General features: G+C 35.3%; 2 protein-coding genes across 2 annotated transcripts; one reads left to right on the plus strand and one right to left on the minus strand.

Moving 5' to 3' along the window:
- The first annotated feature begins 8,272 nt into the window (after nt 1-8,272).
- Nucleotides 8,273-53,500, plus strand: shtd (anaphase promoting complex subunit 1). Its single transcript, XM_090167875.1, has 45 exons — nt 8,273-8,348; nt 9,261-9,538; nt 10,708-10,857; nt 11,591-11,648; nt 20,372-20,469; nt 22,991-23,067; nt 23,142-23,352; nt 23,861-24,150; nt 24,584-24,775; nt 24,862-24,954; nt 26,867-27,023; nt 27,082-27,240; nt 27,300-27,428; nt 27,513-27,573; nt 27,819-28,087; nt 29,939-30,130; nt 30,193-30,263; nt 31,056-31,153; nt 31,593-31,744; nt 32,029-32,107; nt 33,795-34,019; nt 34,372-34,508; nt 34,845-34,951; nt 35,161-35,238; nt 35,314-35,515; nt 35,680-35,829; nt 38,692-38,741; nt 39,119-39,395; nt 39,462-39,548; nt 39,965-40,095; nt 40,387-40,465; nt 40,576-40,650; nt 40,813-40,877; nt 41,584-41,674; nt 41,943-42,053; nt 42,441-42,586; nt 43,089-43,175; nt 44,921-45,116; nt 48,319-48,386; nt 49,367-49,505; nt 49,794-49,880; nt 51,318-51,413; nt 51,986-52,148; nt 53,118-53,237; nt 53,328-53,500. The coding sequence occupies exons 2-45, from the start codon at nt 9,317-9,319 to the stop codon at nt 53,414-53,416; spliced, it is 5,814 nt and encodes a 1,937-aa protein (XP_090024001.1). The 5' UTR covers nt 8,273-8,348; nt 9,261-9,316; the 3' UTR covers nt 53,417-53,500.
- A 2,082-nt stretch (nt 53,501-55,582) lies between these two features.
- LOC149949695 (uncharacterized) lies at nt 55,583-115,970 on the minus strand. Its single transcript, XM_090169274.1, has 23 exons — nt 115,850-115,970; nt 112,815-112,904; nt 111,523-111,634; nt 103,557-103,707; nt 103,086-103,195; nt 102,083-102,168; nt 101,290-101,377; nt 86,809-86,937; nt 86,439-86,593; nt 85,958-86,024; nt 84,515-84,709; nt 83,761-83,929; nt 81,994-82,117; nt 78,506-78,599; nt 77,674-77,780; nt 77,493-77,613; nt 66,672-66,713; nt 66,461-66,571; nt 65,895-66,082; nt 57,458-57,571; nt 56,647-56,708; nt 56,143-56,177; nt 55,583-55,760 (listed from the first exon to the last, which is right to left on the minus strand). Exons 1-23 carry the CDS (start codon nt 115,858-115,860, stop codon nt 55,644-55,646), a joined length of 2,478 nt encoding a protein of 825 aa, XP_090025400.1. The 5' UTR covers nt 115,861-115,970; the 3' UTR covers nt 55,583-55,643.
- Between the last annotated feature and the right edge of the window lie 5,926 nt (nt 115,971-121,896).

A 121,896-nucleotide genomic window follows, 5' to 3' on the forward strand; every position in this document is an offset into this window, starting at 1 on the left:
TCCCGGACGCCTGGGATTACAGGAGTGAGCCACTACTCCCGGCCAATTACACCTCTCATCTCAAGCGAGTTCGCCAATAAACTTCTAACATGCTGCTAGTCCGGAGATGGCGCTGCGAAAGTATTAACTGGCGCGTGCTTTTGAATTTTTTTAAACTATGAAGCGTTTGAAAAACGTTTGTGCTCGTATCAAAAGGCCTATTTATTAATACATTTTAAATTTTTTAATCTATTTAGAGTATAATTAATCAATATCAATAAAAATCAGGAATTTATATTTTGAAATAATATCGTAAATCGCAAACCCTTGTAACACATGAAGTCGGTTTAGAGCAAAGACTGTATATACTTCGCTTACTAGACAGGCGTCTCCATACAAAAAACCTGTTAACACTTTCGAAACACGGGAGAAGCCTTTGACCAGCCGTTAGAGGCGCCACTAGTAGCACTCTGAAGCGCAGGGAAAATTTTGACCAGCGTCTGCTATCGTATGCAAGTTGAGCCATTGAACACGCCAGTCTATTTATATATAGTCTTTGGTTTAGAGTCGGGGTACGGTCGAAAAGTCGGTTTAGAGCATTGAGTTGGGCATAAATAGAGGTACAACTAAATCTGGCTGGCGCGGGATCAATTTCGTTCCATAAAGAGACTTTATCAACTTTATCGTTCTACCGTGGGGGCATCTGTCTCTATTGGTGGCAACTATTGCAATTGAAATTTTTCGCGAATCTGATGCGAAATTGGAATGTATGATTTCTCGTAACAAACATACCTTTGAAGTTGTTTAAAAATAATTTTATTCTGTCAACACGTTTCTTTTTAACTAAAGTTACGGTGAGTTATTATAATTAATATAATATGATTATTTATTTTTAGCCATATAACTTTACAAAATATAGATGGCGCTACCGCCTAATTATAGAGATGAATTTCGTACAGTCTTATCAGACTAGGTCCCGCGTAACCATGGCAACTGAAATCTTAATTTTAATTCTAGCAGTATTATTCCCAATTCAATGGTTTATAGTCGACGACCAAATGCCGACCTAAAAACGTCGAAACGTTTTTCGACACTAAAACCGTAAATCCTTTTTTGGGACTATTTATGGTTGGTATGCCGACCATTATCCAACTTAAAATAGACCTTACATTTAATTATTGGATTCGACATTAACTTTATGAAACCGACCATATTTATTTAGGAAAAGGGGATATTTTAATTATTTTCTGACTATTTGATGATGATGAATTTTTTATTCACTTTTAATTTTTCTTCAAACTTTTTTGTATTCGAAAATCTAATAATGAGATCAGTTTTGGGTCGGAAATAAGCATTAACATAAAGTCGGCCCGACGTCGTTTCGGAGTCGGTTCTTAGATCTATTAATTGGCGGTAAAGAGTCGACGTTTTGTAGTCGGCCGACCATTTTACCCCTACGACATTTCGACCCTCAATCCAAAGGTCAGCCGACTTTAGTGTTTAGTACGATTAAAGTCGACTTGCCGACTTTATAAAGTCTCAAAATGGAAATTTGTAATTTTTAGGGTTGGAAAAAATTGAACAATTTGAGTCGGCATACGGTCGTCGACCTGAAAACGACTTTTAGACCCATACCCGACTCTTGACCGACACCCTAATGCAACAGGGGATACTTATGATAAAACATAACACACGCCGATCCTACAGGGGTAAAAAAAGGAGTTTAAAACTTTTGATAGCTTTTGCCACCATTTAAGTTAATCAAAGAACATAAAGCCCCAGGAATGGAAGGATTGATATTATTGGCCGCGTGTTTTGGCGGAGCTAGAAACTTCCAGCAAAGCAAATCAGGGTAACCGGAAACGGTTAATGCAACCCGGTCTCTCTTTAAAAACGAGAGGCGCAAAAGTTCCACTACACGGTTACACCTTCCATTCCCGGGGCTTTATATTCTTTGAGTTAACTATCACTAGGGCCCTAGGGGACCTCTTAATCAAGAAGTCCCTACTCAAAGACAATTCCTGGCGGCGCTACTAGTCATAAGTTATAGCTGCTCTTTTTAAACAGTACTAGAAACGAGTAAATATCAAAGCTAATAAACAGTTAAGAGGAGTGGCAAATTATTTATGTTTTATTATAGTATCATATTTAACATAATCACGCATTAATTTGCCTCTGTATAACATTTCCATAGGAAAATTTTCAGTGAGACCTGGTTTCACACTGAACATAAAAAAAGTGTACTCAAATATGAAAAATTCTTGTAATCCTTGCACTATTTCAAATGATACCATGGAAACATAATCTCGTGATCGCCGGGCACGAGCTGAGCTACTTGTCATTGTCAAAGCCAGAAACGCACGAGGAATTCTGCGAGTTTTCAATATCGGCTCCACTTACGTTACTTCTGCTTCCCATCAATGACGCGTTTTTCGTCATGAAGTTGGAAGTGGCATAATTTACGTCATATCCCACGAACAATGTTTCATAAAGAAATGTTTTATGGCATGCTTATGATTGAGTATGTTACTAATGATGTTGTTATTACTGTTCCTAGAAAACCACATTGAAAAAAACTTATTTCCAAGCCTGTCAGAGGTAACTCAAAAATATCTCAACCAGGGTGGGAAATAAGGTTTTTTTTTAAATTGGACAGGTGACCAGTGACCCCCCTGGCCTAGAATAACTAAACTGGACCATGACCAGGGCACGTCGTCTGCGTCATTAGAATAGCGTGCTTTTACTTTTAACCGTTTTTAATAGGGTGAATTCTAGGGCTGTGCGATTCATAGAATTAGAAATGAGACTAGAACCACTGCGCTATCCGGTAATCTCAAGGGAAACGGGCAAAGCTAGAAGTAGGGCTCGGATTTTTCTGATCGTTTCAACCGGTAAATTCAGTTAACCATGATTAATCGGAAAACTTCCAGATAATTTAACGGTAAAATCTCGAGTTTGTTTATCAACTAATTATATAGTTTGAAAAAAAAAACATTATCTTGATCGCAATAAATTCACCGCCGCCTTACTTTCCCCGAATGTATTTTTTTTTCATGAAGCCGATATGAACTTTTATTTAAATAAATTTGTACACACTTGTTTTTTTAAGAGAAATAAGATCAAATTATAACTCTTCGAAATATTTACGAATTAAATATTTACCGAAAAAAAGCAAATTGTTTTTTTTCTGGAAATATAGACCATATTTCTTCGTTAATCAATCATATTTGTTGTTCCAGTTGTGATGTACCCCGACTAAAATGTAATAAAACACTAATGGAAAACTCGTATTAGTCTACCCATGGATAATAGTGAACTACTTTAACTATTTTTTATAATAAAAACCATGGTTTAGCAAATAATATAACTATGTTTTCATCTGTTGCTGCTAGTATCTTACACTTAATTCCGAAAAGGATGGATAGATAAATCACGAAATAAACTGAAGTGTCAATGCTGACTAATGAAACGGTGAAATACATTTTATTTTAACAAAATGGATAAAGTTGGTCATAAAATTCCCTTTCTAATCTGGGCCGCGGAAGTCTACAGACATCTGGCCAGAGCGCAATATAACCTGTGTCATTTGCGAAGTTTACTAAAATACGGGGCGACGTTTCAGTGAGATGGGCATTTTTGGTCCTCAATGCCCCCACAACGCGATTGAGTGACCAGTCCTTACAAGCACCCGGGTACAAGTATCGCACTTTCAATAATCAGCCTTTTCAGTTTACATAGAGCCACGTAGTGGCAAATGCAAGAAGCTCATAAACTGCTGGATTTTCGTCTGCTAAGCAGACGCTTTATGGAAAAATCGTCTGCTTAGCAGACCAAAATCCAGCATTTCATGAGCTTCTCGCATTTGCCACTATGTGGCTCTATGTAAACTGAAAAGGCTAATTACGTTTCTTTCTCCACTTCTGAAATAATATCCTTTTAGTAAGCTATGGAAATTTTACTTCCTTAATAGACAACATAAGTAAGGACTAGTAAACGTGTAGGGTGAATAAATATAGGAGTTATAGTCTTACAAGTTTACTCATTTTCTCCCAAGTTAATTTTTTCTACGCTTAACTTCCATAGTGTGCGTATAGATAATGTCAACAGTAGCAGACGTTGTCGTAGACAAATAAGTTACACGTAGAAAGGAGTTCTTCATAGTCCTTCAAAGAAAACAGGTGTCGGTTGCACACAGCAAAGGTATACGATATACACTCAGTGGCGTAAATAGCGCCCCCGCAGACCTCGCGGTGCGGGGGGGGCCCCGAGAACTAGGGGGCCCCCAAACGTTTATGATTGAAATTGATGCTTTTTAAAAGGGCCCCGAGTCGTTTTTCAAGGGGGGCCCCGGAGTTCCTAGTTACGCTACTGTATACACTCCTAAAAGTTGCCGCTGGTAATTATTGTTATATTATTTATTGGCTTATATATGGGGCGCCAAACCGGAAAAACTAAATAACATTTCTAGGAATATTTTAACAATTCTAGGAATATTTTCAAACTTCTAGGAATATTTAACTCTAGAAATATTTTCAAACTCTAGGAATATTTTAAAATTACCTATCAATTTTAAAAATCTTTTATATTTTAAAGCGTTTCCTAGTTATTTTAAGAGAGACGTTTCCAACATATTTTACGGACATAATATATTTTTCGGCAAAACGCGGGAGAGAAAGCAGCGCTTGTAGTTTCCAATTGGAGAGTTGAGTGTGAACACTGTAAAGGCTAGCTATGATGGGATGGTACTTGTACCGTTGATGGAGTGGTACTTGTACCGTTGATGGAGTGGTACTTGTACCGTTGACCATAAATTTTCTTGAGGCGAGAACACGTAGAGCTCAAGCATCCGAGTTCAATTAGGAATTAGGAGACCAGGTTTTCCAGAGGATACCCGTAAATCAGATCGCTTATTGAAGGATGCAGATTCGGACACTAGATCTTTCAGTGGAGGCTTATCATCAACGGTACAAGTACCTCTCCATCAACGGTACAAGAACCATCCCTGCAATGTAACAAGTACCATCCCATCAATGGTACAAGTACCATCCCATTAACGGTACAAGAACCATCCCATCAATGGTACAAGTACCATCCCATTAACGGTACAAGAACCATCCCATCAATGGTACAAGTACCATCCCATCAACGGTACAAGAACCATCCCATCAACTGTACAAGAACCATCCCATCAACGGTACAAGTACCATCCCATCAACGGTACAAGAACCATCCCATCAACGGTACAAGAACCATCCCATCAACGGTACAAGTACCATCCCATCAACGGTACAAGAACCATCCCATCAACGGTACAAGAACCATCCCATCAATGGTACAAGTACCATCCCATCAACGGTACAAGAACCATCCCATCAATGGTACAAGTACCATCCCATGAACGGTACAAGAACCATCCCATCAACGGTACAAGAACCATCCCGTCAATGGTACAAGTACCATCCCATCAACGGTACAAGTACCATCCCATCAACGGTACAAGAACCATCCCATCAACGGTACAAGTACCATCATAGTTCGCCTTTACAGTGTTCACACTCAACTCTCCGATTGGAAACTACAAGCGCTGCTTTCTGTCCCGCGTTTTGCCGAAAAATATTCTATGTCCGTAAAATATGTAGGAAACGTCTCTCTTAAAATAACTAGGAAACGCTTTAAAATATCTATAGAAAGTCTATTAAAATATATAGGATTCTTAAAATTGATAAAGTTTGAAAATATTCCTAGAGTTTGAAAATATTCCTAGAGTTTGAAAATATTCCTAGAGTTTGAAAATATTCCTAGAGTTTGAAAATATTCCTAGAGTTTGAAAATATTCCTAGAGTTTGAAAATATTCCTAGAGTTTGAAAATATTCCTAGAGTTTGAAAATATTCCTAGAGTTTGAAAATATTCCTAGAAGTGTTAAAATATTTCTAGAAATGTTATTTAGTTTTTTCCGGTTTGGCGCCCCATACGTTTCAGCCATGGTTAATCGCAACAATAAAACGTGAAATATTTATTTCAACTACCTTGCGCATAAGTTTTAAAAATCGTTTTTTTTAGTACGATAAGAAACCAAAAGTCTAAAGATTTTTTTCCGGTAATTGATAAATATGAATTTTTTAAATATTACCAACTATAAATAAAGAAAAACTCACGGAAGATAATCAAATAAAGTTTTGGCCAAAAAGTGATAAATGCAATAAATCATAAGTATGCCATAAAGGTATTTTCTTCAATGAAACCATGTTCACAGGATATGATTTAAATTACGTCACTTCCAACTCTGACGAAAATTAGTCATCAACTTTGGGGAAACAAAAGTTACTGAAGTGGATTTTGAGAACTCTCAGTATTCCTCGTGTGTTTCTGTCTTTTTATAATCTATATTTTAGCTTGTGCCACCCAATCACTAGATTTTATTTCCATGATAGCCTTTTTAATTTCACAAGAAATAAGAATTTTCCATAAATTTATGGTCCACAAATTGTATTTACTGTGTGAAACAAGGTCTCATTGAAATTTTCTCTATAGAAATATTTCTATGGAGAAAATTTCAAGTATGACTCTGTATAACATGTGTTATGGTCCAGTTTAGTTATTCTAGGCCAGGGGGGTCACTGGTCACCTGTCCTATTTCAAAAAAATACTTATTTCCCACCCTGGTGCAGATATTTTTGAGTTACCTCTGACAGGCTTGGAAATAAGTTTTTTTTTCAAACAATATTTTTAAGTTTTAGTTTGGAGTGTCACTTCACGAATTCGGATGTCGGCCTGTGTTAGAACTTAGGAGTTTTAACTTCCTAAGCAATATACGAACAGACAGTACATTAATAATTAAAAAAATTATATTGAATTGCTATTTTACTATTAAAGGGGCTCCAAAGTTCGGTGGCAAAAAAAAGAAAATTGAGCATGCTTTTCCTTCCCCCCAACCCCTCACTCGGCCAGAGGCGGGCAGAGTTAACCGTAAATTTCGCACTTTACTGACTTTACACACATTTTGCCACCGAACTTTGGAGCCCCTTTAATTTCCATAATTAGGCTACAAGCCTAGAATACTAGTCTTTTTATATCCCACTAGAGGTGGGTAAATCATATAAATAAACTACCAAAATATCGATTAACGATTAACCATATAAATTGCTGTTAACTATTTATTTATAGATATTATCTACGGATCGAAAGGGATTTAACATGCAAAAAATAGTTTTATTTTTCGAATAATCGTCGGTTGTGGATAAAAAAAGATAAATGATTAATTCTCATCCGAACGCCGACCTCTATATCAAACTAGTCACTATAAGGTTACTAAAGTTCTGGAAATTGTGGCTCATTGAAGTTAAATTAATATTTTTCAGCATTGAAAGCTAGTTTATACTCATTTTAAATTTAATTTTATAATTACTCGAATAAGACCAGCTCATAATTAAATATACTCAATAAGCCTACTCGTTAAAAATATTACTCGAGGTTTTTTCTGAATTACTCGACTCGACTTGAATACTCGATGAAAAAAATGATGTACTCGATACCCGACTCGATTGCCTTCAAATTCGAGTGTACAAAGTTACAAACATGCCACAGCCGCTGTTACACAGACCTTCAAATCCAAAGACTATATAACATTTGGACCTACCAATTGCTAAATATTCAAGCAGAATCACTTAAAACAATTAAAACTTCTCGAATTAATTAAGTGGTCCAGTGGACCACTAACCCCCCTCCAATTTAATTAATAAACTGGTCCGGACAATTTTTAAACTGGTCATTTGCCCACTGCCACCGCGGCACCGCCTTATTTCCCACGCTGATCTGCACTAACTCCTGTAATCCCAAGCGTCTGGTAGGCAGAGTTTGTGGATGGCCGTGTGAGGACGACCACCAATCCCCCAACGGGTGGTCGGAATACATCCGCCACGGGTGTCCCCACCCCTGTCCCCACGTATCCCCCCGTTGGCGTGGCCGTTACACATATCTCGCGCTGATTAATCCGGTGGACGGGCGGACCGCATTTGTCCCCCCCGTCCCGCTCACGCCTCAAAATCTTCGCTGGGCTCCCGGTCTTCTCAGACCCACTCAGCCCTTGTATCTTCCCAAGGTTAGTAAATTTTAGGCTGGTTACGCTGGTATCTTCCTTCCTTGAATAAAAAAAAAAACAAAAAAACTTAGAGCTTCTTTGAATCTGTTCTGCTTCTCATTCCGCTGCTGTAGTGTTTTTGGCACTTTTTGACTTCCTTGCAGTTTTTGCAGGTATGTATCCTTCAATAAATATCTTTTGCCAAGTTTGAATCTCCATGTGATATTGCGAAATAAGTGTTGTCAAGTAGAAAACCAATTTTCCGACTGGATTTCATAAATCCATTTTAAGTTAGTTACTTTTCAATCTTATTATGATATTTAAATTAAATGCCCTATATTACATTTCCCGCCTGTAATTTAACTCTGGGTATATAAGCATCCATAGTAATTTTTCTAAGGTAATCATTCTACGAAATTAGCGTATTCATAGGTCATGAAAGGGGGCATTTGTCCCAGCTATTTCCTTTCCCCTTTGTTTGCCCATCCTCCACATTAATTAAAATATCGGCACCAAATGGCCTTATCACTAACTAGCTAAAGTTAACATTTTTCTATTGAAATGTTGGTTTCTGAAATTACCCAAGGTACCACCCTAGGCCCAAGTCATCTAGGTACTTTATGCCAAGCCAACCAACAGCTCCCTACTCTTACTTTTACTGTGTTTTATGGTATTTATACATATCCTCAATTACGTTCTGTTATTTAAATAGCCTTCTAAATGGGCCAGAAGGATCTCTTTGGGAGGCTACTCATGAGAAATAACATCAACTTGGTTTTCTTTACACTTTTGTTTTAAAACCAGTATTTATTATAATTTTCTGTACAACTAGTGAGTAAATGGGCCCACTGTTTCAACCCTAACTCCTTGGTAATAATTAAAAAAAAAGAATTAGGAAAAATAGGGGATCTCTTAATTATTTTAAATGTTTCATGAATGGTGTTTGAGCTGTAGCGTAGCCAAGATGTGGTTTCGGGGAGGGCACACATTGAAAAAAAGTAAAACAAAAATAAAAAAATTATACATACAACCATACGTTTCGGGGGGGGGGGGGGGGGCACATGCTACCCTAAAACATGTCATTATGTAGCCCCATCCTGAAAATTTAAACGACTCTGTGGTCCTTTAATGCTAAATACTTTCATTTTGTAGTTGTTAGAAAAAAGCATTAACTTTATTTTAGTTTGTTTTTAATTTAATAGCAAATGATATGATCGTTCTCTAAATCGTTTCAAATCTGGATGGCCAACTGGAGACAATGATAGCAGCAGGAGAACCCCGAGAGTTCTACCCTTTCGGGAGGGAACATATTAGGAGCTATCATCCCGGTAAAGGGTGCTCCTCTGCTGCAACAACTTGCGCAAAATCATTGCCAAAAGTTGAATTACCAGTCCTTGATCAAGACTATTTGCAAAGCTCAAGGGGTCGGTGTTGCTCTCCCAAAGAAACATGCATTTTAATGGAAGGATCATCATTTGAGGTAAGGATGGAGGCAGCAGTGTTGAAAATACTCCCATCACTTTTGAAAAATCTTAAACGAGTGGATTTAATTGATTTATGTTTGATTGTCTTTTTTTGTGGATGTTAACGTGATTAGCATTACATCAAGATTTAGAAACAGTTCACTTGCAGCTTTTGAACTATGTAAAAATCAGGGAACTATTCTGTTTAGAATTTGAAAGCACTCCCTATCTGTATTTTACTTCCCAGTAATTTGGTCTCAATTTTTGGGTAGGGTCTGTATTGCTTATCTAAATTGACGGTTCCTAAGACTGATAAGCTAGCTAAATTCATAAAGTTAACAACTAATCTCAGCTGCCAGCATTTATTTGACTTACACTTCTCCCCTGAGTGCTATTTTACATCCATTATATAATATGTAATGCAATAAATCATAAGTATGCCATAAAGGTATTTTCTTCAATGAAACCATGTTCACAGGATATGATTTAAATTACGTCACTTCCAACTCTGACGAAAATTAGTCATCAACTTTGGGGAAACAAAAGTTACTGAAGTGGATTTTGAGAACTCTCAGTATTCCTCGTGTGTTTCTGTCTTTTTATAATCTATATTTTAGCTTGTGCCACCCAATCACTAGATTTTATTTCCATGATAGCCTTTTTAATTTCACAAGAAATAAGAATTTTCCATAAATTTATGGTCCACAAATTGTATTTACTGTGTGAAACAAGGTCTCATTGAAATTTTCTCTATAGAAATATTTCTATGGAGAAAATTTCAAGTATGACTCTGTATAACATGTGTTATACAGAGTCATACTTATTAGTAATTATGTTACATATGATTACATGAATAGGTATATTTCTCCTAACTGCCTGAAAGCAAGAACATATATTATATTATGAAACCGCATTTTTTTATCACAAATATTTGTGATTATAGAACGTATCTTAACTATGCCCTAATTTTCCAATTATTTTAGCAATATTTTGAAAATGACCCCCAAAATGTTGCATGGATTATACTTTAGGCAATAAAGTGTACTATTTTTTGTTTTGCAAAAGAAATAGAAATACAATCTTGAGAGATAATGGAAGTTTCTGCATATCGGCTTAAAAACAGCTGATTTATAAAATTAATTCAATGAAATATTTATAAGATTGATTATACAATTTCTTCCCATAGGGAAATGAAAAGTGGGTTCTCAAAGAAGGAAATGATGGTTCTGAAGAAGAATTGTATATTTTTGGACATGTTGTGGTTTGGAGTAAAAATAATGGAAGTGGCATGTTTAAGATGGAGAAGTCTTTTACATTGGATAGCCCTGTTAAACAAGTAAAAATGTTTTGACTGATAACCTCAGTGTTTTATTATTACACATAGCATTAAAATGTGTCAAAGTTATTTCGTTTAACTTAATTTATCTTTATGCAACCCTCAAGATATAAGGCCACTTGGTTAAATCTATCTTAAAAAATGCATGTCCTAAAAATCTGACACCCGCATTTATCACCCTTACCAAAAAATAAGTTGTCTGGGAACTACTTAAAGTTGGTTTTAAGTTTGTATTTGAGACATACCAACTAAATATTAACTAAAAACCTACTTAAAAACAACTTTACACCAACTAGACTAGACTTAAAACCAACTTAAAACTTAATAACGATCACTTATAGCCAACTTAATAAAGACTACTTAAAGCCAACTTGAAACTTTAAATCAAAGTACCAACTTATAACGAACATAAAACCAACTTAAAAAATAATATGTAATTTTCTGACTACTGAAAACCAACTAATTACCAACTTAAAGAAAAAGGTATTTTCCCACCAACTTAATAACAACTTGAACTAGTTTATTCTAATATGCTGACTACTTGAGCTTACTTAAAACCAACTTAATATCACATTAAATGTGTATACCAACTAAATACTAACTAAAATCCAACTTATTTTTTGGTAAAGGCATTGTAGTGTTATAAGTCTTATTTGAAGTTTTATAATTTCAAAAGAAAATTATTGATTAGTGTACGTTTTTTTCCACCGTGACTTATTTTATTCTATTTCAGGCATTATGGTGTGATACGTTTAAAAATAGCAGTGCTGTCATTCAGGATAAATCATTGGGTGTGTAATTTTAAAATAGTTTTATGTTAGTTGTCTATAAGATAAACTGGTCTCTAGTGGCAAGAGACATAGAAGAAAAAGAGTGTCTTGATGCTGCCGCCGAGTGCTATGAAAATATCCGAATTCTCCGTCCCTTGTGCATGATTACATTTGATGGGCGTAGCACTTTGAAAATGCGTTATTCATGAGTTCGCCCGAATTCCTACTAGGGTCGCTAGTGCCGCGGTTACTATTTTTTTTTTAAACCATTTTGAATTTGAACAATGTGATTGGTTCGCTGGTATAGGGGGTAAGAGGGAGGTTGATGAAGTTCGAAGTTTACAGGAAACCGAAGGTCGAAGCTAGGGGAGGGCCCAAAAAGCAGACTCTTTTTCTTCTATGTCTCTTGCTAGCGGTTTCATAAACAGCGCTTTCAACCAAGCTTATGAACCAGAAGTAAAATTTGGTTTTTATAAATTATGGTATCACTGAAAAAATTTCAAAGAGTTTAAGGGATAGTGAAAAATTTACCTACTTTTATTCTATTTTGCTTCTAAAATTAAAGGGAGTATCAATTTCCATACTTATGGTGAATCCACGATTTTCACATTTCTGCCACCAGGTATAACTGGAATCTAGAGGTTATTGGTGCTAATTATGTTAAAAAGAGAAGTCATAGCTGATAATTTTTAAATCTAGTTCATACACTATTTGAGCATAATAACAATCCTCAATCTTTTGTTGAAATAGATTAATTTGAAATTAAATAAATAAAATAGTAACAAAATTTTACCTACCTTCCTGGGAATATTTACCTATCTCTAAAATTCCAGTGTAAGTACCACTATCCAATTGAAGTCACCTTTGGAAGCTTGAGATTTGAACAGTAAAAATCTTGGTTGTGCATTCTGGGAGCCTGATTTTGTTAAAGGAAAAGTTTGGTTCCGAGTTTTCTAGCGCTAAAACTATAATTTACACTCTTAAGAAGAAAATACAAGAGAAGAAATTTTTTAACGAACCTTAATAATTAGTTATAAATTAAATTAAATTCATTAACGCTGAAATTTGGGTGCCGCCATTACCAATTTAAAAAAAATTATCGATCAGCCACCGAAGACACCAAGCACGAAACTATAGAGCCTACTCTCTCTTGCTCTATCCGAATAGAGATAAAAGCAGGCTTACCGTTGTACATGCTGTATTTTCAATGTGATTCTCCTCACAGACTCCTCAATCATTGGCGGGAGATGGTTTTAGACTGGCCAATAAAAATACTAGATTATAAATCATCTGTTGTGTTTCTTAAGCCTAGGACTAACAGTCTTTCTCTAATTTTTTGCAATTATGTTTCATAAATCTGAAATGCTTCTTGTAAATCCCTATGAAGTGGAACAGGAATATACAGAAAAAAAATGAGATGCGTATACGTTTGATAAGCTGTATAACGATATGTTCCCCTTACCAAAAAATAAGTGGTCTAAGAACTATTTAAGTTGGTTTTAAGTTTGTATTTGAGACAAATACCAACGAAATACCAACTAAAAACCTACTTAAAAATAACTTAACACCAACTTAAAACCAACTAAAAACTTACTTAAAATGTTACTTAATAAAGACCACTTAAAGCCAACTTAAAAAATAATATGTAATTTTCTGACTACTAAAAACCAACTAAATACAAACTTAAAGAAAGAGGCATTTTCCCACCAACTTAAAACCAACTTATTACCAACTTAACTAGTTTACTGAAATATGCTGACCACTTAAAACCAACTTAATATCAACTTAAATGTGAATACCAACTAAAAACCAACTTATTTTTTGGTAAGGGTCTAAAATATAAAATGTAATTAGTTAAAGTTACATGTAAATTTGAATATAAAATTACCTACCAGGTAATTGTCTTTGACGAGCGTGCAAATAGCTCCTATAAGTAGCTCTCAAAGCACGCTTTCATTGGCACATAAACTTATGTTGATTTTCTGTTTCCCTTAGTTCTTCCGGTTCCACTTCATAGGGATTTACAAGAAGCATTTCAGATTTATGAAATATAATTGCAAAAAATTAGAGACTGTTAGTCCTAGGCTTAAGAAACACAGCCGACGATTTATAATCTAGTATTTTTATTGGCCAGTCTAAAACCATATCCCGCCAATGATTGAGGAGTCTGTGAGTCATGTGACCACAAAGAGAGAATCACGTTGAAAATACAGCATGTACAACGGTAAGCCTGCTTTTATCTCTATTCGGATAGAGCAAGAGAGAGTAGGTTCTATAGTTTTGTGCGTGGTGTCTTCTGTGACTGTCGTGAACAGCGAAATAAAAGACTAGAACTTCTCCGACATAAAATCCGTTAAACCTTTTTCCTCTTATTTCAAAACAGAACTGGCCGTTAATTTATTTTTACACGTGCAAAATAACACCTTTTTTAACAGCAACCAAAAACTCACTTTCACGCGCGCGTGCGCTATATAAACATTTGAAAACGAATATAGGTACATGTACTATACAAAATTACGATGTGTACAACCGAACATTCCGCCCGCCTTGAAATAACGAATTTCAAATGAGATAGTAAAAGTCCGAAAAGTTACATTTGCATACATAAATAACCCTTAGTAAACAGTTTGAATACAATTAAAATCAGTCTAGTGGTAACTGGCATAATTTAACTACGGGTCTTTTCAGTGATTTGTCAGAGGTTCTGACAGTTACGACGCGAACTTGATTTTCTTGTCCTGGATGAAGTTCAGTGATTCTTGCCATTCTCCACTTGGTTGGAGGTAAATCTTCATCTTTGAGCAAGACCAAGTCGCCGACTCGTAGATTCGGTTTTGGTATAGTCCACTTTGGACGTTGTTGAAGGCGAGAGAGGAATTCATTTCGCCAACGGTTCCAAAAGTGCTGCAGTACTTGTTGGCCCAATTGCCAACGTGACAGGCGGTTGACGTTTTCAGAAGTGAGATCGGGTTCGGGTATTGCGGTGAGCGCATCTCCGATTAGGAAATGTCCAGGTGTCAACGCATTGAAGTCGTTTGGATCCGAGCTTAACGCCGTTAAAGGACGTGAATTTAAGCAAGCTTCGATTTGGCAAAGAAGCGTTTGCATTTCTTCAAAGTTTAGAACCATGGTGCCAAGAACTCGTTTCAGATGATACTTGACGGACTTCACCCCGGCTTCCCAGAGGCCTCCAAAATGTGGCGCTGCAGGCGGGTTGAAGTGCCAATTAATTCCTTCGTCTGCGAGCCATCGTGATACTTGATCGTTGTTGTTTGTAGAGACTATGAATTTTATGAATGTTTTCATCTCTCGATCGGCTCCTGTAAAGTTGGTTCCACAGTCGCTGTAAATATCGGCGCATTTTCCTCGTTGAGCAACAAAGCGTTTCAATGCTGCCAGAAATGCTTCGGTGGTCATGTCACTGACAAGTTCAAGATGAATTGATCTTGTGATAAAGCAAGCGAAGACGGCAATGTATCCCTTAAACCTGAGGTGACTTCGTCCCTTCATTAGTTTAAGGGTAAATGGTCCTGCGTAGTCGACTCCACACTTCAAAAATGGCCGAGCAGGATTTACTCTCGCTGGTGGTAAATCGCCCATAAGTTGCTTTACAGTGACTGCCTGCTGTCGTACACATGAAACACATCTTCTGATATGGAAACGTATGGCATCACGAAGACCGACGATCCAATAACGTTTCTGTAAGACAGAAGTTAGTAGTTGAGCACCTCCGTGAAAATGTTTTTCGTGCTTGTGTTGTATTAGAAGTTCTGTTAATTTGCTCTGTCTCGGTAACAGTGCCGGATGCCTTTGTTCGTATGGTAAGTTGGAGTGGCAAAGTCTGCCACCAACTCTTAGAATCCCATCTTGATCGATGTACGGACGCATCGAAAGGATTTTACTTTTCCGTGGTAATTCTTTGTTTAAAACTGTTGCTTTGGACGACCCGAATCCAATGGGATAGCGCCTTTTCGTTCTCTTCCTTCGATAAAGGTCCAGTAATCCTCAATTCTGTCGCATTTCGCGAATTGAAGACAAAACGTAGAATGTAGGCGGTGATATGAATGAGTTTTTTAAGCGCTGAAAATTTGGAAAGGAGCGTGAATTCCATTTGATGATGTGTTACTAACGAAATAATTCGTCTTTCCTCGGATAAACATTCATTTGGCTCTGAGAGTTCATGTAGTTCTTGCGTTGTTGCGGCGAAAATAAGGCACTGCGGTCCATGCCACCAGAGACCATGATTTCCCAGTTCGCTAGCGGATATTCCTCGAGAAGCGCAATCTGCAGGGTTGTTGTCTCCTGCAATGTGATGCCATTGCGCTCTCGGTAGTTTCTCGTGGATTTCTGACACTCGATTGGCTACGAACGTTTTCCAACGTTGCGGTGGAGCTTTCAACCAAGCTAGGACGATTGTTGAGTCCGACCAGCAATGAACATCAGCTATATCCAATCTCAATGACTCCCTGATCAGTTGAATCAGAGAAGCCAAAAGTAATGCACCAGATAATTCCAGTCTCGGAAGTGTGATTTGTTTGAGCGGAGCGACTTTGTTTTCGCAGCGATCAGTTGTATTTTGATTTGTCCGTTGTTATTCACCGTCTTCAGGTATACGGCAGCTGCGTACGCTTTCTCCGATGCGTCACAAAATCCATGCAGGCTAATGTCTGTAGCATTAGCTTGCGAAATGTGCCGTTGAACCGTAATGTTTTCAATTTCTGGTAAATCGGTTCGAAACGACCTCCATTTAGCTTCAAGTGGTTGGGGAAGTTGCTCATCCCAATTCAATTTTAGCTGCCACATTTCCTGTAACATCAGTTTCGCTCGAACGGTTACTGGTGCCAACAGTCCCAGAGGATCGAATATCCTTGCTGTATCCGAAAGAATCGTACGTTTAGTGATTGAACTTCTTGACGCTGGAGAAGTAACCATAAACGAGAAATTATCAGCCGAAGGAGTCCAATATAGGCCGAGAGTCTTGACTGATTCGTCGTTCTCGATGCATAGTGGCTTTTGTAAATCCTTCATGTTGGCTGGTAGTGTATCCAATAATGCAGCTTCATTCGACGCCCATTTCCTTATTTCAAATCCTGCTTGAGATGTAGCTTGAATGATTTCTGACTGAAGTCTTAAAACGTTCTCAATCGTTTCGTCTCCTGTCATTAGATCGTCCATGTAGAAGTCATTTTGTAAAGCCGAAGATGCCAACGGAAGTGTCTCTTTCACGTCATGGCCGAGTTGCTTCAAGACTTTAGTTGCTAGGTATGGCGCTGATGCGGTTCCATATGTAACCGTTAGCAAACGGTATTCGAGCAAGGGTTCGTGTGAGTTGTTTCGTCAAACAATTCTTTGAAGATCGGAGTTGTCTGGATGTACTCTAATTTGACGAAACATTTTGGCAAGGTCTGCTTTCATTACAATGCAATGTTGACGAAAGCGAATAAGGAGGTTGACCAAATCATCTTGAAGTTTTGGCCCCACTAGCAGATGATCGTTTAGGGAAACTCCAGTTGTAGATTTGGCAGAGGCGTCGAACACCACACGAACTCTCGTGGTGGTACTGTCTTCTTTGAATACCGCATGATGAGGCACGTAGTAAGATGGATTGGTTTCGATTTTTATTTCATTCGAGGGAATGAGTTCCATATGTCCAAGGGCAATGTATTCCCCCATGAACTTGCGGTACTCCTCATAGAGATTCGGGTTAACACGTAGACGTCGTTCTAAGTGAGAGAATCGACGGATTGCCATTTGTTTAGAATCTCCAAGTTTTGGTGCATCGTTTATCTTTGGTAATCGTACAGTGAATCTTCCTGTAGAGTCACGTGTATGTGATTCTTCAAAGTTCTTTTCACATTGAATTTCTGTTGGAGATAGTATTCTTCGAGGCTGGATGTCTTCTAGCTCCCAAAGATGTTTCAAATCTGCTTCCAATGTACAATGGTGGACCTTTATTTTCGAACTTCTTCCGGCCATCAGCAATGGACCGGAAACTGCCCATCCGAAAAGAGTATTAAAGGCACCTGGAAGACCTTCTTTCCCCTTGCAAATGCCATCTTGTAAGAGCTCTAGATACACGTCAGCACCTAGTAAAATATCCACTTGTCCAGGGCTATGAAAAGTTGGATCAGCAAGTGTTAAGCCTTTCAAGTGTAGACAATTTCCAGGATCGAACGGATTGTTAGGTAAATAATCCGTGACCTTTTTCAGGACGATTGCCTCGACGATGACCTCCGACGTGTTAATGATATTTGACTGAATATTCACCATGACACTGCCTTGAGAGGTGTTCATTCCGGTTGCTCCAATTCCGTCAACTGAGACGTTGAAACGTGTTCGCTTCAATCTTAGTTTCCTCCTGAATTGTTCCGTGATGAAACTGGCTTGAGAACCCGAGTCCAGAAGCGCTCGGGCTGGATAAAGTTGCTCGTCAAGTCCCTTGACTTGGACCATTGCGGTTGCCAAGATAACTTGGGTTGATCCAATTATTTCACGAGATGGGCATGAAACTACACTGGAGGTTGCCTTCGTCTTCGTTAATTCCTTCTCTTGATGTAGAAGTGTGTTATGTCGTGCGTTGCATTTCCTACAATGACCAGATTTGCAGTCATTGCTTTGATGACCGGTTCGTAAGCAATTGAAACACATGGCACTCCTCTTGACCATGTTCCAACGCTCGTCCGAAGATGCATTCAGAAAATTGGTACATTTGTATAGTGTCTTTCGTTGCAAAAGTGACACGTCTCGCTCAGAGCACCATGATGAGCCTTTGTACTCGGTCTCTGATGTAGTGGAGGCTTCGACTTGATTGCAGTAGTTGTAGGCGGAGCTGCTGCTAAGGCTCTGGCCCGTTGTTCAAGAAATGTAACGAGATCCTCGAAAGTTGGTCTTTCGGTCCCCCTCAGGGAAAGTTCCCATTGTCGGCGAGATTCTGAATCCAGTTTTTCCTTTACAAGATGAAGTAGTATGGAGTCCCAATGTTGTACTGGTTCTTTGAGAACCTTGAGCGCCCTTATGCATTCGGCGGTGGTATCGATGAGCGTTCGTAAAGCGGATGAAGATTCTTGGATGACGTTAGTTTGACTGAAGAGACGTTTTACGTGTGCATCGATGATTTCCCGGGTATTGTTGAACCGATTGTTTAAGATATCCCAAGCTTCCAGATAATTAGCGTCAGTTACCGGAATAGATTGAACTAGGAGCGCTGCTTCGTTTCGTAACGATGACTTCAAGTACTGAAACTTCTGAGCTCCGGTGAGCGATTCGTTGTTGTGTACGGTGGCCGTGAAGAAATCATAAAATGGAAGCCAATCGACGTAACCACCGCTGAATGATGGAAGTTCCAGCTTAGGTAAACGTACATCACTAGCTGGTCTGACTTGTCTCACTGGAATGTTTGCTGCTCTTTCATTTGATTCAGTGACGAGTAGGATTGTCAGATCTTCGAGTCGAGCGACTAGAGGGTTGTATTCATCTTCGTGATCCGCGAAGTCGTCGTCGTCGGGATCGATATTTGCAACTACGGCATCGTGAACCTCATCCAAGTCTTTCGATAGTTTTTCCACCTTGTCTACATACAGCTTCAAGGCGACGTCAGATAGATTCGTTGCTGTTTGACCCACCGCATTTTCAATCCTGGTGATCTGTCCCTTGATAGCTGCTCTTCTTCTCACCAGAACATCCATGATGACTTATGTTGATTCGTTTACGATCGGGATATGATCGATGGTTTAAACGGTTTCCAACGGAGAATCCACGCTAATTTTCACTATCTCTCACGGAAAGATAGCCGATTCGATGATTAGTTGAGGAACATAATCAAGTTGACGAATGTATCCGGCTTGACGGACCAAAAAATGTCATGAACAGCGAAATAAAAGACGAGAACTTCTCCGACATAAAATCCGTTAAACCTTTTTCCTCTTATTTCAAAACAGAACTGGCCGTTAATTGATTTTTACACGTGCAAAATAACACCTTTTTTAACAGCAACCAAAAACTCACTTTCACGCGTGCGTGCGCTATATAAACATTTGAAAACGAATATAGGTACATGTACTATACAAAATTACGATGTGTACAACCGAACAGTGACTGATCAATAATTTTTGTTGAAATCGGTAATGGCGGCACCCAAATTTCAGCGTTAATGAATATAATTTAATTTATAACTAATTATTAAGGTTCGTTAAAAAAATTTCTTCACATATATTTTCTTCGAAATTATAGTTTTAGCGCTAGAAAACTTGGAACCAAACTTTTCCTTTAAAGAATTTGTCTTTAGATTTTAAATTAAAATATTTCAACAAGTGGAGTTCGTTACAAGGCAATGTTTTAGAACTGAAATAGATTAAAGTAATTTGTTGCTTTTCATTCGGTTGATAACCAAATAGGTTTCATTGTCGCTAGGGGCTGCAAAAATTAAGGCAAAAAATATTTAAAGGACCTTATAATAAAATTGAGCCTAAGGCCTCAATGGAGTATAATATTCCACTGTTTTCATTATCTCTATTAAGAAGCAGAAAGACACATTTAAAATCACTAGTGCATATCCCATTTTTGATTATACGCTTCCTCTTACTCCCTTTGTCAAAAAATTGCTCAGTATAATCAGTTACCAAATGGCAAATGTTGCAAATATGCTCAAACTAAACAAGTTGGAAGAAAACGCTGTTCCCACAAATTTTGCTTGTAGGAATTACCTTCCATTTTTTCAAGCAGTTTACATCTTTGTACATTTATAGAAAGTGCTTTGCCAAACAGCATTTGTGTGTTAGAAAATTCTTATATTCATGTGATCACTGTAAATGGTCATGTTTTCACAACACCACTACCTTTTCAGGTATTTATTTTTGTATTTTTGTAATGAAACTTTGTATAAACTAAATATTTGTGGAAAAGAAGGCATGGTTTACATTTTTGGGATTTAAATAAAAATGCATTTCTTAAAATAAAGAGCTAAACTATTTTGTGGATAGTGATGTAAAATACCCGGTTATTTATAACGCAGGGTAAATACCTTGGGTACTTACCCGGGTAAATACCCAAAATACATAAATACCCAGGTGTTTATAAACACCTTTAATTTCTTTGTTAAATATTTTTTAATTTATTCAATTAAGAATATGGTAATTGAAAAACCCACAAACACATCAAGTTATTCTCATATTAAATATTAATTATGGTTTTTTTACTTTTTTTTGCAAATTTTACATAGTAACATTACATATGAGATAACTATTAAATATTATTTATTCATTATCTGGATGATCACTTGAAAGTTCAGTCTCTGCTGCCCCTGGCTCTCCTCAGACTCCTCATCATGACTATTTTATTACCAGGCTTAACACTAACAGTAACATGAGCAATTAAGGATTTTATTCATTTCATATGGGCCATTAAAACATTTCCTGATATACTTTGTCATTTTGTTGACATTAGAATGTTTGTATTCCTTACAGCAATATATATGAAAGCAACACCTTTATTTTTATCTTTGAATAACTCCCAGGCTAGAAATAAAATTGACTAATATAAAACTGCTTTTAAAAATGTAGTTTGCCCAAATTTCCCTACCTAATAAGCCCAAACCAAGCAAAATATGTAGACAAGGAGGATAACAGATAGCTCCACTCGACCCGATACTAACTAACGCCCTAATCATAAAAACCCTAGTTTTGGGTATTTACCCGTGCATGGGGTAAGTACCTGGGTAAATACCTATTTAAAAATACCCTACCCACTGGGTATTTACCCGACTTACATCACTATTTGTGGAGTTCATCTCTATTTGGATATTTTGATTGTAGCAAGAACAGCTATAGGGCTATTCTGAGACAAATTGACCCACCTTGTCAATAAAATTGTTTCTCCGGTTCTTTTGACTCTAGAAACAGAATTGTCGGTTTTCGGAAAGATCCCTAAAACTATTCTGGAGATGCAGATCAAGAGATTTTCCAATATTGTACCTTGGCTGGTGCTAAAAAATTACGTAATTTAAATTTTCCAAACCAAGTACAAAGAATTTATAACTGTAGACCATTACCAAAAAATAAGTTGGCTAAAAACCACTTACGACAACTTGTATTTCAACTTGGTTTTCAATTTGTATTTGGGACAAATGCCTACTAAAAAATTACTTAAATCGTCTTTATTAATCAACTTATTTCCAATTAAACCAGAATCAACATTTACATTTAACTACTTAAAAGCAACTTAAAAATAATATGTAACTTCCTGACTACTTAAAACCAACTTAAAAATAATGTGTAACTTCCTGACTACTAAAAACCAACTAATTACAAACTTAGCAAAAGAAGTATTTTCCTACCAACTGAATAACAACTTATTACCCCTTCAACTAGTAACTTTAAATATGCTGACAACTTGAGCCTACTTAATACCAAGTTAATATCAACTAATAATGTGTATACAAACTGAAATCCAACTTATTTTTTTGAGATGGATATTTATGGTGTTAAATAATTTTTTTATTATGCACATCTTTAATTGGAAAATCCTATGACCAAACTATGTAATTTGTTAAAATACCGAAACACCCATCATATAAACCTATGCCTAATACCATAAGTTAATGATATCTCTAAGTAGACAAATAAGCCCGTTCAAGGTGCAATCTTTGTCCAGAAAATGTGATGTCAAATCTTGTCTCTCCGATTTCCGCGAAAATGAAAGATTTGGAAAATATCTCGGACCCAGCGCCGCTGTGCGGTCGAGAATGTAACTACATTGGGCTGAGTGAAATAAACTAATAGCAAAAAAAACGTTCTTTTACCTCTGCGGGGGGAACGAATTTTCTAAGGGAATACCCAAATTTATCTCTTTTGGGGAAGTTCAAGCTAGCCTTGCACCAAACGGGATTAAAGAAACGTCAGCTTCGGCAGTTCCAAGTGTATGTTAAGGCTACTTTGATACGCAGTATGGAGAGACATAGGTCGATTTGGACAAGCATATCCGCCATAGGCAGCATACCCTTACCAAAAATTAAGTGGTCTAGGAACTTGGTTTTAAGTTTGTATTTGGGACAAATACTAACTAAAACCATACATAAAAACAACTTATTACCAACTAAAACCATACTGCCAACTTAATATCCACTTATTACCCCTTTTAACTAGTTTATTGAAAAATGCTGACAGCTTAATACCAACTAAAATGTGTATACCAACTAAATACAAACTAAAAGCCAACTTATTTTTTGGTATGGGTAGCCATTTGTCTACTTAGAGGTATCATTAACTTATGCTAATACATAAAGACCTTTATTTCTATGTCCATTTTTTTAAATTATGATTTTGTAGTTGGTTACAATATATATTTACTTTTGCACTGGTCTTTTCCAGGTTTCAAAAATTTGGGATAGTGAGTTTGGGGTTATTTTGGTTCGCAATCAAGTCACATCTGATGATATTTATCAAAAGTAAAAAATTTCGAGTTAAAAATATTTAAAATGTTTTCTTTTTATGAATATTTATTTATTAATTTTTTATACAGAAATGATTGGGATAATTTCCCTTTAGTTTTTAATATTTTGTATCCTCATAATGATATTTCACCAGTGGTAACTAGTAAAGGAAAGCTATCATACTTTTTGGATGTCAATGAAGAAATAGTTTTTACGACAAAATCACCGTCTTTGCTTGTCACATACAATAAACTTTCAAAACTTCATAATGTTTGGAAAGTTAGGAAAACTACAAAAGAGGTAATATAATATAAAATGTATAAAACTTAACTATATAATCTTTATTACTAAAAAGAAAATTACAAAAACCAAAAGGTTTTTGTTTTTTCTTCTCCGCCTTGAAGGCATATGTGCCGTAGTACCGCGTTTTTTCAAATTAAAACTATTTAACTTAACCCTTGTCCATTTACTGTAATATTTTGACCGTTGGTAGCTTTCCATTGTTCGATTGCCAAATTTACTGGCTTTATATTGGGATACTACATGTGAAGGTAGTATTTTTTAAGTGGGATAAAGTTTCCACTTAAGTCAGAAACCCCTAGCTTATGATACAATAACAAGCTCATTGCTTAGCGCCTCACAAACCGTGAAACCGCTACTTAGAATTATTTATACCTTGTCGAAATGTTTAATCATATTTGGTTCAAACTGTACTGTTTAGAAAGTTTAAGAAATCTAAAGAAGCTGCTGTATTCTTAAACAGCACTCTTTTTAAATAACTGTTGGTCTGATTGTTATTATATATTAGGAACAGGATATAACTGGTGAAAGAGCTAATACATCAAGTGTGCCTAGCAGTTTTTGGCCTGGTTTTTCACCGATATCTTTTCCAACAACATCTGCCTCATCAAAGATTGTAACTGGAAGTAGCACTCAGTCAAAATACTCTCATTTAACATTCTCACCAAGTCAAAGCTTCTGTGGCTCACCGAAAACCAAAAAACTTATTAGTAAATCTTCATTCACTGATCACTCCTCACCAACATCTAAAGTTTCTAGTCCTCTTGCATCGAATCTCACTCAGATGGCAGCAATAAGGTATGTGTACTTTTATCCGCTTAACCACTTGTATATTAATCTTTTATATTAATTTAATGGGCATTGCGAAAAACTCACTTAGCGGCTGGATTTTTTATTGCTAAGCAGATGCTTTGTTTTAAAATCACAGCTGATCTTATCACAATGTTTCCCAAAAATATTTAGCTTATGGGATTGTCAAATATAGAATTTCATAAATAATTCCATAAAAAAATGACTGAATTATAACTCTATGAAGCATTTTTGTATACTTAATGAGCCTGTAAAATAATCTAGACTTTATCAACGTTTTTCTTGCCCAATTATGGGTACCTCCCTCGTATGATTTAGCTACACTAAAATGTTTACAAAGCTGTTATTGTAATTTTTTAATTACTGCATTATTTATTCTTAGAGTTGAAGTCTTTAACCTTGTTTATTAAAACCGTTTTAGTCGTTCACAAACTCCGTTAAGAAGTGCTCACCATCGTATGAATTTCCCATCACCTTTGTCTACATCATATCCTTCATTTAGTCCAAGAATGGATCATCTAACTGGACAATTTTCAGAAAGCTTTATGTGCGAAGTTGGTGTTCCAATTGTGCCAGATATATGTTTCGAGCACTCATGGACTGATAAATACTGGTGAGCTTGATTTTTCAAATCTCTTTCATTGTGGGCTGCTATGGATAAGGTGTTCCTTGTAATGTTATATTTTAAACTTCTTTTAGTGCAAGCAGTAAAAGTGAAAAGGCTTTTTTCACAAGTGATATTGCAGGCCAAAATTTCCTTTGCATATTTCTTAAAGAAGAAAAAAAATTAAGGTAAGTAATGGTAACCAATTACAATTTATGAACTATTAATATTTGTTCTAATATATAACATTCTGATTTTCTTCAAAAGTAGTAATAATAGTAATATTGAAATATCACAGCTAATAGGCAAAACTATAAAGTCGATGGAACTCATGTGACTAATGGACATCGTTAACTCGTCAATAGATCTTTTTAAAAAATACAGTGATTATGTTAGTCTCATCACTTGCACATTTTTCTTTCATGGAGCAAGTACGAAAATGCACAAGCTTATCTGTGCAGCTAATAGAGTATCAATCTCCCACGGTTTTTCTTTCCGATTTTAATAGGCTGGGCAAGACCAAAAGAATTTTATAGTTTCACCTATTGATATTGTAAATTTGTGTATTCTTGGTTATTTGATCAAAATCCCGGAAATGTACCCTCAAATTCTCGTCAAATAATTTGACACTCTTAAATAGTACAAGAGAGAGAGAGAGAGAGAGAGAGAGAGAGAGATATATATATATATATATATATATATATATATATATATATATAACCACAGTCTACTTTCCATCAAACTTAAAGCTAATAAAAAAACTTAAATCCATTTTGACTCTAGAAACAGAATTGTCGGTTTTCGGAAAGATCCCTAAAACTATTCTGGAGATGCAGATCAAGAGATTTTCCAATATTGTACCTTGGCTGGTGCTAAAAAATTACGTAATTTAAATTTTCCAAACCAAGTACAAAGAATTTATAACTGTAGACCATTACCAAAAAATAAGTTGGCTGAAAACCACTTACGACAACTTGTATTTCAACTTGGTTTTCAGTTTGTATTTGGGACAAATGCCTACTTAAAAATAACTTAAATCCTCTTTATTAATCAACTTATTTCCAACTAAACCAGAATCAACATTTACATTTAACTACTTAAAAGCAACTTAAATCCTACTAGGGAAACATCTAAAAACCAACTTAAAAATATTGAAATTTCCTGACTACTAAAAACCAACTAATTATAAACTTAGCAAAAGCAGTATTTTGCTACCAACTGAATAACAACTTATTACCCCTTTAATAGTAACTTGAAATATGCTGACAACTTGAGCCTACTTAATACCAACTCAATAACAACTAATAATGTGTTTACAAACTAAATACAAACTGAAATCCAACTTATTTTTTGGTAAGGGGGTGCAAGATTTGTTAATAAGGTAACCGGGTATTATAGCCAGGATGCACTTGAAAAATGGAACTGGATACCATTCGAGAAACTATATTCACTGGCATTACTACAATTTATTTACAAAGTTCACGTATCAAAATTTAACTTAAATTAAAACGAGACCCTTTCATAAAACAGTTCTGTACTGAAAAGGACATCTCCATAAAAAAAGCTATTATTATTATTGTTATTGATAGGCCCCTTCAGGGGGAAGTATGTAAACTAAGGAATTGTGAAACCATAGTTACACCAGAACAATATAACTATGGTGGAGGATAACATTTGGGCTCAAAGTCTGACTGACCAGCTGAAAATTTCTAATATTTTTTAAAGTTCTTTAAAACTTTATTTTTGTGACATTATTAAAATTCTGTACACTGTACCCTGTTTAAAAGATTTAATTTCTTATTTTCTATATTCATAATTTTTCTGTCTGTAATAAAAACATTCAGTTCTGGCCCAAGGTTTGAATAAAACATTCAGTTCTGACCCAAGGTTTGAATACTCCCCATTAGTTAAGTCTCATTCAATATTGTGTTAAATTTGTTGTTCATGGTGGATGTTGGATCTTTCCTACTTTTCCCGAAGGGGTTGTTATTCACTTTTGGGGAGGATCTTTAGTCTTAGTAATCTCGATAGAATCTTGATGATAAATATATTTAATTTGTGTTTTGATCTGGTCATAATTTTTTTAATATTTTATTTTAGCTTAGTGAAATTTGAAGAAAGCAATGATTTGAACAAACTCATCTTTGGAGCTGTCAGCTACATTTCAGCAAAAGATGTCGAGCCTTTAAAATCTTTACAAATGTTATTTGTACTTGATGAATTATCTACATTCACTTTGTATACAGGACCAGTAAAGGTAGTTGCATTTCGAATTGCTTTTTTTGTAGCTCTTATTTATTAAATTTAAATTGTAGGTTTGTAAAGTGCATATTCCTGGATCACTTGGTCTGGGTGATGTTCTTCCAAGTGTTAGTCGTTGGAGAGAGTCTCTTCTTTCTGGAACACCTAGGAGAAGTAGCCTAGCAGCAACTGCCAAAACACAAAATGCTCTCGAAGCCAAATTTCAAGTCAAAGTAAAATAGATGACTTTTAGTTGTTGCTCTTTCAGTTAATTTTGTTTTTAATTTTGTAGTACCAAATGTTGTCTCCTGTACAAGCTCAAATAGAAAATTCATTATCTGATTACTCTTTTTCGGAAGATAGTTCTATTAGTTCCTTCGTTACCAAAATCCGAGATGGAATAAATAACAATGTTACATTGGTAAATGGTTTTATGATTTTATATGCTGATCAAGATTTAAAAAGGCAGTTAATAAGTTAATGAAATATTGTTGTTATCAATCAGCAAACAAGTAATGGTGATTATTTCAAAATTGCTTTGCCCAAATTGTCCAGTTCTGAAATTGGTAAGTATATTAACTATTTTGTTTTACAAATTCCATAATATAAACAGTTTTTTAAAAGCCAAATGCGTTATAAAATCAATAAATTATGTATTCCACTCTTGGTTTGCCATAACTATAGAGTCATATTTTATATATATATTTTTTGGTCTTGAATTTTTGAACTATGAAACTATAAACACTTTAATTTCATGTTGAAACTCGAAAATGTTTCTGTACATCTAACGTTTTAATATTTTCTTTCTTAGTCACAAGGATATTAAAAGCCCTAAAATCGGTACTACCTAAAGACATTGCGTCACAGGTTCTCCTCAAGTGGTATACAACTAGAAATGCTCCTGGCCCTTGTGATATTTCCGCCCAAACCGAATTAGTTTGTTTCTTTCAATGTCTCTTGGGCATGCTAGGATATGATGTTGAGGTTTCTGGAATATCCGATAAAATTGCTGACTGTGATTGGTCAGCTTCTCCAGTTGAACGAAAAAAATTTAAGAACAGTGAACATGGGTCTGATGTGGTAGGTTATATTTCTGTAAACAGCCTTCTCTCTATGGAAATTTGCTAGACAAATACATGTGTAAATACAAAATCAAAAAACTAAAATAGATGTCGTGTGATTAGCCAATTTTTCAGAAACATTAAGCTTTCCTATATATTTCAAGAAAGGGGTTTGTAAACACCATATTACTAAATGCTTAAAGAGCTCCACAATTATTTACCAATCAGTTTTAATTTTAGTGCACATTAGCAAAATATTTGATTCTTGTTTTTGCTACCTACACTTATTGTTTGAATCCCTACAATTAGAATTTATTTTAAATTGTAAACTAAACTCTTTTAAGCTTACGTGTATAGGAAACCAATCCCCTTTTTTATTTATCACAGTACCAAACAACAAGGAAAATAGTACTAATTTCATTTTTATGTAACTAAAATCTGCAGAGTACAGGTATAACAATTAAATAAAAAACTTAAACTTATGTTCCTCAAAAAATAATGAAATAGAAAATGATTATATCATTTAAAATAATCATAACTTTCTTTAAATGCTTCATTATATAGTATTTTAGATAATATGTAGTATAATATCCCTTACCAAAAAATAAGTTGGATTTAAGTTGGTATTTAGTTGATATACACATTTTAGTTGACGTTAAGTTGGTTTTAAGTAGGCTCAAGTGGTCAGAATATTTCAATAAACTAGTTAAAGGGATAATAAGTTGTTATTAAGTTGTTATTAAGTTGATGGGAAAATTCTTTTGTCTTTAAGTTGGTAATTAGTTGGTTTTTAGTGGTCAGAAAATTAAATATTATTTGTAAGTTGGTTTTAAGTTGGTATTTAGTTGGTTTTAAGTTGGTATTTGTACCAAATACCAACCTAAAGTATTTCCTAGACCACTTATTTTTTGGTAAGGGATTTGTGATGGTTCCAAATTATATAATAGTTATAATCTCCGGTATATATCAATAATATCCCTTACCAAAAAATAAGTGGTCTTGTAACTTTTTAAGTTGGTTTTAAGTTGGTATTTGGAACAAATGCCAACTAAATACCAACTAAAAACCTACTTAAAAACCACTTTACACCAACTTAAAACCAACTAAAAGCTTTCTTAATAAAGACCACTTAAAACCAACTTAAAACTTACTTAAAAAGACCACTTAAAGCCAATTTATAACCTACTTAAAAATTTTTAAGTAATTATCTGACCACTAAAAACCAACTTAAAACCAACTTCAAAAAATGAGTATTTTCCAGCCAACTTAAAAACAACTTAAAAACAACTTATTACCTCTTTAAATAGTTTATTAAAATATGCTGGCAACTTGAACCTACTTAAAACCAACTTAAATGTGAAAACCTACTAAATACCAACTAAAAACCAACTTAAAACCAACTTAAATGTGAAAACCAACTAAAAACCAACTTATTTTTTGGTAAGGGATGTTGGAGCGTAATTCCCATGATTATATCACTAGAGGAAGTGTTAATAACTTTGCAGTGTCTATTAAGCATAACAAATTTAGTGATCAAAGCCTAAGAATAATAGGTATGGAATTATGGAACAATTTATCTAATGAGCTTAAAACAAATGTCTTACTCAACTTTTAAATCTAAATGTAAAGAAATTGTATCAATAATGAATGACTAGCCATAATGTATGGTGTATTTAGTATAGTTGTAAAATTTTAATGTTAATCCTTAATTTAAAATTTTTGATGTGGTGTGGACTTCCTTTTAAAACAGTAATTTCGAATGGGATTATCCAAATAAAGCTTAATTATTATTATTATTATTATTATTATAATATGCAACTATGGAAAAAAAAATTGAAACCTACTCAAACTTTCAATTTCTATTTTGTAGGACTTCATTTCATTAACTCGCTCGAAGTTTGGCAAATCCATGTCTGTAGAATTACAACAGTTAGGTTTGCAAGTTTTTGATTCACATTCCAAAAGTTTTCCTTTTCATGGACAGGTGACATCCATTAATACATCCTCACCCATTTACATATACCTGCCATCAATTCTTTTTACTTTGCATCTTGTGTACGAGGTTAGTTCTTCTTATTTTATAACTTATGTTCCATATCTCCATTTGATTTCACTTTTTCTTAGGATTTGAAGCTCAACACTCTGCATCAGAATTTTTTGCCACTAATGGCGAAAATGCTCTATCAATTGGCTGGGTATTTTTTTATTGACATTTTTAATAGTATTTGTTTAAAATTAGATACCCTTTTCATAATTCGTTTACTATATTTAAAAATTTTAAGCAAATTTCACAGTTATAGTGGTTTTTCTGTGACCATTTCTTAAAAAACATTAACAAGAGAAGTATAAAACCATTATAACAGTTGGTGCCTCCTGAATTAATATCAAAAGTCAATATTAGCCCTTAGGACATTAACTCTTATGTTCTATTTTGAGTAATCCACAGTTATCAAAACTTATGTGTACGTCGCCCCACAACCTTTGGTGACTAAACCTTATTCGAAAAAATTGCAAGGAAAGGATGGATTGTTAATAATAATATAATAAAGTCGTAGGAGCTTTAAAGAGTTTCATTAGAATGAAATAAAAGATCCCTTACCAAAAAATACATTTTTAAAAGTTTAATAATTATTAGAAATTTGTATAAGTATGTTTTAGTTTTGCCACCAAATACACACGGTGGAAGTTATATTCAACAACTCAAAAAAAGTATAAAAAATAAAGCATTTTTTTAATTTTGTTAAGCGCGATCTACAAAGGGGCCAAATACAATGAATAGTGGGAAATTTAAAGAGTCAGACTTTCTGTCCGTTGTACCCTCATATAAAGAGTATTTTAAGAAATCATATTCGTCTAGCACTACTGCATATTTTATTGCTCTCTAGTTGTCATTTATGATTTAGAAACAACTATATTTAAACTAAACAGCAGAAATTTGGCTGTATAATTGTTAACATCAAATTGTTTCTTTTTAATGGAAAATATAGAAGCATAGGATTGAATCATTATCAAGATCATTATTGGCGAGATGTTCCTTATGTTTGTAGCGATAAACCGTTTGTTAAAGCTGATGGAATGGATTTAGGTTAGCAAAGTATAAGTGTATACATGGTATTACAAAAATGGAGGTTGGAATGTAATTCTACGGTTTCTAAAGGTCATTCATGACATTTTTTCATACACTCAACTGTTTCAAAGCTACAAATTAATTGATGTATTAATTAAAGTTACTTAACCAACATCATCAATTTTGGTAAACTGATCCTGCATCTTTAATATCAAACAGTACATGGAAATAAACTAAGCTTTTAATAAAGAAAACAAGTTAATGCCCTCCCTTTTTCAATCCAATGCTATTGTCACATGTTGTTAACTATTAAAGAATAAAAAAAAAATTATCCCAAATGACCTCTAGAACCAGTAGGATTTTGCTCCCACTACCATTTTTGACACAGTTTTTATTTTTTTTAATAGTATATGTATTCTTATTTGTTAAGAGTACATTTTTAAAAAAAATTTTGTAGATGGTCCTCCAAGGTCTTTACAAATGCCAAACAACTTTCCGCAAACACCGCCCAATATTATTACTTGGCTAATAGACTGCATTGCTAACAAACCTGTTTCTCCATTTCCATATATTCCATGTGGTACCAAAGACATTAAAAACATCATTCTGGTAATTACCGTTGTGTTAGATTTTGAATTTTTTTATATGCCAGGAACATAATGAAAAATGCTACAAATGTACAAAAATATTGAAATATTTGGTGATTTAAAATAGTTTATTAATTAATCCTTTTTGACAGACTGTAATAGTAATAGCCATTTACTTTGTTCCTTACAATTGTCACATAACTTAGCAATTTGAACTTACAGAAGATGAGCTTCTGCTTGCAAAATTTTTGTGAAATTACTTGCCACATTTACACGTTTTATACTAATGATAATAAATCTTTGCAGTTGTATTTACATTTAAGAGGTGTTGATGTCAATGAAGAACAGTTTCCTGAGAAGTATTTATCTATGGTAATAGCACCTGGTTAGTATTACGAATATTTTTTTACTTAAATTGTTTTGATAGAAACTGTTGTATCTTGCTCGCTAAAAATATTTTAAGTATCCTTTAAGTATAAATTTAAAATGTATTATGGAATTCATAATCCGTCTCTATGTTGAAAAACGAGCATGTGTTTTGTATCGAATGATTAAAATGAAAATGGTGGATTATACCATTTTGAAAACTATTTTTAAACCACAAAAATTTGCTAAACACTGAAGTATAATAAGTTTTGGGTGAATACCAACGCACTTGTGGGTTTTTTTTTATTTTTGGATACTTTAGACGATGCTAAACATTTTTGTGTCAAAATTATTTTGCAAAATTGAAAATACTTCGAGATATAAATTTTTTTAAATTAACGTTTTCTAACCCCATTTTCCGTTTGTCGTATAGTAGGATACATGAAATATAGCGAATTGTTTTTTTTATTGGGTGGGGACAAAATATATTCTATTTTTCCTTGGAAATATGGCCTCTAGTTCGTGATGCTAGATGGCCCATCATGATTAGCAAGAATGGGTTACCCTCTCGTGCGGTGCCATTAGGCCCCAACACTTAATTAACACTACTGTTGAAAAAGTTATGCTGCTCTTGAATATGACCCCGATTTCATTCACTTTTCAGTGAACTATTCCCTTCGCTTCAGAGATCATGAAACTGGTGTCCACACGAATCGTACAGAAGGACTTGACTCTTCTTCCTTCTGGTCGAAGGAAACGTTTTATCCCTGAACTTTCCAAAAAATAAGTGGTCTAAGAACTATTTAAGTTGGTTTTAAGTTTGTATTTGAGACAAATACCAACTAAAAACCAACTTAACACCAACTTAAAACCAACTAAAAACTTACTTAAAATGTTACTTAATAAAGACCACTTAAAGCCAACTTAAAACTTACTTAAAATGTTACTTAATAAAGACCACTTAAAGCCAACTTAAAACCAACTTAAAAAATAATGTAATTTTCTGACCACTAAAAACCAACTAAATACCAACTTAAAGAAAAAGGAATTTTCCCACCAACTTATTACCAACTTACCTAGTTTACTGAAATATGCTGACCACTTAAAACCAACTTAATATCAACTTAAATGTGAATACCAACTAAAAACCAACTTATTTTTGGTAAGGGTGGGTATTTGGACGCAGTAATGTTCTGAAGTCGCGCGAAATGTCCAGGGGAAAATTCCTTTTTAGCATTTTTGAAGGCTGCAGCTACCTTGCACTCCCCTGATCCTTGACCATGTAAAACATTTTTAACATTTAACTTGCGCAAGTTGAATAATAATGAAATTTTTTAAAATGCTTTACTTTTATTGCATATTTATTTCTTTTATGCCTAGGAGAATTAAGCTAGCCGAATTTTGGTGAAAAGTAACGCTTAAAACTTTAATTTTTCAAAATTAATATCTCCATGTATTTTTATTTCCGCAAAATAATTTTGACACAGAAATGTAAAGAAAAGTCTAAAGTCTAAAAAATAATAATAAAATGTAAATCAGACGTGCGTTGGTGTGTTGGTATTTTGCCTAGGTTTAAAAAAGCATAATTAAAAAATATTTAATAAGGTCCTTTGTGGTAATAAGCTTCGTTCACTTAACTAACTGTAATTAGTTATTAGTTTCTAATTACAAACTTTTCTTAAAACCATGCAATTTATTTTCTCAAGGAATGCGAAAACCTGAGGATCTAGAATCCATTGTATCATTAATGAAAATGGGTATTGATATACCTATGGAAGAGAAAATAGTGCAATTGCTATCCAACCTGAAGATCACGATTGAAGATCTGAACAACATACCTTTTGGAATTTCTCTTCCTTTAGAGGGTGTTCTTTTTCACTGCCGAAGAAATCCCCCATCAAACTGGCCTAAAGAAGCTTATAATTTGATCAGTTAAGTACTTGAATTTATAGTCTGGGTTGTTGTTGCTTACCATAATTTATTTATCACGGCCTAAAATTTTTAAAAATTCAGGGAATTTAAATTTAGTTTGAAAATTTTATGAATGTGATCTAAAAAACCTAGGTTTCTAAATGTAATAAAAACGTTTAAGCTACAACATAATTATCTGAAGAGTAACCTGAAGTTAATTCATTGACTTCTGATAAAAGTAAAAACAAAAATTTGTTGAATTTTGGTCTTAAAATTTCAGACCAAAAACCAATATTTTAGAGTGAAATATAATATAATTTTGTATTGCTATGTATTACTTGGTTTTTAAACATTTCACCCCCCCCTATTCAGGAAGACAAGAATTAACAGTCTTAACACAAGAAATTCCGCCCAGATTTAAAAGATCGAATGCTAGCAGTCTACTAGCTAGTAGAAAGACAGCCACAACTAAAGATGAAGATGATGGATTTGACCACATTGATTATTCAGTAATGATTTATAATAATTTTTTTCAATTTTTAAATCATAAAAAAAACTTTATAATATGACCCTACCTGGAATTTAGGTTTCAATTAATTCCAAAGTGAGTCGTATTTTAAAGCATGATAGTTACTGAACACTGAGTTGCATTTCAGATGTTAACTTTGAAGAATGACATAATTGTACTTCATAAATGTAAATTTAACCCTTTTCTCTTAAAATTTTTAATTGTTCCGAAAACATAAGTAAACTTTTATAAAAATAATTCATGTATGGTATAAAGATGCAATGATCCAAAATTTTCTAAGTTTAATGTGTAATTTACATTTGAATTCTTGTTATAGGTTCTCAATTTAAGGTTTAGTAAAGACCAAAGAGTTCATGATGTTTGCCGAATGTTACAATCATCTTCATCTGTTAGAGTAGCATTAGTTCAGAGACCAGAAGTAAGGTAGGTTTTTTCTTGTAATCAAGGATGGGCACAGTTATGGAATCAGTGGTATTAAGGGACACTGGTTTTGCCTAAATTAGAATAATTATTTGAAGAAAAATGGTGTGAGAGAAGCAAAAACACCTGATTCAGACTCAAAACTATGCCTTTTTTAACCAAATGCCCATCATGGTTCATATGAAATTCTCATATAGTTTTCCCTTTAACAGCGACCATGAATTCTTAGAAGAACAAGAAAAATACCTCTACACTCTTTGTATTAGAACTATGGCACTACCAACAGGCAGGTTTGTGTTTTCAATTCGAATTGATTCTAAAATATATTGTATATTAATTTTGTAATTTTTTTAAAATTAATTCAGAGGAATGTTTACATTACGTACATGTATGCCAGTGGTTACAGAAACATTACCTATTCCTAAACTGTGCTTAACTGGTAGATCACCACCTAGAAATAACACAATTGAACTCACTCACATTGATGTGCCCTCTAATATGAACATGTGGCCTTTGTTTCATAATGGTGTTGCAGCTGGATTAAGAATAACTCCAAATGCCGAAGAGGTATTAATAATTTTTATATTAGGATAATAAACTAGTTTTGACATAAGGTAATTTATTTATTCGAAGATGAACAGTGTAAGATTATGAATATTAGTAGTATACTTTAAGAATCTGAATAATTTAAGGATTATACTTACATGATTACACATTTTATTTTCATATAGATCCACTCAACTTGGATTGTGTATAACAAGCCGAAAAGCACAAATAGTTTAGATTCACCAACTGAGCATGCTGGTTTTCTTATGGGCCTAGGCCTTAATGGTCATTTAAAGAATTTAACTACCATGAGCGTCCATGACTATCTGTGTAAAGTAAGTGGATTTTCTTTTTTTTTTGTGGTAACTCATATGAATTAATTTAGTGCGAGTCTGAATTAGTTTAATATAGTTAACCACAGTTAAACATATTTTTTGCATATAAGGAATGGCAAACTACCTCAGTTTATGCAGGTGCATAGATAATTAATTAATTGGGGGAGGGGTGAAATTATCCTTTAGTCTCTAAGTCTGTCATTCTTAAGGTTGCTAAGTGTTTCGGTATCAATGGCTGGTTGTCGGGTGGCGGAGTGGTTAGCGCTTTCGCCTCTCAGCTAGAGTAGCCGGTTCGATCCCAACTTGTGGCACTGGATGAAAACTTGGGAACTACTCCTGGGTTCCCTTACCAAAAAATAAGTTGGCTAAAAACCACTTAGGACAACTTGGTTTTCAGTTTGTATTTGGGACAAATGCCTACTTAAAAATAACTTAAATCCTCTTTATTAATCAACTTATTTCCAACTAAACCAGAATCAACATTTACACTTAACTACTTAAAAGCAACTTAAATCCTACTAGGGAAACATCTAAAAACCAACTTAAAAATATTATGTAATTTCCTGACTACTTAAAAGCAACTAATTATAAACTTAGCAAAAGCAGTATTTTCCTACCAACTTAATAACAACTTATTACCCCTTTAATAGTAATTTGAAATATGCTGACAACTTGAGCCTACTTAATACCAAAAGTGGATATAAAACAAAGTCTGGGAGGAAAAGGGTTCGTTAGCTTTCCCAGTGGTTTCCTTCAAAAATGAGGAGCTGTTTCCCCTATACAATGATTGAGCCAATCAGGAATGACTCTGTTACATTTGGCCTATGTCTCATGACGTCACGGTCAGAGGAAATAGTTCAGATGGGCGATGCTAGCTAACCTAGCGGTAAAACCAAGAAGCATATTCTCCTTGGTAAATCTCCCGAAGACGTTGTCTCGTTGGTTAATTTATTCCTTTTTCAAAAATTTTGCCTCTGTTAAGTTCAAGAGTCACTGTGGCTCAAGCTCGTAAGAAATATACACCAGAAGAGTTAGCTTTAAAGCCGAAAAGTAAATTTAGTCAGTGTAATTTATTTATAGAAGATTTGTATTCAATTGGTACTATACAAACCAGTGAAGATTTAAACCAAGGCTTAACTAAAATTCCAGTAGATAGGGATGTAGACAAATTTTAGTATAGTAACATGGATTAAATAACCTTATAAGGTTATTTAATCAATGATAGTAATAACCAAGGTAATAATGCAGAATCGCAAACTGAGATTGGAGAGTTCATTTGCATATATTGGGTCACAAATTATAACTGGGTCAATTCCTTCTTCATTAAGTACTAAATTGTATACCCAATTGTTCCATGCGTACAGAAAGCCACTATCCTCCTCTTTCTTCAGAGTAATGCGAATATAACAACTCGTGTTGAGAGCACATATCTTCTAGTAGTTCTTTTAAAGTTTGATTGTTTTTAAATTCTTTAAACACTTTAAGCCGCACACCCTATTCAAATAAAACAAAAACGTTTTTATCAATTATCTACCTAAGCCTTGCCAAACATGTGAATTTTCACAAAGAGCAGACGCACCAAATCCAGCCCAAAGACTATATAATCAGGTGGCTAAGGAACTGAAGAAGAACTATAATATATCAGCCGATTTACGCAGGTACATGCGAGTAAAGTGCCATTTGTAATGCTCCGCCAAAGGGGGTAGGCACAAACTAGGGGCATGCTTGGGGGATCCTCATTTTTGATGGAACAGGGCTACCGGGTCCTCCCAGACTTTCTGTTTTATATCCACTTTTGTTAATACCAACTCAATATCAACTAATAATGTGTATACAAACTGAAATCCAACTTATTTTTTGGTAAGGGTTGAGTTTGCAAGTTCTCTCCCCACTTGTTAAAGGGGTTTTCCTAGAGTTCTTCGGTTTCCCCTTTCCATAAAAACTTGTAGAGGTTAACGATTATAGTTAAATGTTGGGAGCTGTTGGCTTGCGTGGCATGAAGGGCATGCTACCACCCTTCTACTCATTGTAACCTGGCCACCTTTTTAAAGGCATTATAAGTCTCTAGATGACTTGGGCCTAAGGTGGTGCCTTGGGTATTAGCCTAGCTGATTATTATTGTGCCTATGGATCGATTCTATGTTGACTGATCAGGTTGCGATGGCCTCCTTGCTTGGTGAATCACTGAGGGTCATGCTGCCCTTAAATGGGTGTTCTTTCACCCCTGCTATGGTGCCTGGTTGTGGATGAACTCTTGGTGAGGGTTAACAGGGATGGCTGTCTCGGCTTTAGTTATGGCGGCAATGTCGCAATGATTTTTACTTTGAAATTCCCAGGAATCATTTTGGCTGTTTTGACAAAAGCTCTTATCTCTGGAATACTGGTGTAGGGGAGGATGGCCTCACTGTCAATCCTGATAAGATGAGCCTGGTCGAAGTGCTAGGTTGGACTTGACCCAACCACCCAACCCCTGCTAATAATAATAATTCTTTCAATTGTAAAAATGCATTTTGGTTTCTGTTTACCTTACATTTTAATTCAATATGTATTAATGCAATAATTTTTGCAGCTGAGGCTTACATAAGGTTTGGAGTTTATCAATCTGCTAGGGTTTGGAAAATGGTGAACAAAAACTTAAGCGAATACTAATAGGCACTAGGTGGCATAATTAATTTCCTAACATTTTATAAACAAACTGCCATTTTGGTTTCATTAGGTTGGTTTAAAAACTAATATTCATAAACCTCTTTTATACTTAATCATCTTAGTGTAATTTTAAACATCTTTTACAGTTTGATACGTAGAATATTGTATGAGATTATATAGCATCACTTTTGTACTAAGTTGTTTGTTCTTTTATAGAATCAAGAGTTGACAGGAGTTGGACTGCTACTTGGATTGGCTGCTTCGAAGTATGTTGTATTTATGTTTTTACTAAGAATATAGAATCCTACAAATATATAAATTTTGCGAAAGTTTTGTGTTACACAGTCTCAGGACTTTTATAGGTGTATAATATTTTAGAATTGACGTATTTATTTTACTATACCCTTAAAAGATAATTAAAAGCCAGTTTATATCCCCTCATTAAAATCAGTTCACTGCACCCCTTAAGAAATTATTTTAAAGAGCAACTACACCTGTAGTTATTACCACAGGTGAACTCCCTTTAAACTTGATCCATCCACAGTTTATATCCTTACCTCCCCGCCACTTTTGCTGCCCTATCTTTAAAAACTCATGTAAAGCACAAAATGGTGTGCGTTAATTTTTTTATGTTGTTTAATAGACTTGGCACTATGGATGTGTCCACGACTAAAATAATGAGCATTCATCTAGAAGCATTATTACCGCCAACATCAACTGAGCTTGATGTTCCACCAATGATTCAAGTAGCAGCTGTACTTGGAGTTGGGCTTCTTTATCAAGGCTCAGTTCATCGCCATATAGCCGAAGTTCTGTTAGGAGAAATAGGCCGCCCACCTGGTCCAGAAATGGAACACTGCATTGACAGGGAGAGTTATGCACTTGCTTCGGGATTAGCTCTTGGTCTTGTTACTTTAGGGGTTTGTGCAATATCTTATTAAGGTAATGGTTGGTATAAAAGTTAAATTGGACACATTTTTCAATAGAGAGGCAGTGAAGTGGCTGCTTTGTCAGACCTTCCAATTGCTGATCAGTTGTTTCACTTCATGGTTGGGGGACACAAAAGGCCTTTGGTAAGTTATTTTACACCACCATACCTTTTTGTACTTCTATAGGGAGTATAATATGTTTTAGAAATTGTGTGGGTGAACCAATAGGCTGAGTAGGCTTAAGCTTAGGTGTCTTCAAACTTGCCTTAATGTAGCAGGCCCAGCACAGGGCTAGAACAAGGTCAGGGTGGGCCTACCAAAGCTCAAGTCTAGGGGCCCAGTTGGTAGTTAATCTGCCACATAATCCATTATATTGCGATAAGAGTTCTAACCATGTTTACATTAGGTGGTAAAAATATAAACTTCTAAAAATAATCAACAGCACTCCTAGTTACTAGAACCAGAATTTAGTTTGATGCACCATCAAACATCCTACTCCCTTTAACTGATACATAGTCAGGGTACATTTGTAACGTTAATACCAATATTTTTTGCTTTAGACTGGTATTCACAAAGAAAAACAAAAATCTCCCAGTTACCAAATTAGGGAAGGAGACTCTGTTAATGTCGATGTAACCAGCCCTGGAGCAACGTTGGCACTTGGAATGATGTTCTTCAATACAGGAAATAGGTAATTTCTATGAATCTTTTACTGTTTCAACTAGTTGTCTGCCCTGAAACTGCAGAAACATAACTGAATTTCCCAATGAAATCTAGTTTTAGAAAGTCTATGATGTATTTCCTTTGCTTAATTTTTTCTTCAGAAATTGTATTAAAAAAGCAGTCAGTAAGGGGTTCAAGAAATTAGCGTTAGATTAGCACTAGATACTTCGCAATAAAATAAATTTTATATACTTCTGATTTTATTAAGAAATTGTGAAGAATCTAACTAGTTATTGTATTTTTGTTTTGTTCAATGAAGATCCATTGCTGAGTGGATGGAAGTTCCTGACACTCAGTATCTTCTCGATATGGTTCGACCAGATTTCCTTATGTTAAGGGTAAGATATAACCAAATAACAATTTTTTTTCAAATTGAATTGAATTCGAGTAGCCAACTATAAAATATGACGCATGTATGTTTCTTATATGTTGTATGTTTATTTTTTAGACAATCAGCTATTCTTTAATAATGTGGGATGAAGTGCTACCTTCCAAATCATGGGTTGAAAGTCATCTTCCTTTGGTAACTTCATTTTTATTTCAATTAATACTAAGCCTAATTTAGACAACATTTATTTTATTGGCTTTGTTGTATATTATCCGTCAAGTGTATAGGATTTGGAGAAATTTTGTGTAATACTCAGACTATTGCCTAATGAAAATAATTATTTGACTTTTTATGCAGATTGTGTCAACACATGCATTGAAGAAAGGCCAAGCTAATTCAGATATAGATCATGAGACAATGAGGTTATTTTTAAATTGAAATAATTATAGGTAATGTTTGATACCACAAATCAATCCTGCTGGTACAGTCTTGTTAAAAATAAGTTATGCCATCTTTCCCATGGAGTAGCGTAGCTTTATTTCTGTCTAGAGGGGTTGGACTATGTAAAATTTCAGAGGTAGTTAAGAAGTAGGTAACATATAGCTACGTCTAAGGAAGTTTTCACAGAACCACTTCTTGTTTGGCCAGTGTGGAACCATGTTTAACATTTGAGGGTCAGGAGGTAAAAGTAGAACCACGAGGTAACCCAAGGTTTGGTAATGTAATCATGGTATACCTTTGATGTCACTTTCAGTAAAATATAGTGCATGAATTTAAGGGAATTTATTTATCTATGTATGTGTGCCAGCTTGTTTAAAATTAAAGGAGATTAAGAAACAGTAAAAAAATGTTTTCACGAAAACCAAAAACAAAATAAACAATGGTTCTTTTGCTACATTATAAAATGGGTTAACTGCAATATAACAATACATATTTAGTTTATTCGTCTTTGTTGCCAATTGAAGAAAAACAATAAACTATTGATAATAATCTGTTGAAACATGTTCGTCACCATCATTTTACTTTCCTTTGAAGTTGCTTCCCCCAGTTTTTGTCGAACTATTTATGGTATCAACCGCTGTTATGATACATTTTTTTTTCATTCTAACCATGTGCATAATTTTTTAGCCAAGCATACTGCAATGTGGTTGCTGGGGCCTGTATGAGCCTAGGGTTAAAGTTTGCTGGATCAGCCAATGAAGAAGCATTTGAAACATTGGTAAGGGATCGATTTTGTTCAATAGCTACCCCCCCCCCTAATTTATAACAGTTATAAATAGGTCCCTGGAAACAACTTGCTGTCTATCTTAACCAGTCATTTACTCTAGCCTTTTTGAGTTCCATGATGAATTCAATTAAATAAGACAAAATTGTACCTCTACTTTAAATATTTAGCTGATTAAATAAGCTTTTAATCCTAAAATGATTAATAGCAGCTGTAAAATTTGGCTACTATCACTATTGCAATAAGTTTTGCACTTTTTTAGTTTCATTTTGCTCGAATGTTTTTGTCACTCTCTGGAAAACCGGTTGCAGAGCAAGCTGGGAAAAGTACGATAGAAACATGTCTGAATGTCATTGTGCTCTCTTTGGCCATGGTAAGCATTTCATGTATTTAATAGTTTTCGTACGGGGTCCAAATAAAGTGTGGGTCAGGGATGGGAAACTATTTTTATGTATTTAGATGACTGTGAACTGTCATTGAAAGTTGTAGGTTTTTATTCAAGATTCTAAGTATATATATATATATATATATATATATATATATATATATATATATATATATATATATATATATATATCATGATCTGGGTATTTAACTATGTTATGAATTTATAAAAAAATTTCACGAAATAATTTTTTTATCTATTACCATGAATATGTTAAGAAAAAGTACCAAAATATTGTAACATCTTTTGCATACTTAAATTGGAAAGCAATTGAGGAATATCATGTGAACTGAAGAACATTTTCTTTATTTGAAGGTTATGACTGGAACAGGTGACATAGAAGTTTTAAGATTGTGTCGTCACTTAAGGAGTCGAATAAGTCACGCTTCAAGCTATGTTCAATATGGTTCTCATATGGCAACTCATATGGCTCTTGGTTTATTATTTCTGGGAGGTGGAAGGTTTGTTGTTTCATATAGCACCTTTGTTTGTAGGTCTTCTTATCTTTAGTACACACCCAAGGTTAAAACTCCCATATCGATTGTAAAGTAATGTGGTAGCACACTATCTAGTTGAACTATGATGTTTAATTTGATTCTGGTCAGACTCATTCTACAATTACGGCTTCATTTAGTTGATATAAATTTTATTTACACTTAAATGCGGCCATTTTGTTATCGCAATTTTCTTCTGAAGTTGTTTCCACAGACTTACTTGACTACTCGGATTGGACACCAAAATTAGTTATTGGAAATAGACGTTTCAAATGTAACAATTGGAAATTTGTTGTAAAAAAATGGTGTTTCAAAATATGGTTGTTCTTAGTAAAAGCTACAGAAAAGTGTACTCTTTCCTTAAGGCTCGTCTGGTCAATTGAAAATAAAATTATTGATATTAGTTAGGGTAGCAGTATATTCTGCTGTTTTTTTGCTATGTTTATATTTCCTTATTTAAATATATTAGGTTTACTTTGAAGACTACCCCTGGTGCAATTGGAGCATTACTATGTGCTTTTTTCCCTAAATTTCCAACTCACAGCAATGACAACAGGTAATTAGTTTTATTCTATGGTATTAAGTATTTTGTGTTAAGTAACTTAATACACTGCCAATATAAAATATTTTAATGATACTAATTGAAAAAGTTATACATGAATAGTTAAATTTGATCACAGTTGAAGATAGGGCCATTTTGATTGTGTATGGCAAGATTAAGCAGGGTCACGCTGTTTTTCAAATGATTTTCAATTCACTTTTTTATGTTACTGGAATTTAACTTTCAGTGTTCCTTTACTTAACTTGTGGTGGGAGACAGTTCGAATATTGTTCAACTTAATCGTTCATAAATAACTAGCCCCATTATACAATCACTATGAAATGAGCACTACCAGATGGTAAATTTAATTTTAAAGACAGTATAGGGTTAAATGGTTTAGAATAAAATATCTATTGTAGGTTTCTTAAAGTATTTCTTCTATTTTGTTAAGTCAGACTGGAACATCAAACTTTAAATAGTCATACCATAAACTACATACATGAAATTAAAGTTGTCACAAATAATGGTAGAAGGCTCATTAAAAAGCCAAAACTATCTTCTATTGCCATAATGGGTGAAGTGAACTACAGCGGCCTCATTGAATTTTATATTAATTTTGGTTGCGCCTGATAGACCTTTTCACGTAGATGCTGATTGCATTTTTTATTTTGGCCGCAAATGATTTTTTAATTTAATTTTTTTCATTTTAAAAATTTCTCATTTTCATTGAATTTTATATTAATTTTGGTTGCACCTGATAGACCTTGTCACGTAGATGCTGAGGGTATCTTTTATTTTGGCAGCAAATGATTATTTAATTTTTTTAATTTTAAAAATTTCTCATTTTCATTGAATTTTATATGAATTTTTGTTGCGGCTGACAGACCTTGTCACGTAGATGCCGAGGGTATTTTTTATTTTGGCCGCAAATGATTTTTTAATGGAATTTTAAAAAATTCTCAATTTTGGGCATTTTCACGTGTTTCGTTGTACTTATTTCCGTCGTGTGTTCGCCGACCCCACAGTTTCGGTGTCCTAATAATTTCCACGTGATATTCCCTTAATTTATAAAATCAATTACAGTTTTTGTTCATTTTCTAGGTGTTTTGTATTTTTGGGCCACAAAGTGCTATTCCCGTACTTAATAAAATCAATTACAGTTTTTGTTCATTTTCTGGGTGCTTTGTATTTTTGGTCCACAAACGCTTTTTTCAGGTTGATATTAACAGTATATACTTGATTCGTAAGGCTTGGTACTGTCCTCTAGGTCGCGTTATAGATGGCCCATCGCTTTTTTTAGTATGGGGTTGGGGAGGCGCCGCGCGCCCCCAACGCTTGAGCGAAGTGATTGCGCGGCGCCGTCAGGCGCCAATACGGGGAATTTAGTAACGGTTTTTACGTGTTTTGGAAGTAATTATCTTCGTCAAAATAGTGGTGTCGACGGATGCACGACGGAACTATTTTTTCGAAAACGTTACTAATCCCCTAAAATGACTACTTTTTTAAAATTAAGTTAATTAAAAATAATATCATTTGCGGCCCAAAAAATAGTTTCGTAATCTACGCGTCAAGTGCTACATTCTCCGCCAAAAAAAATACAAAATTACATGAGGCCGCTGTAGTTCAATTTTGCCAAAATAATAATAGCAAAATTTCTTCCAGTTTTATCTTTTCTGCAATTTCTATACCATAATGATCTTTTAATTATTAGTCTTTATTGTTTAAATTTTTCAGTGTGCAATTTCTTTTCATATTTTAAGATACCACCTTCAAGCGTTTAGGCACCTTTATGCTCTAGCTGTTGAGCCTAGACTTGTGATTCCAAGAGACATTGACACTGGCAAGGTTGTCTATACTCACTTCAAAATATTCTTTAAAGACACAGATCGTTACAGTGGCTCTCACTATAGAGTTAAAGGCCCTTGCATTCTCCCTGAACTTACTTCACTTAAGGAGGTGAGACTCTGCTAACTACTACTTCACAATATTCTTGTGTAGTCATCAAACTATATTTACTAATTAAAAGAAAACAAGACTACGATTTGAAAAATATTTAAAATATGAATAATATTATTCTTGTGCACTTTTTTAAATCGTTGTCTTGTTTTCTTTTAATTAGTATATTAGCACAAGTTAGCTAACAATTACTACACAAATTTAAAATATATTTTATTAAAGGCCAAATTTGCATGTTGGCAGCCAGTTCACTTCTAAAATTATTTAACTGGATTTTGATTCTCATTATTAGTAAAATGTGCAAAATTATGACTAACAATTATTCTATAATAATTATGGTAAATGTAGGTGAGTTTGATCAGGGGGTAAGTGTTATCACTCCCTATTATTTCCCTTACCAAAAAATAAGTTGGCTTTTAGCTTGTATTTAGTTGGTATTAAGTTAGTTTTAAGTTGTCAGCATTTTTCAATAAAATAGTTAAAGGGGTAATAAGTGGATATTAAGTTGGCAGTGTGGCTTTAGTTGGTAATAAGTTGTTTTTATGTATGGTTTTAGTTAGTATTTAGTTGGTATTTGTCCCAAATACAAACTTAAAACAAAGTTCCTAGACCACTTAATTTTTGGTAAGGGATATTCCCCAAATATTATTATAATAAACTATTTGGGTGAAGTTAACTACAGCAACCTCATTGATTTTAATTGTTATTTTGTTTGCGCCTGATAGACCTTTCACGTAGATAGCGGGTATTTTTATTTCGGCTGCAAATGATTATTTAATTTTTTAATTTAATTTAAAAAATTGAACTTTTTTGGGTATTTTAAAATTTTTTGTGGTTATTATTTTCGTCGTGGTATTCCGGTAGTTTGTTAAATAAATTAGAGGTTTTCTTAATTTTGGGAATTTTGGGAAATTTATAGGTGTGTTGCCTTTTTTTGGCCGCAAACCCCTATTTAATTTTTTAATTTTATTTTTAAATTTTCACTTTTTTGGGACTTTTCACGATTTTTGTTATTATTTTCTTCGTGTGTTCGCCGACACTTGCAGTTTCGGTAGCCCACACCACGTGTTGTTCACTCCGAATAATTTCCACGTGATATTGCGCTACTTTCTAGTTGTTTTTATACGAACACAAAAATTATTACCGTGTAATCCAACAATTACTAGAATTTTTCCAGTCGCGTACCTCACTTTGCCTGTTGAGGATTCTCATTAACTTGACTATGTTAAATAAATAAAACTGTAGTAAAATGCAGAGTTAGTTTATTTACATATTAAGATATTAACAGCTTGCTGTTATCAAGACTGGGAGAGAAGTGTTACATAACGTCTGCCACCAGCAGACGAACCATACTAGTTCAGTTCAGTCAAGTGTGAACTGAACTGTTCCATAAATTAAACAATCAGCTTATAAATGCCTGTTATAGCAAAGACTATATATTCATATGGTTTTGCGATATACGATCAAATTTTTCCCACGCCCGACAATACTTGGTAGGGTATGCCCATAGATATAAGAAATGTATATAAAGGTCTAGATAAATTTCAGGGCGTCTAAGCCTAACATAAAATACGGAATTGACACCTAGCAGACACCGAGGAAGGCACTTGACCAAGAGCGCGAGCTCTCTTAGCATTTTCACCGTTCGTCACATCGGTTATTAGATTTTTAGTATAATTTTTAAGCAGGAGACAAGGGCTCTCGTGACGATAGCACGAGCTTTCTTACCGATAGATAGCGCCTTATAAGGATAGCCTGCAGAAATTACGCGTTTCTGCTAGCTGTCACCTCTGTATTCACTCCCTTAGAAATATTTTATCTACACCTTTATATACGTTTCCTATATCTATGGATATGCCTAGGTACTGTCCTCTAGGTTGCGTTATAGAAGGCCCATTTGCATTTTTTAGTATGGGGCTGGGGCGGCGCCATGGGGGGCATCACGAGAGCGTAGCGAACGTGCTGCGCCGTCAGGCGCCAATACTTATACTAACACCAAAAACTGTTCTTTAGCAATTTTTTAAAACTGTCTGGTGTTGGCGAACACACGACAAAAAGAATTTCAACCCAAAATCTAGGAACTTGCAAAAATTGTCAAAACTTTACAATTCAATTTAAACATTAAATCTTAATTTGCAGCCCAAAATAAAAATACCATCGTAATCTCCGCGTCAAACTCTATTGTATCCGCCGAAAAAAATTATAAAACAAGATGAGGTTGCTGTAGTTTGAAACATATTTAATTATACACATATTTGTATATTTTCAATATTAATTTAAATTAAATTTAGTTTTTAAAACTTTTAGATAAAAAACGTTGTACTTTTCTACTTGTGTTTAAAGATTTTATGCCCAAAAGAAAAGTTCTGTAACTTTTTCCTAACTGGCAAACAAGTTTCATATTTTGTTTTTTGTAGTCTGCTTATGCGTGCTGGGATTTTTTTTTTGCTAATTTCAAAATTTAATCTGGAAAAACTTTCTAAATTTGCAGTGTGGGGTTAGTGTGATCAGTTAATCAATGTTAAATTTTGGTTACATAATTTTCTTGATGTAAACTTACTAAAAAAGGAAAGGTGAAAGAAAATAAATTAATATTCTAAATATCAAAATTTTATAAAGACCCTCTAGCTGGCTACTGAAATATTGAATCAAAAATGACTACTTTGTTCAGCTGCCATGCTGGATTGCAAGTTTTAAAATCTCCAGACTTTATGGCTGGCGCTAGATGCTAGGCTATTTTTGACCCAGTTCAGTTTTTTTACACACTCAAACTTAAAATTAATTTTACTTGAAATGAAATATCCTAGTTTAAAATAATTCATGATATTATTAAGTGAATAGACTTAAAAATTTTAAACTCTTATTTTATTACAAAAATTTTAATTCTTAGTATGAGAGGGTTTCAAGTAAGTTTAGCTAAACCAAAATTAGCCAGCCAATCCCGTATGACCATTTTGTAACCAAGTTTCAAGTTGCAATCCATTACCTGTTTAATATTAATCTTAAGGGGCCATTATAGTAGAACTCATGAAGATGATCGAGGTCAGTTGTTTGGACTTTACTACAATATAATTATAAAAGTATAATTTAGAAGTATAGTATATGAAATATTTGGTGTATTGTTGGGACAAAACTACATATATTTATATCATAATTTGTAAAGTGATGACAGTGTACTAATTCCGTTTTTTTTGTTCTTTAGGTTATAGTGGAAGACTCTCGGTACTGGCCTATTAAATTTGATCATCAACGAAATTGGAAATTTCTTCGGTATACTAAGTTCAAATTTCAAACTTACACATTTCCTTTTTCTGGGTATTTAATGTACATTTCTATAATAGACCTATTGATAAATTTAATTTTCCTGTTAGTCACTTTTCATAACTCCTGTTATTAGTTAACAATTGCTCACTATCATATTTAAGAGTAGCAATCTATCATTTGACAGTTGGTCTCAATTGGATCACCAGGAGTCAATAATGCTACTTGTTACTAGGATCCCGCTTATTGTACTTTTTGTGGTTTCTTGGTAAATGATGTCAAACTCTATGAATACCGAGGTCATTACAATATATCTTGATCGGGAGAGTGGGACAGATATTCATAATTTTACTTAACTATTTATATACTCAATAAAAAGGTAAACCACAAATTTAACGATAAACTTAACTAGTTATTTGCAAGTTTATAAAATTCTTTAGGGTTTAGCTTTTTTTGTCCTATTTCATTATGGACTATTCTACCTGTTCGCATATTTTATCACATTTTAGATTGAATAATAAAACTCAACATAAGGGAAATAGTGTTATGAATTCCTGTGTTCTCCTATATTCAGGGTGTTTCTTTGCCCCACAACATGCGCGTGTATTGTAAGTTTGGGGTAGAACAATACAAAAAAATGGGAAAACCCATGTACTCTGGATCTGGATATAATTATCCCATCTCGGCATGATGTGAGGGACTAACGACTGTCAGATGGCTTGTACACAGATTACTCACAGTAACTAGCCCCTCGGCATATGTATTAATTCCCTCGTTTTGTTCATATGAGCATAGTGTATTCCCCCATACATTTAATACAGACAAGTCTTATGGGGAATCATAAGCTGGTTATAGGGGAAATGCAGAAACTGGTATAAATTCAATATTTTATTCCTCAATAAAGTTGTTAGACTTTCATACTTCTTCATATATTTTAAAATTTACTTTCAACACATTTTACCAACAATGTTTTTGAACTTTATTAACAGAACTTTGCTTGAAAGAGATGGATATGTTTATGTTAAGCAGAAAGCTGGTTGTTTGCCATATACAGAAGACCCAAAAGGTTTCCGAAGTGTTCTTTCTCAGTGTATAATGCAAGATAGTGTTCATGGATGGACAGTCAAAGTAAAAATAAACATATGTATGGCTGAGCAAGTGAGGCCTACTTTTTAACTAGCTTGAAAATCACTCAATGTTTGGTATATTTTCCCAATAGAGGGATGCTAATAAGCCTTTTTGCACATCCGTGTACAAAGGGGCTTTGTCAACCCCCCACCATAAATTCTATATCTCAAAACTATAGCTCTGAAAGTCCAAAGAACATTAAGTCAGACCCCCAAACAAAATCGCTAAGGCTCGCTCAGCCCAATAGTTATATAGCAGTTAAAACTAAATCCTACTATATTTTTTCAGCCAACAGCAATTACTTCATTTTCATCTGACCCACTAGTGTTGAACTTCTCTTCAGCCTTTCTACTGCCCAGTTCTAAGATTATTCAGGTAGCCAATATGATGCTCCATTTAAAAAAACTAGTGGTTACAAGATTTCAAATTAACATACAAGAACAAAAATATATTAAAATGCGAGACACACAAGTGATACAACATGCCCAATAAAACATCCATTTAAATTTACAAATGCATAAACAAGTGCCTATAAAAGAGGGAGAAACTAACTACTGGCTGGGACATGAAGAATATTGATAATTTAAATTTAGCTAGTGTTGATAAAAAATGACCATGCCAAATATAGTCAAGTATCAAGTGTTTTGGCTTATTTATAACTGATTTGCAAATAGTTATATTTTTGCCCCCTCATGTTTTTTTAAGAGGGTCACAGACTGGTGGGGGAGTGAAATGGGGGGACAAAAAATTGTCTAGTTTTTGGATCATAAATGAAATGAAAAGATATTTTCCAACATATTTGTTAATTTTCTTTAAATGTTTCCCATTTAAATTGAGGGTCCTGGTGGCCCCTCAACCTTTTTTGTATGAATGATTTATTTGCATTGGTCCGAGCATTAGTTTTCAAAATCAATAACTCCTAATTGAACTGCCACTATTTTTAAGTCTTTATCTCTTTAAGATGTACAGTATAGACATGGAATGCTGTTTTTCAGTACCAATATGACTCTAAAATGAAGCTAGAACATAATTTTGCTATGTAAATTAGATATAGAATATGGCAAACAGATTTTGACTTGTTGAAGAATATTTAATATACTGAGCAAATACTCTTTCTCTGAAAATGTTGGAGACAGACGTACTATATAGTGTGCTTAATACTTGTTTTCTTGCTAAAATTATACTTTTATAATTGAATTAAGAATGTATTTATTTATACTTAGTGAGAATGATGATCCCAGAATGAGATGGGGGAAGGAAAATATCACCAGCATGTGCTTCAGTCACCTCGAAAGACTAATTTTTAGGGATGATTTATTTTTTACGGGAAAAAGCTTACTTTTTAAGCATGAGGGGGATTGGGAGCAATGGTAAAAATTGTACATCTCAACATAGTTAATTTCCCTAAGAATAAAAAAAATACATTCTTGTTTCTAGTAATGAGTAATATCAAAAGTAGCATAAGACCCAAAAGTGTGTCAGCTGTACCTTCGCACCTATTAAAATTTCTAATGAGACCTAGTCACACTATAGACTACATAACCTACTAGTTGGAATAGTACTAGCAACATTATATTTAGTCTATGATTTGGCGCGATTTTCTCTATTCGATTTACTCGCCCTTAGACATATGTTCTAAAACGCCTCACTCGGCAGCGCTGGAGTAACTCTATTTTGATGACGTATTTTCCGACCCCCCTTTGTTTCCTTTTTTTACTTTGCGACAAACTCTCATTAACTACTATACCGTTCTGACACATTTTTGGGTCTTATGCTACTTTTGGTAATATCAATGTTTTATTTGAAACTTAGGAAGGAGTATTTCAAAAGCAGCAATGCGCTCTTTTATTTGAATGTGCAACTATGGAAAAGACCGAAGCATTTCCAATATATTTACAATTAGTTCAGGTACTATCTTTTAACTATGCATCTTAAATAAAATAAAACTTTAAAATTGAACAAAAGTGTTTAATTAAAATTATTAGATGGTATATGGCCGATGATGAAGGTTAAGAGCCACCTATGGACTGCATTGCAAAAAGTTATAAAACACCCGTAGTTTATCAATCTTTACAATGCAGTCCGTGGGTGGTTCTTAATGACTAACTTTCATATATATTATTATCACCACTATCCCCGTATTTACTTTCCGTTGCTACGTAACAAGTTTTGAAATTTTTATTGTTTAGGCTTAGTTTATCTTTTTGGTGTAATATTGACAAGTCAGATTTCGTGCACGGCACTGAGTCCCAAATTGGAATTTCTGGCTTTTTTATTTAGCAATAGGTTTTTTCAATTTCTTCAAATTAGGGTTTAGTTTGGTACTTTCACATGTTTGTCACTCTTTGATGATGAAGGGCTTGTTCCCTCCTACATGTAACAAATAATTGTTTTATAAAAAAAATTGCATTTTATTCTGGTTTTACTGGTATTAAACAATGTACTGAAAAGAACATTAATGATACTATTTAAATTTTCAGCTCCTATCAAATTCTCCTTCAGATTCCTGCCTATCATATAAACAGTTAAACCTAATAACTGAATATCAGAAGAGATTTCCTGAAAGATCCATGTTAGTGAATGCTGACTATGTTTTATCTCTCAGAAATGCGCTTGAAAAGGATATCCATTTGAGTGTCAAAAGTAAATCACTTTTTAACTATTAATTATCTTACAAAACTTTTTCATGTTCAATAAGTTAGATTTTACTTGGTATACCCATTTTAGTTGATATAAACTTGGTTTTAAGAACGCTCAAGTTGTTAACATATTTCAATAAACTACTTAAAGGGGTAATAAGTTGTTTTTAAGTTGGCAGGAAAATCCTTTTTCTTTTTTAAGTTTGTAATTAGTTGGTTTTTAGTAGTCAGAAAATTACATGTTTAAGTTAGGTAAGGGCTAGCCAAGACAAAATTTTAAATAAAAAATGTTTAAGTCGTAGGATCTAGTTTTATCCACTGTGACCCTCGTGTGCTATGATGAAATTAGGAGGAACAATGCCACAATTAAATTTGAAATACTACAACCAAATTTTTCAACATCACTTCTGTTACCCTTTTAAGGGCTACAGAATTATTTGGCCCCTTTTTCAGGTAGCTCCTCCTCTTCCAATAAGTAACTTACATATACATTCCCCTTTTCAAAACATGAGTCTATAAACCTACCCTCAAAATTCCAATGATACAGTTTGCCTTCAAATTCATATAACCCCTGCGTTAGAAAGAGTACAATGTTACAATGGTGACCATTAGAATGGGACTGTTGATATTATAGTAATAGTTAGCGCAATACCCACATGAGGGCGCTGCATGTTATAATATAGAGGATAGACAAGTTTTGGCGGGAGAACAAGCACTTCTCCTTAGATACCCAGATTGTATAGATCTCATAATAAAAGCATCTTCCTGGCAAGAACGTTCATTTAATTAAACAACAAACAACAGGGACCTTCTTGTTTATGTTAGGGAAAATCTCTTAAAATAACAGTATGATAACTTTAGTTAATTTATTTCTGGTACTGGTTAAAAATATTCAGCAGATAAACAGCAGTCAAGCATCATGAATCTTTCATTTGTTATATTTTAGAATTAATTAAATTACTCTTACTTTCAGACATTTTACCACATTTATCTAAATATCTGAGGGGACAAACTATTTCTTGCTGCGCTGAATTAGCACCTTTCCTTGTGTTTTATGGGATTCCAAAATTCAAGTTAGATGCAAATAATTCTGGTGAGATTTAATTTTGTTTATTTATTATTACCAGTGCCAAAGATTAAAATAGTCACATTTAAGTCAATATAATTTTTTTTTGTTTGGTAGGTTCTTTGCCAACACTGTATATGAAATTAAAGGATATGAAACTACCCCAAGCTGCTTTAACAACTCTATTATCTGCATTGAAAGTGTAATGTTATAATTCACATTGTGACTTTCAATTTATTGGAAATATATTTATATTTTTGGATGTAAACTTTTAAATTAACTAAATTCAAATAAATCCTGTTACTTTTTCTTGAATTATTGGTTTTTTTAACAAACATTTGTGCACTTTTACCTATTACTTCAAGTAGGTTCTGTAACTATGAACACAATATTTTCAACAGAAGAAAATATTTAAATTTAATCAACATGATATTTTAAAGTAAATTAAATTTTATTTAAAACTTAGGAGTTTAGAGACACGTTATCTAGCCGGCTGAGTCCACTAAATTTTCCAAAACCAAGGGTGGCTATATCTGAGTTACAATATTAAGTATTTATAATTATTACCTAGTTTGTATCAGTATAGGATAGCTATTATGAGAGAAGTAACCAAATATCTTATCAAGGCAAGAAACTGAGCATATACATAGTTACTACTTTCTGTTGGAAGCTTCTATTACAAAATGTTTTTTAAGTGTAACAGTCTCTAATATTTAATGTGATAGCCTGTGAAAGATTAATTATGCTTTTATGCCACTATGTTGTGATAATGCCCTCATTATAGAGGTGTTGGTTAAGTTGCGATATAAGACTTGCGTGCTTTATTTTCTCTATGCATGCATCCATTATAAAGTGGTAGATATTAAGAATAGGTGCATATGGATGTCTTCAAATAGGCCTTACCCAAATTTTGTGCAATGCATCATGGATGTGCTCAAGGCTATGGTTACTTTGGCAAAATAATGAATTATTGAATCGGAACATAATTCACTATTCGTAAATTTTTTAGAGTAATACTTTTAATTTGTGAAATGGATATAAAATTGGGAAGGCTCTTGAATGACCATTATTAAAAGGAATACAGAGAAAACAAGTAACATAATCAAATAAACCTTTAAACCATAACAGCCTGACAGCAGAGAAGGGGCCAAAGGTGACCCCAAATGGATGATAGTGGATCCTAGGTGACCAGAAGTGACTCCCAATTGACATGAAAATAACATACTCACAAGCACATCAAACATGATACCATATTGTTATTACTATTCAATGGAAAGCCATTGTAAAGCAATTGAGTCACTAGAGGACAACTGAATTTCTATAAGTTAAACCTGGTACTGAAACTAATTTTTTAATAGATTATCTACAGTTTGATTGGAAATTGAATAACAATAATAATCAGCTAGGCTAATACCCAAGGCACCACGTTAGGCCTAAGTCATCAAGCGACTTTTAAAGCCATTAATTCAGATGGCCGGGTTAAAATGCATAGGAGGGTGGTGGCAAGCCAACAGCTCCCTACATTAACTATTACTGTTAACCTCTACAAGTTTATATGGAAAAGGGAAAACAAACTCGGGGGAAAAACCCTTTAATCAGTGGGGAGAGAACTTGCAAGCTCAAGGCAGAAAGAGTATACTTCCAAGGTTTCACCCAGTGCCGCAAACTGGCATCAAACCCAGGTCCCCTTGTTGCAAGGTGGAAGCACTAACCACTCAGTCACCCCACTATTAAGTTGTATTGGTGTTCTCGATAAGGGTGAAAATTATTTTTGAAAATCCCAATTAGGTTTAAGATATTGTTACGATAAGACTTGTATTTATTAATATTGCATATGTATATGTTTTTTAATAAAATTTAGATAAGGTATTACAGTATAAAAGGGGAGTTTAATTGGGATAGGAGACAGAAGAACTATCATCATTCCTATCCTTTACATAAGCCTAGCTGTCTTTGGTAGAGTGAGCCCCTAGAATTAAAGTAATTATTGGAGCTAGGAAGCTCTTCTTACGTCTTTTCTTACCAGTATTAAGCTAGAAAAAGTTGCCATATTTTCTGAGGTTTCTTCTTGTCATTCTCTCTCGGCTTGCTCTAGTAGCAACCAATAAAAACCATAGGTAACTGAGAAATACATGGAAGCCTACCCTTCCATTTAAACTTTAATTTTCTATTTAATATTTATTTTTCAAATAAAATCGTCATTACCATTATTATCTATTTATATGTCTAATACACCAAGAAAATTTTAACACTAACTCTTTAATCAATTACGAACAAACTCTATAGAAATCAATAAACTGCCAAAAGATGAAGTACTCGTACGTGGATCTAAATACTTTGGGAGCCATTTTAAAAATACAATTTTATTCAATTTTCACAACACAAACAACAAATTATGTAATTAAAAACAATGTAAATATTTAAAATTAATATTTAAAAAGCCGTTGTAGAATTTGAACCAGAGGCTAGCTTTGAAATCATATCTTGTATACTTTTGGTTTTTTGTAGTTCGTCTGACAACTCTTTAATTTGTTCATCTTTCTTTTTACCCTAAGTAAAAATAAGTCATCAATTTTAATATAAGTAACAGTATTTGTAACTGATTGTCTGTTTCACCAATAACCATAAAATACATAACATAGAAAAGGGCTGACAGCTATAGTGACATTACTAGTTTTGGTAACTACCAAGAAATCTCTCCCTCCAGCTTATCATTGACATTTGCCAAAAATTTTGAGATAATGAAGTGAAAGTATTTTTTTTAATTTTCAGCATACTCTTATTTATTGCTATTAAGCTAACCTGGAAGTAATTTGTGAACCAATAGCAGTTTCGTATAAATGTCTGTTAACACAATTATATTATAAATTGCATAACAGCCTCAAAAATCTTATTAATGAACAAAACCATAGCTAGATAACTAAATACTTACTTCCATTTTCAGATTTGTAATTGTAGAAGTCATATCTAAAGAATATTGAAACCATTAAATATGAATGCACAGTTAACACATTCTAGGGTAACCAACTTAAAAAGTTAACACATGTTTCCAAACCTAACTTAAATTTTAACAAGCCATAAGAGTTCATTGTGTAAAAAACACGCCGATTTGGATTTCACAAAAGAATTTCATAAGCCTAATGTGTAAGGATTTAAACTTTTAAGACACACTACTCTACCATTTATATAAAATATAACATCATGATTAAAGAAAATAAAAGTTACATAAACAAGTAATTTTACTCATTTCATTTCTATTCATAAAGTTGTCCCAAAAAAAACCATAACCAATAGCTACCCCACTGATATAATATTAACATTTGTTGAGGAAACATTTCTTATTGTGGTCTTGAATTTCATGCAACTTTGATTGACAAACATAGTACTTAAAGTATGATACATTTATTACCACAGTCAATAAATAAAAAACACTCACTTTTCAATTCTCTTTCACTCTTCTCTTGCAATTTAGCGCATCTTGCATACTCATCTTGTAATCTGTTAAAAATTTACATCAATTAAAGAGACTTCATATATGCGACGAACTTCCACCGAATGAATTGTTTTGTAAAAATAGAAAACCTAATTAATTACTCTTAAAGTGTAAATTTATACCCCCATAGGATACGTTGTTTAAAATTGCCTTTTCTTAACATAATGTACAACAATTTACTGTAAATGGGTAGAACTATTAACTATACCTACCAAAACAGGCCTAAATTTTTTCAACATACCCCCATCAGATAGTAAAAAAAAAGTTTCAACAGGTGGCCACTTTCCCCATGAACAGCCTCACATTTAGGTTAGGTTAAACAAGTTTCTATAAGTCAGCTGAGTATTAAAAATTTCGATTAATGGTTTAAGCGCTCTTCAGTTGTCACCCTGGGTATTTAGGTTTGGTATAGGTTTGTGAATTATCTTTAAAGGAATATTGGTGTGCAAAAACTGTAAATCAATCGAAAATCTATAATTAGGTTACACAAATTTTTACGAGTGACCCCTGCCTGTAGTTTTCTAAATTAGGGGTTTTCTTTTGTATAGGAACAGATTTAGTCGCCATCCATCCACATGCACCGCTGCGAGTTTTTTATATTTCTTTTATGCCCTTAGTTTGATACTGTCCACCACTTATTTTGTACAGCTTTAGTACCAGCTATAAAATAATATTTATGCCCAAATTGTTGATCTTTATCACTTATTTAATGTATTTTGACTTTTATAAACATCTTAAAATATTTAAAACTCACTCATTGATGGTCTTTTCATGTTCAGTCAATTTTTTCTGCTTTTTGTTGTTTAGCTCCTCAATTTTGGCTAAATCATGTTTGTACTTTATAGTTTCTTCCTCCATGGCTGCCACTCTGAAAATACAAAGCACATTTTTCTTCAATAAATAATCACTAAAAATTGCGCAAGAGTTGTTGTAGTTATGCTTGGTACTAAATCGAAATTAAAAACATGATATCGTACCAAAAAGAAAAATTATCGGCTAAGACTTTCTTTAAAGTAACTACCATTAATTACCCCCCGCTTCTGCTAAACCTGGGAGCAAAAATGTTAAGTTAATATGTAAATTCATACTCCCTAAAGCCGGGTTTTCATGGACGCTTTTAGCTTGAAAAAATTTGGCTTGAGCTAGAAATAGTTTAAAGTTCGCGCTCACGCTGCAATCACTTCTGTTTTCAAGTACGCTTGTATTTTGCGCTTTTGAAAATAGATTGGAACACTGTTGTATAATCAACTATCTTAATAAGGAAATAAAAACATTGTAACAGACGGATTTTTGCGCTTCCTTAGTTTACAACAGTATTAGGCCTAAGGTAAGTGTGGTAATAGCGTTACCCACTTGACAACCTGCCACATCCTATTTCCTACTTATATTATCTTTTTGTATAACTGTGAAGACCGCGGTTATCAATTAACTCAATGTTGTTTAACTTACGTCGTTATGTTCCTAGTGAGGGGCATAGGGCAAAAGTCACTATTTTTTATATGCGTTTCTCCACGCACCGGACAGAGGGCGTTATCGTCAGTCGGGAGATATAAATACCTCGGCGGCAGAAGGAGAAGGTCAGAACTATACAGAAGGGAGAGAGAAACAGGAGGGCTGTGGAGAGAAGAGTCTCCACTGCAAGAGTCCAGTCCAGCCAATGTAGTTGTTCTTCCACTGAACAACCCTCTCGTTAGTCCTTGGTTAGTGATTAGTTCGACCAGTATTGTTTTGCCATCGTTATCTCGACGTACAGAGATTATTTGTAGGGTCTGTTTCGCCGGTCGGTCGCCATGGCTCTAAATGCATTGGTGAGTGAACTTTTGCCCTTATGGTTTCTCGTAATTATTAATTATTAAAGCAACAAATATTACTTTAAACTAGTACTTAATTTCTTAATCTTATATTATTTAAATAGGCTTAAGCCTTAGAACGCTGTAATGTATCGATGTTAAGCGATGAACAGTAAACACCTTTTTTTTTCTAGTCTTTTTTGTCTTTTAGTCATTACTTAGTACGTAGTTAATATTTAAGCTCGATCCCAGGTCTACTGAATCCATATCGGTTACAGTAAATAAAAAATGGCACCCGAACTGGGGCACGAAGTTTTCATAGGATATTGGCACGTGTTTTGCGGGCCTAGGCCAAGTTCTATCGAACTTGCCCTTTGTTTTTGGTTTTAATTGAATAGCTGTTAAGTCGTCTTTTTGACATTTCGTTATATGGACGTTTCTATCACTTAGCAAACTGACAATTGCTAATATTTGGGATACTTTACTTATCCTTTATTATTTTTTTTCCTTCGGAGCTACACTCTAGGACTCATGGCGCATTATCGCAATTGGCGCAATCCAGTGGCTGAGGATGAAGACGAGTCATTGGAACGGGTACAAAGAATACCAGTTGCTCCTACTAGAAATATACCGGTTACTGGAGCAGGTGATCCCTCGGGATTTAGATTGAGGGCTCCCCGACTCTTGGTCCCTCAGAGAGTAAGAAATCCGGAACCAACGACTGATTCTCTAACGGCTGGTTTATTTCCTTCAGGCGATCAAGCAACACTTTCCTCCTCAAGGAATGCACCTCCAGTCCCTGAGGACCATTTACCTCAAGAAGACACCCCTTGGATAAGACATACTATTTTTGGGGATTTTCCAACGGTTGGTAGCAATCGGAGAGAAGTGAGTAGGAATGATTTTCCTTGCCAAAACACCTCTACTAATAGAACCACTGGGGATTTAGGTAACTTTGCTTACGATCACCCCTTACTTAGAGGTCAATCAGCAGTACGTAGGCCCGTAGGTCCTCCTATAGACACTCGGGAAAGTAATTTTCAAAGTAGCCACTTTTACTCTGAAACTAGAAATACTAGAGAGGAAATTCCTCGGGTAGGATACACCAAATACCCCGACTTCCCTATCTTTCCTTCTCCAACTAAATGTACTCAAGGGGATAAAACTCAGTTAAATAGTACCCTACGTAGTCCTCAAGGGACAAAAAGTAAAGGTAAAGCTCTCCCTACACTTAATGACCAATTGGACGATTTAATAGGCGTAATGCAGCAATGTTTTCAAGGGTTAGCGGCTAATCAAGCTCAAAGGAGTGTCACTCAACAGAGGCCTAAACTACCCACTCCGACGTTTTATTTTTCTGGAGATAAGAGAGAAGTTACAGAGTTTCTCTTGAACTTAGACATGTTTCAAAACTTACACCAACTAACCGAGGCTGAAATGTTAGCCATCATACCTTTATGTTTAATGGATAGAGCCCTCATTTGGTTCAGACAAGGCCAATACCAGTTTATTAATTCCTTACCTCGATTATTACACCTTTTACGTACTACCTTTTTACCATTGGTAGAAGAGCAGGAGTTAGAGGTTGAGATTCTAAGCTCTTAACAAAAATATAATGAATCCGTAGCGACCTTTATTAATAGAATCCAACGCTTAAATCTAACTTTAAGGTAACCAATAAATGAAACAAAACTGGTTCATTTTTTGGTTGAGAACATGAGAACTAGTATCAGCATTCACTTAGCTAGGGATTTCATATCTATTGCGGAACTATTACGGTTGGCTGAAAGGATAGAACGCCGACTTAGGCCTATAGTTAACGCCCCTGAAACCCCAAGGGAAATAAGAAAAAGGGAGGAATTGGAAAAAAAAGAAGAAAGTCCTGCTCCTAATAAACATTGGCGTCTTAGTTGTCATCATTGTGGCCAGAAAGGACACATTAGGCCTAATTGCCCGGATTTGGGAAACTAGAGGACAAGAACAAAAGGAGAGGTTTTGTTTCTGTTAAGATAGGTAGAAATTCCTCTGTAACACTTAGAAATACAAGTAGAAGGCCTAAATCTATAGTTAATCTTGCCTTTGGTAGTTTGAGGAAAAAGGGACCTTCATCTTTCTCTTTACCCCTTACTATGCCTTCTTCTAAGCTTCCATCTTATATATTTTTCGCTCGCATTGATGGTGGAGCTGAAGCTTCTTTTATGTCTTTGCAAACGTTTTGTAAACTTCGAAATGTAGCAGAAGTGGAATTGAGAGATGATTGTGTCTTTATGCCTGATGGACACTTCTTTTTTACAAAAGGCAAGGTCCCCATTACTTTTCAAATTAATGATACTTTGTACACTCACACATTTCATTTAGTACCTACTTTATTTTGTGACATAATTCTAGGACACGATTTCTTAATAGACCATAAGGCCATTTTAGATTATCGAGACCGAGTAATAGTGTTAAATGATAAGCCCTAAAATTTAGTGGTCGCTCCACCTATTGCCGTCCAGGGTGTAACTCCCAATGACTTGAAACAGTCCATAGCCGAAGCCATAGATATTAATACTCTTTCGCCTATACAACAACAACAATTAGCGGAATTGTTAGAGAGGTTTCCTAAACTGATTTCAGGCAAAATAGGCCATACTAACGTAATTACCCATTCAATTGAGACGGGTCATGCTAAACCTGTAACCGCCTATCATAAAAAATACACGCCTTTTGAGCGGAAGAATATAAAAGAACATATTGAAAAACTATTAAGCGAAGGCCTAATACAGCCATCAGCTAGTCCTTGGACCTCTAATATTACGATTATCCCGAAAAAAGAAGGAGGTACTCGAATGTGTATTAATTATAGAAATTTAAATAAAGTTTCCAAATTCGATTCCTATGCTTTGCCAGACATTAATAGCATTATCGCTGAATTAGGCAAACCAAAATTTATAACTACTTTAGATTTAAAATCTGGTTATTTTCAAGTGTCGTTAGACCCGAAAAGTAGGGAAAAAACTGCCTTTGTTTCCCCATTTGGTAAATTTGAATACAAGGTAATGCCCTTCGGGTTAGCTTCAGCTCCTTCTACTTTTCAAAAATTAATGGATATAATATTCAGGGATAAATCTTACTTTAATATAGCCACCTATCTAGATGATTTAGTAATCGCCTCTAAATCATGGGAAGAACACATTAAAGCTCTGGAGTATGTTTTTACTCAGCTTACCAATGCAGGGCTGGTTTTGAACATGTCCAAATGCTTCTTCGCTAGGAAGGAAGCTCTCATTTTAGGCCATATTGTTAATGAGGAAGGCGTACATATTAACCCAGATAAGGTAGCTACCATACAAAACTTATCCAAACCTTACAATCTTAAAACTTTACAAAAATTCTTAGGTTTCACAGGTTGGCATTCTCGCTTCATACCTAAGTATGCGGAAATAGCAGCACCCTTATATAGGTTAAAAAGAAAACACGTAAAATGGGCTTGGTCGGAAGAATGTGACGCGGCTTTTATTAAACTTAAAGAAGCCATAGTTAAGGCTAATCAAAACCGTTTATCACATTTTAATAATACTAGGCCTATTATCGTCACCACTGACGCCAGGTCTTCAAGGTCATTCAAATTTTATCTCTAGAATCGTTAGGATTAAAAGAATGGTTCCAATTAGAAATATGTTCTACGTTTAATTTTAAGTCTAAACAGCTTCGACGCGATCTAATTTGACTAATGGGAAACCGATAAATGTTACACCAAAAACCATAAGGTCGGGTGTGGTATTCTAATCAAGACACGACCTTTAAGGGCTTATAAATCGAAAACTACCAGATCTAATGAATCAAAATTGCCGTGAAACTCTAAACTGAGTGGGGGAGTTCGTAAATTGTAACTTGTGATGACCTTGAAACATTAGTTCAAGGTCATTCAAAATTTATCTCAAGAACCATTTTGTAATAAACGAACTTAAGAACTTAAGAATGGTTCCAATTAGAAAAATGTCCGCCAAGGTTTTTTAAGTCAAATTACTTTTTACCCGAGGTAAATAAACCAATAACTCTCCAAAATAAACGTTAATTAATTGATTTAAGATGTACCAAGTATTTTTATCAATCTTTTTTTAGTTTAAATGTTTTAATCACAAAAGAAACTAAATAAGTAATTGAAATAAATTTTAAAGTTAGAATTGGGGGTATCGTGAAACGGCTAGTGGCCAAGGCGAGCCTACAGGCAACGAAAACCTCCCAAATACAAAAACCTGAAGAAATGTTCATGTGGTGTACACAAAATGTTAAAAAAATCCATTTTAGTTATCTATCTAGAAAAGATGTCGAGAACCACGTGAAGGAATATTCCCTCGACGATAGGTACATTGGAATCAAAACAATTCCTGGTACTCACTCACACCATGCTTTTATTCCTCAAAATGACAACAACATCAAAATAAAGAGTATCAGAAGACCAATTTTGGACAAAAGTCGTATTACTTCACAAGACTTAATTTGGGAGGAGTGTATACCTGGTGCATATATTGCGTGTACTTACGACGAAGAATGGTACGTTGGAAACGTTGTCCAACGTTCTGACGAAGAAAAAGATGTCTTGGTTAGCTTCTTTCGTAGAAAAGATTTAAAGCTATTTTGGCCAAGAAAGGAAGATATATTCTGGGTACCTTTACAAAATATAATATCCATTGTAAAACCTAATTCATTTTTGGATGGTAATACCTATGTTCTAAGCGAACTAGAACACACACACATTATGTCAAAAGTAAATAAATAAAACCAATAACTTAAAATTGAATCTTGATTTTGGTAATTTAGGTCTCCCATAAACAACGTTTTTACTCACTTATTTTGTAGCTTAAAATCTCAGCTTTTTAGCGGTGGCCATCTTTTTTTGATTTTCAACTCCCTACGTACCGTAATTTTGCCGCAATCACTACCATGTTTAGTAGTTTTTCAAAAAAATAGGTCGGTTCACGTAGCTATAACTCAAAAACTAAATTCCTGAGATTTCTTTCAGCGCTATTTTCGTGTTAATTGGGTCCATTTAACATAATATCAACTCTCATAATTATCACCGATTTAATATTTTGGCGACAACATCATCTTTAGTTTAACTCAACAAACGAAATTTCAGTTAAAATCGCCATTTTCAAATATTTTTTTATTAAAAACCTAATTTATATATTTCGGAAAGAAAACTTTCTAGTTACTCACTGTTACCTATATTTATAGTATAAAAGGTTTCGTGAGTCTATCTTGAATACGTTTTGAGTTATTCGTACGCACATACCGAGATTTTCGGCATTTCGAAAATGCACACCCTAGACATAATTTTTTCAAAAAGTCATATTTTAAAAACTACGTTGAATTTTGGGCTAAAAATTTGGATTTCCCACTAAAAATATCTATATTACTAACGTGTAAAGTAACGTCGAAATCGCGCATGGTGCCGTGGGACAATTTTTCCGAAAACGGGTGATTTGGCATGGAATTACCCTCAGTTAAGTTTATTAGAATAAGTAACAGCTTGCCCTTACCAAAAAATAAGTTGGTTTTTAGTTGGTATTCACATTTAAGTTGATATTAAGTTGGTTTTAAGTGGTCAGCATATTTCAGTAAACTAGTTAAGTTGGTAATAAGTTGGTTTTAAGTTGGTGGGAAAATGACTTTCTTTAAGTTGGTATTTATTTATTTTTTAGTGGTCAGAAAATTTCATATTATTTTTTAAGTTGGCTTTAAGTGGTCTTTATTAAGTGACATTTTAAGTAAGTTTTAAGTTGGCTTTAAGTGGTCTTTATTAAGTAACATTTTAAGTAAGTTTTTAGTTGGTTTTAAGTTGGTGTTAAGTTGTTTTTAGTTGGTATTTGTCTCAAATACAAACTTAAAACCAACTTAGTTCTTAGACCACTTATTTTTTGGTAAGGGTGTCAACCACATGACTCAAGAGAAACTCAAAAACAAGAATACAGTGTTGCCAAATAATAGTGATTAGTGACGTCATGCTAACTCAGTTCAATTCAGATTTCTAGGTTCTATGGCAAAACTATTAAATATATTAATATATTCAATAAACACGCTTCTAACGCCGATCAAATCCAACTAGATATTTTTACGCCCAAGCGAAAATTTCGCGCGTGACGTCGGTCCATGTGACTTCAGCCAGCCAATGGTTATGTAGTGTGTGCTAGTGTTGGTACTGAGGCTTATCACACTATTGTACGCTGTTGGAAACAAATAACAATGAGTTCAACCACCACCAAATTAACCAAAAAGCAACAAAAATAAATAGAAAAAGAAGAGAAAACAAAAAAGGGAAATAGAAGTGAAAAACAATTTTATAAGCCATGTAAAAAATAACCCAATAATTTGGAACCAAAAATTAAAAGAACACCGAGACAGAGTTGCAGTGAATGTTGCATTTATAGAGTTGAGCAAAATTATGTAAATAGGGTGCACCCACCATCGTTTTGTTTTATACCTTCTTTTATTGTTTTTGGCTTTAATAATTACTAAAAGTTTTAAGTAATAACATTTTTTTCTTAATCAAAAGACGTCCGCGATTCGGGGCCGCCATATTTCTTTCAGCAAAAAATAAACGCGACAGCCGCCAGCTCAAACGGCACGCTAGAAATATCTTGCATCATGAAAACGTGAAGCGCTTTCCAAGCAGCTTGAGTGAGAAATATAAAATAAAGTATACGCTTCCCGCAAAATGGAAAAATCTCAATCTTTTCTTTTTCAAGCTACAAGCGTCCATGAAAACCCGGCTTTAGGGTTAATATTTTTCTAATAAACAACCAACCAATTTGTTCTATATTATTTGTTCTACTATTAAACAGAATTAGAGCAGTGCTAATGAGCCCCGAAAAGACCACTCTCGTCTTCTGTTGGAATTTCTTACTTAAATTTTAAGTTGGCTAAAAAAATTTACAAAATTGTTAAGAGATCCATATTTAGCTGTAGTTTAACCAAGAAGGTATTAATTATGTTTAGAGAGAATGACTATTGAGACAATCTGTCTGTATAATGGTGAAATTTACCCCTGGCACAAAGAGGAGGTAGTTAAAACTGTCAGTGGGTGCTTCAACTGCAATGAAAAATGTCAATTTTAGGGAACCAGGCTGATTTGATTTTGTTTAGGGGAAAGGAGCTTAACTCTTAAAGGGTGAAGGGGTTTATAGAGCAACAGAAAAAATCATCTCAACATAGTTATTATCCCCAAGAATAAATAGCATTGTGGTTTTTATTTAAAAACTGTTCGGCAACCAAGAATCTTATTTCTTATCCTGCATTTCAACATTCCAGTGACACTTCATAATGATACAGGTGGTTTCCAAGTCTTGACCTAGCTCTAGTGTTGTAAATCTCTTACAATATCTATGAAATAGCCAGGCTAAGGATAAAACTTACATATGTTTGTATTCTGCAATAGCATCATCTCGTTGTTTTAGTAACTCCTGCACTTCTGCTAATAACTTTTTTAGTTTTACACTTTCAGCGTTCTTTTCTTTCAAAGTACTGAGAAAGTTCTCATATTCTTCTTCCAGGCATTTTACTCTCATTCTGGAGTCCTCCAACTGTGCCATTGTTACTCGATTCTATTGTTAAAATACCCTTTAAAGCTTAATGATATTATCAAACTGAAAAATTTAAGTCAAGTAGCGAATTCATGAAACATTTCTAAGAATGAATTGAAAGCTATTCAGTACCGTCAGTCTCTCAGAATGTCAAAAAAAACATTGGGTAAGTTATTAAAGAAATTTTGTTATACATGCCAATTTTATATTTAAAACAATCCACCATTTTGGAAAATGGTTGCTAAATGTTTAACACCAGCAATTTAAACTACACAACTTATTTAAAAATATCTAATGCTTGTCTTGGAAATGGATATTAAAAACAAACAGTTGTCATTTATTCAACAAATATTGTTATAAGTAAATTCCACTTTTCACTAAGACTTTAAAGACACATACCAAGCGAGATGAACTTTCATTGAAACATTCGTTGTTAACAATATTTCTATGAAGGACAGACATAGTCTCCATAAGACTTTTATTGGTTTCTTCAAAACATTTGATCTTCATCTACAAAATAAATGCACGTATAAAAATTGAAACACTCCAGATTTTGCGGCTTTACAATAGTCAAATGATACCCACAAATTTTCTGATATTAAAAACTTACATCTTTAAGTAAAAGTTGCTCTAGTAGTAATTTATCATCTTCCTGAATACAAACACATCAAACAATTAATAAACAAAAACATAATTTTGTCTATATGCTTAGGCTTCTGAATTAATTTGATATTAACTATTAATTAATGTTATTATTATTATTAGTGAAAGGGGTGAAGGGCTAAGGACATGCCCGTCCGCCTCTTACCAAAAAATAAGTTCGTTTTTAGTTGGTATTTACATTTAAGTTGATATTAAGTTGGTTTTAAGTGGTCAGCATATTTCAGTAAACTAGTTAAGTTGGTAATAAGTTGGTGGGAAAATGCCTTTTTCTTTAAGTTGGTATTTAGTTGGTTTTTAGTGGTCAGAAAATTACATTATTTTTTAAGTTGGTTTTAAGTTGGCTTTAAGTTGGCTTTAAGTGGTCTTTATTAAGTAACATTTTAAGTAAGTTTTAAGTTGGCTTTAAGTGGTCTTTATTAAGTAACATTTTAAGTAAGTTTTTAGTTGGTTTTAAGTTGGTGTTAAATTGTTTTTAAGTAGGTTTTTAGTTGGTATTTAGTTGGTATTTGTCTCAAATACAAACTTAAAACCAACTTAAATAGTTCTTAGACCACTTATTTTTTGGTAAGGGGCGCACTTCGACCAGAGGTCCATTGTGCAACCCCGAACCTTAAGACTTAAAAAGCCCGATTTCCGACACAAAACGGAGAATCCTCTTGGCCGGCATATTATAGAAATCAGAAGTTTCCAGCTGATGCATACCTAGATGCTCGAATCTTTGGTCCGCGTAATAATCGCACCTGCAAAGCACATGAGAGGCGGTTTCCTCCTCAGCCTGACATGCCCTGCAGATTGGATCATCACTGATTCCAATCAGGTAAAGATGACTGTTAAGGAGACAGTGACCTGTTAGTAGGCCAACGACCAACCTGATATTAGATTTGGAAAGCGAGAGCAACTCCTTAGCTCTCTGCCTAGAGGGGCCCGAGATAAACTCTTTAGCCTACCTTTGGCCATCCATCTCAATCCAAAGCTTGAGTTGACGGTCAGTCATGGAGTTGGAGATAAGGCCGCGAACTATGCTAGAGGGGATAGGAACGGCAGGTTCAGGACCAAAAAACCCAGCCTCTGCCCCCTTCTTGGCTAAGACATTGGCTTTCTCATTACCATAGTACCCCCGATGGCCAGGAACCCAATAGAGCTGAACTTTATTGTTGGTGCCTAGCTCCGAGAGGAGGCTCAAACAGCTATAAACCAGTTTTGAAGAGACCTGAAACTGGTTAGAGCCTTGAGGGCAGCTTGACTATCCGAATAAATTTGGATAACCTTGCCTTAAGACAAAAGTCAATACAGAAGCCTGAAAAACACTAGCATAAACACCAAGGCTTTCAAAGAAGCCGAGATTGCTAGTAAGACAATACATCCCCGAACCAGAGCCAGAGTGGGTCTTAGACCCATCGGTAAACCAGACGATTTCTCCTCTGGCCCCGAGGGTACTATGATTGGCCCACTCCGTACGGCTTGGAAAATAAGTATTGAGATATTAACATTAGAAAGAATAAAACATTTTAACAATAGAGAATATGGAATTAATTTTAAATAATTATAGCGTACTTTTAAGGTTACAAGTAGAATTTTCAATAGGTATCCTCAGTGTCTTAGCCAGGATGGTTTCTGTGTAAAAAGCTCTTGGGCATAACTTTGATTGTACTGTATTTTAACCCCATCCTCAACACCCTCCTAAACTTGACAAGTATCTGGCTACACCACTCGTTAAGATTATAATGGAACCTAGTCAAAATCCATAATTGGTATCCAAAATGCAATTGTTAATGGGTCATGCCACGGAGGTTCAAACACAGAACTAGGGAACCATGGGTCGTCCGATTTTGATGAAATTTTACACACGGTAAATTGTGGCTAATGGGGGGCCAATTGTGAAATTTTAACCTAATATAAAGAGTGGTTCCGAAATTATAGACTTTTGAAAATACCCCACGTTTTTAAGGTTTCGTTTGCGCAAAAGTCGTACCCCTAAGCGTTTTGGTGAATAACATTTTTGCGACCAAGGCGAATCTCGTCTCTAGGAAAATTCATAGCGTTGATTTCTAAAATGCTAACAAAAATATTGTATCTGTAATGGTTGTTTAAAAAATCGAACGTTTTTCAAAATATTTAGTGCATGGGGGGTCAACTATAAAGCCAAGTACCGAAAAAGGGCATACTCCGATTCTAATGTTTCCTCTATATATTGATAGCCATAAGCCTAAGCTTTCATATGTTGTACAATATGTTTGTGATATTGGGGCGTTAAGACTCCAAAACAAAAACATTATTTTCATAAAAACACGTTTTAAAGAAAAAAACCACCATATTTTTATTCAGCTCTGATAAATTTTATTTAGATTGAAATATAATCTGTGCATTCGCTATGCAAATTTTAGGAATTTTCAACTTGGTTGACTTCCGTTGAGATGAAGACAAATTAAAAACCATTTATATTTAATTTAACGAAGATAGATGGTGACCTTTTTCCTCCAGTATTAAATCGGTCATTCTCTTCACTTTGAACAGTAAAAATATTACTACTTATTTCTTGACCTCTTTTATCTTTATTTAGTCTGCTCTAGATTCTGCTAGTTATGTTACTTGTTCACACGGATTCGAGTCTCATCACGTGTTGTTTAGTACATCTATTTTCGAAATTGTTAATAGTATGGAAGTAGAAAACCCATTAGAAATGTGTTCCGTTGGAAAACTTATTCAAGAAGAATGCCACAAACTAAGCCATTGTAAAACCCAAGGAATAACAGATCTCAGCACCTTTGACGATGAAACTCAGTCATTAATTGTGGCTTGATCTGGTGTTACCGTCGCAACGGTGAGCGTCAACTTTAAAATCCCCGTTAGGCATATTACATTTTTTTGACGGTAACGCCTGCCGTCGCTACGGTTTTGTCTTAGTGAAAACCAGCCTTAAGTCGGTCCGTCTACGTCCTAACGTCGTCTGGTCCGTCGTCTTCCCTCCCATTCGCCTAAACGTAAGCCTCAGTCACACTTACACCTCAAAATCGCTTGAAAAAGCGCTTTGGTTACTGGTTTTCTACCCGTTCGATCTTGCCTGAAACCACTTCAAATCGATTCTAAGCGGTTTCGAGGTGTACTTGTGAACGCCGTTTTAAAGGGAATATAACCTGCAAAGGAATCTTAATGGAAGACCCTTTTAATTTTTCAAAGGTTAAATTCCCTTTAAGGTACGGACATTTTTACCTACTGACATTTCATATCGACCTATTAGCTAGAACTCACTTGTGATATTTCTTTTGCGCATATCAAATGGATCTCAGCATTTTCGTTGGTGATGAGCATATTTGGTAATTAGAGTTGCAAAGTGATGGTTACATACATTATGCACAGCTCCTTCATCGGTAACACCAGATCGAGCCACAATTAATGACCGAGTGTCATTGTCAAAAGTGCTCAGATCTGTTATTCCTTGGGTCTTACAATGGTTTAGTTTGTGGCATTCTTATTGACTAAATTTTACAACGGAACACATTTCTAATGGGTTTTCTACTTCCATACTATTAACAATTTCGAAAATAGATGTACTAAACAACACGTGATGAGAGTCAAATCCGTGTGAACAAGTAACATAACTAGCCGAATCTAGAGTAGACGAAATAAAGATAAAAGAGGTCAAGAAATAAGTAGTAATATTTTTACTGTTCAAAGTGAAGAGAATGACCGATATAATACGGGAGAAGAAAAGTCACCATCTATCTTCGTTAAATTAAATATGAATGGTTTTTAATTTGTCTTCATCTCAGCGGAAGTCAACCAAGTTGAAAATTCCTAAAATTTGCATAACGAAAGCACAGATAATATTTCAATCTAAATAAAATTTATCAGAGCTGAGTAAAAATATGGTGGTTTTTTTCTTTAAAACGGGTTTTTCATGAAAATAATGTTTGTTTTGTTTTTGGATCTTAACGCCCCGATATCACAAACACATTACATATCATATGAAAGCTTAGGCTTATGGCTATCAATATATAGGGGAAACATTAGAATCGGAGTATGCCCTTTTTCAGTACTTGGCTTCAAAGTTGACCCCCCATTTGCTAAATATTTTGAAAAACGTTTGATTTTTTAAACAACCGTTACAGATACAATATTTGGGTGAAGTGAACTACAGCGGCCTCATTGAATTTCATATTAATTTTGGTTGCGCCTGATAGACCTTGACACGTAGATGCCGAGGGTATTTTTTATTTTGGGCGCAAATGATTATTTAATTTTTTAATTTAATTTTTTTTATTTTAAAAATTTCTCATTTTCACTGAATTTTATATTAATTTTGGTTGCGTCTGATAGACCTTGTCACGTAGATGCCGAGGGTATTTTTTTATTTTGGCCGCAAATGATTATTTAATTTTTTTAATTATAAAAATGTCTCATTTTCACTGAATTTTATATTAATTTTGGTTGCGTCTGATAGACCTTGTCACGTAGATGCCGAGGGTATTTTTTATTTTGGCCGCAAATGATTATTTAATTTTTTAATTTAATTTTAAAAATTTCACATTTTTGGGCATTTTCACGTGTTTCGTTGTACTTATTTCCGTCGTGTGTTCGCCGACACCACAGTTTCGGTGTCCTAATAATTTCCAGGTGATATTCCCGTACTGGGTAAGTCCATGTCAAATCACCCGATGGCTCCCACGGCACCATTTTCGATTTCGTTTAAACTTGAACCACTTATATTATAGACCTTTTGAGCAGGAAAGCCAAATTTTTAGCTCTGAAATCGAAGTACTTTTCAAGGTACGATTTTTTTAAATAACCTTATTCGTAATTAGTGAAATCGTATCAACTTAAATAGTAACTCCCCGTATTGGCGCCTGACGCACTTTGAGATACCGCGTATTGGCGCCGCGCACTCACTTCGCTCAAGCGCTGGGGGCGCGCGGCGCCTCCCCAACCCCATACTAAAAAAAGCGATGGGCCATCTATAACGCAACCTAGAGGACAGTACCAAGCCTTACGCATGAAGTATATACTTTTAATATCAACCTGAAATAAGCGTTTGTGGCCCAAAAATACAAAACACCTAGAAAATGAACAAAAACTGTAATTGATTTTATAAAGGGGGGTAGATCCATGTCAAATCACCCGATTTCAAGAAAAGTTCCCACGGCACCAATTTCGTTTAAACTTTAACCACTTATTTTATAGACCTTTTGAGCAGGAAAGCCAAATTTTGAGCTCTGAAATCGAAGTATTTTTGAAGATGCAAGGTTATTTAAGTAGTAGAGTGTTTTGACAAGTACAATTTTTTCATTTTTGAGCATTGATATCTAAAGATCGGTTAATATCAGTAGGTGTAATTTTTTATAACGATTTTACTGGTGGTAAAGATAACTAAGTAATCATTCCGAGGTTCGAAAATAGGGTCGTTAATTTTAAAAAAATCAGCGAATGTGCCATAAAAAATCGCAATAAAGGTAAACAGACCAACTTCGTCGGTCTTTAAGACATCGAAATAAATTTTTTTAAATTCATTAACCAGAATTACTCGCGGCTTTATACTTTTGGAGTTATAGGGGTTCAAATTTAACGTTTTTCTCAAAATCGGGAAATCATGGTAGTGAATAGTCGCGTTTTTGGCAATGTCGGATACTGAAACACAAAATAATTTTGATACCATCTGAAAGTACAGATTTCATTATATAACATATGAAATTTTCATCTTGTGTTTCCAAGTCGTTCAAGGTCAAACGTTAAGGGCAAAACGAACCCGATTTTTAAAACTTAAAACTGAGCACTCCACGTCAAATCAACCATGCCCATACCACTCAAGTCACCGCATTTGATTAATTTTTTGGGCAGGTGTAGTTATGGGCAAAACTAACCCCTGTACAGCAAAAGTGCCGAAATAAGTTTATTTGGAAGTTCTATGATAAAATAACTGTTTTGCGATTTTCCGAAAACCCGTTGCACCCAAAGAATTAATAGCTATAACTTCGGCAGTGCCGTAGCGAGGGTTTGCGTTGCCCTGGCAAAATCTTTAAAATGGCGCCCTTTTTGCTTTAAAAATACCTAAAATGTAACTTGACCAAAAGGTTGCCAATCAATTTATGGCGCCCCTTAATGAGTGTCGCCCGGGATAGATGCCCCCCACCTATGCCCTTCCCGAACTTCGGTTCTTAAAGAGATAAAAACGTGATCAATGACTTATTTTAAAGGTAATGAATCCCTTTACACATTATATTATTTAATATAATAACAATAAAAATATAATTAAAATTTAAAACCTTTGAAAAAATTTCAATTTGATCAACAAAATAGCTATATTTAGACAAAAAAATATTTTTTGGCCTCTATCGACTTACTTCATCATAATACATTCTCATTTTCATGGAGGGAGTAACTTTTGACAAAGTTACAACCACATTACGGCAGGGGCGGATCTATAGGGGGGGCGATGGATGCGATCGCCCCCTTAGAATACTTGAAAAAACATAACAATTTTTGAAGTTATTGCAATATATTTATAGATACTAGAGTATACTAGACTTTCTAGTTGTAGAAAGTACTTGGTTTAAGCAAACGAAAATGAGACCTCCGCGTTACATTTTCACGCTCCATATAGGCTTCGAGCTTAGAAACGATAGCGCCATCTACTTTAATACCTGCCAACTAAATTTGTGAAGAAATAGCAGACGACTTTTGAATAGCCATGATCGCCCCTCCTTACTTGATGGCCTGGATCTACTCCTGCATTACGGTACGCAGGAAGAGTACATTTTAAAGGTTTAAATGCCAATTTTACGAAATATTTCGTTATAACTCGGAAACGATTCATCCTAAGGACTTGCGGCTGGTCCCATTCGATTCGGCACTAAACAATACGTTGACCCTGGCCAAAATCTTGATATAACCTTCCAATTGTTATTGTCCGAAACTATTAGTCCTATAGCGACCCGCGGTTAAAACTAACTATTGAAACGATATCAAACTCGACCCAATTATTAAATTTGTTTTTCTTTTTATAAAAAAACACGTAGTTCAGTGCAAATTCGTTATTAACTCAGAAACGGTTGGTAGCACTCGACTCAACGTGAAAACTACCATCCTGTACGACACCAAACACGGGCCAATTCGTTGGTCGCAAATTTTGGGGGAAACTGCCCCACTTGCCACCTTTGTCCCCTCTCAAATTATGTTGTCTATACCGGACTTATCAGATCCTCAAAAAGGCGCTTATAAATAAACCCCTCTCTGACTGTCTTGCCCCCCGGTTGAAAAATGCCGCCAGATTTATGAATAGAAAATTATCAGCTTTGGCAGTATGAAGGGAAACCATAGACCAGTTATATGTCCAGTCGCAGCAGCACAAACTCTATAATCAGCTTTAATGACCTGTTATTTAAAGGACTATTAGACACCATATTGCAAGTTGGTAACAATTTTGATGTTGAGCTACCCTCTTTTACCATTTTATCATATGTAACATAATTACTTATAAGTGTGCCAAAAAGAACGTCTTCTCAATGAGACCTTGTTCACAGGATATGACGTAATTGACGTCACTTTCCAATTGATGACGGCTTTTACGTCATCAAAACCAGGTCTGGCGGGGAGGGAAGGAAGTTAAACCGGTTTGGAGCGTAGCTCGTTCGTGATTTCTTTGGTGGCTGTGAACCAAGGTCTCATTGAAATTTTTAATACAGAGATGTTATATAAAGGCATACTTCTGAGTAATTATGTTACATAGACCTGTACTAACAGTGCAGTAACATTTTGATAGTAATTCCAAAAGTTATAAAATAATAACATTTCAATTTTTATATATCATGAAGTAAATAAAAATAAAACCCGAAGTATGAAAACTTCTAAAATCTAAAATTGCTTGGAGGGGGGGTACGGTAATTTGGTTGTAGCTTCCTTAAAGGGAATATAACCTCAGGCATTTGGTGTGGAACACCAACGTTTGCAGCTCTGGCTGCTCTTGCCTTTGGCTTTAAAAATGTTTGGCGCCACTGTACAGGGAAATTCGAAAAATTGAAGGGGTCTTTCATAAAGATTGCTTTGCAGGTTATATTCCCTTTAAACGTTAATTCCCCAAGAAAATGTTTTAACAGAGAATGTATTATGTAGAAATAAGTCGATGAGGGCAAAAATTAATTTTCCTAAATTTAGCTATTTTGGGGATCCGCGAATAACTTACCTCCAAGTTTCAAATTCCCAAATTTTTAAACCTTTTATTTAAAAAAATATATAATATGGTGTGTTAAGGATTTAATTACCTATAAAATAAGTCATCGATCACATTTTTATCTCTCTTAGAACTGAAGTTATAGCTATTAATTCTTTGGGTGCAACGGGTTTTCGGAAAATCGCAAAACAGTTATTTTATCATAGAACTTCCAAATAAACTTATTTCGGCACTTTTGCTGTACAGGGGTTAGTTTTACCCATAACTACACCTGCCCAAAAAAAATTAATCAAATTCGGTGACTTGAGTGGTATGGGCCTGGTTGATTTGACGTGGAGTGCTCAGTTTTAAGTTTTAAAAATCGGGTTCGTTTTGCCCTTAACGTTTGACCTTGAACGACTTGGAAACAGAAGATGAAAATTTCATATGTTATATAATGAAATCTGTACTTTCAGATGGTATCAAAATTATTGTATTTCAGTATCCGACATTGCCAAAAACGCGACTATTCACTACCATGATTTCCCGATTTTGAGAAAAACGTTAAATTTGAACCCCTATAACTCCAAAAGTATAAAGCCGCGAGTAATTCTGGTTCCTTTTTTGTATTCCCCGGCTTAATTTCATCCTATATAGGTCGATTAATGAATTTAAAAAATTTATTTCGATGTCTTAAAGACCGACGAAGTTGGTCTGTTTACCTTTATTGCGATTTTTTATGGCACATTCGCTGATTTTTATAAAATTAACGACCCTATTTTCGAACCTCGGAATGATTACTTAGTTATCTTTACCACCAGTAAAATCGTTATAAAAAATTACACCTACGTGATATTAACCGATCTTTAGATATCAATGCTCAAAAATGACAAAATTGTACTTGTCAAAACACTCTACTACTTAAATAACCTTGCATCTTCAAAAATACTTCGATTTCAGAGCTCAAAATTTGGCTTTCCTGCTCAAAAGGTCTATAAAATAAGTGGTTAAAGTTTAAACGAAATCGAAATTGGTGCCGTGGGAACTTTTCTTGAAATCGGGTGATTTGACATGGATTTACCCCCTTTATAAAATCAATTACAGTTTTTGTTCATTTTCTAGGTGTTTTGTATTTTTGGGCCACAAACGCTTATTTCAGGTTGATATTAAAAGTATATACTTCATGCGTAAGGCTTGGTACTGTCCTCTAGGTTGCGTTATAGATGGCCCATCGCTTTTTTTAGTATGGGGTTGGGGAGGCGCCGCACGCCCCCAGCGCTTGAGCGAAGTGAGTGCGCGGCGCCAATACGCGGTATCTCAAAGTGCGTCAGGCGCCAATACGGGGAGTTACTATTTAAGTTGATACGATTTCACTAATTACGATGCCACTAGGTACGATTACAGAAGGGCCACCGTCAATGCTCGGAATGGGGCTGGGGCGCGTGTGAAAAGTTGTGTTGACGGATACACGACGAAACTATTTTTTAAAAAAAACGTTACTAATCCCCTAAAATGCCTTTTTTTTAAATTAAGTTAATGAAAAAAATTATCATTTGCGGCCCAAAAAATAACTACGTAATCCACGCGTCAAGTGCTACATTATCCGCAAAAAAACAGTAATCCCCTAAAATTACTACTTTTTTAAAATTAAGTTAATTGAAAAAATTATCGTTTGCGGCCCTAAAACAAATTGTTTCGTAATCTACGCGTCAAGTGCTACATTATCCGCCACAAAAAAGCAAAATTACATGAGGCCACTGTAGTTCAATTTTGCCCAATAATTTTGTTAGCATTTAAGAAATCAACGGTATGGATTTTCCTAGAGACGAGATTCGCATGATACTACCCTTGGTCGCAAAAATGTTATTCACCATAACACTTAGGGGTACGACTTTTGCGCAAACGAAACCTTAAAAACGTGGGGTATTTCCAAAAGTCTATAATTTCAGAACCACTCTTTATATTAGGCTAAAATTTCCCAATTGGCCCTCCATTAGAAACAATTTACCATGTGTAAAATTTCATTAAAATCGGACGACCCATGGTTCCCTCTGTGTTGGAACCTCCGTTTATTAAGTGGTTTTCCTTTTAAAATTAAAACATTTGAGAAACATTTTTTAATATTTATGAAATATTGGGTAACATGTGCAAGGTACGAACAAGGCTCGAAAAACTCCCTCGCGCCGAGGCCAAGGCAAACTCGTATGTAAAAAAAACAAAACTAAAAATAACAAATTTTACCGAATGTCTGTGTCAATTCGAATTTTAGAGTTCCTATCAAGTCTCAATGCACCCCTTCAATGATTCACACAGTACACTCCCCTCCCCTTAAAAATAAAGTAAAACTTCCCATTATTTTATTGGTTGGGTAAAACATAAGATTTTCAAGTCTCAACACGTTCAAAACAGACGCCAGACCGCAAAGGCGACCAGGGTTCCTGCGCAAGGATGATCCGCGGAAAAATATAGTTTTGCTGTTCAAGCTGAGACGTAATTCGAGTTTTTAATAATCTCGTAGGATCGTCGGTTCCTCGGCTAAAATTAGAATACCCTCGGGCCAAGGCAGAGGCTTGGTTCGATCCTTGAACATGTGCTTTTTTCTTCAATTTATAAGAAGGTAAAACATACTTTAGACACTGGTAGAACATCTGAAGACTTGTAAAAGCGGTGATTTGATGAATTAACAATACAACTGACTGGATTTTTGGATGAATCAGAAATTTCATTGATGAGTGTTTGGCAGAAAGAACTAAGGTTTACAAAAAGTTATTATTCTCCTTATGAGAAATTTTAGTAATGTCACACTTACAGACTGTCAAATGAATTGCTCTTATCTACTGTTCTAAGAACGTCCAGCAGCCGTGTGGAATGTTCCAATAGCACACCTTTCGCAATGAGTTTTGGTAAATATTGGTCCTAGTAAACAAAACAAAAATTGTCATAAAAATTCAGTTACAACAAAGTTTATTAGTTCGATATAACAATAAATTAATCAATACCTATATGATTTAAGTTTAAATATCTTGTCGAATGTCAATTTAAAAGTAAGATAATAATAATCAGCCAAGTACCTTTCTCTCAATGAAGCTCAAAGTTTCATTTAATCACTTGGACAAAAAGAACAGGGAGGTGATACATTAGCAGCTGGTTTGATAAATTGGTGTCTTTTATAGAGAGCGTGAAAAGAGAATGTGTTTTAAACTAAATGATTTTTAAGGGTGATAATGTGTTTTTAAAAAAATTATTTTTGAGGGTAAGAATGTTTTTGAACTAAATGATTTGTGAGAGTGATTGTGTTTTTAAACAAAATTATTTTTGAGGGTGAGAATGTGTTTAACAAAATGATTTTTGAGGGTGCTCAAGAGGCCAACAATAGGATGTATTTTAAAACTGAATGATTTTTATGGTGCTCAAGAGGCATGCAACAAGACAGTGGGTTTTAAACCATGATTTTTGAGGATGCTTAAGAGGGCAACATAAAGCTTTACCAAAATTCCCCAACTCTCTTAATTTTTCTGTTTAAGATTGGCATTGTAATTTTTATTTTTCCTATTCATTACAAAAATAATATGCATATTGTTAGCTGCAAAATTAAAGCCTTTAGAGATTGAAAACCAATTACATATTAATTTAAACTAAACCTTTTTGGAATGTTCCAGCAGGCTTCGCAAGTCTTCATCCAAGATATCCTTTGTCCTTTCTAGTAAATACACCGCTTCAATAATTATTCTAAGACTGAAAAAAAAAGTTTTTGATATTGTTCAAAATTAAAATACAGCTCATTCAACTATTAAAAAAAATTAGAGATAAAAGTGGAAGTGTTTTTGATTTAATAATAATAATAATAATAATAGGCTTAAGAGCTACCCGGGGGAAAGTAAATCACTGTGCCCCTAACAGGCTTATCTACAGCCACAACGAACGTTCGGAAGCAATCAGATTAGTTCGATCACAGTGGGTAATTACACGTGAAATTAAGCATTGTTGCTCAAAATTTATGGATTTCAACCAATATCTTTCGTGGTAAATTTACCCTAAGCGAGCTAATTTAAAAAATTTAAAAGATATATTATTTTTTTAAATTTGGCGCATTTTGGCCAGATTTTAGGTAGGTATTTATTTTTCCATAACGCAATTCATAAAGGTTTTAAAAATATAAAAATTAGTAGCCTTACCTAAAAGAGTGTGTTGATTCTAAATATGGCCTCCATTTCATCCTATCTGCTCTAGATTTAATTAAAAGAGCGGTTTAGGTATAACACCCCTTGTCAAGCATATATGTTAAACTAAAATTACAATGATCGATTAGATTATTATTTCTTTTTTTTTTAATTTTTTATTTTTAAATCCCCCCAGTTTTTTATACATATTTTACCCATATCTAAATTTAATTGGTCTTCATTTTTTATCGCAACAAAATTATTTTAAGAGAGACTTCAAAGAAACAAGACTGGCAGCTGTGCATCATGCATTCCTTAGCGGATGTAGAACACGTATAACAGAAAGGCATCCATATAATCAGAAACTCCAACAGCTAACAGAATGAGACCCTTAATGCACTGCTATGGACTTAGTGAAAAAAATTGAAATTTCAACGTCGTATCCAGTTTGAGATATATATATTTCATGCAATTCGTTTATGATAGCCAAAAGTAGTCTTTTTTGTTTGTGAATTCTACTTCCATCTTTGATAACCAATACATAATCTTTTTCCCTAGACAAATACAACTAACTTCATCCCTCAGCTAGGTAGAAGATTTCGATAGAAGGAACTATCGGTGGCCAGTGGTTTCCCTTTTTTATTATTAGGTAAGCCTCTAATTTTTCTAATATCTTTAGCTTTTCTTACAAAGTAGTGTTAAACTTAAAAGACTGCAACTTTAGCAATTGACCAGCTAGAAGGAGCTAAGGTATTTGTACTTTCATGTTCCTGTTTCAATAAATGAACACTTTCCAGTGGTCCAATTGCAATAAATAGCTGGCTTTTTACAATATCTTGTATAGATTCCAGTTTCCGTTGTAAGGGACTCGATAGAGGGCGTCCGTTGGAAAGAGTAAATCCCCTGGTGGCGAAAGTATAGTCTAGTCACAACCATATATAAAGAGAGCCCCTGTAAGAGAGGGGGAGAGAGCTAGATGTCCCATCGGAGGTAGATGAAAGGATTGCTTAAAGGAAGAACCGTGAGTTGAAATAAAATACCTTTGTTAACCTAAACTGAAGCGTCCCTCATTAATAATGATAAAATAGTAGTTAAATATCTCTATCGTGAAGAGTGTTCATTACACCGTTTAGCGTAAATTACACATCTATCCGTGGAAAGGTGACTTCCTTATAGAGAACATCCCAGGAGTGTTAAACTCTGAGACTAATATGAGCAGACAATCACTGGACTTTTGCAATAACACCTGCTTTAAGTCACTATTAGAGTATTCAGTGTTATGTGAACTTATTACAGAATGTACTAGTTTTATAAGTTCAACACATGGGGCAAATTTTCATGCCAGGTACTATGTCTTTTCCTGATAATTTAGACAATTCATCTGCACAATGAAGTTTTAATTCCCTCAATCTTTTTTTTAATGGCGCTCTACCTATGAAGGTCAAATGGGTTGATGCAGATTTTTGGGGACAAAAGTTTTTTAAATCTCTGCGGTGGGTCAGTAATTTTAATGTAGTGTTACGACAATCTAATGACCTATCAATTATACTACCCAATGAACAAATTACAAAATCGGTAAATTGTGTTGAGTTCTCAAGATCCATATTGTTTTGAAATATAATAATAAGAATAGCAGTGAGAGCCACGAAGTTCGCTCAAAACCTATTGTATTAACCTTACTATAAGCACATGACTAGTCGAATGGGACTGAATAATTTTCCGTCTGTCATTAATGATTGCATTGATGAATATTGAAAATTAAACGTGGTCTCCAAAACTATTGAACCAAAGGAAATATTTGTATTTAGATTAATTCTCTCTTAATTATGAAGATAACCTTATTATAAAGTTGTCACCTCGGGCCAATTAGCTCCTACATGGGAGACTAGCAAAATAATACGCAAAATTGAACTACAGCGGCCTCATTTAATTTTGTTTTTTTTTTGGTGGAGAATATAGCACTTGTTTTTGAAATTTGAAAGCTTAACATTTTTGGCTAGTCCTCGATGTAGTGGGGTGACTTTTAATATTTAATTAACTAAAAAGGTCGCCTCAAAAATTAACAAATTTAATCTAAGTACGTATAGAAAGATCCCTCTTAATTTGGTGTAGGCGACAAAATTATTTCTATCAAAACCATTTTTTTTAAATTGGCCTTTTTATTTATTATTTGGGTGAAGTGAACTACAGCGGCCTCATTGAATTATATATTAATTTTGGTTGCGCCTGATAGACCTTGTCACGTAGATGCCGAGGGTATTTTGGCCGCAAATGATAATTTAATTGTTTTGATATAATTCTTTGGCCAACACCAAATTTAATAGGACCTTTCTATGCGTCAGGAGGTGCTTAGATTAAATTTACATTGATTTTAACGATGGACCTTTTCGTAAAAACGATGTTTAGTGCTACCCCAATAAACTGCTCTTATAATTAAATCTAAAGCAGATAGAATAAAATGTAGGCCATATTTAAAATCAACACTTTTATGTAATGCTACCAATTTTTATATTTTAAAACCATTACGAATTACGTTGCTGCAAAAAATGTTTATTAAGTACCCAAAATGCGCCAAATTTAAAAAAAATATATATATATTTAAAGTTTTTAAATAAGCCTGCTTCACTCCAGGAGGCTTCATATTTAGGGTAAATTAACCAAGAAAAAAAGTTGGTTGAAATCCATCACTTTTGAGCATCAACACTTGATGATTTCACATGGAATTACCCTCGTGTAAGATACGTAGAGCAAAATAGATCTGGACATGCGCATAGGAAGGGAAATGACAACGCTGACTTGACAAAACAAACCATACCTAATTATGAAGATTAAACAAATAAGGATCTAGAATGTCTACCTTGTTTAAGGATGGACTGCATGCAACATTAAAATATAAAACGGTAACCAATGAGAAAATATAACTTGTGATACAGATACATTATAAATAAATTAAATGAATAATGAAATACCATGGTTCCAGAGCTCTTTCATTTTCAAAGACCTTAAACATTTGGTTAGGACTTAGCACAGCTTTGAAGTATGCAACAAGAGGTTTTAAAACATCAAAAGTTGGTGGAAAATGATTAAATATACCTGGAAAACAGTATTGCATTAGAAAAAACAAATACTTAGCTTTTAAGTATAGTTCAACAGGGGTTTTTAAAAAAAAAGTTTGTTGTTTTAATGCTTTTAGTTTAAGCCTAGATTAACTTCAAATACTGGTTTAAAACTAATTATCATTACTGTAAATTCTGTTTTAACAGTATACACTCATTAAATTAAATTGCATACCATTTCCTTTTCAAAATATTTAAAAAAACACTTTTCCCCAAAATAAAACCAACCCAATGTTTCATTTTAAAAAACCCCATAACCAGCCCTGAAATTAAACTATTTCTTTATTATATGTTTTAATACGGCTTGGTTAAAAGTTATATGAAAAATAATCTCTACAATTGCAAATCAAGAATGAGAAAGGATACCTTAAACAATATTAGCGTTGTAAAGACCCTTTTTCTCAAGAGTAACAGATCAACAGAAAATGACTAACCCTTAGGATTGACCAATTGTTCTCAAAATTTTAGTAAATAAAAGAGAATGAGGAATGTATGTGCTATTTTATTTTTTTAAGACAATCAGGGCAATAACCACCGAATATTAATGTTAACCTTAAAACGGTTTGCCTTTTTGCCAAATATTAATAGAAATAAAATCACCCTTCAAATGACTGCTAAATCAAGCAAGAGCAAGCAGACGCAAAGTGGCGATGAAGTTCACTATTGATAGTATCAGTGGCGTAGGAACAAAGATACAGGGGGACAATGTTCCCCTATTCAAATTGGAAATACGCACCAAAAGCTTTTTTTTAATATTTAAACTGTGTCCTTCTTAATAAAAATCGTTCCTACGCACCTAGATAGTATATCACAACTGGCAGTCAGTATAATTTTTCTGAGCTGTCACATGATGGCCCACATGACCAGAGTCACTAGACACAAAATAGTTTATGATTATGAAGTGTGGAGAGCTGTTGAATATTGAAAACGATAAATACTTTCTAAATACTACACGCTGAAGACTAGTGTTTGTAGAAAGCGTTCTAACAATAACCGTTGTTTTTTTAATTACTGTACATATACTCGTCCTTTGTAATCTATAATTATTTTCACTTCATTTAGTCCACCTCATTCTATAGTGTCCTGTTTTCCTAACATGTAGTTATAATTAATTAATCAGTTCATTTTGACTTATTAATTGCTTGGTTAATTCATCATAATTTTATGTTGTTGAAGTAAACTTTCAACAAGAACCAATCCACTATAATCAAGTTTAAAAGATTAAGGGCAGTTTTGAAAAGATTTGAATAACCTTGCCACGGTAATTCTCTTAAGACAAAGGTCAACACACAAACAACAAAGATTTCAGTACGGACGAAACTCCAATTAAAGTCAAACTTCCCAGTTTGTCAGTAAATCACAGCTCCAGCCCTGAATGTCAGATTTGTAGCCAACAGTGAACCACAAGATATTGGCCTTGTTTAAAAATTACATTACCACTGTGTGACATGTAGTTAGTTTATTCCTTCACTGTTCCCTTCATGAATATCATTCACGACCACTCTAACGTTTTTTAATAATTGCACAGCATCCCGTGAAAGAATTCCATAGACAGTGAAGCAAGAATATTTAAAGCAAAAACATAACTAATATACTGCAATTAATATAAATTTCACTTACTAGCGAGAATACTAATGCTTATAGCGTTGCATTTCAAATGAGCAACATCTAAAAGACCTGGTTCTTCATAATTAATATTGTTTAGCAAAATCTTTGATAGCAGCCTAACCAATTTCAGGTTATTTACTAAAGTAAATACAGTATCCTGTAATCCTGCAACCAGCATACACTAAAAAAAGAAGAGTTCCAATGAGATAAGTGCCACTAAAATAAACTTAATATTGTAATATCAAAAGTATCTGATATCTCTTATGAAAAAAGCACAATTTCATTATGCTGATAATGTTACTCGATTAACATTGAAAATGCTTTCCATGAATGGTGACAAAACATAACTGCAGATTACAAAAGCTCAAGTTAAAAGAGTACTAATAGCACTAATAAACTGAAGTTTCAAAGTTGGTGTAATTCCCACATATTATGTGGGAATCTTTTCCTGCCATTAAAAGATTCTTTACATATCATTATGATTTATAAACAAGTAAAGTCCCAATTAAAGCAGTTTAATTTCCACATTCATCATAGGCCATAAATTTTCAGGCATGATGTGGTGTATGCTTTCATGGTTTGATGCATAATTCACGCATATTGAAATTTGCCTCTAGGCTGTGAAGATATACATACTTAATTTTTATGGTATAGATAAATATATAAATCCTTTTAAACTTTTGATAACATGGATTTAAAATATATAACAAGTAGGCATATGCAGAGTTACATGGAGGTTAAAAATAAAACCTCTAAATTTAGGTACCTTCATGATTTCCAACAGAAGTTCAAGTGCAGATATGGGTGCATCAGAATTAACCACACTTTCACAAGCCCAACAGCTCAAAATGATGAGATTATTATCAGATTCCCTTTTCATTTCAATTGGTGATTCTACTTTCAATGCTTTCAACGTAACCTCAGGAAAATGTTTCAGATGACACAAAACAAACTTGCAAGTCTAGTAATTATAAAAATTTAATTTAACACCCTCGGTGTTTCACTACACAATTAATCAGTTGGGTAATTCCATACGATTTCGACCAATCAGGTCACCATGGGTCAATCAATATTTTCTAAATTTTAAACACTGATAGATTTGCCTATAACACAGAGTTTTAAGCTGAAAATAGTAAGAAGTTATAGAATAATCAGTTTAACAAAAAACCCCCATTTTTGGGTATAGCTTCAAGTTTAATAACAATAATTTTATTTTAACAAAATTAGACAATCTTACACATTTCGGCAAGACCAATCCAGAGGCGGAGACTATTTAGTCCTACCGGGAATTGGTACCAGGTTATTGGATGTCAAAATGTACATTTTAATTTCGGGGGGGGGGTCATATTGGAGGGGCTAAAGGGTCATGTGGGAGATTGAAAACACGAAATATAATTACACTATTAGACAGCTCTAGAAACAAGCTTTAAAATAAGATATTAAAAATTGGGATATTTTCCTTGATTTTATTTGACAGATCAAAAACTATTTTCTAGAAAATTAATACTTGAAATTTTATATTTTTTATATCATATAAAAAAAATGTTTGAAGTTATTTATATACTACATCAGGAAACCAAAGGGGTGAATAAGAAAGTATTGAAAATATCGGAAATGTGGTCACCTCGTAAATGCTTTAGAAATGTAATCATTTCGGTAAGAAAATGTACAAACATTTTGGAATAATTTTTAATTAATCAAAAAAACCAAAATATTAAAAACCATTGGTTTTTTTATAAAATCACTTGGTTTAAACCAGCCAGCCCTGAAAGAAAAATTTTGAAATTTATACATATAGGCAACTTCTCAAATAATAACCTTGAAACAATATTACTTTTAACTAGCCAGTCGAATGAGACCCCCAAAACTTAAAATGTACATCTAATAATCTGGCACTAATTCCCCTTTAGGACTATATATTCTCCGCCTCTGAATTGGCCTTGCCAAAATGTGTAAGATTACCCAATTTTGTTAAAATAAAATTTTAAACAAACAGTTATTAAACTTTAAGCGAAGCGCAATCGAGCTACGCTATACAAAAAATTGGGGTGGTTTCAGTTAGACTGAGTATTCTATAACCTCTTATTTTCAGCTAAAAACTTGGGTACCTCCATGTTTTAGGCAAATCCATGTGTTTAAAATTTTAAAAATCGATTGACATGATTGGTCAAAATCGTATGGAATATGGCCCAGTTGTAAAGCAACTTACTGCAGCTGGATTGGAATCGGTTCGTCTGAAAAGACAAATTTCCTCCACAAGAGCATCCAAACAAAATCTATGATAGAATTGTCATTTCATTAGATTTTGTTTGAATTATGTATTCTAAATAAGACTAGACTAAAACTAGTCTTAAATATAGCGAAGGGAAGGCATTATCTATTTATTACAATTCAGGTTTTAAAGGTTTTTTTAAACATAAGTGGGAATCTTAACATGGTTACAGCAAAAATCAAAATAAATAAAACCATGAATTAAGAAGCGTAGCATAAACAAAATGTTAAAACAAAATAACTCAGGACATCTGGTTCAAGGCAACACAAAATTTATATGTAACTAAAAATCCTTATAAAATTAATATTGTATAGCTTAAGCACGTACTATTGTTCAAGTAATGAACATTGAAACAAAAACAATGAACAATGCGAAAATTTCAATCTTCACATTAAAAATGAACTAGTAAATATCTAACCTCTTGTTTTGCTTAGTACTAAGAAATTTATTCTCAATCATAAAAACTGCTAATGAGAGACCAGCTTCCTTAATCTGACAGTCTTTGTGATCAGACGCAAGCGCAATTAAATTCAATGAACTCTGAAGAAATTCATCATTTATATTTGGATAAATCTAAAAATCATAAATGAATAAAAAAAACAGATGTATTAACTGATTGAAAATCCAAAAAAATCACATGCATCAGAAAAAAGTTATTTAGAAAATAAATCTTGAACCACACAATAACACATTTAACATTAGCTTAAATTACTCTAAGTAAATTAATTTACCTGGGCAAGGCTAGTCCAGAACCAGACAAAGAAAATATTTACATTATATATACTTACACGAGCAAAATCAATGTAATTAACTGCTAATTGAAAAATGATGGATCTCGAGTACAAATTTATCCGTTTTTCATTACTTATTGAATAAGATGAAAGATACTCAAAGAATCCCCACATTTCCTTGATTTCCTAGTCAAAAAATTAAACATTGTATGGATTAAAAATAAATAAAGTGACAAAAACTATTCTAGAAATTTATGAGGTTAATTGTTAAAAAGTTCAAAAAATTTTGAACATCGCTACCAAATTTATTGCGAAAATGCCAAAATATTCCTCTTTGACAAAAGCTAAGAAAATCCCTGCCCTCAACACTTTTAATTATTCCTATTGGTCGAATTTACTTATCTTTAAGCCTAAAATCAAGCACAGTGATAATTATCCCCAATATATTCAAGACTGGTTTCCCTCCCCGACCCACAAGCTGTGCACTAGGGGTGCAAAAGACAATTTTAATATTAACAAACTTTTTAAGAAATCTAAATCTAGTGTCCGCATCAAAGGCGCCTCCCTATGGAACAATTTGCCTAATACTTATAAATCTATCCCAAACCTCCACAGTTTTAAAAAAGAAATTTTACATTATTATGAAATTAACTTAAATTTGTAGTCTTTTCTCCCAATGTTGCTTTCCTTGGCATTTAATTTATTAAATTAATTTGTATGTGTTGGACTCTTTGTAAACAAGTATTCATACTTAAAAGATGCTAAAATTAAAGCTTTATTTATTTATTTTATATGTTTTAAAAACTAAATTGAATTTAAATTAATATTAAAAATATACAAAATGTGTATAATTTAATATGTTTCAACAACCATTAATCAAATATTTTAATATAATAATATTTGGGGGAAAAATAGGTGGTGATCACACTTACTTCCATTGACCATACTAAATTAAAAAATAATTCAAAATCAAATTAATTAGGGCAAGCACTGTTCAAGTAAATTTTACAAAAATATTTATCTACATTATTTCTTTTTAGCCTGGAAATTTACTTAAAGGGTGTGTGCATCAATTATTGTCTGAAACTCAGCCAAAAAAAAATCAAAATCCATTGTTTTGACTGTTCATTACTACAATGCTGTTGGTTGCTACTTGTACTTCTTTTAAGTTCCTAATTTATTCCAATATCCAAATTTAAAAACTAAATGTATTCCCAACCAAATTATTTGAGTCAGACGTATTTCTTAACCCCAGAATATTTCTTCCACCAAATAACCAATTTATTTTTTCAAGCACTGGTGTATTGGTAAAATTAAGGCGGCGGCTTGCATTGTTGTACACAAACCTGTTGGGATATGGTGAAGAACAAAAATAACTTTATTAAACTGCATTAATCAAAGTTAATTTATTAAGAGTATTATAGATACATGGTAACACCTTTGGTTCGTCTATTTAAGTGGCAAACCACCCACTATGTAACAGACCATCTCACTTCTAACAATCAGTTCAGTTCAAACTAGGTTAATGCCAAAGAATAATTTTAATATTACAATACTCCCCCCTCTTTGACATAACAGTAACAATAATTAAGTACATTAAATTTAATAATTAGTTAACTCTTTAGATTTAGTAGTTCAAAATTATGTAGAAAGTTGTGTAACCAGAACCTTTGTTAATATGTCCGCTGCATTTTTTAATTCAACATATTTCAACGTAAATAAATCCTTATCTAAAGCATCTTCCACAAAATGGTACCTCATGTCCATATGCTTAGACCTTTGATTTTTAATACAATTCCTAGTGAAAAATATAGCCAGTTGACAAAATATACCATGGTCCATAGGCTCCTGAGAAATTTTAAATAAATTGGTTAATCATGAAGTAGCTAGCAGTCCTTATTTTGAAATAATTTTATCAATATTAATTAGCCATGGTTTTTAAAGAAAATATTTATAGTTATCAAAAAATATTTTGGGTTGATTAATAAATATATTAAATGGTTTTAATTCCGCTGGAATGGGTTAAAACCATAATAGTTCTTTCATGGCTTCTGAAATTGCATAGTACTCGGCTTCCATAGATAATAGCGATATAGATTTTTGTTTTATTGACCACCACTTAACCAACGAGGAACCTTAAAATACCATATATCCACTTTGAGATATTCTGGTGCCCTGTCCCTTACCAAAAAATAAGGGGTCTAAGAAATATTTAAGTTGGTTTTAAGTTTGTATTTGAGACAAATACCAACTATAAACCTACTTAAAAACAACTTAACACCAACTTAAAACCATCTAAAAACTTACTTAATATGTTACTTAATAAAGACCACTTAAAGCCAACTTAAAACTTACTTAAAATGTTACTTAATAAAGACCACTTAAAGCCAACTTAAAAAATAATATGTAATTTTCTGACCACTAAAAACCAACTAAATACCAACTTAAAGAAAAAGGCATTTTCCCACCAACTTAAAACCAACTTAACTAGTTTACTGAAATATGCGGACCACTTAAAACCAACTTAATATCAACTTAAATGTGAATACCAACTAAATACCAACTAAAAACCAACTTATTTTTTGGTAAGGGGTCACTGTCACTATAGATAACAAAATCCAATACATGTTCTTGTTGATAAATCAACCCGTACGTATTAGGAGTGGAATTTGATGTTCAATCTAAGGGAAGTTTCAAATTACACCAGAAGTCATATATCCAAGTTATCATTTGAGAGTTTTGATCTACGATCTGATATACAAGTACATTTACCCCTTAATCCGTCCGTTATTATCATTGTTGCCACCAACTGGCATGTTACGTGTCAACCATTTGGATGGGTCTTAGTTTATTCATTTTGTATCAGGAGGATAATATGCAGTAAATATTTTCTAATACGGCACTGTCTTTCACCAACAACACCAATAGCTTTATATGGTAAATAATAAACGTAGTTGGTACCTCCGAGTTTGCTAAACCTAAGTATCCCAAAGATCCTGTCTAGCTCTAGATACCACTGACGCCCACTCTGGGGCAATCCATATAAAGATTTTTGGGTGAAGTGCACTACAGCGGCCTAATCGAATTTTATATTAATTTTGGTTGCGCCTGATAGACCTTGTCACGTAGATGCTGAGGGTAATTTTTATTTTGGCCGCAAATGAGTATTTAATTGTTTAATGTAATTTTAAATTTCTAATTTTTGGGCATTTTCACGAGTTTCGTTGTACTTATTTCCGTCGTGTGTTCGCCGACACCACAGTTTCGGTGTCCTAATGAATTCCACGTGATATTCCCTTTCTTTATAAAATCTGTTGTAGGGTAGATGTAGATTTGCCATAAATGAAGTCCTAAAAAATATATGGTCTTTGGTGTGACGTCATAAAGAACGTCGTCTGTTAAATCATGTTTCGGAAAGTTAACAACTCACTCTCTATTTTGGCACGGTTCAGTTGAGATACTAAATTGTTATGTAGTTTTATTTTAGTTATTTTAAATAAATATTTAGTTATGTTGAGTATATGTTCTTTATTGAGAGGTGGTATTATAACATGGTAGCAATTGCGCGGAAGAATTCATGGCGTTGTAAATTATATTACGACGTACGTTACGTTAGGCCTTGTCATTAGCGGCGTGGGAGATAGTTACTATGGCGGAGTTTGGAGCAGGTCAAATACCAGTTGGGCAATTTGCATTGTTGAACATACTTAATTATAAGAAATGGAGTTATAATATGCAAATGTTCTTGAGGCTGAAAGGATTTTGGGAGATAGTCATTGGTACAGAGTCAGCTCCAGATGTTACAGCTGATGAAGAGATTCAATATAAATATGCACAGAGTGTCTAAGGCTTATTCTATTATCGCCCTGGGTATATCGGAGGAGCTAAGAAGTTTAATAGTCGAATGTACAACGACGACGGAACAATGGACGGCTTTGAAAGAGGCGTTTTTGCCTAACACTAGAGCTCGAAACGCTACTCTACGGAGACAATTTTATACTTTGGAATGTCAAGCAGGAGAAATTATTCATTGGAAGGTTGTATCAAGTCAAAGGTCAATTAGAAGAGGCAGGTGAAGTTGTCACAGATAAAGATGTCTCATATCAGCTCATAGGTAAATTTCCTGCCTGTTATGATAACATTGTCCAACAACTATATCAGCTGGAGGATGCCCGTTTCGTACCTTTTACGATTAAGCCAAGGCTTTTGGCTGAATATGGGCGACTTCTGGAGCGTGATAAAAGATAATTTCATGGATCAATCGACAAATGTTTTCCTAACACAGTCGCACCAGGATCATGGGCAAGGACAATTCCGAGCGCCTGTGAACTATCAATCACGAGCTGGCAGTGGTTATATGCCGACTAGAGAATCTTGCAATAATAGCGGTAAACCTAGAAGAGGATTTCATGGCAATTGTAGTTTTTGCAATCGACCTGGGCACAAGGAAGTCGATTGTTGGCAGAAATCACAACGTGGTGCTGGTTTTTCAAGCTCCAGAGGTAGACGTCACCATGGGAGATATCATCGGCGGGGTGACGGACAACCCTTAACTAGCAGCTCAGCCAATACCGCAGTTGAGCGGGCAGCATTCTTTGCGTCTGCACACTGTTCAACGATAGTATCTAGTAATTGGATTATCAACTCGGCTGTCACATATCATTTTTGTAATCAAAGAAGATGGTTTAGTACTTATAAGCCCCTGTTAGCGGAGGCCACATGTGGTGAAGGGAAATCACGTATTGAAGGCGTCGGAGATATACGTTTACGTCTGGGAGGTCCAAATGGAGATATATTTCGACTGAAAAATGTTTATTACACACCAGGTATAAGAAATTTAATTTCTGGAAGGCTGATAGATCAATATGGCTTCAAGGGAGTATTTCACCAGTCAAGATTTACGGTTTACGATGAGCAAGGGAGATTCGTATTCCAGGCACCATTAACGCATGATAATTTCTACACTATTGACGATGCGATAGTAATCGGAGTTGACGATTCAGAAAGGCATAATCCAGAGGCATATGCTTCGTCATCAGGGAACATGGAGCTTTGGCACCAACGTCTTGGTCATTTAAACGAGGGTGATCTAAAATATATGGCCTCTCATGAATTGCTTTCTGGTTTGGGAACGATGACAGGTGAATTAGGAAGTTGCATATCGTGTTTAATGAGGAAGAGTACACGAGCATCATACAAGATTATTTGAGAAATTCGTACGACTCAAGTTTTGGAACGAATTCACTCTGATGTCTGGGGTCCTGCACCAGTTTCGTCAGCAGGTGGATCCTTGTATTATGTAACTTTTATTGATGATTTTAGTCGACATATTTGGATTTATACAATGAAAACGAAGAATGAAGCGTTTCATCATTTTAGAAGATTTAATAGTCTAGTCGAAAGCAGACCAATAATAAAATCAAAATATTACGTACGGACAATGGGCTCGAGTATTGTGCGAGATATTTTTCCGATTTCTGCGTGGAGAATGGCATTAAACTCGAGCGGACCAACACATATTCGTCGCCTATGAACGGGGTTGCAGAACGGGTAAATAGAACTTTAATTAATACCGTTCGTACGCTGCTAGAAGATGCTAAGTTGCCTCACTACTTATGGGCTGAGATCGTCCATACTGCGGTTTATATAAAGAATCGCTCTCACCATGCTATCTCTTAGTGGACAAAGTTCCGGTTCAACATTTTGTCGCAAGTACACCAAGTGCAGCTCACTTACGACGTTTTGGCTGCCTCGCTTTTACGCATATTCCCAAACAACTAAGCCGAAGCAAGCTACACCCGAGAGCCCAGGCAGGCGTTTTCGTTGGGTATGCTATTACAACAAAAGGCTATAGAGTTTGGTACCCACAAGAGAAGAAGATAGCAGAGACCAAACATGTATCATTCATTGAGTCCAAGCTAGGCATGGATTATTTCAGGCACTGTGTTGAAGACATACCTCACGTTAAGTTGGATCTAATAGACGACGAATCTGATGGTGAAGACATCCACGTTCAACGGCCGATTCCCCGAGAAGAAGATACACAAGGAGCACAGGGAGGTGCCACTACTGAAGATACGCAAGGAGCACAGGGAGGTGCCACTAATGAAGATACGCAAGGAGCACAGGGAGGTGCTACGAATCCAAAAGTTCCAGCGGGTTGGAACAGAACAGTTGTATACCGACAAACGGGTAACACAAAAGGACAAGCTGACATTTATTATTATTCACCAGACAGTACTAAATTACGTTCAAAGAATGAAGTTCTTAGTTATTTAAAGGAGACTTCTTTGCCAAATAAAATAGAAGAGTTTGATTTCTCAAGGTCCAATGTAACCGCATCTTTAATGGCTGATATCACGCAGGAAGATATTGACGTACAGTATCTTTGAGGCTCATAGTACGGATATACGTATTCCAAATAATTACTCGGAAGCTATGTCATCACCACAGAAGAATGACTGGCAACTGGCTATGAAAGAAGAGATGTCCACCTTGGCAGCGCGTGAAGTAACAAAGTTTGTTACAATTCCAAAAGAAAAGAAGATTATTGGCTGTAAATGGATTTACACTTTGAAGAAAAACCCTGATGGCCAGATCATCCGGTATAAAGCAAGGATTGTCGCTCCGGGTTTCAGCCAAAAGGCAGGGGTCGATTATGAAGACACTTTTTCACCCGTAATTGGATTTTCGCTTGTACACTTCTTTATTGCACTTTTCGTTATGGCACTGGGATGGGTGCATAGTCATTTGGACGTCAAAAACGCATATTTATATGGAACATTGGACCAAGAGATCTACATGAAGCAAATACCAGGATTTCAACAGGGAGATACCAGCACACATTGTTTAAAGCTTAAGAAAGCCCTTTATGGATTACAGCAGAGTGGACGATGCTGGTTTACGGAGCTGGACAGGGCTTTTACCACATTAGGCTTCAGGAAATTTCTAGGAGCTAACTGCATTTATTTTATACCATACAAAGCTGTGGTGCTCGTATATGTTGACGATCTGATTGTACTTGCCATTAACGATGAGGTCTTAAAGGAGGTTTATCTAAAGTTATCATTGAAATATGAATTGAAATGCTTGGGCCCGCTCCTGAAAGTTTTGGGCGTGGAGTTCATAATAAACCAAGAGGGAGATTTAAAGATGCATCAGGAGAGTTATATAAAGAAGATAGGAGAGCGTTTCAATATCAGGGCTGACACACCGATCAATTTACCAATGGTGGCTGGCACAGTTTTGTCAAAGGCAGATTGCCCAAAGACAGCGGAGGAACAGGAGGATATGAAGAGATATCCGTATAAATCTCTCATTGGTTCGTTACTTTATGTGGCATTACGGACAAAACCTGACATCCTGTTTGTAGTAACTGCACTATCACAGTATTCGAGTAATCCCGCTGATGTGTTTACAAAAGTACTTCATAGAACAGATTTTGATAATATGTTTCAAATGTTAAAATTAAGCAAGTAAATTTAACGAATTAATTATTGATTGTATATGGCAGTAGACAAGTTTTCATTTAAGTCAAATAGGGGGAGTGTTTGTAGGGTAGATGTAGATTTGCCATAAATGAAGTCCTAAAAAAAACATTGTCTGTTAAATCATGTTTCGGAAAGTTAACAACTCACTCTCTATTTTGGCACGGTTCAGTTGAGATACTAAATTCTTATGTAGTTTTATTTTAGTTATTTTAAATAAATATTTAGTTATGTTGAGTATATGTTCTTTATTGAGAGGTGGTATTATAACAAAATCAATTACAGTTTTTGTTCATTTTCTCGGTTTTGTATTTTTGGGCCACAAAGTGATATTCCCGTACGTTATCAAATCTATTACAGTTCTTGTTCATTTTCTAAGTGTTTTCTATTTTTGGGCCACTTTTTTTCTGGTTGAGATTAAAAGTATATACTTTATGCGTAAGGCTTGGTACTGTCCTCTAGGTCGCGCTATAGATGGCCCATCGCTTTTTTTAGTATGGGGTTGGGGAGGCGCTGCGCGCCCCCAGCGAAATGAGTGTGCGGCGCCGTCAGGCGCCTATACGGGGAATCTCAAAGTGCGTCAGGCGTCAATATGGGGAGTTTAGTATTAGAAAAACGTTACTAAACTCCTAAAATGACGCCTTTTTTCAAAGTTAAGTTGATTAAAAAATTATCATTTGCGGCCGCAAAAAAATTGGTTTAGTAATCTACCCGTCAAGTGCTACATTCTCCGCCACAAAAAAAAATACAAAAACATGGTAATTCCCTAAAATTACTACTTTTTAAAAATTAAGTTAATTAATTTAATTATCATTTGCGGCCCAAAAAAATAGTTTCGTAATCTACGCGTCAAGTGCTACATTCTCCACCAAGAAAAAACGAAATTACATGAGGCCGCTGTAGTGCAATTTTGCCGATTTTTTGAAGTTTCAAACATTTGGATGAATCAGCTGCATCAATACCAGGGGTTTGCTTCATATATATTTCGTGATATAAATATGCATTTTTAACATCAAGGTGTTCATGTACCCACCCAAATTTGACTGGGGTACATCCTTTAGCCACAAGCCCAGTAGTGTATAATATTCCCATTACTATCATATTTAATAGCATATACCCAGTGACAACCTATGATCTTTTTATCATGAGGTTTATTTACTATATCTGCACATCTCAACTATTTAGAGAATCCACTTCATCCTTCATCGCTTCTTGACATCTATCTTTTTGATCATAGACTATTGCTTATTGGTAGGTTTTCCGAATAATAATATAAGCACAATATGTTTTCAAGAGGTTCTTGTTCCATCATTGATAAATACTCTGACGATATTAAAAAGGGTTCTGTTTATCCTTTCAGTCACTCCATTCATGGCTGGCAAATATAAGTTAGTTCTCTCATGTTTTATGCAATCAGTGTTACAATATTCGGAGGATTCTCTTGAACAGTATTCAAGACCATTAGCTGTCCTAGTGGCCTTTATCTGCTTTCCGGTCTTTCGCTCAACTTGTTTCTTGGACATCTTCAAATAGTGCAAAGCTTCATTTTTTTTTATCTAAGGATATACATGTAAATAGCTACTTATTATCAATAAAGGCGATATAGTAACGGGCTCCCCTTAGCGAAACAACCGGTTAAGGACCCCAGACATCGGAATAAATGAGATCAAGTATATCTTTACTTTGGATTTCTTGAATTGGATTAAGTGACTGTTTGGTGCTCTTTGCCAATTCACATGAAATGCAATGGCCTAAATCACCCTTTAGTGGTACCAGGACCTTACATGCGAGGTCATATATTTTTGATCTGACTCATTCTGATGCCCCATGTGTTGCTGCCTAATTTCTAAATTACAGTTGTGTGGTCTACCTTGCTTTGCCTGATTAGCTGATTATTGCTCCAGATGTACCGTCACAGTCCAACATCGCATCCTCAAATCCAGTTCGGAAAATCCTTGTGTGCAAAAATTACACATTGATAATGGCGTTACAAATGCAAAAGTTCCAATTGGAAAACTTGCCAAAAACTTTGATCAAATCCTTAGTGATCCCATTATATCCTGCCTGGCCCATTAGCCATTGTGACATTAAATTTTGTCCCATCCCTGGGGTATAGATAGTGTCTTTAAACAAATAATACTACGTCCGACATTGGTCATTTGTATCCAAATGTGTTTTATTTTGTAATTTGTCTTTGACATGTTTATTTCTCCTAGTCAGTTAATGTATAATCATGTCACCTTTAAGAAGATAAAACGCTCAAAGTATACCGTGTATGATAGAGAAGGCTGTAATCAGAGCCATACGAAGTAAGAATACACTGGAACCGATTCACTCTGACAGTCTTTCTTTGCATAAATGGGTACTGCTCACACTACCCCCTAGTCCATTGGTTCCAAGGAATATTCATTTGTAGCCAACTGTGATCCAGATACTGTCATAACGTCATATGTGTTAAAAGCATTATTATTTTGTCAGGGAGCCCTGGTATCGATTCTGGTATACGCGACTTTTTGCTCGATGTCTAAAAGATCCTGGCTGTGCGCAACAAGGACACACTGGAGGAGACTTATTTCCAGAAGAATTTGTCTTTGGAACTCGAAATTAACCAAAATCCTTCAGTTTTTCACTGTCAATACTTCAGAATCTACTTTCTTGGAATGATAACCCATTCGCATTTAACCAGCTTCACTACTCAAAGCCATTTTAACTCTGGTAGTTGTGAAATTCTTCTCATCCCACACATACATCACCTTCACTATTGCTTCATAATCCATTGGGAACTCCTGAAACAGCTGATTAGCTATTTCATCATCCAGTACTGCTCTGCCTGCGTCTTTGAGTTGTCTTTCATTGTACTGCATCTTCATTGTAACAATTTTTTTTCCATAAAACAGAAATCCTCGCCTTTGATATGGGTTGGTACATTGATTCCAAGTATTCCCAGGTTTCTAGGGGTGTATGTGCACTTAGTAAATCTCTCGTTTAATACCGTAATAAAGATATCCCATGGTTGTAGGAGCCACAATAAACGCACCACATTTTTGTTCAACAATATGAATAATAAGTGTAACAACTTAATTAAAAAAAGGCTACTAGGGAGTTAGTATAAATAAAATCATAGGGCGAGACACCTGGCGACCAACTCTATAACTAGAAGATTAAACAAAGATATTCTCACCGTTTATTTCAAATAGATAGTGTAAAGAAACTGACGCACGTTTTTATCTTAACTGTGAAGAACCCGACTTTTACCCACAATTACTTCGTTCTCGTGAAATCTCCTTCATAAAGCTAGGCATGGACATGAGGCTCCGTCTCTAACTATTCGAGAGATTTAAGCTCGAAGTAGTTTGAGTCACGTCGCTGACGGTCTCCCCCCATTCTCGGAAATACCTTCTATTTATATAATACCTTCATCGAGAACGAACGCAACGGGGGGCAAGAGTAAGCACACAATTTATTTAAAATATGTCTTTTTTTAATTTACAAATTTGTTAAAACATTTATCAATCTTTTTATCTCAACAATATATATATTGTATGACGTTATGATTTCACTTATATATTAACACCAATATTTAATATCAGCGTATGTGCTGAAGCTAACGTTTTGAAGATCCTCCACGATCATTTCCTCTTATTCCCCTCTAGGTACGCCTTGTATCCTTCCTCTAGTTTTTTGTTTCCAACCTCTGCAGTCTGCAGATCTATGTCCAACCCGATAACAATTATAGTATGTTCCTGAAAAGACTCTTGGTTGAAGCTGTTGATTATCTTTGGTCTTATCTTCCATCTGCACTTTATTAGTTGATTGTGTCACATTCCGCAAGTAGCATTTGTTTAATCGGTTCAGGTTTAAACCTTGCGTCCTATTATTAATAAATATTTGCGACCAATGACTCATACAATGAAGGTAATGTCCCAATCAATTTATACACAATCTTGATCGGCTAGTCTTCCCAACATTTTCCAACTGTTTCTTTAAACTCTATACACCACTGATAAATACTACAAGCTTCCAATAATTTCATGCCATAAAATTATAATAATAATCAGCTAGGCTAATACTTTAAGTCATCAAGCAACTTTTTAAAGCCATTAATTCAGGTGGCTGGTAAGTAATGTTGATATTTGTGCTTGAGTTTTAGTTTCAAATACGTCCTCAAGTGTTGTCCAAAGATTACTCTGTTGTTGATTCTGTTATGATACTTCTCAATTCTTTAATCACCCCCGATGCAATTGAATAGGCCTTGGACTCTCATAATTTATACCGTTTTACTACTTCTATTTCTTTGCAAGTGCTTTCTATAGTTGAAACTAGGCATATTTCTAATCCTGTGTCACTCTCCCAAAGGTAGGGTGTGCGAGTACTTGATTATCATCGAGTACCCAACATTTTTTTAAGTCAGGTACCCGAACTAGTAACTCGATTAAGAAAAATGCCATACTCGTTGATTATCGAGTATTGAAAATTTACATACTCGGGTACAAGAATAAGCTACCTAGCTGAATTCGTTGGGTTATTATCTTTCCCATCATGTTCAGGTACTCAACTATTCAACGAGTATTTTACTAGTTTGTGTTTCCACCACAATATTTTCTGATATTAACCATGATTTAACAGTAAAAACCATTTAACCCCTTCTTTCCATGACCTTGAGAGAAAGTACAGTTGCCTTTCGACAATCACACCTAAGTGCGGCTGTGCGATTATGAAATTCTTCGTTCAACTAGTGTTAAGTTTAAGTTTTGGTTTTGTGGTCACATTGACTTTTCTTCTCCTTGAGTTCGAATGGCAGTTGGGCATCTTTGGCGCCGTTAGGCTTAAGTTACTTGGGTATCAATTTATTAGTTTAAATGTTTAATACAGAGTTTTAAATGGTTAATTCATTTATATCATTTTTTAGTATTTTTACCCATATAGTCTAGTACTGATACTTGATAATAAAACACATTTATTATTTAAGTACTCTGAGCGTGCCGTTTTTCTTTACTTTTCAATTACCTGAAAACAAAACCAGATTGAGTACCCGAACGTTTTTCTTAAATACTTGACTACTCGAATAAGGAATTTTTTGGGTGACTCGATTAACAGACTGATCAAAATTCAACACAAGGGGTTGCCCTATAAGTATTAGTTGCATGGGTCATAATTTAATCAAGTCAACTTAGCCACTTGCCCCATCATTAATACAGCATGCATTGCCATCCACCATCTTCTTTCAGGACTAAGGTCAGCCGTCCAAGGTCATATATATCTGTATGGCAACCTTGATAAACCCGTATATATGAAACAAATGCCAGGGTATACCAAGGCAGATCCTACTCGATACTATCTAAGTCTCCAAAAATCACTATGGATTACCACAAAGTGGCAGACAGTGGTTTCGAGAACTCGACAAAAGTTTCACTAACTTGGGATTTTCCAATTTGAGAGGCACGAATTGTATTTATTACATACCGTTCAAAATTATCCTTATGGTTTAAGTTGACGACCTCATAGTGTTGGCTAAAGATAGTAGCTGCATTAAAGAAACGCATTATATATTGCCCACAAAGTACCACATAAAATGTCTGACCAATTCGTAAACTATTGGGAGTCATGTTCGAATTCAAGGAAGAAACCTTAAGTTACATCAACCATCCTATATCAACAAAATAGGGATGAAATTTGGAATATGCCTGGAACAACCTGCGAGCTTACCAATGGTACATAACACCATATTGACAAATATGGATTGTTCAGTCACGGAAAAAGATAAGGCTCTCATGACAAATGTTCCGCATCGTGCTTTGGTTGGATGTTTGATGTTCGTCGCAAAGAGGACACGCCCGGACATTCTATTTTCGGTAATTGCATTATCGAAATTCAACTCAAATCCCGGACATACTCATTGGTATAGACTATGACTATTTACTCACAACAGCAAATCATGGACTAGTGTATCAATATGTGAAGAATCCAGAGTTAGTGATATACAGTGATAGCGATTGGGGAGCAGATAGAGATACCAGACGTTCTCATTGCAGTTATGTTGCTTATCTTGAAAAAACACCAGTGTCATGGAGATCCATGAAACAGAAGTCTGTGGCGCTCTCTACGACAGAGGCTGAGTATGTTGCTTTGACTGAGGCTATAAAGGAACTTTTATGCTTGCAGCCGATTATCGATGAGCTTAAAACTTTTAATGTACATATTGACAAACCCTTAGTATTACGTGATAACCAATCAGCTATCGCATTTTCCAAAAATAGTATCGAAAACCAACGCACAAACCATATTGACTGACGATACCACTTCATAAGAGAAAATATTGATAAAGACATTACCTTACAATATGTAAAAACCTCAAATCATGTTGCAGATATCCTAACGGAAACCCTCAACAAAACTGTTATTTAAATTGGGTAATTTTTATAGAATATTCATGATCGATTAATGGTTATAGAGTAACGTTTAACTTATTGTAAGTTCATGCTGTTTATGTTAAAGAGGGGGAGTGAAATAGGGGGAGCCCTTAGCTTTAACAGAACTCGAGTTACTATATATCGCCACTAGGGAGCTCCAGTACATAATGCATATATTGAATTCTACCCTGAACTCACTCTCTCTAACTATAGCCCACATAAGAGGCACCTTTATTTTAGTTTGTTTTATTATCATTTATTTTGTTATTATTAACGCATTAAACTATTAATTTATGGATACTCGATAGTTTAATTATTTAACCCACTTCAACAGTCATCAAACGAAACGTTTAGTACTCCACCACCTATTTCATCTTGCGCAATGGCCAAAAACAACATACATTTTTTTTTGAAAAGTGGCAACATAAAAGCGAATAACAAGAGGTAAGTTCTGTAACAAGTTTCTGGTACCACTTTAGAGTGTAGTTTGAGGGGATGGGTGGTTGGGTAGAGCCCAACCTAAAACTTTGACCAGCAGTCCATTATGCTTAATTACTTTTTGAGATATGCTATATTCTTTACGTACGAACCTATTAGTCATTCTACTATAATTTTGACTTTAACATTAGAAAAAAACTCACCCATTGAGCAAGGCATGATCCCAAATTTGAATTACTTAAGTAGTTTTTCAGGCATCCCAAAACTAAGGTAACATGTGTCGAGTCTTTGCTGAAACAAAATATAAGAGAAGATCAAACAATGGCTATCTGATGAAAAACAGACCCAAAGACTATGCTAGGAATATTCTTTAATTTCTACTATTATCGAAGGCTAGATGATGCTCCTACAGAAGCATAAACCGTAAACTTCTTCCCTCTGAAATAACCAAAGCAGCCCAGCATATGTTTTCTGAAATTCTGACACTATTGAATCGCCCGACGGTGACGTTTCCCCTTGCCATTCTCGTACCAGGGAAACTCGACCATGAACTACAATCATTCTGCCTTAGTAGAACTAAATACAGTCTTGCTTTGTAGAGTTAAAAAAATTAAATATACTAGTTTTATTGGGCATAACTAATTTGATGAGCTGGTATTTGTTTCGTGTAATGAATCTTCTTTTAAACATTCGCAATTTCATTTTAGTCTATAGACTTAACAAAATATTAAAAATAGCATAAAATTTATGATTTTATAGAACCATTTCAGAATTATATGATAAAATAGAAACTATTTTAGCCAAAAAATTCATCTGCCCAGCTTACTGACAATTTATAAGAGGCCAACTATTGCTTCCAACAAAAACTCCACAGAGAACTTTCCCATTATTGCCACTATCATAAGTTTACCAAGAATATATTATAACAAGCCTTACCTACTGGATTTAGGATAAAAGAGACCCATTAAAATGGCCCATAACTATGGTAACACTTACAGTGATGTAATGAGCCTCATTATTGTTGGTTTCAGTAAGAACGAATCTTCATTCTTATCATACACTGCAATCATCAGTTCAAGGACCTATTTAAAACAAATCAACATTACTAAAATTAATTTATTAAACTTCTTTACTTACTTAGTCTTCACAAATGGTTTAGACTGTGAACTAGTCTTATAACTAACATGGCCATGATGGCCGCCTTTACATGGGGGCAAATGGGCCTAGGGACGCTATGCCTGGAAGCAGTGTTCCTAAAATGTCACTTTTTTAGAATATAGGCCGGGTCACTGGTAAATAGTGACAAATAATGGCAAATTTGACAAATAATGGCAAATTTGACAAATAATGGCATTTAATGACAAATAGGGAAAAAAAATTTTACTCTTAGAACACTATTTGCTAGAACTTTTAGCAATGAAGAAAATAAAAGGTTTAATTTTTTTTAAATGTTTCAATCATCTCATTAATCATCTGCCAAACATTTTATATATTTATGCGAAAAATATACAAAATAGCCCCATTATTGGCAACCCCGCATACTATAATTACAAAAATAGCCTAAAAATGTTTTTATGGTATTTCATATGAAAAATTTGTTAGTATTTTTACTTTTTCTATTATTTGCCAGTATATGTCAATTTAACGTATTGTCACTAAAAATCATTATTTGCCATGACACTTTTTGCCACAATTTGCCACAATAAATGTCAGGTGGTATTTACCACCCCGGAACACTGCCCGGAAGCTGAAGTGGTTGTATTGATTTGCTAATGGGAAACCCAATGCTAAAAATACGGCGGGACAGTGTTTGAAAAAGAGGCAGATAATAAAAGGTGGTATAAAAAATCAGAATATTTATATAGAATATTTACCCTGAATGAGACAATTGATAAAAACTAAAAAAGTCAAATACTTCAGGTTTTATTTCGGGCAAATGTTAATACCAGACGCTTAAATCATTTTAATGTGAAGATATGCAAATTCACCTAAAACATACCATTACTACTAGGTTGGTTTGTAGATGATGAACAGTGTCATAATAGCAACAAAGTGCTCGTTGAAGCTTCCGCTGACTTTGGAGCTCATGTTGGACATATTTGAACTTAACTAAATAAAAGAAATCTGAATAAGATATAATTCCTAAAATTGCCATAATATAAAACTACGATTAAGACGAATCCTCAAAATAGCAGAAGTTTTATAACTAGTAAAAGGCATTGAAATTTTAAGATTTGGCAATTGAAATGACATTGCAAAATGCATTTCAATATAATGCCAATTGGTGTTATGGATTTTTTGAATACAGTACAGTAGTTTCAAGTTTGAATTGATAATGGAAATTATTCTATAAAGAGTAACTGTCAGCCTTCGTAGTTTTTTTTTGGCCAATGAAATGCATAAGAAACAAGTTATGCATTCCTCGGCTCACTTATTGCATTTAAATGAAATTTATAGAAGAATAACATACCCATTTCTGATAAGAGTAAAATAATCTTTGGCACTAGGTTTGTTTGACAATCAGTGTCCTTGTACAGCATCAGCTCAACCAACGATGTTATAAGGCATGAAAAATCTGTGGTTGAGTTGAAAAAAAGGCATGTCCCTTGTTCTACTTTTTGCTATGAGGGTAAGGAAAAATTTAATACAGACTATACTGATGTTAAGTTTGAGATTCCCAATATAGATAGAAGCCAAAAGTTTATAATATATCTCTTACTAGATCCATCTATGCCTTTAAAATAAATCATGTACCTTCACAAGCCACAAGCACTTTATAAATAGCACAATTTTAACAACTAATTGTAGAAGCATACAAGGCGCGCCACACCCCAAAATTTATCGCATGTATTAATTACCTAGCAGCGTAAAATTTCAAAATTAAAATAAAAAACAAACGCGTGCTCACAGCTGGGGCCAGGTTGGCACAGTCAGAACGAAAATGTATCTGAGGGGTACAATATTATATGCTTGCCAAACCAAAATTAAAAGGCTATGCAATTATGCATGCCTATAACCAGTGAAAACATTCGTTTCTCCGAAAAATTCTAGTGAAATTATTTGATAGGTGTTCTAAGTGTTACACCTCCCTCGGATCCTAGGTATGTCTATCAAAAGGGCCAATCTACTGAGACTACTCTTCATGGCATTATTAATTGCCTTAAACGTGCAATTGAGTTCAAAGAATTAGCGCTAGCTGTTTTTCTGAACCTCGAGGAGCTTTAGATAAAGTCTCTAAGGCTACTAAGCAATGTGGTATCAATGATACGTTGTTTCTATGGATCAATTCTGTTGACTGATTGGTCAAGACAGTCTTCTTGCTTGACGAATCACTGAGGGTCACCACTAGCCGGGGCTGCCCCTCTTACCCCTGCTGTGGTGCCTGGTTGAGAACAAACTATTGGTGAGGCTAAACTGGGACAGCTTTCGTGGCTTTGGTTATGCCGACAATGTTGAGATGATTATTACTGGGAAATTCAAAGGAACCATTTCGACCAGTACCGGGGCAAGACTGTTCAGGTTTTCTTGGACAGCCAGGCTGCCCTTAAGGCTCTTAATCAGTTTAGTATTACCTCTAAGCTTGTTCTTAGCTGTTTGGATCTACTTTCAGAACTGGGCACCCATAATAGGGTTCAACTCTATTGGGTGCCTGGTTATAGGGGCTTCATGGTAATGAAAGGGCCAAGAAGGGTGCAATACCCAATGGCCTAGCTGGTTCGCAGCCATGTGCAGGCCAAGGAGTTTATCCCTGTACCTTCTAAGAAAAGAGCAACAGAGTTGCTCTCGCTCTCTACGAGTAGTAACAGGGTGGTTACGGGTGTATTTTTAGGTCACTGCCAGCTTAATAGTCATATGCATCTGACTGGCATCAATGAGAGTCCTATGTGCACGGCAGGCCTTGCAAAGGAGGAAACTTCCTCTCATGTCCTTTTGTGTTTGCGATTTTTACGTGGCTCAAAGGTTTGATCATCTTGGTGTGCACAGGCTGGAAACGAGCGATCTTTCCAATATCAAACCGAAGCAAATCTTGAGCTTCATTTCGGAGACTGGGCTTTTCCATGTCTAAAAGGCTGGGGTTGCACAATGGACCTCTGATCGAAGTGCTAGGTTGGGCTTGACCAAACCCCTACTACTAATAATAATAATAATAATAATAATAATAATAATAATAATAATAACACTTAAATTGGAATGTCTGAGGAAGATTATGGTAGCCCAAATTATTTTCTCAGAGAAAAGAGCGTGGTTTAAAATGGAGATTTTCAATCGCAATGTGTTAACTTGGCGCATCCCTTCCATAAACTGCAACCTTGAATCTCTACGTGGTGTTAGAGGAATCCTTCATGCTGGTCAACTAAGGCTCTTCTTCTTAAGTCAAGGTGTAAGGTATCAATGCTGAAGCCTGAATGGTACCAGGGAATCGAAAATACTTTATCACTTAACATCTCCTCGGGTAACCTGGATAAACCCCTTTGTAGCAAGCCTTCAAACCGTTCACTTTCCTCCATACTCGTGGGATCTTTCATGGATTCCATAAACAAACGAAAACCAAAACCAAGCTCAAAATGGGCAATGGCCTGCTTCCAGCAGCACCCAGCTTGATGGAGTCATTCTCGAATATTTCCCGACCCTCTAAAACAGCGCAACGCAATGAACGGCGTAAGACTGCAAAGCTTGCCAAGTAGGAGGTTCAGTCACCCTCGAAGGGCCAAGTAACCCCTTCATTTAAGATGGTCAGGTCGGAGGATCTCCAATCCCTCCCCTGGTTCTTCCCAATCTGCGGCCAAAAAGGCTAAGGAGCCTTTGCCTCCTATGTCCTACAATGACGCAGTAGGGTTGCTTGAGATGGCTTTCTGAAAAACCCTATCACAGAGGAGGAATTGGACAACGTTCAGCGTTGGATTCTTGAGAGAGTTGATGGGACACCTTCGGCTGAGCTTCTTTCTCTCACCAGGAATTTCCACATGGCTGGAGGTGCCATTACCTGCCTCTGTAGGGATGCCCAAACTGGGAGTGGTTACGGAAAGCCTTTGACCAGAATGACTGTTTTGGAGGGCACCAAGTTTTTAGTTATAAAAGCTAGTTAACTACCGAACCCAGTCAAGTTCGCCTTCAGGACAAAGGATAACTGTACGAAAAATTTAGAAGTACTCCTAAAGAGGTTGTACCTTAACAACAAGCTCAATACGGGCCATTGTAAAGTAGTCAATTATGTCTGTGACAAGAACTTCATCCACTGGATTAGTCTGTCGCAGCCTTGAAAGAGGCAGCGTTTTCTGCTTACACAGGGGTGGATAGGGGGACTTTTAAAGTCCTTAAAAATCCAAACACCCCAGCGAAGCCTGAAGTCAGGCAGAGATTTCTGCAATTTGCCTCTGTGCTGACTTAAGAAGTATCGGAGCAAGATTGTCCAGATTTTCTCAAAAAGCCAGGCTTCCCTTTAGGCACTTTATCAGTTTAGTATCAATTCTAAGCTGTTTGGAACTCCTTTATGAACTAGGCACCCACAAAGGGTTCAAATAACTCTATTGGGTGCCTGGTCATAGGGGGAATCATGGTAATGAAAGGGCCGATACTCTGGCCAGGAAGCTGCGGAATCTAGGTTCTTTGGTACTGAACCGGCTATAACAATACCCAAGGGCCTGGTTCGTAACCACCGGAGGTCTCTCATCAGAATTCCCTACGCCAGCGTCCACAAGCCCAGACAGGTGACAAAGCCAGCATGGGTAGTAGAACCCTACTACTGATGGTCGCACCCTCGACGCAAGCCATTCAACCCAGCAGAAGGTCCAACCCGCCACTTCGCACACAGCAGTGGGATTGAGAGCGGATGCTCTAGCAAATCCGGCCGACACCCCACCTATGAAGGTAGTCAAACCCTTTGGAGAGAGCTCCTAAAGGGGAACGACGAGCACACAGCAGCCCAAGTAACCCGGCACAGCTGGCACCGGAGATCCCGGTGGACTACAAAAGGCCGGGAAACAGGACCGCCGTGCCCTCATACGGAGGCCCGCCGCCCCACAGCAGGCTACCCAATCCGCTGAGACGGCCAGTTTGCCAGGACCCTCTCCGTTTGTAACGGGGTGCTAAGTATGGGAAACCTCGGTAGGTCTTTTTCCTCCTTTTCCTAGGTATTTTGTCGGGTCGGAGAGGTGGCGCTGCGGCGAACAAACGTCTTATCGGGTGGTTAAAGGTCGCCAACGGCGCGATCTTTTCGGCGTATATAAACAGCGTGCAGAAGAAGACGGGGCGTTAGATCGAGATTGGTAACCATAATTGTAACCTAAACTCCTGAGAATAAACTGTTTTTTTTAATTATTATAACGAACTCTTGTGTTGAAACACAACACACTCTTGCATTTTGGAGGCACCGCCGAGATACGGAAAATCGTGAGTCATGGGGTTTTTCCGAGTTTTTTTTTCTCTCGCCATGTTTTTTTCCTTTGGTAAATGGGCCAGTTTAATTTTGAATTTTTATCGTTATGGGGTTTTTTAATTTAGGTTATTTCCTTTGGTTCTTCGTTTTTGTCAGTGTTTTCCTTCATTTTGTTATGTGTTTTAATGGGAGGCGTTTTTTTCGGGTGTGTGTGGTTTTTTTTTGGGAATGGCTTCGGTGCTGAGGCGGGTTTAGCTGAAAATCCGGGTGGCTGTTCAGGCTTTGGAAGGGAATAGTTTCCTTTGGGTTCGCGAGAAGAGATCGGGATAATTCAGGGTCGTCGCTCTAAGAGGGCGCAGGTTCGAGAGAGAGCAGAGGGTGGTTTGCCGTGGTGGCCTCGTTGGCAGGACGAAGCGAGGTCCGAAACTTTTTTTGGCTTTGCATAGAGGTGTCTTTGGCGGTGGCTTGGTGGAACGGAGTTTGCGGGGTTGTTGTCGTCTGGAATGGGGAATCTTGGGCACTTGGGATGGGTATCCGCCAATCTTGGGGACGGAACTGATGGGTCGAAGCGGTTCGGACAGCGACGTGACATCTTGGTGGGCATCCTCAAATTGGGGGTTGGAAGCTGATCCCGGGGGAACGTCGGGCTGCAGGCCTTCGAAGGATTCGGGGAGTCTAAGGAGCTGGGCTGAGGTTATTTATCCCGCTTATAGTTCACTTACTGGTGTTGTGTCCCGATCTCGATTTCCCGACGATGTACGACTTTGTTTCTCTTTGTCTTGCTTTTTACCGTTCTGAGATTCTGGGTGGAATGCTATGAAGATTCAGGGTTTTTTGGTCCTTGGTTGTAGGGGTCCATTAGTCACGAACTATGGCGACGGGTGGGAGTTGCTGGGAAAAGCCGGAATTTGGGAGATGGGAGGTTGCGAACGGATGGTTTGGTTGCCCGGTTGATCTCAGGGACGGAACTGATGCTGCGAAGGGGTTGGGCGGCGACGTGCTATCCTAGTGGGCACCCTCAAATTGAGGGGTTGAAAGCTGAGGCCGAGAGACGTCGGGCTGCAGACCTTCAGGGGATTCAGGGAGTCCGGGGTGGGATCTTGGGGTATTGATCCCGTCGGTGACCTGTTAGCGTTTTGTTCTCTTTTCGGCTTTTGGGGCTTGGTTGTTAAGTAAGGTTTTTTCTGGTCTGGTAGGAGTATCAGGATCCTGGGGATTCGTTTTGGAATGGCTAAAACGGGAGGGGATGTTCTCCTTTTGGACGACTCGGATGACTACGATTCAGGGGGTGAAGTGTCACCAGGGTTGTTGGTAGTTCGGGCTGGTCAGGAGGTCAGGAGTTCTAGTGAAGTCTTCCTGGAGGAAATAAATGGTGCATCAGCGGCTGTTGGTGGCGATGCGGAAGTTTGGAATGCGTCTTCAGCGGTTCCAGTCAGCTTGGCATCGAGAACGGCGGCCTTGTCCCCGACTGTTTCAGTCGGTTTGGCATCGGTGATGGGAAATTCATCTTTGGCGGTTCCAGTCGGTTCGGCATCGAAAACTGAGGCCTCGTCTTCGGCAGCTCCAGTCAGTTCGGCATCAGTGGTGTTGTCTTCGTTTTCAGCGGATTTGGCTGGCTCAGCATCAGCTACGGCGTTTTCATCATTGGCTACGGCGGAAGGTTCGTCGGGCTCCTCCCTGGTCATGGGGGCGGAGCGTTCTTCGGGTGTTCCGATGGACGTGGTTGGGCCGTATTTGGATGGATTTGGCTACGTCTCTCAAATAACGAAGCGGTTAGCTCTTCCTGTGAACTTTTCTTTCGATCGGTTGGTCGAGTTGCGCCCGGAGATTTTTCCTGGGGGATTTTTAGGGCGCGTAACGAATCTGGCATTGCCTGCTAATCTTCCGATTGCGTTGGATCGGTTGGTGATGCATTCTCGGGTTTGGGTGGTTGTGGGGGTTCCTCCTCTTAACGCGTTGGACGGTCGAGTGGAAAATTTTTTGGGGCTACGATGGAAACGATCCTAAGGTTCCGTTAGGCTAGGCGCCCACTGGCTCTCCGTTTCGTATCCGTCCTGCCTTCCACAAGCTAGGACGGAGACGTTACGAAGAGCAGTGAGCGCTTGGCCTAAGGTGGTAGGGATCGGGGCTTGCGGACTTGATCGTGAGATAGGGAGGACAGTGCCTTTTGTTACTCAGCGGGCGGTCTTTATGGCTCAGCTGTCGCTAGCGGTAAAATATGGGTATCCTGTGGTGGTACAATGTCGTCGGGCATATTCGGAGGTTTTCCGTATCCTGAAGGACGGGGTTCCGAGGGGCCACTTCATCCTGTTGCATAACTTTGGGGGTAGTTGCTGGGATGTCGATCCATTTCTGGCACATTTTCCGAATCTGTGGTTAGGCTTTGGGCAACTGGCCACCTTTCCTTTTACGGGTCCGTCTCGCTCGGTGTTTAAATCGGTTTCGGAGGCTAGGATTATCGTGGAATCGGCTGCTCCTCTGTTCGATCCAGCGGGTTTACCGGGAGAATATTTAACAGGGGTGCCTATCCCTTTGCCGGGGGTAACTCATTTCCTGGTATCTCGGCTGGCGGCCATACGAGGATGCACGGTGGGGCCTTTGGCGCGGGTTTTGGTCGGTAACGTCCAGTGTCTGTATGGAATTCATTTGGGGGTGTAGTCTGGTTTTCGTGAGAATAAAATTGTTATTTGGAAAGTCAGTTGTTTTTTTGAATCCTTTGATTTCTCGAGGTTTCCCATGGTGAAGGGGAGGAAGATGTAACGGGGCGCTAAGTATGGGAAACCTCGGTAGGTCTTTTTCCTCCTTTTCCTAGGTATTTTGTCGGGTCGGAGAGGTGGCGCTGCGGCGGACCAACGTCTTATCGGGTGGTTAAAGGTCGCCAACGGCGCGGTCTTTTCGGCGTATATAAACAGCGTGCAGAAGAAGACGGGGCGTTAGATCGAGATTGATAACCATAATTGTAACCTAAACTCCTGAGAATAAACTATTTTTTTTAAATTATTATAACAAACTCTTGTGTTGAAACACAACACACTCTTGCACGTTAGCCTGAGCCGAAGCTCAGTATCCAGCCCAAACCTGACCGAAGTCGGAGGTGGAGATAGGACCATTTGATCGGAGCTACATCTCCCAGTGCGCCACCGCCCTTATGGGCTACAAGAGCCGGACCCCGACTCCCCGGTAAAGCCACCAGTTATTGCACACTCCGACCCCTTTAGGTGTAACTTTGGCTTGAGACAGATGGTCAGAGGCAGGCCAAGCAGTTTATCCCTGTGGCTTCTAAGAAAAGAGCAACTGAGTTGCTCTCGCTCTCTAAGAGTAGTATCAGGGTGGTTATGGGCCTACTTTTAAATCACTGCCCTCTAAATAGACATCTGCATCTGAGATATTCCTATGTACAGAGGGTGCCTTGCAGAGGAGGAATCTTCCTCTCGTGTCCATTTTGTGTCTGTGATTTTTATGCAGCTGAAAGGTTTGAGCATCTTCTTATGCACAGGTTGGAAACGAGAGATCTTTCCAATATCTTGGCAAAGCAAATTTTGCGCTTTGCTTGTGAGACTGGGATTTTCCAGTTCTTTACGGCTGGGGCTGCACAATGAACCTCTGAACGAAGTGCTAGGTTGGAATTTCACTAACCTCATCTCCTCATTTAAATAATAGTTTATTTTCTGAGTGAATGTCCTCCATTTTCTCACCACAGCACAGTTTCTAAGCAAGAGCAGCCAATGAATTGGAAAAACGAATTAAGTCTTACATTCACCGTAGCTTAAGTCAAGCCCATTTCTCAAACTGCTTTCAGAATACAGTGGCAATTGATCCTTAGACATTCCAAGTGTATGCATGTATAGCTTCCTGGTAATACTCGCGTTATTAACAAATGTGTATGTTATTAATTTATTTATAACTGTACTTAAATTATCACTATATTCTGCTTTTTAATAGATATAAATTAATTGCCAGGGGGTTTGACTATAAGAGCTGGTTTAACCAACAGAGCTGATTAAAATTATAATCCTTGGCTAGAACTTAAATTATAATTTATAATTCAAAAATTTATTACCTGCGCATCATTTAAAACTTGAGAAATTTCAGTTTTGTAACACGACGTATTAAACGAAACATCTGTGTTTTTAACTATATATTTCTTTACCAATAAAGCAAATTCTGATACACTGAAAAAGAAAATCAACATATAAACCAGGACAAAACAGTAAGAAATAAAAGAGAGAGCTATAGTAAATGATAAGTAAAAATGCTTTGGCGTTATTAGGCAAATATAGCAGTATTTTGGTTTTAGAACATTATTATAAAAAAAATCAATGGAAAATCCTTCTGCACCTCGTGTTTATGGGTTTACCAACTCAGTTATATAACCAATAACCCATTATGAAGACTATTGTATAGCTATGTTAATATTCCCACTTAATCAGTTTAGTATATCTAGTTTGGATCTCTCTGAATTAGGCAAACATAATAAATCACATCTTGATTGGGTGACTTGGCAATGAAAGGCAGACAATCTAGCCAAGGAGTTTGTGGTATAGCGTTGTGTTACTCTCACTCTTAAGAACAGTGTTAGGTTGACTATTGGCCTACAGGCATCTTCATCTTGCCTTTCCGAGGAGAAGACACTCTCTCAAGTCCTTGTAGCTGTTATTACTAGGCTCAAATGGTTAAGCATCTTTGTATACATATGTATACAAAATTTAAATAGTATGCCTTTCATATGGTCAATATTCAGTTAACTTGGGCAAATCCAAAAATAAAATTATCTATAGATAAATGTTTTGTTCAAAGAAAAAATAATTAGATTATGCAACTATTCAGATAAAAAATCTATAAAAAATTTATAAAACCTGATTTTCTAAAATTCTTATTTCTTTTTAACAATTTATGCCACATTTTTTTGATAAATTTATTAATAATGTGTGCAACTAAAATTATTCTTAAATTTATTTACTACTTATCATTTAGTTGGCTCTGAATTGGAAACTTACTTTTATACCTTTTCATAAATACAATGAAGTATAATATAGCTAATTTACCCTATTCAATACATGGATAAACAAAAGTAATGTTAATAGAAGACAATTGGTTTTGAGATAATACACTAAATTTCCCAAAAGTGGGTAAAGGAGATCGCTGTTTTATGATTAAAAATTATTCAGGTAGAAATTTCACCAATTTATGTGATTTTTTTTGGAAATTTACAAGTTTAAATACTTAACAATTTTGGTTAAAAAAATAAACCATAAAGCTTCACTAATAGATAACATCAAACCACTATTAACTCTTTTTCAAATAATCATCCCATAATGAGCACATCTATTGCTTACAATAAAAAACATTTACCTTTTGTTACTGAGATTTTCTTTTGTGGAAAAACGATTTTTGGTAATTGGGCTCAACCTATCCTGCTTTGGATCAGCAATAATATTATCCCTGTAAACAAAATTACCACAAGTTAATAATTTTGTAAACATTTTCAATATCAGGTTATTGGGCTATGGATTTTAGCGATGGGCTTTATTTTCCCTGCTAAATACCTTATTAAATATTAAGAAAACATTAGACAAGCTGTGGTCATGTAAAATGTTGGTTAACATCACACCATCATGGTCCAAAATTGTCAACACTGAAAGTTTTCTATACCAAAGGGAAATTTAATGCATTTGTTGGGTATATTGTCACTCAGTAATCTTGGGATTGGCAAGATTTGTTAGGCAATAAGGGAGAAAAGAGGGTTGATTGACAATGGAAATTTGATATAAAACACTAAAATATAAATTTAACTGGCCACACTTAATATGATATCAAGATTGCCTCTTAATTTGTTAGGAGTCAAATATACACTTCAATTAAAAGGTGGCTAAAAAATTTAAGGACTTAAAACGATGGGCAATGATGAGATAAAAATATAAAATTACATACGTAACGTTTTGTATTATTGGGAATTTCATTTAGCAACTTTAAGGGGAGGGTGGAAATGTTGAGTGCCAGAAGCATAAGCTTGGGTGTATTAGTTACTAGTGGTTTTGGTCTGGAGTGACCAGAAACTGTAGCTAAGCTTTGAATTTACTTGGGATCACTCTGTTGGGAACATCATAAGACTCGACTTTACCGAACTTTAGATGACGAGTTGAAAACGTTTCCTGGGCACGATACATCTGGCTTGTATATCAAAAGGTTTTAACTAATATTAAATTCCGACTATGAAGTACAAGACGCCATAGCGAATACAGAAAAAGACATCATGGCTCAACGAGACTTTCTACCAACAAAAGGACTTAATCTCAACACAGGAAAATCAGCATTTATGATTTTCTCCCCAAAGTAAAACTAAGCAATTGGAAGCAGAGAACATAATAAAAATGGCTAATGTGCAAATTATGAGGGCGTCCTCATTTAAATATCTGGGGTTTATTTCGATGCAATACTATAGAATGGAACATCCACATAGACTATACATTCAATAAAGTAAAACAGAAATTGTGGTCGGTCAATCAGTTCTAGAATACGCAGTTATATTTTGTAACAACGCTTCAGACAGATCTTAAAAAAAACTACAGTTATAACAAAACAACAGTGCCAGAACTATCCTCTGTAAGCAAAAAAAGATTCTCCGCCACTGACGCTAAAAATGAACTGGGATAGATGACACTCCAACAAAGAGCTAATTATCACACTCTGCTATTGATGTTTAAAATATTACATCTTAAGTGCCCCCGTTACATTACAGAACTATTCAAATCAACTGTTACTAAAAATCATTAATAAGTTTAGTTCATAATTAAAGCATCGACGTGAATGGTATTAAGCTCTAAAACACTCTGAGCAATAATCTAAAAACACAAGTCACTTTTAAAAATTTTAGGAATGAACTAAAAAAAACCATTTCAGGCCTAACAAAAATGTACATATTAAACCTATTTAAAGATAAGGACTATCATGTAAAACAGATAAATTCTGATGAGAATATCCAATAAAAACGCATTATTATTAATATTATTATTACATGTTACAGTTAACTGCAAAAATTTTATATGCCATCTTTACCCTTTCCAGATAAATGGGAGTCAATCTGTAAATGTTTATAGGACACAACACTAACGGATATAAATGATGGTAAAAACAAGAAAGTAAACTAACACTTTCAACGTCTAAAAACACTTAACAATAACATTAATGGGAATATATAATACTTGAGATTAGAAGGTTATATTTGAACATTATCTTTAATGATGAGAAAATATATTTAATGAGAATATTTGATCCAGCAAACCACACACAAATATTAAAAATTAAAAAAGGTTTCCCGGAGTATCACCAACAGGGATAACAGATTACCTAGAGTGACTAATTTTCCTTGGCTAAATATGCTGCAGCACATTTAAGCTATGTAATAACTTGGGGTGGGGCCTCGTCACGCTGCTGTATTCACTCTCCTGCGTCATAATTTGATACATCTCCTAGCACAATTCCTCCAGTTGCTTATATCTGGCAACCATTTTCTGCATCTAAATAGTTTCTAGCAGATAGATTTATCTTTCAGCGTCAGAAGATTGTAACTAGCTTGTTACAGTACGTAACCACAAACATCCTTACACTAATTATTGCTTTAAAACCCTTAAGCTGTAGTACTTGCAGGAAAACCCAATTACTAGGCCGGGAAAGAACTCGCAAACTTAGTTCTGGATTACTTCCCAGGTTTTCACCCAGATCTAAAAGCTGGTATCACACTTGTTTTCCTCTTACTGAGAGGCATCGGCACTAACTGCTCCAAATCACATTTCTTTTTCACATAGTGCAAAATGATATCTGTAGGGGATTACATTAGCAGAAATAATGTCTCAATGGTAAAAAAATATTGATGTATTGCTTTGGTTACTAATGTGCATATGAACTTCCCAGTCTATTCTTAGGCCGTCAGTGGAACCATCATTAAAAGACGGAGTTGGTTGGATGCATAAGCTTTTTTTTAAGACACCTCTCAAAACTTTAGAATCAAAAGTTTCTCAACACCCAAAAAGAAAACTATAACCAGTGTCATGACCACAATTTCTATTATCTTGATATTTAGGAGAGTTAGGTCTTTAAAGTAGTAAAAACTGGACATAAGAAATTAAATTTTATTTAAATTTTGCCAGATGAGAAGTATAAATTACATAAGTATTGATATATTTTGTAATGGTTTTTGCCCCGTTTTTTTCCAAACCGAGGTTAATAACCAAAAAATTAGATGGAAAAATAAGAAAATGAATCCACATATTAGCAATGCTAGTTTAGCAACCACTTTTCATAGAAATTTACTATTGAAATAAACGATGATCTTGAAGAAAAATCATGTAAAAGTCAGAATAATAAACGTATTTAATGTAAATATTTACCTTGGATCCATTTCTGAACAATTTATTATGGAACGAATAAAATAACTATCATTGTTTAAACAATGCTAGGCAGAAAACTCGAACTGACCCCGCAAACTTTTGAAAATAAATAATTAGCATGAGTGCCAGATAGTTTTTCCAAAACTTCATAACCACCGGTTGGGGCAGGCTTGGAAATAAGCGGTGGTCACTGGGTCAAAGACCAGTTTATTAATTGCTCAGACCAGTTTTTTAATTCAAAAGCTGGGGGTTTACTGGTCCAGTGTCCAGTTTATTAATTCAAAATTATCTACCGTATTATTAACAAACTGGTTTACGTGACCACTTAAATAATTCCAGAGTTGGGAGTCACTGGCCAAATAGACCAGTTTAGAAATAAACCTTATTTCCGATCCTGGTTAGGGCCGTAATCTATAATAGAACACTTTTGCTATTATTTATTTTATTTATTCTAATCAGTTCTATCATAAGTCTATAATATTGTTCCATAAGTTTGTCACTTTGGGGAATATTTTACTGAGAGCTAGTAACAAGAAGAAAATATCTTCCTAGCGAGGCGCTGTCAAAGGCTACGAGTGACGAATCCCGTAATGCAGTCTGTCTTGTGAATATCTCTCAGTAAAACTTTTGCATGTTTCGTCATTTTTGGAGGGATTACGGTTTGTGGTTATTACTGATCACTCGTCGCTTCAATAGTAGTTGAATTTAAAGAACCCGCAGGGTTGTTAAGCTCGGTGAGCGCTTTTTCTACAAGAGTTCGATTTGAATATAGTGGTCCAGGGTTCATGAGCCACGTGAGTAGGGACGGAGCAGCCGTACTTTCCATATCTCAAACAGTTCATATTTCCAACTTTTCATTTGCCCAACTACTCATTTTCCAACTGTTCATATCTTCAACCGTTCATTTCGCCAACTAGTTTTTTTTACGGAGTTGATGAAATGGTTGGCTCATTCTCCAACTGTTCATTTCGCCAACTGTTCATTTCACCAACCGTTCGTTTCTCCAAATACTAGATAGGGTTGGCGAAATGAACAGTTTGTCATTTGCCTGCTCATTTCCGCAACTCTAAAAAATTAGCTCGGCAATTCCTACTTCTAGTAGAAAATTACGGGTAATGATCATAACGCCAACTCCCCATTACCCCAAAAATCGCACGCGGGCTTCAAAATAAAGCCAAAGACCCTCTAAAAATCTAATTAAAATAGCCAGAAATTCCAACGAAAGACCGGTTTCGTCCTATTGGGGACTCATCAGTACCGTGCCGGAAATCTGGCTTGCGACTATTACATCGAAAAGAGAAACTAAGCCTAAACATTAGTTTAGGGTTTAGCTTTTTTGACTATAGGCTTTGTCCAGTAGCGCCACCAGCGGTAGGTACAATTAAGTAGGCACGTTGAAAAATTTTGGGCCCACTTAGGGGGCCTCCATTTTAAGAAAAGGTGTCTAGGTTAACGGTAATAGTTAGTGTAGGGAGCTGTTGGCTCGATCTCGTGGCATGCAGGGCTTGCCACCACCCTCCTACGCATTGTAACCCGGCCACCTGATTTAAGGGCTTCAAAAGTCGCATGATGACTTAGGCCTAAGGTGGTGCCTTGGGTATTAGCCTAGCTGATTATTATTATTACTTTAGGCCTCCAATTTACGAAAAAGGTGCCTTCTTGGGTCCTAAAATCCATTGAAAAGATGACTAATAGGCTCTTAAATAAAACATCTTCCCAGAAATTGCCAAGAAGTAATATTTCCGACAGCCAGGACTCATAAAATACTATTTATATAGTGCTTGTTGAAATATTAGAAAGCTGGAAACGTTTCTCGAACATAACATCGGTTTTTTGCTAAGCCTTAACATGGCAAAAAAGTTACCTAGTTAAAAGGAAACACTTGTTGCATACCGTACTGCAAAAGTAATTCGTTTAGTTCTAAAGGAATTGGTTTTCATCTTTTTCCGAAAGATAATTTTATACGAAATTAATTAACTCTTCCTCCATGAGAAGCCTTAAAATTGCCCGGTAATATAAAAATATTCAATATAATAGGGACTTAGCAGTGGTACGTCACAGTTTTTTTCAATAGTTTTTATCGTGGGGAGAAAAATATGGCCACAATGGCGGCCATTGAAAACTAAAACCAGAATGAATTCCCGAAAGTTTATGTCAGGGGCCCAAAAACGCCAAAAATTTAAGAGAGAAGCGAGCATAGTTAGTAGTCAGAAAGACGCAAAGGAACGATTTCTTCAACAGTCAGCTAAAATAAATAAACTGAATTCACTGGAGACTCTAGGTTTTACAGAGACTGAAAACAGTAAAAACAAGTTCGCCAAGAAGGCGATAATATTGTTTCGTTGCCCGTGTTATAGTTAAACAGGGCTGACATAGACTTGAGCGGAGCTTCCTAAACGAAATTGATAGTTACGTGCTCTAAGAAATGATTTACCTGGTTTTAGCATTATAGACTCTTGGAGGAAAGAAGGTGTTTGTGGAGGGGATAATACAATACCTCTAGCAGAGGCGGTGAGCACTTAAGCGCGACAAAGGGGGACAATGAAAATCCTTCATAAGCTATATTTTATAGATTTCTAATCCAAAAATTAGTTGGTAAAAAAAGCGAATAGTGATCATCTTCGGGAGAAAGTATTGAAGCTGAAAATACCCACCATGTAAAATTTCCCAAACAACAGAGCTCCGGTCAAAGGATTAGCAACTAATTGTTAAAGAAGTGAATTTCTTTCACTATAGTGGCGACATCTCCCGTTGTCTACATGTAACACTTGGTCTAACGGAATGGCGGGGATTCAAGTGTCGTCTAAGAAGTAAAATTTAGTTTATACAAAGAAAATAATATAAGAAAGTTGTATAGTGAGACGCTAACCGTCAAACTAATTGCACAGTGTAAAAACGAACAATTATAGCAGCATCCAAAATTCTCTAAACTTCCACTTTCAAAGTGGGAAGTTAGTTGGAAGAATAAAAATGCCTAAACAAAATGGTCAACGAAAGTTGTTTAGTGTGAATGATACGTTACTATATAAAATTTAAAATTGAAACTATTAAACAGATCATATTGTACAGAATTACAATTATAATCATCACAAAATAATACTTCAGAGCCCGGATTTGAACCCACGACTTTCCAATAGGCAAAAGGACGGAAGTGTGTTATAAAAATAAAAGTCAGGCTTAAGACATGAATCAAATATTTATTTAATTAATTGTCAATTCATTTACGAAATTAAAACTCCCTTTAAATTATTAAATTTAAACACCATAAGAACTCTAATGAAATATTTTATTTAAATAAGGCAAAATTTTAATTTAAATAAGCCTAAATTTTCATTTAAATAAGGATAAATTTTCATTTAAATAAGGCTAAATTTTCATTTAATTAAGACTAAATTTCCATTTAAATAAGGCTACATTTTCACTTAAATCAGGCTACATTTTTATTTATAAAGGCTTTGGATTTAAATAAGGCGAAATTTGTATTTAAATAACGCTAAATTTGTATTTAAATAAGGCTAAATTTGTATTTAAATAAGGCAAAATTAAAGTACGAAATATATCTAACATAACAATTCTAATTAAATAATTTAATAAACGCTTCAATATAACCTCTGACCTTCTCTTCTGTGATCACGCGCTTTCATGTCGTCCTACCAAAGACAAAGGCGGCTGCACACATAAAGCTCGCAAGCGAATTTTGAGTGCGCGGGCATGCGAAGCGTGTGCGAAAGTAGGTTTTTTTTTCTATTTCCGCGTTGCGTCGCTCGCTTCGCGCCTCATGTGTGCAGCCGCCTTTAGGTGGACGCACGCATAGCCTTCGCGAGCGAGATTTTCGCGTCGCTTCGCGTGATGCTAATGATAATGTGCTCAACATCACGCGAAGATCTCTCGCCAAGGCTGTAATAATAATAATAATAATAATCAGCTAGGCTAATACCCAAGGCACCACCTTAGGCCTAAGTCATCAAGCGACTTTTAAAGCTATTAATTCAGGTGGCCGGGTTATTTAACGCCAAACCGGGCAAAATTCTTATTTCACACTATAGTATACTTTTCTACTATATCTCATAGTTTCGTCTCACAAGCTAGCATACTTTAAGAAAACGAGTATATTTTGTACCCGCGAACTAGCATCCTTGCGACGCTCAAACTTGTATACTTCATACGCGCACACTTTGCAGTGAAGCGTTTTCGCTGACTTACCCCGTCATTCGCTGGCGCGTTATTTGAATCTAATCGCACCTAATTCAAAATACCCGACATGGTTATTTATATAATTTATAATACTGATTTTAAACGCCTTCTCTCTTAGTTCCCTTATCTCTTGTGGAGGGGGGGGGCTGTCTTAAAGTTTGACTTTATATATATTTATTTATTTATTTATTTGCATGTCATGTTTCCTAAAAACTCCAAATTCAGAACGTAGGCGACGCCACTATTGTGGAAAACGCTTGCACTTCACCGCCAATGCAATTGGGGCCCGCGGTTTAGTTACCCCGCCCATTTCGTAACGCAAAAGACGGTATAGCCTACACGACGCCAGAGGGTCGAGAGAGTTTCCAAACCGGACAGTGTACCGAAATTGTGCAATAGGCCCCCAATCCCTTCGCATTCAACCAGTGATGGACTGAGTCTTATATTTAAACCAAAGACTATATATATACGCTTCGCTTACTAGATTCAATAGCCCAACTTGCATACAATAGCAGACACTGGTCCAAATTTTCCCTGCGCTTCAGCAGTGCAATTAGTGGCGCCTCTAACGGCTGGTCAAAAGCCTTCTCCCGTGTCTCGAAAGTGTTAACAGGTTATTTGTAGAGAAATGAAATGTTCCGAAAATCAGACCCTAACCATGATTACAATTTTGTATTGTGGAAGCTGTGGAGGGGTAAAGGATTACGAATGGATTTTGTTTGGCTGCAGAGTTCGTCGTAAGTGTTGTCTGCTATTTTATTTTAAAGCGGCCTACGACGTTTTCTTGGCATAGTAGGATTTTATAACCTATTTTCAAGCGTAATATTTAATCTAATTAATCTTGGAAACGGAATGGTATTATAAATCATGTATTTTAATAATAATTGACCATATTTCAGTGATAAATTCGTTTAATTTTGATATTATTTCGTCGTTTTAGTCAGCGCCATGTGTATAAGGCCAAGGCCCAAAATTATTGTTGTTTACTGTTACTGTAATTAATCGATTTTTTTTTTAAAGTTAACTTTAAACGACTAATTTAGATGGTAAAATGTCTATTTTGTGTACTCTATGTACACTAAGAAGGTAACATGGCTCACTTAATTTTTTAAGAACACTTCCAGAAAAGACCCACCTATCCTTTCTTTCAATGGCTAGAGACCTATTTGGGATTTTTTGCAAAAACTATTCATATTTTAAATAATAGTTTTCTGTGTGTTTCAACATAAAACCAGGGAAATTCCTGAAGTAAAAGTATCAGGTTACGACATTTACACCTATTATCCACTTATGTGTATTTTTTTGGGGTTATCCTTTTTGATGACCTGGATAGCATCCATAATTGGAGCATAGCTTGCAAGCTTCCACTCAACGCTTCCCAGTGTGCAGTCCTGTCTCTCCGTTGACAAGGCTGTCCTGTTACTAATGCCATTTACACCCTTGATGGACCCTCGTTCAGCATTACCTTGGAGTGGTCATCACTGACACTCTGGAATGGAGCACCCACATAGGTTTGAGTTACCTCTCAGGCTGCGAGAGCTCTTTGGTTTATGCACCTTGCGCATTGCTCCTTCGCCAAAAAAACTCTAGTGGTCTAAACTTAATGCTCGGCAGTATGGTCCCCCAACAATACATGCGACATTCATTCTTTGAAATATTCCAATGGCATGCCCTGCGCCTTGTGAGCATGCATATTTATTCATATTATAACAAATGTGAGCTTCCCGTGGAGCTTCAGCATGACTCGAGTCCTGACAAATTTCAACTGGACTACCCTTGCTGCTCGTAGACGTGTTAGGCGGCTCACCCTCCATGAATAGTGTTATTCACAAAACGTGCAGCGCTCTGGTCCC

The sequence above is a fragment of the Leiobunum rupestre genome, chromosome 3, assembly GCF_980474605.1.
Source record: "Leiobunum rupestre chromosome 3, qqLeiRupe1.1.hap1, whole genome shotgun sequence".
NCBI lineage: Eukaryota > Metazoa > Arthropoda > Arachnida > Opiliones > Sclerosomatidae > Leiobunum > Leiobunum rupestre.

Coding starts and splice junctions, on each gene's coding strand:
- LOC149949695 (XM_090169274.1), bottom strand. Junction 86,025..86,438: donor AGTACTAAGCAAAACAAGAG/GTTAGATATTTA, acceptor ATTCTATCATAG/ATTTTGTTTGGATGCTCTTG. Junction 66,572..66,671: donor AGCAACTTTTACTTAAAGAT/GTAAGTTTTTAA, acceptor TTTATTTTGTAG/ATGAAGATCAAATGTTTTGA.
- shtd (XM_090167875.1), top strand. CDS start 9,317: ATGATAGCAGCAGGAGAACCCCGAGAGTTCTACCCTTTCGGGAGGGAA. Junction 34,020..34,371: donor AGAAGCTTATAATTTGATCA/GTTAAGTACTTG, acceptor CCCCCTATTCAG/GAAGACAAGAATTAACAGTC. Junction 40,466..40,575: donor CAGATTTCCTTATGTTAAGG/GTAAGATATAAC, acceptor TTTATTTTTTAG/ACAATCAGCTATTCTTTAAT.